Here is a 144179-nt window from a genome sequence, read left to right as displayed (position 1 = left end):
GAGGCAGGCTGGACTCTTCCTTAAAACCTCCAAAACAGAAGCTGGTGGGTCATAGTTTTAAAGCTCTCAGGTATAGGCATCCTGCAGCCTCTCTTGTTAACTGGTATCAGTGCTTAACCTTCTTTCATTTGAATAATTAAAAAATTTTTTGAATGTCTATTCATTTTTGAGAGACAGAAAGAGACAGAGTGTGAGCAAGGGAGGGGCAGAGAGAGAGGGAGACACAGAATCCAAAGCAGGCCCCGGGCTCCGAGCTGTTCAGCACAGAGCCCGACGTGGGGCTCGAGCCCACGGACGGTGAGATCATGACTTGAGCTGAAGTCAGACACTTAACCGACTGAGCCACCCAGGCGCCCCTGAATACACACACACACACACAAACACACACATATGTGTATATATATACACACATATATATATATATATTTTTTTTTTTTTTGAGAGAGAGACAGAGATAGAACATGAGTGGAGGGGGGTAGAGAGAGAGGGAGACACAGAATTTGAAGCAGGCTCCAGACTCCGAACCGTCAGCACAGCCCGACGTGGAGCTCGAACCCATGGACTGTGGGATCATGACCTGAGCTGAAGTCGGACACTTAACTGACTGAACCACCCAGGAGCCCCCCTGAATATATTTTTTAAATGACACCAACAAGAGTAGAAATTTAGAAACAAATACTCCAAAAACCCATACAAGAAGCTCCCCGTGCCGATAAGTCACTTGTAACCATGTTGGTACATTTTCGGTTTACTTCAGAGAGAGCTGGAGTTAGGGAGACACCATTTTATAAAAATACAGTAGTTTTGAGATCGACTCCTCTCGGGGCAGGGGCTGCATCACAGAGGGTCCTGCCTTCAGAAACCCAGCTAGGAAGCAGGCCCAGGCTTATGTTCCTGTGTGTTTCCCGCTTCCAGAAGAAAACACCACACAGCCCACTCGCCACACTTCGTTCCACCCAGGATGGGCTTGAAGGCCACAGTTCATCAGCTGTGTCCACTGGGGAGTCCCATGTCACTGTCCCCCCTTCTGGCAGGTCCCCACCGTGTCTGCGCGTGCTTTCCCTGGATTCAGGGTTGGCAAACTACGGACAAGAGGCCAAACTTGGCCCGCTCCGTTTTTGTATAGCTTGTGAGCTACGAATTTTTGGGTTTTTTTTTTTTTTTAACTTTTTAAGTGGTTTAAAAAAATGAGAAGATGTGAAAATCATATGAGTTTCAAATTCAAGTGCCCGTAAATAGCTTTATCGGAACACAGCCTCGCTCATTGATGTATGTCTCATTCGTTACCGTCTATGGCCGTTTTCACGCTACGGCGGTCGCGTGGAGTGTTTGTGACGGACACTGTATGGCCAGCAAGTCCTACAATGTTTACCATCTGGCCCTTCACAGAGAAAGTCTCCCGACCTCTGTCCTAGAGCCTCCCAGCATCTCCTTTCCCCACAGGGAGGGTGCGGTAATCTTTAGGAGGTGAAATAATTAGGTCTTGTTGTTTTTCAGCCGTGAGATCTAATTCTGATCCTGGAGAATTAGAAGCAACAGGACACGGGACGCAGGCATCCAGGACAAGTCCTGTATTTGGGCCGCGTTTGGTGCTACGTATGCAGATGGGAAAGACCGGAGAAGGGACAGATTTGGGCGGGAGAGAGAAGCCTCCAGAGTCCACTTCACATGAACCAAGTTTGTGATTTAAAAAACATTTTCTTCCCAGTTTACTTATTTATTTTGAGTGGAGGGAGGGGCAGAGAGAGAGGGAGAGAGAATCCCACGCAGGCTCCGCACGGCCTGCGCGGAGCCCGACGCGGGGCCCCGAACTCACGCACCGTGAGATCGTGCCCTGAGCCGAAATCAAGAGTTGGATGCTCAGCTGACTGAGGCACCCAGGTGCCCCAAGTCGGTGATCTTTTGAAGGGACAAGTAGATGGCTGGTCACCCGGGTCTGGGATGGAAGGACTGAATTGTGGGTCATCGGCAGATGGATGGTATGGAAATCCTTGGTAGTGGGTGACGTCACCCGAGGAGTGAGTATAGACGGAAAGAGAAGACGTCTAAGGGCTTGTAGAGGCTCTTCAACATGGAGAAGCCAGGTAGAAGAAGAAGACCCCACGAGGGCAAGATTCTGGATACAGTGCCTGGCACACGCTATGTGCTCAGTAAATTTTTTATGGACTGTATAAGTGAACTCAGATTCCAATTAACTAGAACCTTCCACTTTTAACATACATCACAGCACTCTAACATCCCACCTGTCAATCATTTCTCCCTGTCTCTCTTTCTCATCCTGCCTCTCCTTCTCTTTTCTTCTGCCTTCTTGCTCTCTTCTCTCACCATCAGGGGCACCCAGGCATCCCTACCGTGCTTGAGCATTGCTTGCCTGCCTACAGCTCTGGGTGAAACTGGTTGATGATCCTGCGAACTAGTCAACACATATCCTTCTTCTTGTCTCCTCAGTTTGTTTCAAAATGTGCTAGTGACACTTGTTCCTGTGGAAGCTCGCCCGCATCATGAACTATTTCTTAAGTCAGTTAATGCTATTTTGACTTCTATTCCTACCCTCTTACAACCTGGTGTCATCTGTGACTTAATTAGGAAGTTCTCGGTTACATCACTGGGGTAAAGATAGAGATGTTCAGCACCGGCTCCAGCTCTGACAAGAGTGAGATCATGCAGGATACTTCCGGGTTGAGGCTGAGTCATCGATAAGCCACATTTTGGGTGATATTATTCAGCTCTCGGTACCTGCCCCTTAGAAATAAGTCTTTCTTTTCTTTTCTTTTCTTTTCTTTTCTTTTCTTTTCTTTTCTTTTCTTTTCTTTCTTTCTTTCCTTCCTTCCTTCCTTCCTTCCTTCTTTCTTTCTCTTTCTTTCTCTTTCTTTCTTTCTTTCTTTCTCTCTTAATAGTTATTTATTTTCCAGAGAGAGAGGGAGAGAGAGCGAGGAGGGGAGGGGCAGAGAGAGGGGGACAGAGGATCCGAAGTGGGCTCTGTGCTGACAGTAGAGAGCCCGATGCGGGGTTGGAACTCACGAACTATGAGATCATGGCCTGAGCTGGCGTTGCACGCTTAACTGACCGAGCCGCCTAGGCACCCCTCTCTTCTTTCTTTCTCTCTTGGTGATGAAAAGTCACTGTCAGTGGAATCTGAGGTCATACTCCAGCACGGAGAGATTATATCTCTCGATCCTTCCTTATCTGCATGGCCTATCTATTTATCAAAGAAAATTAAATCGGTCTGCCAAGACTTGATCTTCAAATACCATTGAGGTGAGTGCAAATTGATTGTGTGCTGTTGCGGGACTCATTTTCTACTTGTGGAAAGGACTTGTGCCATGGCTTGCTTGGGAGCTGTGTGGGATAGGGGAAGCAAAATCAGAGAGATCTAACGAGACTTGAGGCCATGCTTTGCACCAGGTAGAATGCCAGGTGCTTTGCGAGGATTTGCTTGCTTATTATTCACAACAGCTCAGAGAGGTTGGTATGATAATTCTTGTTTTCCACATAAGGAAACTGAGGCCCAGGAGGCAGGGTATCTTGTACAAAGCCACACAGCTGGTCGGTGGCAGAGGTGCAACGTGAACTCCAGTCATTCCTGTGGACCCCCAGCAGTTATAAATGGGTGATACCTTGGACAATAGTGCATTCTGGGAAAGACTTTTAAACTCCTCAGGCTTCAAATGTTACCTGGGTACAAATGACTGCAAAATTTGTAACTCTGCCTTCTGAGATCCAGTTCCCATCTCCACCTGCCTCCTGGACACTTCCACCTGGACATGATGCCAAGAACTATAGCTCAGCACGGAAACTCAAACAATCACCATCCCTTGGGGACCCAGGGCCCCTCCCCCTCTCATCACTGTCCTGTGTTTCTCAGGTAGCACCACATTTTTTCAGCCTTCTCAAGATCTGAGTTATGTTAAGCCCCTCCCTGGAGATTCTTGCTCTAAAATAGTTCTTGCCTCATTTCCCATTTTCCGTCTCCACCACCCTTTTAGCCTTTGTTGCTTTGGGCTTAGATTATTGCAACAGCGAAATACCTCTTTTATTAGCTGTCACAGCTTAGACACTACCTACTCAAGGCAGTTCCTTAAAAGTCAATTCTGGGGGCGCCTGGGTGGCTCTGTCGGTTGAGCGTCCGACTTCAGCTCAGGTCATGATCTCACAGTCGGTGAGTTCGAGCCCCGCGTCGGGCTCTGTGCTGACAGCTCGGAGCCTGGAGCCTGCTTCACATTCTGTGTCTCCCTCTCTCTCTGCCCCTCCCCCATTCATGCTCTCTCTCTGGATCAAAAATAAATAAACATTAAAAAAAAATTAAAAAAAAAAGTCAATTTCGTCCACATATTGAAATTACCTGGGAATGTCAAAAGTACTAAGAACTATCTAGAGTTTGGGGTCTCACCTTTCCAGCATTACAGCGGCCTCATCAGGATTATTTGTATCTCTGAGACCAGCGATGTTGTCCTAAGGCTCTGAGGATCGGATGGAGTCTCCAGGAAGGGTAACTCTAGCCCTACTCCTGTCTAAACTTTGGCCCGACACACACAGCGGAGAAGGCGGCACAGGACAGTTTGTGACAAGAAGCCCAGGTGGGCTGGTGGACGCCAACTTGTAACCAGGACTATGGAGCAGTCGTCGTCCCACAATATTCCACATCAGCCGGAGAAAATCTGTGTTTGGGTTAAAGTTCTTCCCTGACCGTCCCCACTGATGGCTGTCTTCCCCTCGGTACTCCCGGGGGATCTCTACACAAGTCATTTGTACCACCTTAGGACACCTCTTTTGTTGTTATTTTCATGCGTTTACAACACCCACGCTATGAACTCCTTTAGGACGAGGCTTACACTTTGTCTTTTGTCTGGGGTGTTTCCAGGCCTAATCCTTCTAATGGTTCAGCACCTTTGGGAGCCTGCCGGGGAAACTGTGGAGTGGGCCTGGGGTAAAGATAAGGCAGCATCTCGCAACGTGTACGCAACACCTGCATACAGTCACGGCCTTCTGACACAAGTATACTCCTAGCAAGAATTATTGTCAACAAAGCAAAACCTGACTCTGTTCAAGCTTCTGGCTCTAACTACCAGTTTACGGGAAGGAAGGAGATAGGGGAACATGCTAAATGATACCACAGGAATGCAACTCGCAAGATCCAGACTGTGGGAAACCCTGTGGGACACAACGACCCAGTCTCTTCAACAAATCAATTGCAAGGAAAAGCAACAATGTGGAGGGCAACCCGACATATTAAAAGAGACTTAAACACGGTAACTACCCATTGAAATATATGTTTCATTTGCTTCCTTATTCAAACAAACTATAAAAAAATATTTCAAGACAAGTAGAGAAATTTGACTTGGTTAGGGAGTTATCGTTCCAGGTATGCTAATGATGTTGTGGTTCTGTTTTTTGAAAGGGTCTTCATTTTTATGGGGAGGCTGGATGGCTCAGTTAGTTAAGTGTCCAACTTTGGCTCAGATCATGATCTCGTGGCTCGTGAGTTTGAGCCCTGCATTAGGCTCTGTGCTGACAGCCCTGAGCCTTCTTTGGATTCTCTGTCTCCCTCTGTCTCTGCCCCTCTCCTATGTGCTCTCTCACTCTCAAAGAGAAAGAAAGAAAGAAAGAAAGAAAGAAAGAAAGAAAGAAAAGAAAAGAAATAAATAAACTTTTTTTTTTTAAAGAAAGCGTCTTTATCTTTTAGAGATGCATACTGAAATATTTTAGAGAAAAATGATACTAGGTGTTTGCTTTGGGATAACAGTATGTGGGGAGGGGAGTGGACGGAGTAGAGGCTAAGACTCACCAAGGACTGTCAGCCATGGAAGCTGGATAGGTGCAGAGAAGGTCCTTGTCTAATCTCTTTTTTGCTTATGTTTAAAATGTTCATAATAGGGGCGCCTGGGTGGCGCAGTCGGTTGAGCGTCCGACTTCAGCCAGGTCACGATCTCGCGGTCCGTGAGTTCGAGCCCCGCGTCGGGCTCTGGGCTGATGGCTCGGAGCCTGGAGCCTGTTTCCGATTCTGTGTCTCCCTCTCTCTCTGCCCCTCCCCCGTTCATGCTCTGTCTCTCTCTGTCCCAAAAGTAAATAAACGTTGAAAAAAAAAAATAGACTAAAATGTTCATAATAAAAAGGAGGGGGGGGGGGACTAGAAGAAGGGAAAATCACTGGCCAGCCAAATGTAACCCATGACAGACAGAGAAGGGTTTACCATGGATCCGCTGAAGTTCAAGCATCAGGACCTCTCACTACATAGGCCTCTTCCAAGAGAATGTTGTCTTCATGATCTTTCTTACAAAGTGCTCCCCAAATCGTAAAAGTTTCAGGCATCGCAAAAGTTAGACCTACCCCTAATGGCAGGCAGCCGGCTGACTCTCATTTTAGGCATTTCGTAAGTGCTCACCAATATGCTTTTTAAAAACACTTAATGAAGATTTTCAAATGTACACAAAGTAGGCACAGCATGTAATGAAGCTCACGCTCCCTCCCCCAGTTCAAGTTATGAATGTTGTACTATATTTGCTTCGTATTTTCCTCTCTCTCTCCTCCTCCTCCTTTTTTTACCCGTGAATAGTTCTGTGTGTTTCTTCATTTTCTTTCATAACCACAATATCATTATCACATCCAGCAAAATTAACGATCATTCTTCCACATTATCTAAGACACAACCAATTTCCCCAGTTGTCTCAGAATGACTGGATCTTCAGCAAAGATCTCTAATCAATGTCAGAGAGAGGACATCAGAGCCATTCATGAACTGTGTGCCTTTTCGTGTTGAATGTTAAAGTCACATTTTCCCCACCATCGCAGGTGGCACGGTATGGAAATATTGACCGAGCCTGCCCTTTTTTGTAAAATCTGGTTGTGCTTGTACAGTCAAAATCATTGTATTTAACGATGGCCACTGAGGGTGAGTAGACAAGATATCAGCATGTTAGCTAGAAGAGCTTATTTAAAATATGAATAAAACAACCTCTGTATTTGCAACGTGCTCCTTGTTTCTACAGATAATAGCCAGCATTCTGCCTTTGGCCGTGACCTTTATTTTTCCCCTTGCCGCTCTGTAATTGTTTCGTGTGTGCTTTGCATCCTATTGTTATGGACCAAACTGTGTCTCGCCAAGCCAAATTCGTACTTGGAAGTCCTGAACCCAAACACGACTCGAGGGGGAGATGGGGCCTTGGAGGTAATTAAGGACATAGGGATGGAGACCTAATTTGATAGGACAAGTGTCCTTATGAAAAGCAGAAGAAATATTAGCAATCCTCACTCCTTTCCCCTTCCCCAGCACAGGGGAAAGGCCATGGGAGAACACAGGGGGAAGTCAGCCAGCTACAAGCCAACAAGTGAGCTCTCACCGGACCCCAACCCTTCCGGCACCTTGATCTTGGACTTCTCGGCCTCCAGAACAGTGAGAAAATAAATGTCTATTGTGTAAGACTCCCAGTCTATGGGTTTTTTTTTTAGTTGTTTTTTTTTTTAACGTTTACTTATTTTTGAGACAGAGAGAGAGCATGAACGGGGGAGGGTCAGAGAGAGGGAGACACAGAATCTGAAACAGGCTCCAGGCTCTGAGCCGTCAGCACAGAGCCCGACGCGGGGCTCGAACTCACGGACTGTGAGATCATGACCTGAGCCGAAGTCGGCCGCTTAACCGACTGAGCCACCCAGGCGCCCCCAGTCTATGGTTTTTTTTGATACGGTAGCCTGATAAGACCAATGTACTATGTAGACTATACTATGTAGAATAGAATGCATGACATACAGTGTGCTAAGCATAGTTCATTTTAGTAGTTTACCAGGCGTAACAAGGTTAAGGACCAATAAATTGCAGGCGGGTGCATGAATGCACACCCCCACCCCCTACACGTCCTCAGATAAAGGGCAATGAGGAAGAGGGAGGGGAAATACTCATCAGATTCGAAATGAGTGGGTCTTTAGGGACCTTATTAAGAACACGGCTTCTGTGGCACACACAGATAAACTACACCCTGGGAATTAGCTAGAAGTGAATTGACTTGTACTTGGACACTTTAGGAGGTCGTATTAGAAGGGGAGGAACATGTAGGGTCAATGTCAATTTTGGGTGGTATGTGCCTGTTTTAAGGGGAGTGAATAAATGCATAGGGAGCAATAAATGAGAGATACTAGATGTGGAAAGAATGTCGTGAAATCATCTGGTCCGATGGTTGAAGGTGGGAATGAACGCCGTGAAGAAGACAGTCACTGAGTTCAGAGTAGGGAAGGGGGCTGTTCCCCAGGATGGGTGCAATCCTGGTCCTTCAGAGAAAGGTGTAAGGGAAGGTCACGATTTTCGAGGTGGGTGAAATTCACGTGACAATGGTAGTGGTTGTGGGGAGCACTCACTTGACTTTAATCATTGCCAAAGATGAGTTCAGTGACGAAGTGGCTGGAATGTAGGAGAAGGTGACTGTGTGCAGTGAGAGTTGGAATGAAAGAGGGGAAGAGTCTTCCTGACTTCTTTGACTAGGACGACAAATTTACGCTCCAAACGGGGAACAACAGGCGCAACCCTGGCAAGTTGGGGAAAAGGCACCTGCCACGGAGCCTCCGTTTTCTGGTTGGAGATTTAAGGGTTCTCCAACTGTTTGCAGCGTGGGGGGACAATTGTCCTCTCCCTTTCAGAAGCCACGGAGGAAGTGTGCGCTTCTCAGGGCTGCCGTGGGAGCAGTGAGCCAGTTCCCCTTTGAAACGGAAGAAGCAGGAGAGACCCTTGCCCTTGGACAACATTAGTGATTCTGGCAGCTGAGGCTGAGTTTGATTCTCTTCTTTGTGATACAGGATCTGAGAGAGAAGCCTTAGTGTATGGGCTCCTAGGACAAAGGAATTATCTCTCCCCCAGCTGGTGCCAGCAAAATAACTTCCTAAAAAGTGTGGCAAAATACTTGCCCCAGAGCCCCGACGTTTGGAAATTAACAGCATATTAAGCAATCCTTAATTTCTTGAACTGTTCTTTTAAAAAAAATCTCCTGAGTTTGGAATCGATTCCCCTTGTTTACAAATTAGACTTCAGAAAAGCGTGGAGGAAGAATTTTTGCTACTGCTACTCAAGAAGTTCACATGTGACTGTCAAGAATTTTGAAGGGACCGAGATCTTACACTACATCACACTTAAAAGTTAGCCTGCTACAGTTTCATCAGTAGCCACCGGTGAAGACAAGAGTCTGCTGGGTCAGAGAAAGACAGTTTGTTACTCACGGCCAGACCGGTAGACGGACTATCAGCTTTGTTCTTTATACTGATTCCCCAAACCTCAATTTCCAGAGAACAATGCAAAGAGGCCTGGATTATACCTGCATGTGCAGTGGGTTGCATTTCAGGAGAGGAATCCTGAGGTTAAGAAGCCCGAATCTTTTTTTTTTTTTTTAATTTTTTTTTTTCAATGTTTATTTATTTTTGGGACAGAGAGAGACAGAGCATGAGCAGGGGAGGGGCAGAGAGAGAGGGAGACACAGAATTGGAAACAGGCTCCAGGCTCTGGGCCATCAGCCCAGAGCCCGACGCGGGGCTCGAACTCACAGACCGCGAGATCGTGACCTGGCTGAAGTCGGACGCTTAACCGACTGCACCACCCAGGCGCCCCCCGAATCTTTTTTAAAGGGCAGTCAGCGTATGCGCCCTTTGCTTCAGAGGTAGACAGTAGCTCTCTCTTCCAAGGAGACAAGCAAGCCTGCGTTTTGCTCCAGAAGGAGACACGGTCTCTTTTCCTCAAGGCTGGTCATTACATAAACGTCCCTCAAAAGAAAGTCCAGAATAAGGGGTGGTTAGTTTTTCTACACAAGATGTGCAGAAATTTGAAAAACCTATGGAGGGCGGTAGCCGTACAGCAATAGACTCTTTTTTAAAAATGTCTATTGTTGAGAGAAAGAGAGTGGGGGAGGGGCAGAGGGAGGGAGAGAGAGAATCCTGAGCAGGCTCCGCGCCGTGAGCGCAGAGTGCGACGTGGGGCTCGAACTCAGGAGCCGTGAAATCATGACCTGAGCCGAGATCAAGAGTTGGACGCTTAAATGAGCCACCCAGGCACCCTGAAGAGTTTTCTTAATATCTTGTCATTAGTGATGTCCTTGGACCAGAGAAACTTCTTAAACGCTGTGGGGGGTCGCTCTACGCCATTGCCTCTGCTTTAAGTGTTTCTAACCTTGGTATCACAATTCCCTGTGGCTTAAAAATCTTTTTCCATGCCTCTGTCCAGATAACTACCTGCCAGCACCTCTTCCCCCACCCACTGGACTCAGTGCCGTCTTCTTTCTCTCTACTCCCAGGCTTTTAGATTCTGGCCATCCTGGGTTTCACCTCATTGGCTTTTGCCTACAAGATCCATACAAAGAAGACAAAGTAACTCCACTCCTGAAAGGTATGGCCATTTTCTCATCGCAGAAAGCTGGGAGGAATCTGAAAAGCTATCTAACCCTACCTGCTCATTTAACAGATGTTAGGGGGTGGGGGTCTGTGGTCAAATGAACACAGGAAATACTAAGTTAAAAAAAGTCTAACAGGTGCAACTACTTTGGAGAACTGTTTGGCAGTTTTTATAAAGTTAAATGTGTCTGCCCTCTGGCCTAACAATTCCTCTCTTAAGGATTTACCCAAGAAAAATGGAAACATATGGCCCCAAACATTCTTGCACAAGAATGTCCATACCTGCCCTATTCATGACGGTCAAAACTTGGAGACAACCCACATGTCCATTGAAAGGAGAATGGACAAACAAATCATGAATGAATGAACTATTGATACCCACAACAGCATTGAGGAAACTCAAAAATCTCATACTGAGCAAAAGAAGTCAGATCCTACCCCCCAAAATCTATGCAACATGACTTGGGGTGGTTTTTTTTTTTTTTTTTTTTGATGTCTAAGAAGTATACGGACTTTAGTGATGAGAAAGAAGTCAGATACTGGCTGTTGCTGAACAGGGACAGGGGATTTACAGAAATGGGGACATTTTCTGGGGTGATGGAAATGTTTTATGTCGTGCTTTGGCTGGTGGAAGATTTATATATTCAATTCTCAAAACTCATTGAACTGAACACTTAACGGTCTGTGCATATGTTAATTATACCTCAATTAAATCTTTTAAAAAGTGAAACATATTTCTTTACTAAGGGGCTTTGAAGTAAAACGTATTTCTTTACTAAGGGCTTGTTAATCAAGCAAATAGACATTGTACATCTTTAAGAAGGAGATACAGTATACAGAGTGTTTCTTAAACATATTTGAACACCAATCACTTTTTTTTAATAAAAATCTTCGACACATATGTGCGTTTATTTCCCCAATTTTTTTTAAGTTTATTTATTTTGAGAGAGGCAGAGACAGAGTGAGCGGGGGAGGGGCGGAGAGAGAGAGAGAATCCCAAGCAGGCCCCGCACTGTCAGCACGGAGCCCAATATGGGGCTCGAACACGTGACACCGTGAGATCATGACCTGAGCCGAAATCAAGAGTTGGACAACGTCACTGACTGAGCCGCCCAGGTGCCCCTGAAGACCAGCTGCTTCTGGAAGGAACAATAGGGAACAGAAAATGCCTTGGAGGATGTTTTGGGTTGCACGTTGAACGTAGAGTATTTCACCGTGCGGTTTTCTGTTCCTTATTTCCTTCCTTCCGCTCGACGTAGAGATGGACCTCTCGTGCCAATCCGTCGGGGCAGGATGGTGAGCCACCTGCGGTGACCCAGCTTTCCTGTCTTCCTGTTGCCAGCTCGGGTCCTTCAGTTGGCACCCTTGTCTGTCCCAGGCCATTGGATCACCACAGCCCATTGCCTTCAACGGCAAGAGACACACAGTTGAACGGGGCAGAGCATGGCCATCTGATGGGTTTGCAGGACGTTGCCCATATCAGTCACAGAGTTCATTTATTCGGTCACGGAGGCATCCATTCACTAGTTGGCAACCTAGTTAGAGGAGCGCCTCTACGTGTCTGTCATTGTGCAGGTCTCTGGAGACATAAAACTTTGTAAAGCACACTTCCTGTCTTACGTGGGGGGAAGGGCGGAGGAGAGAGCCACACGCGCTCAACTTTTAAATGATGCAAAACTTCAGTGTTGGTGCTAAAGGTCTCGTCTTCATCTTGTTCCTTCCCCCGCAGACATGCGGATTCCCTTTCCCTTCTATGGGTCTGCCAAAGGCAAAAATAACAATACCAACCACCTGACGCCAGGGGAGAATTATTGCTTCGACCGAAAGGTTATCTGTTATAAAAGAAATAGTCCACGTGTCCGCAAAGTGGTAGAATGGTACAGAGGCTCCCGGACCTGCTGGGGATTTGCTGCACTTTTGGTGGGTGCGGCAGCTAGGAAGGAAACTCAGAAGCTGGTGCTCCCATGAGGAGTCCAGTGGGTTTTTTTCTTGTTTGTGAGGAGGTTTGAAGGGAGGTCAGCTTTACAGTGTTTGGAGAACGAGAGGGCTGTACCACAGAATGACTCCTCACTTTTTACTCATTGTTCAGCTCAAGCACGTAACATTCTCTGTGCTTGAGCTGGTCGTGGGGCCGGTGCAGAGGTCAATTCAGGTATTAGTCGCACGCGAGGGCGGCAGAAACAGCCTGATATTGACCGTGGCCATGACGCAGAGATGACCCTCACAAGCGCGCATCCAAGGGAGATGGTGAAGCTTAGAGTGTCACTCAAAGACTCGAAATTTCGTAGGGACCAACGTCTCGATTTTTGTCCACTTAAGAAAATTTAGTAGGTAGCAACACCGACTCCGTGTATGTGGCTGTAGTGGTCTGTGCATTTTACTGTATGCAGACGTTTGTCTAAGCACCATCACAATCAGCATACACACATCTTTATCAGCCCAGAATTCCCTCGTGCTATCCCACCTTATTCACACCCTCATCCCACCCCCGGCTCCTAGAAACTACTGATCCTTTCGCCAGAACCATAGTTCTAGCTTTCTGGAAGTATCATATAAATGAAACTGGTATAGTACATAACCTTTGAGTCCAGCTTCCTGCATGCAGGGTAATTTTGTGTGAAGATCTTCCTCCCTCCTTCCCTTCCTTCTTTCCTTCCTTTGGTCTTTCCTTCTTTCCTCCCTCCTTTCCTTCCTTCCTTCCTTCCTTCCTTCCTTCCCTCCCTCCCTCCCTCCTTTCTTTCTTCTTTCTTTCTTTCTTTCCTCTCTACACCCAACATGGGGCTCAAACTCACAACCCCAAAATCAAGAGTCGCACCCTCTACTAACTGAGCCGGCCAGGTGCCACTGTCTGAAGATCTTTCTTCATCAGTTCTCCTAGAGCGTGTCCGCTGTCAAAAAACCCTCTTAATTTTTCATTCATCTGAGGATGCGTTAATTAATTAATTAATTTTTTTTTACATTTTTGTCAACGTTTTTTATTTATTTTTGGGACAGAGAGAGACAGAGCATGAACGGGGGAGGGGCAGAGAGAGAGGGAGACACAGAATCGGAAACAGGCTCCAGACTCCGAGCCATCAGCCCAGAGCCCGACGCGGGGCTCGAACTCACGGACCGCGAGATCGTGACCTGGCTGAAGTCGGACGCTTAACCGACTGCGCCACCCAGGCGCCCCAATTAATTAATTTTTTAATGTTTATTTTTTGAGAGAGAAAGAGCATGAGCAGGGCAGGGGCAGACAGAGAGGGAGATGCAGCATCCGAAGCAGGCTCCAGGCCAGGCTCCGAGCTGTCAGCACAGAGCCCGAAGTGGGGCTCGAACCCATGAACTGTGAGATCATGACCTGAGGCGAAGTCAGACACTTAACCTCCTGAGCCACCCAGGCGCCCTGAGAATGCTTTTGTTGTTGTTGTTGTTTTCCCTTTGTTCCTGAAAGCTATTGTCTTGGGATATGGAATGCTGGTGGATGCCAATTGCTTTTCTTCCAGCACATTCACGCTGCTCTTCAGCAGCCTTCTCACCCCCAACGGTTTCCGGCTTCCGGGTTCCAGATGAGAATTCCACAGCCGTTTATTTGATTGTTGCTCCCCCGTAAATAATACGTTGCCTTTTCTCAGATTGTTTTCCTGATTTTTGTTTGTTTTTAGTTTTTAGCAGTTTGATTATGATGTGTCTGGGCATGTATTTCTCGGGTGTATCCTATTCGAGATTTGCTGAACTTCTTGAATTTACAGGTTTATGCCTTTTGCTAAATTTGGGAAGTTTTATTTTATTTATTTTATTTTTTTTCAATCTGTGAAGTTTATTGTCAAATTGGTTTCCATACAACACCCAGTGCTCATCCCAACAGGTGCCCTCCTCAATACCCATCACCCACCCTCCCCTCCCTCCCACCCCCATCAACCCTCAGTTTGTTTTTAGTTTTTAAGAGTCTCTTATGCTTTGGCTCTCTTCCACTCTAACCTCTTTTTTTTTTTCCTTCCCCTTCCCCATGGGTTTCTGTTAAGTTTCTCCGGATCCACATAAGAGTGAAACCATATAGTATCTGTCTTTCTCTGTATGGCTTATTTCACTTAGCATCACACTCTCCACTTCCATCCACGTTGCTACAAAGGGCCAGAGTTCATTCTTTCTCATTGCCACGTAGTATTCCATTGTGTACATAAACCACAATTTCTTTATCCATTCGTCAGTTGATGGACATTTAGGCTCTTTCCATAATTTGGCTATTGTTGAGAGTGCTGCTATAAACATTGGGGTACAAGTGCCCCTATGCATCAGTACTCCTGTATCCATCCCTTGGGTAAATTCCTAGCAGTGCTATTGCTGGGTCATAGGGGAGATCTATTTTGAATTTTTTGAGGAACCTCCACACTGTTTTCCAGAGTGTCTGCACCAGTTTGCATTCCCACCAACAGTGCAAGAGGGTTCCCGTTTCTCCACATCCTCTCCAGCATCTGTAGTCTCCTGATTTGTTCATTTTGGCCATTCTGACTGGCGTGAGGTGATATCTGAGTGTGGTTTTGATTTGTATTTCCCTGATGAGGAGCGACGTTGAGCATCTTTTCATGAAAATTTGGGAAGTTTTAAAGAAAGACATTTCTCAAGTATTTTTCTACATCAGACTCTTTCTTCTGTCCTTCTGGGACTCTGATGACACAAGTATGAGACTTTGTATAATTGTTCCACAGGACCCTGAAGTTGTATTCTTTCTTTTTCAACCTCTATTCTCTCTTGTTAAGATGGGAGCATTTCTATTGCTCTGTCTTCAAGTTGACTGGCTCTCCCTCTGTTATGTCCATTCTGCTTTTGAGCCCAATCAGTGAGTTTTAAATTTTTATTATTGTATTTTCAGTTCTATAATATCTGTTTGAGGTGTTTGTTTTGTTTTGTCTTGTTATTTTTTGCAGATCCTTTCTAGAGTGTTTATTTTTCCTTGGACCATTCTTTATAATAGTTGCTTTAAAATCTTTATCAGATAACTTTCACATCTGTATCATCTTGGCATTGACATCCATCAATTGTATTTTCCTATGTGAGTTGAGATTTTCCTGGTTTATATGCCAAGTATTTTTGGATCATTTCATGGACTTTTTTTTTTTTTTTTTTTTTTTAGTATTAATGTTCACATATTCAACAGCAGCTTTTTTCTTCTTAAAGATTTTATTTTAAGTAATCTCTACACCCAACATGGGGTTCGAACTTACAACTCTGAGAACAAGAGTTGCACACTCTACCAACTGAGCCATCCAGGCACCTCTATTCAACAGTAGCTTAAAAATAAGTATTACTGCATTCAAAATGCTTCCCAACTGAATCTATAAATGGTAATATAAATTTAAAAATAGAAACTTAAAATAAATAAATTTAACATTACATATCATGGACAGTTTGAGTATTATGTTATGAGATACTGGATCTTATTTAATTAATTGATTATTTATTTATTTATTTAATTTCTGAGGGAGAGAGAGATAGAGGGAGACAGAGCCCAAGTGGGAGTGGGGCAGAGCGAGAGGGAGATATAGAATCCAAAGCAGGCTCCAGGCTCTGAGCTGTCAGCCCAGAGCCCGATGCGGGGCTCAAACTCACAAACCGTGAGATCATGACCTGAGCCGAAGTCGGACGCTCAGCCAACTGAGCTACCCAGGTGCCCCAATACTGGATCTTACTTAAATCCTGCAGAGAATGTTGATTTTTTTTTTTTTTTTAAGCAGACAATTGACACAGTCCGGCTTAGGCTGCAAGTCCTGACCAGATTTCTGTGGGTTGTGGTTCCACCATCAGTTCCATTTGCAAAGTCTTTGCGATACTATTTAGATTTCTCCTGAGCGCCCACCATCTCACGGTCAGTCTGGGATCCGGATGGTGGTGTATCTGTTAGTTCAGTTCTCAGACCCTCTGTATGCTGTATGTGATCAAATCTAAGCGTGCATAGCTTGGGGTGAGACCCCCCCCGAATTAGCAAAGAACTTGATGGGGTTGTTTTTTCCAAACTCCTTTCTCTCCCTGATCTCCCTGTATTTTCCAGTTTCCTGCAGGTTCTCCTTTGGGTTCATCCATCTAGAAAGCTGCTGTTTTATTTAGTCTACTCTGTGCCATTCCTGTGACTCTCCCATGTCCTGGGCCAAGTGGTGGGTACACATGGAGAGGAAAAGAGCATGGTCCTTGGACGTGACGTTAGGAAAGGATTGGAGCCAGACAACAGAAGGGGGCGGTGGAGTGTTTACGCGAAGAAATGAGGTTCTTACGTGTTGTGTGTGTTGTGATCCAGGCTGGGGCAGTCTTTGGTGGGGAAAAAAGCTGCAGTGCAGAAAAGTCTTAACTAATAAAGATATAGTTGTTCTTGCCAATGTCACCCAAGGGATAAACAGCCTGCCCGCCATAAAATCTCATTAGTCCTGCCAGGCGAGTGAAGAAATATAAAGATTTGTGGCCCTAGTCTAACTAAGCCATTATCCCAAGAATGTCTCAGCAATGCGTTGCGGGTCTATTTGCGGATTTCAATTTACCTGTAGTAGGTTTGCTTTCTTTTCTTCTACCGGAGAAAAACATTCAGCCCGTTTTACTGTTTGGGATTTCTTTTCGCTGGGCTGAAACTGTCCTAGCGCTCCCTTCCAAAAAAGTAAAAATACCAAGCACTTGCCTGTCTCGCCCCACCCCCCTCCCAACACACACGATCGTCAAGGTGATTTCCGTTTATGGAGGGGGCAGGGGTCAGTTTGGTGGGTGGACAGGTTGAACCAGACGGTTGAAGGGGTTGTGAATCCACCTGTGGTTGAAAAACACGCTGAGAGTCTAAGAAACGCTCAGAGAGTCTCTGAAAAAGACACTCATCATAAGGATTGCAATATTTCCCGTTTTTTTTTTTTTTGTTTTTTTTGTTTTTTTTGTTTTTTTTTTTTAAATTTTTCAACGTTTATTTATTTTTGGGACAGAGAGAGACAGAGCATGAATGGGGGAGGGGCAGAGAGAGAGGGAGACACAGAATCGGAAACAGGCTCCAGGCTCCGAGCCATCAGCCCAGAGCCCGACGCGGGGCTCGAACTCACGGACCGCGAGATCGTGACCTGGCTGAAGTCGGACGCTTAACCGACTGCGCCACCCAGGCGCCCCAATATTTCCCGTTTTTAATGTATTTGGCGCACATAAGGAACATGAATTCTGGCGAGGCATGTTTGCTCAGTGCCCCCCGGCTGCACGCTAAGTGAGTGCCAGGCGTCCACCAAAACCCTGCTCGTGAAGACGAGATGGCCCTCGTGGGCGGTGCTGTCCGAGCCTGCACTCAAGTCACCAGGTCAGAGGGCTCAGGTCAGTCTTCAGCCGCACGGGTCCCTCGCTTCCCACATTCAACGGGTCGCTCCTATTTCCAAAAGGTCCCTCAGGTTTCCCTTGTTTGCTTTGTTCCACTGTTGCTGTGCTTTATCAGCTATAACTATAAATCCCTGGACAGCAGCAATTTCCTCCTAACCGATCTCCAGGGAAGTCACCTATCTGATCACGTATCAAAGTTCCTTCATGATTCTTTTTTTTTTTTTTTTTTTTTTTTTAATGTTTATTTACTTTTGAGAGAGAAAGGGAGAGCGTGAGCTGGGGAGGGGCAGCGAGAGAGGAAGACAGAGGATCCGAAGCGGGCTCTGTGCTCACAGCAGCGAGCTCGCTTTGGGGCTTGAGCTCACAAACCACGAGATCGTGACCTGAGCTGAGGTCAGACGCTCAACCTACCGAGCCACCCAGGCGCCCCTCGTGGTTTGTCACTACGTCCAGAATAAAGCCTAGGCTCTTCACACATTATCCTGGTCTAAGTGTCAGCCCCGGCTTCTTCCTTTTTAATGTCTGTCTGCTACTGGACGTAGAGTATTCGTCGCTTTCCGGGAAGGCTGCCGTATTTCCCACCCCCATGACTTTGTTCATGCCCTTCTTCTGTTTGTGATTCTTATTTCCCTTTCCCTTCCTAAAAATCAGATTTGTCCTTTAATACCGAGCTCAGATGCTGTCTCCTTGGTGTGGCTGGTCAGTGGTTATAGCTGCCATCTCTATGCTTCTGTAGAACTTCATTTAGTAGGTATAATTCATTCACTCATTCATTCATTCAATTATTCATACCATGTATTCATTAAACACTACTTTGTTATGGGGCAATAAACCAGCTGCTGAGCCTGCAAAAGGTAAGACATCATTCCTGTCCTTAAGGGATGTAGTCCAATGGAGAGAGAAATCGGAGTATGAACATATGCTATGAGAGTGGTGCCTGGGTGGCTCATTCAGTGAAGCATCCAACTCATAATTTTGGCCCAGGTCATGATCTCACGGTTCGTGGGATTGAGCTCTGTCTTGGGCTCTGTGCTGACCGCTTGAAGCTTGCTTGGGATTCTCCCTCTCTCCCTGTCTCTCTCTGCCCCTGCCTGCACTGTCTCTCTCGCAAAATAAATAAACAGGTGTGCCTGGATGGCTCAGTCGGTTAAGCGTCCGACTCCAGCTCAGGTCATGATCTCACGGTTTGTGAGTTCGAGCCCCGCGTCGGGCTCTGTGCCGACAGCTCAGAGCCTGGAGCCTGCTTCGGATTCTGTGTCTTCCTCTCTCTCTGCCCTTCCTCTGTTCACGGTCTGTCTCTCAAAAATAAATAGAAAGTTAAAAAAAATGAATAAATATTTAAAAAATACAGAAAATATAATGGCTATAATGGATTTGTGTACAAAGGGAGTGAATCTGCCTGGGTAATTCTGGAAGAGCTTCTGGAGGACCAAGCATTTGAGCTGAGACTCATGGATAGAGAGGGCGGCCGTGGGGCGGGAGAGCCTACGCTCACAGCACGGCACGCACCCTGTGAGAGACGGCTGTGGGTGTGGTTGAACATGGCCTGCACGGGAGGTAGTGCACCTGACAACCACAGATAGCAAAGCAGAGGCCGCGAGACTCCAACACGGGGCTGGGGGTGGGGGGTGAGGGGAGTGTCTGCCGTGATTAGATTCTAGGAGCCAAGTGTCTCGGAAGACGCATGCTCTTTAAGATGCATGAGAATGCCAATTTATGGCCAAGTCGGTTTGAACCATTTTTAATCTAAAGCGTGCTCTCACTCCCCCAAGTGATGGCGGCGTGAGGAAAAGAGCGAGGTGCGTGTTTCTCAGTGCTTGGGCCCAAATATAAATCAGGTCCTTCCCACTCACACCCTCTTCTTCCTTCTCTTCCTGGAGATTGCCCTCAGATAGTCCTAAAGGTACGCCAGTGTTGTGGAACGTTGACTGGAAAATCGTAAGTTCTAAAGCTCAAAAATAGTTAGACTATTCTGCCCGAAGAGGTGTGTGACTATAAAACTATGCTGATGAAGCGACTACATTTATTTTATTTTCAGCCACGTGGCTTTTCATTAGGTTTCTGCTCCCACCTGCTGTGTGGACCGCGGCATACAGGGACCTGGGCCCCTCCCACTCTGGTTCAGAAGGTGTTGGGTGGGGTTCGAGCAGCACACCCCCAGGTGACACTCATGCTGCCCACCAGGAGACCACTCCAAGGGAGGGGGGGGGGCTCTACGTGTCACTGTCTCCATCATTAAATTCGACACAGAAAGCACCAAGCCGCATGTGACTTGCCGAGTTCAAAGGCGTTTTAAGAGGTTACCGAGACTAATCATCTCTTTAAACTACTATCCAGGGCACAACCGTATCTGCTTCGATGGGGTGTTAAGAAAAAGCGGATGGTTGCAGTTTCATCAGAAATAAGAAGGTGGGTGGCGCAGTCGGTTAAGCGTCCGACTTCAGCCAGGTCACGATCTCGCGGTCCGTGAGTTCAAGCCCTGCGTTGGGCTCTGGGCGGATGGCTCGGAGCCTGGAGCCTGTTTCCGATTCAGTGTCTCCCTCTCTCTCTGCCCCTCCCCCGTTCATGCTCTGTCTCTCTCTGTCCCCAAACAAAACAAACAAAAAAAAAAGTTGAAAAAAAAGAAATAAGAAGGTGGATGTTCTGGTTTTTCATTTTGTTAATCTTGCATAAGGGATGATCCCACGATACAATGTGAGGTATATTATCCTACACATAACAAATGTCTAGCCTTCTAGACCAATAGCAAATACCTCGGGACTGGGGGCGCCCCGGTGGCTCAGTTGGTTGAGCGACCGACTCTTGATTTCGGCTCAGGTCAGGATCTCATGGTTTGTGAGTTGGAGTCCTGAGTTGGGCTTTGCCCTAATAACACGGAGCCGGCTTGGGATCCTCTCTCTGCCTGTCTCCCTCTCTCTTTCTCTCTCGCAAAAAAATAAAAAATAAAAAATAAAGACCTTGGGAGTAAAGTAACTAGTCAGTTGAGTTTTTTTTACTTGGCTTTCGATCTGTGATTGTCAGTGTTTCGTATGTACAGTAAACCTGCTTGTTTTTCTTTTCAACTTATCAAGGAATAATTTAGGTACGGTAAACTGCGTTCATTTAAAAAGTATACTTTTGTGACCTTTTTAACCTACGTTCTAATTTACTCATGACGTATTAATTTAAAAGTATTCACTGGGGCGCCTGGGTGGCGCAGTCGGTTAAGCGTCCGACTTCAGCCAGGTCACGATCTCGCGGTCCGTGAGTTCGAGCCCCGCGTCGGGCTCTGGGCTGATGGCTCAGAGCCTGGAGCCTGTTTCCGATTCTGTGTCTCCCTCTCTCTCTGCCCCTCCCCCGTTCATGCTCTGTCTCTCTCTGTCCCAAAAATAAATAAACGTTGAAAAAAAAATTTAACAAAAATAAAAGTATTCACTAACACAGGGGCGCCTGGGTGGCTCAGTTGGTTGAGCGTCTGACTTCGGCTCAGGTCACGATCTCATGGTTCGTGAGCTCGAAACCCACGTTGGGCTCTGTGCTGACAGCTCAGAGCCTGGAGCCTGCTTCGGATTCTGTGTCTCCCTGTCTCTCTACCTCTCCCCAGACTCATGCCGTCTCTTGGTCTCTCAAAAAGAAGTAAACGTTAAAAAATTCAAAGATAATTTCAAATAATTTAAAAAGCCCCGCACAATTGGGAATACCGTATGACTTTCAGAAGGAGCAAGAAATGAATACGATTTTGTCTTACTGTCTAGATAGAAGGGCAAGAGGCAGCAAGTGGGAATTAGGATGAGACAGTCCACTAGGACACAAGAATAGCTTCCTGAGGCCACAGAGCCTTCACGCTCTAGCACCCAAGAAAGGGAGCTAGAGAAGCCCCAGAGCCCAGACATGCTTGGAAACCTCGGGAATGCATCTGGTGCTCCCGAATTTGGCCTCCTGTGCTCGGATAACAAAGGCTGAGTCCAGGGAGCATTTAGGCTTTGAGAATGGGGTGAAGGGGACAAATCTGTGTCGTATCTCTCATGCCTGTCACTTTGTGTTCTCAATGCCCCCACCTTGGTCCAGGACCTCGTCACCTCATACCTAGGTTATTACTAAAAGTCGTCCGACTTTTCTCCCTGCTTCTGGTCTCTCCCCACGTGAACCCTATATCTGCGACTGTGCCTCTTTCCAACTAACAAAACCTCGAGATCAGGGACCGCATTGTAGAATACTCTCAGGGTGAGGGCATTCGGAGCCCTCAACCACGTAGCCTGCGCCTGCTGGAGTAGATGTGTCAATCTGTCTCATCTAATGTCGGACACAAATGGCCTGTTCCAGACGAATGGTTCTGTTTACTTGCCCGTCCTTTCCCGTCTCCCCTTCCTGCTAGAACATTCCTTCATTTTCTCACCTGTATTTCACGGTCTCCGTTCTCTGTCAACTTTATGTACACAATGAAGACCTGGTTTCCTCAGGTTTTGTAGCTCTTATGGTCCGAACTACTTACTTTTTTGTTTTAACTTATTTTTGAGAGAGAGAGAGTGAGCAGAGGAGGGGTGGGGGTGGGGGGTGGTGCAGAGGAATACAAAGTGGGCTCTGTGCTGAAAGCAGAGAGCCCGATGTGGGGCTTGAACTCATGAACCGTGAGATCATGACCTGAGTTGAAGTCAGATGCTTAACGGACCGAGCCGCCCAGCTGCCCTGACCTGCTTACTTTATACACAATCGTGAAGTTTTGGATTTGTAATTACTGTTTCATGAGCGTATATTCTGTCTCTCAAATGCAGCATAAACTAGTTGAGATCGGGGACCACATTGTAGAATACTTTCTGGATGTGGAATTGCTTGTAATAAAAAAAACAATACCCTAAATGTGTAACTCGATGGCTTGTTGAGACGTTCCACATAAATATAAACCCACGAATCTGAAAACAATCCTTTGGTAGCCCGTGTGTCTTGCTTTTTGTTTTTAAAACAGGTTAAATATTTTTACAGGCACTAAGGGAAAAGCAAAGTGCAGTGACAATAACAGCGAATGTTTTTTGAGTTCTTGCTGTGTGTCAGGCACCGTGAGGCTGGCTGGTACTATCGTTATCCCCATTAGACAGCCCAGGAAACCAAGGCGCAAAGAGGTGAAGTCATTGCCAAGGTCAGACAGCTTGGGCCAGGCAGCTGAGCCTGGTGCCTGAGAGCTTCCTTAACCACAGCACCCACTGCATATCATTCCTATAAGGAGCCTGTGAGATGTAGGCTGTGTTGAGGAATAAGTAACAGAATTGTAATTACAGCCCAGAGAAAAAGATCTTGAGATCATGTTCAGGTTTACGCCCGACAGATGGTGAGATGGAGCCTATCTTCTGTACAGTGAAGGTGTTGTAACCTCACGAACTTGGGAGAGAGAAGGGATCATTATCTGTGGAGCCTCTTTTTAGATACTTTCTCTAATGTCCTTATAAAGAAAATACAAAGTCCCCGGTTTGATTACTCTGTCTGTGTTGGTATGACCTTAATTATTATGTTTTTAAGATCCTTGCCCAAAGTGTGTGCACTTTGCTGAGTTTTTCATTAAAAAGCTCCTTTTTGGACTTAGCAAATGCTCAGTCTTTTTCACTTCAATAGTTGGAAATTTTCCCTTGGGGGTCCTACGCTCTTTAAATATTTTTAGGTTGCCAGTTTTCTTCTGTTGGCTCTCCGGGAAGCCAATTTGGTTCCAAAGCCCCTGAGAGTAGCCTGGCTCCTTCTTTCGCACACACCCATTGCATCACAATAAAATGCCGCCTAATTACTGCCTTTGTGGGGTCCCAGAGGCTGGGGATTTGTCTCCAGGCTATGCTGTGGACTATAAACTCTTCTCAGATGAGAGATAAACCGCTTCATTATTGAAATCTCCAGGTCTGGTGGCAGGAGTTTCCTCCTACCAAATCGTTTCCAGTCTTGGGAGAGAATCGATCAAATGAGACCATGGCATTCATCTCGAAGTAATTTCCAGTGGGATCGGCTTACTGCTTGGGCTGCTTTCTCCTGACAGTGGCTGCAGAAAGGAGGTCAGTTGCATAGGTGACGGAAGGACCCTAGGATCTTTGTGCTTCAAGGTCCAACGCCTGGACCTCTTTCCCAAGCGACCCTCGGACCCACTCTGCTTAGGTACCGCCATCTCTGGAGCACATCCGTAGTCTCTACAGCCGTGCTTCCCGATCTTAGCTGCAAACTGGAACCACTTGGGGACCGTCAAAAAATCCCGATGCCCAGTCCCATCTCCACTACCACCCACCCCCATTAAAATTTTCATTGGTCACAGTGGGGTCGAGGCAGGCGCGTATTTAACGTGCTCCGGGTGACGCTAACGTGCTACAACGTTGAGAATTTGCTGCCCTAAAGTCCCTCGGAGAAGAAAGCTTCTCCTCCCCCCTCGGCCTGCTGCAGGTGCACGTGTGGGGGTGGGGGCCGCAGGGGTGTCACAAAGGCAATATATGCTGCAAAATTATTGAATGACTGCAGTAAAAGGCACTGTAACAAGTATTCTCATTGTTTTGCTGAAATTACCAAACCAGTTATAAAGCACTTTCACACCTACCCCGGGTTCTGTCCCCATAAGCATCCCCCCCGCCCCCGCCCCAGGCAGATACGGAAGGTATTACTATGTGCATTTTTTGTAGATGAGGAAATGTGGCTCAAAAAGGCCGAACGACATTCCAAGAGGACACAGCTAAGCAGCTGGCAGTGCTGGGGTTAGAATCCAGCCTTCTGATTGCGGTTCCCTTGTAACAGATCAATAGTATTATGAATTAGAATTCCATACAATTCTCGTTACTTACTCACTGTGTGACCCAGAGACAGTCACTTAACCTCTCAGTTTCCTCATCTATAAAATGGGATAATACTTGGACCTCCCTCACAGGGCTGCTCTGGGATCAAAGGAGATAATGCTACTTTTTTTTTTTTTTTTTTTTAAATCTGAGAGAGAGAGAGAGAGAGAAAGTGTGGGCACAAGCGTGATTGGGGGGAGAGGCAAAGACAGAGACAAAGGGAGGGGGACAGAGTACCCAAAGCAGGCTCTGAGCTGACAGCAGAGAGCCCGACATGGGGCTCGAACTCATGAACTGTGAGCCGAAGTTGGATGCTTAACCGACTGGGCCACCCAGGCATCCCTGCATCTGGGATTTTAAATTAACCCCATAGTGTAAGTTGTTGCCTTGTAATATTTTATTCTTTTCCGTGTCGCCTGCGTATGTTTTTGGCCTGATTTAGTCATGAATTCACCAGCCAGGAATCCAGAACTGACCTGAGAAGACCAGGTTTCCCAGAGTCAAAGAAGTGTCTGAAAGTGAGACACTGCATCCATTTTGGATTCACACTTCCCTTCCTGCTGAACTCCTGAATTCTCTGGCTCATGAAGGCAGCTGCAGCAGCTGCTGTGTGTGTCCTTAACCACCCTCGAAGTCTGTAACACGTCATATTACCTCATTTTGGCTCCCTGGGCCTGTTTTGAAAGGCCCTGAATTAGTCACGTGGGGTACTCGATCCAAAATCACATGGCTATCTGGGGCGCCTGGGTGGCTCAGTCGGTTGGGCGGCCCACTGTGGCTCAGGTCATGATCTCGCGGTCTGTCAGTTCGAGCCCCGGGTGGGGCTCTGTGCTGACCGCTCAGAGCCTGGGGCCTGTTTCAGATTCTGTGCCTCCCTCTCTCTCTTCCCCTTCCCTGCTTGGTCTCTGTCTCTGTCTCTGTCTCTCTCTCAAAGATGAGAAACATTAAAAAAAAATTGAAAAAAAAAAATCACATGGATAGCGCTCTATTCCTTTGCTCTACACTGGGCCTCACTGTCGGAGAATAAGCCCGGGTTAGGAGAGAGACGTCTGAGGGACGTCTGAGTTTTCTCGTAGGAGATGAAACAGGAAATGGATTAAGAGAAGGGATGCAATGGGGCGCCTGGGTGGCTCAGTCGGTTGGGCATCCGACTTCGGCTCAGGTCATGATCTCGCGGTCCGTGAGTTCGAGCCCCGCGTCGGGCTCCGTGCTGACAGCTCAGAGCCCGGAGCCTGTTTCAGATTCTGTGTCTCCCTCTCTCTCTGACCCTCCCCCGTTCATGCTATCTCTCCCTGTCTCAAAAATAAATAAACGTTAAAAAAAATTAAAAAAAAAAAAAAGAGAAGGGATGCAAGAAATGGGGTCTTTCAATGCCACCTAACACCACTCAATCCATTGTCAGTGAGACACTTGATGGCACTTAGTTGTAGATATAAAGACTCTCCTTATTTATGAACTCTGGTCATTTATACCTTTTTTAAAATTCATCACTGTCAACTTCTGCTATCTTTTTCATGATTCTCTCTAGCACCACACTTACATAGAATAGATTCTCAGTAAATGTTGTCAGCAACTTCTTTCCCTGTGACATTCATTCATTTACTTATTCACGCAAGAAACATTTATTAGGTTTTGACTTTATGTCAGGCACCACGCAAGGACTGAGGATATGTCAACCTTAGTCACAGTCCCCATTCTCAAGGAAGTGGCTTAGGGGGGAGCAGAGATGTGAACAGAGGAGAAGAATCAGCCTAAGTGCCTATGATGGGGGAGACGTAGAGTGTTATGGGGCTCACGGAAAGGGACTGGGCACCGAGGAATGGGTTCCAGAAGCAACGCCTGAGCTGATTCTTGAAAAGCATGGCGGGGCTGGGAAGGTGAGAGGGCCAGTTGGGAAAGGTGGTTATAGACGGAAGGAGGAGGTATATAGGTCTGGAGCAGGAGGGGTTTGGAGTGCAGGGAGAAAGCAAACAGGTCACCACCCCATAGGCCTGTGTTTGCCCACATCCATTAGTAGTTCATGAATTCGATGTAAAAGAAATAGAATAGGAAATATCAGAGTAGTAGTAAGAGTGTGTTTTGCTTCATGAAACTTACATGTGTTGGAGATACACGTTTGAGTGTGTGTGTGTGTGTGATGTGCATGTATATGTATGTCTGTACTGAGTACAGGGATTTATGGTTAAAAAAAAGTTTGAGGAACTCTACTGTAGGCTGGAAGTGCCACTGGTTTCTACGCCGAGGGATGACATGATTAAATGTGCATCTTAGTACCATTATTCTAGCCGCTGGGCTAGAATGGACTTGAGGGGCTAGAATACAACATGGCGGCAGGTGTTAGAGCAGCTATCTTGTAGGACGAGATAGGATCCACATGTTGTAAATGGCAGATGAATAGATAAAAGGTACACGGGTCTCTGATGATTGTGAACGACCAAACCAGCCCTGTACATGTATCCGGACCTCCAAATGAGGGAGAAATAAATCTCTAGTCTAGTTGGGCCCACCATTATTTGGGTTTGTAATGACAGGCTAACCCATATTCTTTTTTATTTTATTTTTTTTACTTTTTACTTACATTTTAATTGTTAACATGCAGTGCAATATTGATTTCAGAAGGAGCATTCAGTGACTCGTCACTGACGTACGACACTGAGTGCTCCTCATAACAAGTGCCTTATTTATTTACTTATTGAAAGTTTCTTGATCTATTTCGAGACAGAGAGAACACGCATACTTGTGAGCAGGGAAGGGAGAAGGGAGAGCAAACAGGCTCTACACCGAGCGTGGGGCTCAATCTCACAAAATGTGAGGTCATGACCTAAGTTGAAATCAAGAGTTGGATGCTTACCCTTAAGACTGAGCCCCACCCAGGCATCCACAAGTGCCTTCTTTAATACCCATTACCCATCTAGCCCATCTCCCACCCACCTGCCTCCACCAACCCTCAGTTGTTTTCTATAGTCAAGAGTCTCCTGTGGTTTATTTCCCTCTCTCCTCTTCCCCACCCCCTTCCCATATGTTCATTTGTTTTGTTTCTTAAATTCTACACTTGAGTGAAATCATATGGTACTTATCTTTCTCTGATTGACTTACTTCGCTTAGCATGATACATTCTAGCTCCATCCATGTCGTTGCAAATGGCAAGATTTCATTCTTTTTGATGGCTGAGTAATATTCAATCATATATATACCACATCCTCTCTATCCATCACTTGATGGACATCTGGGCTCTTTCCATAGTTTGGCTATTGTTGATAATGCTGCTATAAACATCAGAATGCATGTGCCCCTTCGAATCTGTATTTTTGTATCCTATGGGTAAATACCTAGTAGTGTAATTGCTGGATCGTAGGGTAGTTCTAGTTTTAGGTTTTTTTTTTTTTTTAATGTTTATTTAGTTTTGAGAGAGAGAGACAGAGAGGAAGCAAAGGGCAGAGAGAGGAGACACAGAATCCAAAGCAGGTTCCAGGCTCTGAGCTGTCAGCACAGAGTCTGAAGTGGGGCTCTAACTCACCAACTGCGAGATCGTGACCTGAACCGACTGAGCCACCCAGGCACCCCTATTTGTAGTTTTTTGGGGAACCTCCATATTGCTCTCCAGAGTGGCTGCACCGGTTGGCATTCCCACCAAAGGGGCAACAGAGGGTTCCCCTTTCTCCACTTCCTCGCCAACATCTGTTCTTTTGCTGTTAATTGACAGGCTAACCAATATTCTTAACTATTATGCCTGCCTACAACAGATGAGCTCTAAGATGGCCCATGATAATCCCTACCTCCTGACATTCACACGTCTGGGTAATCCCTCCCCTTGATTATGGGGTGGGACCTGTGACTTGCTTCTAACCAATAGAATACGAAGATGAGTAGGTTAATATTCAAGAATACTATCCATGAATATTATTATCCATGAAGAGATAGTGCTGAAGATTCTGACCATCACGTCTTGCTTTCAAAGTCTCCCCTCTGCCGGTTTTGACAAAGCAAGTCGGTATGTTATGAGCTGTCCTGTGAAAAGGCTCGGATAGCAGACAACTGAAGGTAGCCTCTGGCCGACAGCCAGCAAGGAATTAAGGCTCTCAGTCCAACTGCCTGCAAAGAGCCGAATCCTGCCAACAGCCAAGTGAGCTTGGAAGTGGGTTTTTCCCAGCCAAGAGAGCTCTTCCCAGAAGAGACCCCAGCCCTGGCCAACACCTTGTTTGAAGCCTTATGAGACACTCTGAAGTAGAGGACCCAGATGAACCGTGCCTGGATTCCTGACCCACAGAGAAGTGTGTTGTCTTGACCTAAAACTGAGTTGGGAATAGCAGAGGGATACAACTTGGGCAATGCAAGCTCTAGGCTGGTCCGGTCAGCATCGAGGGAGAATATTTAAATATTTATGGGCAAGGAGTGCAATGAAGGGGAGGTGGAGCCAGAGTCTGAGCAGTAAGTTTACTGGCTTGAGAAAGGGGAGAGATTCTTGTTGGATGTTCATTGGTGAGGCAGTGAGTCTTGGTCTTGGGTAAATCGGGCATTTAATGGAAATCGGTCTCTTGGTTCTTAAGTTCCATTCTTCAGAGGGTACATTCTTGAGATTCCGCATTCCATATCTTCTGGTTCCATTTAAGATTGAAATCCTTTCACTCTAGGAATGAAATTGGATATAGAGCTGAAGCAGTTTCTTTCTTTTTTTAAGTTTCTTTATTTGGGGGGGGGGCACATGAGCAGGGGAGGGGCAGAGAGAGAGGGGAGAGAAAGAGTCCCAAGCAGGGACTGCACTATCAGCGCAGAGAGTCTGATGTGGGACTCGAACTCACAAACTACGAGATCACGACCTGAGCGGAAACCAAGAGTTGGGGGCGTAACAGACCGAGCCACCCAGACGCCCCATGACTGAAGCAGTTTCTAAGCAAAGTGTTGCAGAAGCAGACTGGTTCTTCCTGACGGCTCACAGTAAAATTCAACAAGAGAGAAATGACTTAAAGATGGAACTGTTAATAAAAAAAGCAATCAGAACTTAAATATTTGGGTAATTCTCCATCTGTTCCTGTCGAAAAGAAGGAGAAAGCCTGTTTGCAAGAGAACGGTAGGGCGCCGCAAAGTGACCATTGGATAAGGAGATCCGCCATGTTGGCAGAAGCCAGGTGCTTTTCTCCAAGAGACGCTGCGGGAATGACCAAGGTGATTCAGAATCCTCAGGCCTACCATTCCCACACAGGCCCAGAGTGGGAGGGCAGGGAGGGGCAGTTTCAAAAGAGGGGTTGCTGGAACTTTCAGGAGCTCGGTGTGGGCTGCTGGGCACTGCCTCACTTCACGCCATGTGATGGCCACCGCGCTCCCCAACCGTGCTCCTCAGCCGGCTGCCTCAGGTAAGCAGTCAGTGGGCCCAGGTGCAGTGTGGTCTAAATGGTTGCTCCCCCACGCAACCTCCCCCCTACCTGCGCGCCCCGAAAGGGAGAGTAGTATCTGCACTGCCTCCAGTGTGTACAATCGCTGGGGACATGGCTGCCTTCACCTATATTTCAAAGGATAGGACCCTGGAGCCATAAGAGTGGTGCCCAGGGGAGTCATGGCAGGTGAGGCCATCCAAAGCCATGGGGCAGAGCCGTTGGAAGCTTTGGGAGCCATTTTCTGCCCCAAAAAGCTGGGAGGCCAGGACCACTACCCCAGTGTACGTGAAGGGTAGAGCATCAAGCCAAAGTAGATTGTTCTTTAGTCTCAAGGTCTAATGGAATTGGCCTCACTGGGTTTTGGACTTACTCTGGACCTCCCTCCTTTCTTCTTTCCTGTTTCTTCCTTTTGGAACGGGAAAGTCTGTCCGGGGCCTGTCCCACCAGTTCATGTTTGGGAAGCACAGGGTATGTTCGGTTTTGCGGGCCAATAGCTGGAGAGGAATTGGCCTCAGGATGAATCTCGAGTCTCACCCATAATTGATTGGGATGATATTTATTTATTAATATTTACTTATGATTACTTTTTTCTAAAAATTTTAAGTAGGCTCCATGCCTAACATGGGGCTCAAACTCATGACCCCGAGGTCAAGAGTTGCACACTCTGCCAAGTGAGTCAGCCAGGCACCCCTGATTTAGATGATATTTAGATGAGATTTTGGAGTTTAGGATTGATGACATGTGAGACAGACACGGACTTGGGGGGGGCCAAGGGTAGAATGTTGCAGACCAAATGCTTGTGTCCTCTCTAAATTCGTATGTTGAAACCCTAACCCGCAAAGTGATGGTATTTGGAGGTGGGGCTTCTGGAAGGTGATTAGGTAAGGAGGGTGGAGCTCTCATGAGTGGGCCTGGTGTCCTCATGAAGACCGCAGAGATCTCCCTGTCCCCTTCTGCCACATGGGGACACAGCAAGAAGACCACAGTCAATGACTAGGAAGCCAGCTCTTACCAGACACTGAATCTGCTGGTGACTTGGCCTGGAACTGCTCAGCCTCCAGAAATGGAAGAAATGAATTTCTGTTGTTTATGAGCCATCTGGCCTATGGTATTTTTGTTGCAGCAGCCCGGACGTACCTGGACGTGAAGGTTGGAAAGAAACGAAATGTCCATCAGTGGGAAAGGGATGAACTGTATTCTATGACTGTAGCAATTAAAATGATTGAACGAACCCTCCACGTATAAACATAGGTAAACCTCACTGTTGTCTCATTTTGGGAGATTGCCACAGCCACCCCAACCGTCAGCAACCAGCACCCTGATCAGTCAGCAGCCCTCAACATTGAGGCAAGACCCTCTGCCAGCAAAAAGATTAAGACTTGCTGAAAACTCATCTTTTAGTAATAAAGGATCTGTGAATTAAGGTATGTACATTGTTGTTGTTTTTTTTTTTTTTAGATACAATGCTATCGCACAGTTAAAAGATTATAGTATACATATAACTTTTATATGCACTGGGGAAGCAAAAATTTAATTTGACTTGCTTTACTGTGATACTCGTTTTATTGTGGTGTTCTGGAACTAAACCCACAATATCTCCAAGGTATGACTATATAATTCTCTATGATTCTCACTTAGGTTGTAATGTTTAAACACAACGACCTGCTTATTTGTCAGGAAGGCATAAATCCAGGCACAGATCAAGAGGGAAGAAACAGTACAAAACTTATGTGCCTGCTGTCCCTACTTTATTTTACTGTGACTGCCCCGTCAGATAGTGAGAACAGCTAACTGGTGAGCTGGGGAAAAGGGACAGAGGTGAGGTTGAATAAGGGCTGTTAGAAGTCTTCATTGTAGCTGTCAGACAGGGCTTTTCGGAAACGTGAAATTTGCGGTGGGATTTGAGAAAGGAGTGAGGCAGCCTGGTGAACATAAGGAGAGGCTATCACGGAGAACTGGATGATGAACAGTTTGCTTGCGTAGTTAACCGTTTAGGAATGATTCATGTAAGCCATCATTTATGCACATAAATCACGAGGAAGACCTAAAATGTAGCAGAAAAACAAGCGGAAAGAGAGGAAATAGAATTTGCCTCCCAAGCCCATCACTCTCAATCCCCTACAGCTGAAGTAAAACAGGACACAGAAGGAAAAAAAAAAAAAAAAACCAAAAAAAAAAAAAAAAAACCAGGCAGGAAAAGGACTCTGGAACCAGGAGAAGCCGTCTAGAGTGACTTGTATCTTCTTGGAAGGGGAAATAGGATCCCAGATGTACCGCTCCTTTTCCCATTCAGACTTTAAATGTGTTGTGGTTGGGGTTGCTTGGCACAGCACTGCCTTCTCCAAATAGAAAACCTGATCACAAGCTGCTCTCCCTCTATGACATGCCAGCTACCTTGTAACATGCTTTTCAGCTCGCTAGAAAACGTTCTGCCCGTCACCAGCGAGGTAACTGGCCAACATTTGCCCGAGTAATTCACGTCCGGTGATGGATTCCTCTACTAAATGGAAGGTCCTCGCGCAGTTAGGTGCTAATGTATTAGCATCTCGCCGGGTGGAGGCAATGACTTACTGCGGTGCTCAATGAAAATACTATTACTCCAGCTATCACGGAGGACTCGACATTCATTCATTGAGTTACGTACCCGCAACACTCCAGAGTGTTACCAATCCGCTTAACAGCCTCGAGTCCTGGGTTTCCTGTTCCTATTTCTAAATTAGCATAAGGAAATACAAAATCATAAGCAAGGAGAATCCCCACAGGCGACTGCCAAGAGGTTCTGTGTTTATTTTGGCATACATAAGAAATGTTTTGAATTCCCCAAATGTGGAGCAGTTCTTTTCATTAAGAATGGGTGATTAAGTGAGGCTGGCCTAATAGCTCTGGTCTTTAAAGAGTGCCTCACTGCTAATGGGAGCACTGAAGCAGAAGTATAGTCAGTTCAGGAATAAAATAGAGCAAAAGCCTCATTTGGGCTGGATATGGCAGAAACATAGGTATAAGGTTCTTCATTTCCTTCTCTTGTCTATTACCTCCTCATGTGACCTGTGAGAAAGGGCAGCATCAGAGAGAAAAAATCCACCCTGAAAATCTGTCTTTTTCCTCCTTCTCTTGGCCTCACCAGGTCCCACTTGGTGAGGTCTGTGGTACCCCTTTCTTGCTTTTTCATCATTAACTCTTGTTTCCCCCCCACACTTGCTAAGGGTAGCAAGTTAAAAAGCTCCGTTTCGGGGCGCCTGGGTGGGTCAGTTGGTTAAGCCTCCGACTTTGGCTCGGGTCATGATCTCACAGCTCGGGGGTTCGAGCCCTGCATGGGGTTCTCTGCTGACAGCTGGGAGCCTGGAGCCTGCTTCAGGTTCTGTGTCTCCTTCTCTCTCTGCCCCTCTCCCACTCACACTCTGTCTCTTTCTCTCTCTCTCTCAAAAATAAACATTACCGGGGCGCCTGGGTGGCACAGTCGGTTAAGCGTCTGACTTCAGCCAGGTCACGATCTCGCGGTCCGGGAGTTCGAGCCCCGCGTCGGGCTCTGGGCTGATGGCTCAGAGCCTGGAGCCTGTTTCCGATTCTGTGTGTCCCTCTCTCTCTGCCCCTCCCCCGTTCATGCTCTGTCTCTCTCTGTCCCAAAAATAAATAAAAACGTTGAAAAAAAAATTAAAAAAAAAAACATTACCAAAAATTAAAAATAAAGCTGCATTTCTACATATCTGAGAGAGGTCAGAGTCCACATGAAGCTTGGGGTTCCAGCCAAACCGTGGTAGGCAACTGTAAGCTCATCGCCAGTGATTCTTAAGGCCACGCTAGGCCTAGGGTCCAACGGTGACAGTTGCTGTGGTAGAATTGGGTCTCTGCTCTTCACAGACCTGAGACGCAGAGCACCCGTCTGTGGAAGGACTGGACCCTTGGCACGTAGGGCATCTGTTTGGTGAAGAACTCTCCCACTCCTCTGAGATAGTGTTTCTTAAACCCTCTGGATCGACATTCACAGGAGATATATTTCACTTCACAATCCGTATTTGTCAGCGTCCAGCCGTCAGGCAAAAGGAAGCCAAAGGAAGTATTTCCACGGAGAGAATTTCGCATAGGGAATTGATTCAATAGGTGTTGGAGGGCTGGAAAAATTTAAAAGGAACACGGGAGTCACCATGTAAGTAATAACTGCAAAAAGCAGCTAGTGCCTCTGGGGCCAGAGATCAGAGAGAGGAGAGGAGGGCGGGGTCCTCGGAACCCAGCAGCCGGGAGAAGGAACCCGGAGGTGGGACCCAGACCTCTGAAGAAAGGCACTGCCTGGTTCCTGCTGCTAAGTCTGGGGTGGAGGGAGAGGAGGCGCCAGGGGGCTGGTTCTGGAAGTGCAGCTGGAAGGTGGAGACAAGTTCTGGCCACCAGGCCGAAGGGCCACTGCTTGGGTGATGCTGACAGGAAGGGACCCTGGGAGCAGTGGCTTCCTCGTCTTCCAGCCTTGTGCTCTTCTACGAGTGCACCCACGAGCCAGAGACAAGGGAGAAATGTGGGTTGTGGGGTTCCAGCTCCCCCAGCATGGAACAGTGGAGAGAGGGTAGGTTTGAAGCCCACTGACTGCCATATAGTACTTGACCAGGGCTACACGTACATGCCCTGCATTTCATTTCCTATTGCTTCTGTTTGATTCTACCTTCCCCTACTGTATCTTACCCTCTCACATTTTAAGCATTAAAAAGCTGGACGGGATGCATCACCTTGATCTCATGGCCTGCTAAACTTTGCTCTAGGTCCTAGTAGTGAGTTTGAGCGTCGGAATTCAGCACCACTTACCATCTGAACTCCTTCCCTACCAAAAGTCACTTGCAGGAACTTCCTCGTGAGGCACCCTCGCACCGAATACATATGGCGGCCCATGATTTTCTATAGGCTTCAGGGATATTTATATGAGGAGGCTGTAAATGTCCTCTATAGCACTAGAGGGGGAGAGCCACACAGAGCAGGGTTAACGCAGGAGAAAAGTTAAGGAGCCAGCCATCAGTCAAAAATACTGTGCCCTTATATAAAAGGTATTATAAAGACGTATTGGAAATACCCATAAGTGTTCATCAGAGGAGCTTGAGATCTAGTAAGGAGAAAAGACAAAGGCCAATGGGTCAACAACCCACAAGCTGCCACCAGGCAGTATGGTTAGTTGTCAAAGCGGGTGGTATAGGCAGGAAATTTTGTGAGTGCAGAGTAGGCTGGTACTATTGTGAGCAGGAATGACCTGGAAAGATTTCATGTAGAGGCCTGAGTTAGTTTTTGCAGAATACAGGTCGAATTTAGGGGAGGGGGATAGCATCCCAGGTGAAGAGAACATTAGACAGAACGAGGTGAGGAAGGACCCAGCAAACTTGGGGCAGGAGTGGAGCTTGGGGATCAGAACTAGTCAGGGAAATCTGTGTGTCAACCAGAACTGAGAGACGAAACCCTATACATGGAGAGGGTGTAGGATTTGATGTTGGGAACTATTGCCACAATGAAGGAGCAGGCGGAAGAGCTGGTGAGCACACTGAAGTATGCTTTCAGGAGAACCAAGGTCATGAACCACTAAGGAAGGTGGCCGGCAAAGTCAAATGCTATAGCAGCCAAGACTGAGAACTGAGGGAAAATGCCTGACTTTGAACCAGATGTGCTAAGTCTCCAGGTTTTGTTTTTTTTTTTCAATTTATTTAAAAAAATTTTTTTAAAGTCTTTATCTTTTAAAGAGAGAGAGCATGCTAGTGGGGGAGAGGGGCTGAGAGGAAGAGAGAGAGAATCTTAGGCAGGCTCCGTGCTTAGCGAGGGCCCAATGGAAGATTAGTCCCCACAACCCTGGCTGGGATCATCCACCTGAGCTGAAATCAAGAGTTCAACGCTCAACCGATTGAGCCACCCAGCTGCCCCAGATGTGCTAAGTGTCTTTACTGAGGCTCAGGACCATATTGTCTGTAGATTAACCCGTTATTACTTACAGATTTGCACAGTGTGTTTATTACCTGAAATGATCCAAAGTCTCCAGTGAAAACAATAAACCATTGTTGTCTGTCCTCACTCCTTGCCGGCTCCATAGCCACGCTAGGTTTCCTAAGGCCATGCTTCAGTTGCCCATGGTCTTCCTTGGTGTGACCACCCTCCTTCAGCTTTACTTGAAGGCAGCTGTCGCGTTTCACTGCTGTCATCATTCTCCTTCAGTGGCTTGTCCCGCTGAGCTGTTTCTCTGGGGTCCCGACTTCTCCCAAACAAGGAGGGTTATGCATTGGGACCTTGCATTTGCAGACTTCTTCATGGCTGTAGATTGCACTACAACCCTGGCCAGCTGCCTTGTAAATGCAAGTGACGGGTCACAAGGGAGACCAGATGAGGGCCAGATGGGTCAAGTGAGCCTATCATCCCTACTACAAACACATGTGTTCTGCCGATAGCAGATCAGTATTATCTTCTCCGGGAGCAAAGGAGACTCTATTTATATGCTCATTATATATGCAGAGTTGTGATCAAATTGCTAGAGGTGACAAGTCCAGGTGTTGCTTCTACAAGGATGTCATTGCTATCAAGTATTAACTCAGATTTTGTTCTGGGTTTTATTGCGTGAATGCTATCATTTCTTCTGCATGATGTAAGCTACGATCATGGAGACCTGAATTTCTTTCTTTCAGACAGACAGCAAATCCCAGCTACAATCAATTGCCTCCTCATTTATACTAAGTAGTTCTGATAATTGAACCCACTATGCAGGTAGCCTGGACAGGTCATGTGTATAAGCCTTTTTTTTTTTTTTAATGTAAATCCAAGTTAGTTAACATATAGTGTAATAATGACTTCAGGAATAGAATTTGGTAATTCGTCACCTACATATGACACCCAGTGCTCATCCCAGCAAGTGTCATTCTTAATGCCCATCACCCATTCAGCCCATCTGCCCCCACCCAACACCCTTCTAGCAACCCTCAGTTTGTTCTCTGTGTTTAAGGGTCTCTTATGGTTTGTCTCCCTCTCTGTTTTTATCTTATTTTTGCTTCCCTTCCCCTATGTTCATCTGTTTTGTTTCTTAAATTCCACATGAATGAAATCATGTATTTGTCTTTCTCTGACGTATTTCGCTTCGCATAATACACTCTAGCTCCAGCCATGTTGTTGCAAATGGCAAGATTTCATTCTTTCTGATCACCGAGTAATATTTCATTGTATATATTATATATATATCACATCTTCTTTACGCATTCATGAGTTGATGGACATTTGGGCTCTTTCCATACTTGGGCTATCGTCCATAGTGCTGCTATGGACATTGGGGTACGTGCCCCTTTGAATCAGCACTCCTGTATCCTTCGGATAAATACCTAGGAGGGCAATTGCTGGGTCGTAGGGTAGTTCTATTTTTAATTTTTTGAAGAACCTCTATCCTGTTTTCCAGAGTGGCTGCACCAGTTTGCATTCCCACCAGTAGTGCAAGAGGGTTCCTCTTTTGCCGCACCCTCGCCAACATCTGTTGTTGCCTGAATTGTTAATTTTAGGCATTCTCACAGGTGTGAGGTGGTATCTCATTGTGGTTTTGATTTGTATTTCTCTGATGATGAGTGACGTTGAGCATCTTTTCATGTGTCTGTTAGCCATCTGGATGTCTTCTTTGGAAAAGTGTCTATTCATGTCTCTTGCCCATTTCTTCACTGGATTATGTGTTTTTTGGTTGTTGAGTTTGGTAAGTTTTTTTAAATAGATTTTGGATACTAAGCCTTTATCTGATATGTCATTTGCAAATATCTTTTCCCATTCTGTCGGTTGCCTTTTAGTTTTGCTGATTGTTTCCTCTGCTGTGCAGAAGCTTTTTATCGTGTTGAGGCCCCAACAGTTCATTTTTGCTTCTGTTTCTGCACAACCTTCATATTTACTGAGTATACTGTGGACCGAATCAAGTAGAATATGCAGATATATACTGTGTTGCAACATATGCTTTTAATAGCTGGCACCAGAGTTCCTCTTGGGGAAAATATTTTGTGTAGGAAAACACTTTGATAAACAGTTTAGGAGTGGAAGGTGGTCCAGAAGGTACAGATTAGGAGAAAGAGATAACTAAAAGTACTGTATAAAGAGAGAAAAGAGGAAGGGAGAGGGATGGGACCAGGAAGATGTTGATTAGTGGCGAGTTGCAGCTTATGCTGAGAAAGGATGGGGGGAGGGGTTGGTGGCTACCAATGCCATTGTGATACTGAAGCCCTTTCAAGACCATGGACTTCTAACTTTAGGCTATTTACATCCTTCATTTAAAACCCTTTAGTTGCGGGGGCGCCTGGGTGGCTCAGTTGGTTAAGCGGCCGACTTCGGCTCAGGTCATGATCTCCCGGTCCGTGAGTTCAAGCTCCGCGTCCGGCTCTGTGCTGACAGCTCAGAGCCTGGAGCCTGCTTCGGATTCTGTGTCTCCTTCTCTCTGACCCTCCCCCATTCATGCTCTGTCTCTCTCTGTCTCAAAAATAAATAAATTAAAAAAAAAACCAAACAAAAAAACCTTTAGTTGCTCCAAACCTTCAGAGGAGCCTGCTACACACACACACAGCCAAAGAAAAGTGTTTGATTTCCACACTGGGTCAGCAGGAGAGAAAAGAGTTGCAGAAGGCGAGAGGTGAGAGAGCCCATGTGTTCAGAGAAAGCGAGAACTCAGAGCCAGAAGTGACCCTGTGACGGTAAGTTCCCCTGCCCCCCACGGGGGATGTACAATCTCGGAGAAGACATTGGCCTTTCCACAGGAGGTGGAAAAGGGACTTGAGTCAATCTCAACAAGATTTTTGTGGACAAGGTGACCCCGACTGAGAACTGGATGATATACACAGTAGCTTGCTATTTTCAATCCTAATTTCTCAAGAGACGTTTATTGCTAGAAAAGGACAGGGTCAGTAATTTCCCCCATTTACTTAAATCCCTAGGTCTCATTTTCCTCATTTGCAAAATCTGGAGATTGGATGCAGAATATCTCTGTGGTCGCTATTAGCGTCTACCGCTCTAATAACAATCTGGTGGTTGCCAGAGGTGGGGGCGGGGGTGCAAAATGGGTGAAGGGGGTCACCGAGTACGAATTTTGTTATAAAATAAATAATTCCTGGGGATGTAACGTGCAGCAGGACTACAGTTAATGGCACTGTGTTGTCTATTTGAAAGTTGCGAAGGGAGATCTTAAAAAAATATTCTTAGGTTCTTTTTTGGAGGTACATTCACACACAGTGAAAGGCACGCATTTCATTACCTGCACCATTCCATGAGTTTTGACAAATGCACAGACCTCTGTAACCCAAACGCTAAGCATGATACACATCTTCTCCATCACCGCGGAAAATTCCCTCTTCAGTGGAGCCTGGGCGGTTCGGTCTGTTGAGCATCTGACTTTTGATTTTGGCTCACGGGTCAGGAGATGGAGCCCTCCGGCTCCGCACCGAGCAGGCGCCTGCTCAAGATTCTCTCTCTCCCTTTCGGTCGCTGCCCACCCCCCCCCCCCCGCCTTCCTCCCCCTCCTCCCCACCTCTAAAAAAATAAAAAGTCCCACCCTCACCTCCAGGCTACCCATTCTCCTGATACTTATCAGGAAATGTTAAATAACTAAGATTTAAAAGTTATTGTTAAATGCCAGTCTAATGCTTTTTATTTCTCACAAGCACTGGGAGCTGGCCATTACCTGCATTTTGCAGATTGAAACTTTCAGCATCACAGGGGGTAAATAAATTGCACCCCCCCCCCCCCCCCCCGGTTATCAGCTACCAAGTATAGGGGCAGGACGTGAACCCAGAAGCGGGTTTCGGAAGCCCATGCGCTTGACCTCAGTTTCTACCGCACTGCATCTCTCAGGCGGGTCCTGGAGAGTCCGCAAACGGTCACCTAAGAAATACTACACATCAAAAATTCAGCTGAAATCACTGCCACGTACAAGTTCTCAAACCTCCCGAATGAGCCTAAAGGCTGTAGGCACTACATTTTTACTAACGGATTCATTTCTAGCCCACTCCTCAGAGAGTGGCAGAAAAGGTGTGAGAGACTGCGACTTTCCCGGTGAAAAGCCCCAGGGTGGCTTCGGGTCCCGCCCCGCCACTCGGCCGAGGCGGCGGGGGAGGGGCCGGACCAGACGACCTTTAAAGAGCCGGCGCTGAGCCGCTGGGGCGCTCCTTCCTCTGACGCCACAGGCACCCTCTCGGAATAGAGCGGGCACCAACGCGCTCCGCCGACGGCACAGGACACGCGTCATGCCAAGGGGATTGGACGCTGCCGCAGCAGGGCTCATCCGGCCCCACCGAGTCATTAGTCACTCGCCCTCCTCAATGTCACAGTCTCCCTCCTTCCCCCGAAGCACCCGGGCGCCTCCCTTCCCCCGCACCCGGGTGGGGTTCCCAGGCTCCTCCCCCGAGTTGTCTTGGCGTCCCCGCGCGCCCCCCACCGCTCGGTCCGCGGCTGCCATGGCAACCGTACGCCGCCGCCGCCGCCTCTTCACGCACGTCGGGAACTAACGGACTCCGCGGCGGCGGCTGCGGCGGCGGCGGCCTGTGCCCCACCCCCACCCGGACCGCATCACCCACAGCCGGCCGACCTGCGGCACCTAGGTAATGAATCCGAGGGAGAGCGCCGCGGGCAGGAGGGGGCAGGTGGTGGGGCGTTCAGGTGGACAGCCCCACCCGGTCTCCCGCCGCCAGGGCAGTGCCGCGGTCCTGGGGCGCCGGGAGGGGAGGAGGAGGGCCGTGGGAGCGCGAGGCTCGCGGGGCATTATGGGCATTGTAGTTTAGCGGCTGCACAGGCTCTCGGCCTCGGCGGGGTGGCCTGGACCGGCGAACTACAAAGCCCGGCGGCCCCGACCGCTGGCAGGGAACGATAAACTTTGAGCGGACCGGGCGAGAAAAAAAATCTGTCTTTGTGGTGCGGGGGCTCTTGGGTGGTCGCGGAACTGGGCTCTGCGCTGGGAAAGGGAAGTGGAGGTGAGACTTGGGTGGCCCGCCGTTGGGCCCGCCCCGGCTGACAGCGCTCAGCCCCACCCCGGCTGGGCTGGGCCACCGCCCCGCGTAAGTCTCAGGGATGAGCAGCCACCCCAGCCGCAGGGCCTCGGGCCTGCGGCGCCTCTGACCCTCCCAGGTTGCTGCCTCTCGGTGCCGAACCGTATGTATGGCACACATTTGATGCGAGACCTGAGAAACTAAAAAAAAAAATTTTTAACAGGCCTGTCTCCTTTTCCTGAGAACGTGTGGTTTCTAGGCTTTTATTCATGATTATTCTGAAGTAGCTCAGAGGTGTTTGCATATTAAGCCCCTAATTCATTATTATTCAAAAGGCATTAATGCTTAAAGGTCAAGTGTAGAAGTAGAGACCATGCTTTTATATAGTAGTATCTTTTTTTTTTTCATAACCGTTTTGCCTTTTGCACTGTATTTATTGAGGGTTAAGATCGCAAAATGAGGACCCCCACCTTCCCACTTACTAGCTTGGCCGCTGCCTGCACATATTTTGATTCTATTTTGAAGATTAGTTTAACTTTAAATTACTGGAATTTTTAAAAAAAAATTTTTTTTTCAACGTTTATTTATTTTGGGGACAGAGAGAGACAGAGCATGAACGGGGGAGGGGCAGAGAGAGAGGGACACACAGCATCGGAAACAGGCTCCAGGCTCTGAGCCATCAGCCCAGAGCCTGACGCGGGGCTCGAACTCCCGGATCGCGAGACCGTGACCTGGCTGAAGTCGGACGCTTAACCCACTGCGCCACCCAGGCGCCCCTAAATTACTGGAATTTTTAAAGCACAGACTTTTCTTTCTTATTTATTGATTGATTGATTGATTGATTTTTTTTTTTTTTTTTTTTTTTTTTTTTTTTTTTTTTTTGCTTTTGAGCAGTGGGTACTAATTATTTTCTTTGGTTATTTCAGTATTCTTCGGAATTTCTCAGGAGCGTGCTTTCAGGATGAAAATTGCCCAAACAAAACAAAACGAAACAGCAACTCTGTAATACACCTTAGCCCTTAGGGTTGGCTTAGGTCCTGGTGGTAAGGAAGCTGACACAGATTTAGAAAACCTTTACATTTTTTTCAACAGGGAGACAACCATCCTAGACATTTGGCATTTTATATAGTATGCAGAAAAATCGTGGGTAGCACGGCGGGTTTATTTTGTGGGTGTGTTTTCAACAAGTAAACCACATAAGGCCACTACAAAATTCCTATTTTCCTCCATTAAAATGAGACTGGCCTGTAACTTTTACTTAAATTACCGATTTTGTAGAAGGAGATGGAACTTAAATCTAGTAAGACCGTTAGTAAAAAAATTGACGCCTTAATACTATAGGGGTTGGAAGTGTTTTATTTGTTCATTCAAGCTTTGTTAACGAACCTGTTAAATTGTGGACATTATGCCAGATAGTGGGAATTAAAAGATGATGTGTTCTGTATGGGCAAACAGTCATGTGATCGTAATGGTATGGCAGACATAGGTGCGAGTTGCTATAGGAGCCCAGAGTGGGAATACATCGCAATATAACAGTAACATTTATTGATTACCTAATCTCAGCGAGGCACTATACAGTATTTTGTATGTAGTCTATTATTTAATGCTCATAAAAATCCCTAGCTACTGTTATTCAGAGATGAGGAAACAGGCTTAAAGATTTTTGTCCAGAGTCGTACCTGGTAAGGTTTGAACCTGGGATTTCAACCCAAGTGGGTCTAACTCATCTAAGTCGTGATCTCAGCCACTGATGGCTGTTCTCTGGACCCATTGGTAGAAATACCCTGACTCTAAGGAGATCAGGGGAAGTTTCCAGTGTGACGTTCCATTTGACCCGCGTTAAAGAAAGTTGAGTAGGCTGTCCCTGGAGGGAAGTTGAGGAAACTCATTCTAGGCAAATGGCGCAACAAAAAGCAAAGGATATATTTGAGTGTTTTGTTTGGAGAATCCTAGGTCATTCTGATGCCCCAGTTCCAGAGTGAATGCAGTATAGTGATGGGAGAGGCCAGATATTAAAGTACTTGGTACCATGATAAAGAGTTTGGAAGTTTTTGTTTTTGTTTTTCATCATGGGGCAACCATTGAAGAATTTCAAATGGAGTAGTGGTGTTATTGGGTTTGTATTTAAAATTTTTTTAAAAATGTTTTTATTTATTTTTGAGCCAGAGAGCGACAGAGCATGAGCAGGGGAGGGGCAGAGAGAGAGGGAGACACAGAATCTGAAGCAGGCTCCAGGCTCTGCTCTGTCAGCACAGAGCCCGATGTGGGGCTTGAACTCATGGACTGTAAGATCATGACCTGAGCTGAAGTCGGATGCTTAACCAACTGAGCCACGCAGGCGCCCCTGGCTTTGTATTTTAGAGAGATAACTCCAGCTGAAGTGTGAAGAATAGACCCAGGAGGGGGAAATTAGAGTGGTATGGGGCAATCTGTTTTAGGGGAAAAAAAATACAGTGGAAAAATGAAGAGAGTCTGAACTAAGCAGCTGGAGTTATGGAAACACAGGGATTGTAGAAGTATTTAAGGGATAAAATTAGTACGATTTAAGTTGGGGGCTAGACATATTTGGAACCTTAAGACAAATGATTCCTAGTTTTCTGCCTAGGATGTCTGAAAGGATAATAAAACCATTGATCGAGAGGAAAAGGAGCAGGGTTTTGATGGGGTGAAAGATAAAGACCAGTTCAGTTTTGAGTATTCATTCAAAGTTCTTGTGGGATATTCAGGTAAGGATGCATTGGGATCTGGAGTTCAGGAGAGAGTTCAGGGCTGGAGGTGGAGGTTTGCATGTGCATAAGTAGTTGAAATTAAAGGAGAGAATGAGTCAGCTCACATAGGAATATATAGAAATGAAAAAGGAAAAGTTTGAATAAGTTTGGGAAGCAGCAGCATTTGTGGTGTGTGTGTGTGTGTGTGTGTGTGTGTGTGTGTGTGTGTGTGTGTGTGTGTTTGAGGAGGGGAGGGAGGACCATGTTTGAAAGCAAGGGGGAGAAATGCCCACAAATGAGACTGAGAGATTGGGAGGCAGAGAAAGAGAAGAATCAGAGCGGGCATGCATAACAAATGACAAATGAGAGGAAAGTTAGAAGCAGGAATGGCCCAGAGTATCATGTGTCTTGCAGAGGGCAAGTAAGGTAAAGATTGAAACGTACCCAGTGGATCTGGTGACTTCAAATCACTTCTAAACTTTGCAAAAATGAGAAAGAGGAATGTGAGCTTAAGCCACTTGAAAAAAACATTTGCTTTTTCCATAATAATACAAATACAAAAGAAAATAGAATGATGAGTCCCATGTAGTCATTACCTAAGCTTGAAGAATGAGCACATCGCCAATTTTGTTTCATCTATAACCCCTGCCCCCAACTGGATTATTTATTTTTGATTAATTAATTTATTTATTTTTGGATTGTTTTAAAGCTAAGCTCAGGTATCCTATCTTTTTATCTGTAATTGTTTTCAATATATATCTGTTTGGGGTGCCCGGTTGGCTCCGCTGGTAGAGAGCGCGACTCTTGACCTCAGGGCAGTGAGTTCGAGCCCCACGTTGGGTGTAGAGATTACTTAAATAAACTTAAAAAAAATTTTAAGGATTCTTTCTTAAAAAAAAAAACAAAACTGTACTATTATCCTGATTAAAAGAAATGGACAGTACTTCCTTACTATAAAATCCCCAGACACACTTTTCTTTAAAGAAGTTTGACTCTGAAGGAAAGAAAGGGATAAAGCAGTAACTGAAAAAGGTTTGTAAGTTTTTTTTGTTTTTTTTTTTTTCTTTAAAGACTGATGAGCTGTTAGGGAAAGAGCCAATGAAGAGGAAATGTTTGAAGATGTAGGAGATGAGAGAGAGGAGATAGTGGATGGATCTGTCTCTGAAAATGTAGGGAACGATGGACGAGCAGAGTTGGAAGAATCAGTCTAGAATGAGTTTGTTACATTTTTAAAGTATCAACTAAGTGCTAGCTAGCTGTGATCCTAGGCAGTGTGCTAGTGTAGACAGGAGGAGAGATGCACTGGAAAAGGAAGAAAAGAAGTGAGAATAGATACGGATATTTATAGGTTGGGTGGTAAAAGTTTCGAGAGTTCAAAGCTTATGTTCTCTAAGAGGTAGATAGGAGTCAAGATCACTTGATGAGAGGAGATGGGGGTGGGGCGTTCGGTGGGAAAGGAGAATGGTGGGGTTTTGGAATAGTCACTGAGCTAGGACAGGTTAAGAATGGTTTCATGGAGCTGAGATTAGAATTCAGTAATTTTCAATGACAGCAAAACATAAGGTTGTGTGATTTTTTTTTATCACCCTTAAATTTTGATTTACTAAAGGAGAGCTTAAAATATTGAGACCAGTAGACTAATGTATGACCAAAGAGAAGAGAATCCAGGCTAAGAACTTTTGATTGATTGTTCCTCAACAACCAACAACTTTAGATTTTTTCATTTAACTGATAATTATTATCTATTTTGTGTAAATATCACAGTAAAATTAGAAAGCCCTCATGGCTTCTTTGGATTAATACTTTGATTTTTGCAGTACGTACAGTGATATGCTTTTCTAGAGAACATTTCTCCAAGGATCGTTTACTGCATGCAGTAAGAGTGGAAGGGGCCAGTTATATCTGTTGTCCAGTTCTGGAACTACAACTTATTTTCTGTGTAATCACAGACAAGTTTCCAAACCTGTACCCTTATTAAAAAAAAAAAAAGATGTTAATACTATTTTATAGGATTTGGGGGAAGATTGGACGGTTTAATGGAGGTAAACCCTAAGTGCTCAGTAACTGAAGGCTACTTTCCTTTCTCCCCCTTAGCAACAATATGCCAGGATTGCCGGTTCTGTTCGACAAGAGGCCATGTCCTGTGACTTTACCTGACTATATTAAGCAGGTGGATCAGGCAGTGGTTCCATTACAAAATAATGATTTGATCAATAAAAAGATTCGTCAGTTCTTTTAAGTAAGGCTTCCTTAAATGCTATAAGGTGTTCTTTCATAGACCATTAATAGGAATAATATCTTTTCCTGGGTTTCATCTTCAAAGAAATTGGGAATTGCACTGCATGATTTGAGATCCCGATAGCCCTCAACTTCAATTGATGATATCTCATTTCTGGACTGATTTATATTATCATGTTACTAATTTTGAGCATCTATTTGTGAATGGAAAATATGCATATTTTAATGTACTCAGCGTTATTTCTTTTTTTTAAGTTTATTTATGTATTTTGAGAGAGCGAGCAAGCAAGGGAGGGGCAGAGAGAGAGAGGGAGAGAAAATCCCAAGCAGGCTCTGCACCTCCAGTACAGAACCTGATGTGGGGCTTGAACTCACTACCTTCGAGATCATGACCTGAGCCAAAATCAGGAGTCAGATGCTTAACCGATTGAGCCACCCGGGACTCATTATTATTTCAGACATTGTTTTCTCCTAGATAACTATTTTATATATGGTAGACCTAGTGAAAGAATGCCTTAGAATACTTAGTCAAAGTTAGGTGTATACAGTCATTAGCTAGACAAATTTAAGGCATAGATTATGGGAGAGGTTTTTTAAAAAAAGGAGTAGTTTTCTAAGGTGAGTTATTTAATCTCCACTAGATGTCTTTATGTTTCTTTTGCTATGGATTGTTTGATGAGGTCCTATTTGAAGGTATGGAGATGGAATAAATGACCTTTTGAGTCCCTTTCTAACTTTGTAATTCTTTTTTTTTAGAACAGAGGAAGGACAGAGAGAGAGAGAGAGAGAGAGAGAGAGAGAATGCCAAGCAGGCTCTGTGCTGTCAGTGCAGAGCCTGACATGGGGCTCAATCCCATGAACCATGAAATCATGACCTGAGCTGAAACCGAGTCGGATGCTTAACCGACTGAGCCACCCGGGAGCCCCAATAAAATTTATAGTTTAAGCTGCCATCTTGAAACAGACTGGCAGATGGTCAACATTATCTGCTGCTTCAGTATGTTAAAGAATTTAATCCACGGGCAGAAATTTTATGATGGTTACTTCTGAGAAACATTTAAGCTCTTAGGATTATCTGTTTAGATCCTTTTATTTTGTATGCACAGTCATTTTTCTGTTTCCCAAGTATTTGAGAAGTGAGCTTAGGTAAGGAAACAAAAAGCCTTCATTGCTACAGACATTTTCCTCTTGTCTCTGGGTTTTTGATTGCATCATATTCTCGATTATTCATGGCAAGCTATAGTCCTTGAGAGTATAGCCCATCATAAAGAGATGGGTATTGTGGCTTTCAAAGTTAGCTGTTTTGCTGACTGGGGCTCACATAGTTAGGTCAATTTATTCCTACTAAAACATACTTCAAGATGTGGTAATTCTAGCAGTTGTGATTATGTTTTTTTTTTTTTAATTGCTGGGATTTATAGTAGTCATTGCATGAAATAGACTGGACTTTGGTGATTTGATAAACTTTAAAGAAAAATATATGTAGAGGCTGGACCACATTGGTCGAATTCAGTGTGGGACAAAATGCTTAAATCTGATTTGTTTTGCCACCACTGTTCTAATTAGTGTTATTTTGTTCACATTGCTGTTGTTGAGGCTGCTTCAGTGTTTCTAAAATAAATATCTAATTTCAGGAATTCACAACTCCTAGAAGAAAGAAGAGCATTATGAGAGAATGATGGAAGTGTGAGAATGAAAATACTTTAATTAAAACATTTTCCCCTCACCCCCACCCCTCCCATCAACCCGCAGTTTGTTCTCTGTATTTAAGAGTCTCTTATGGTTTGCCTCCCTCTCTCTGTGTTTGTATCTATTTTTTTCCCCCTTCCCTTCCTCCATGGTCTTCTGTTAAGTTTCTGAAGTTCCACGTATGAGTGAAAACATATGATATCTGTCTTTCTCTGATTGACTTATTTCACTTAGCATAATACCCTCCAGTTCCATCCATGTTGCTGCAAATGGCAGGATTTCATTCTTTCTCATTGCCAAATAGTATTCCATTATATATATAAACCACATCTTCTTTATCCATTCATCAGTTGATGGACATTTAGGCTCTGTCCATAATTTGGCTATTGTTGAAAGAGCTGCTATAAACACTGGGGTACATGTGCCCCTGAATCAGCACTCCTGTATCCCTTGGATAATTTTTTGAGGAACCTCCACACTATTTTCCAGAGCAGCTGCACCAGTTTGCATTCCCACCAACAGTGCAAGAGGGTTCCTGTTTCTTCACATCCACACCAGCATCTCTTGTTTCCTGAGTTGTTAATTGTAGCCACTCTGACCGGTGTGAGGTGGTATCTCAGTGTGGTTTTGATTTGTATTTCCCTGATGATGAGTGACGTTGAACATCTTTTCATGTTAGCCATCTGGATGTCTTCTTTGGAAAAGTGTCTATTCATGTCTTCTGCCCATTTCTTCACTGGATTATTTGTTTTTTGGTATTGAGTTTGGTAAGTACTTTATAGATTTTGGATACTAACCCTTTATCCGATATGCCATTTGCAAATATCTTTTCCCAGTCTGCTGGTTGCCTTTTAGTTTTGTTGCTTGTTTCCTTTGCAGTGCAGAAGCTTTTTATCTTGATGAGGTCCTAATAGTTCATTTTTGCTTTTAATTCCCTTGCTTTTGGAGACGTGTTGAAGAAATTGCTGCGAGTGAGTTCAGAGAGGTTGTTGCCTGTTTCTCCTCTAGGGTTTTGATGGTTTCCTCACTCACATTTGGGTCTTTCATCCATTTTTAGTTTATTTTTGTGTGTGGTGTAAGAAAGTGGTCTAGTTTCATTCTTTTTTTTTTTTTTAATTTAACTTTATTTTTTAAAATTTACATCCAAATTAGTTAGTATATAGTGAAGCAATGATTTCAGTAGATTCCTTAATGCCCCTTACCCATTTAGCCCATCCCACCTCCCACAACTCCTCCCGTAACCCTCAGTTTGTTCTCCATATTTATGAGTCTCTTCTGTTTTGTCCCTCTCCCTGTTTTTATATTATTTTTGTTTCCCTTCCTTTATGTTCATCTGTTTTGTCTCTGAAAGTCCTCATATGAGTGAAGTCATATGATTTTTGTCTTTCTCTGAGTAATTTCATTTATCATAATACCCTCCAGTTCCATCCACGTAGTTGCAAATGGCAAGATTTCATTCTTTTTGATTGCCGAGTAATACTCCATTGTGTGTGTGTGTGTGTGTGTGTGTGTGTGTTTGTGTATACCACATTTTCTTTATCCATTCATCCATTGATGGACATTTGGGCTCTTTCCATACTTTGGCTATTGTTGATAGTGCTGCTGTAAACATGGGGGTGCATGTGTCCCTTCGAAAGCACACCTGTATCCCTTGGATAAATATCTAGTAGTGCAATTCCTGGGTCGTAGGGTAGTTCTATTTTTAGTTTTTTGAGAAACCTCCATACTGTTTTCCAGAGTGGCCGCATCAGCTTCCATTCCCACCAGCAGTGCAAAAGAGATCCTCTTTCTCCGCATCCTCGCCAACATCTGTTGTTGCCTGAGTTGTTAATGTTAGCCATTCTGACAGGTGAAAGGTGGTATCTCATTGTGGTTTTGATTTGTATTTCCCTGATGATAAGTGATGTTGAGCATTTTTTCATGTGTCGGTTGGCCATCTGGATGTAGTTTCATTCTTCTGCATGTTGCTGTCCAGTTCTCCCAGCACCATTGGCTAAAGAGACTGTCTTTTTTTCCATCGGATACTCTCTCCTGCTTTGTCAAAGATTAGTTGGCCATACACATGTGGGTCCAATTCTAGGTTCTCTATTCTATTACATTGGTCTATGTGTCTGTTGTTGTGCAGGTACCATACTGTCTTGATGATTACAGCTTTGTAGTAGAGGCTAAAGTCTGGGATTGTGATGCCTTCTGCTTTGGTTTTCTTTTTCAACATTACTTTCGCTATTCAGGGTCTTTTGTGGTTCCATACAAATTTTAGGATTGTTTATTCTAGCTTTGAGAAGAATGTGAGTGCAATTTTGATTGGGATTGCATCGAATGTGTAGATTGCTTTGTATAGTATTGACATTTTAACAATATTTATTCTTCCAATCCGTGAGCATGGAATGTTTTTCCATTTCTTTGTGTCTCCTTCAATTTCCTTCATAAAGGTTTTCTATAGTTTCCACAATACAGATCTTTTACGTCTTTGGTTAGGTTTATTCCTAGGTATTTTATGGTTCTTGGTGCAATTGTAAATGGGATCGATTTCTTGATTTCTCTTTCTGTTGCTTCATTATTGGTGTATAGAAATGCACCTGATTTCTGTACAATGATTTTGTATCCTGAGACTTTGCTGAATTCATGTATCAGTTCTAGCGAACTTTTGGTGGAGTCCTTTAGGTTTTCCATGTAGAATATTATGTTGTCTGCAAAAAGTGAAAGTTTGACTTTTCTTTGCCAATTTTGATGCCTTTTATTTCATTTTGTTGTCTGATTGCTGAGGTATGACTTCAAACACGATGTTAAACAACAGTGGTGAGAGTGGACATCCCTTTTGTGTTCCTGATCTCAGGGGGAAAACTCTCAGTTTTTCCCCATTGAGGAGGATATTAGCTGTGGGCTTCTCATATATGATTTTTATGGTGTTTAGGTATGTTCTTTCTATCCTGAATTTCTTGAGGGTTTTTAGTAAGAAAGTATGCTGTATTTTGTCAAATGCTTTTTCTACATCTATTGACAGGATCATATGGTTCTTATCCTTTCTCTTGTTAATGCGATGTATCACATTGGTTGATTTGTGAATTTTTTTTTAATTTTTTTTTTAGTTTTTTTTCAATGTTTATTTATTTTTTGGGGGACAGAGAGAGACAGAGCATGAACGGGGGAGGGGCAGAGAGAGAGGGAGACACAGAATCGGAAACAGGCTCCAGGCTCTGAGCCATCAGCCCAGAGCCCGACGCGGGGCTGGAACTCACGGACCGCGAGATCGTGACCTGGCTGAAGTCGGACGCTTAACCGACTGCGCCACCCAGGCACCCCTGATTTGTGAATATTGAACCAGCCCTGCAGCCCTGGAATGAATCCCATTTGATCATGATGAATAATTCTTTAAAAAAAAATTTTTTTTGATGTTTATTTATTTTTGAGAGTGAAAGAGACAGAGTGCGAGCAGGGGATGGGCAGAGAGAGAGAGACACACACACAGAATCTGAAGCAGGCTCCAGGCTCTGAGCTGTCAGCATAGAGCCTGACATGGGGCTTGAACTCAGGAACCACAAGATCATGACCTGAGCCGAAGTCTGACGCTTAACCGACTGAGCCACTAGGCGCCCCATTAATTCTTTTTATATGATGTTGAATTCCATTTGCTAGTATCTTGTTGAGAATTTTTGCATCCATGTTCATCAGGGATATTGGCCTTAATTCTCCTTTTTTGTGGGGTCTCTGGTTTGGGAATCAAGGTAATGCTGGCTTCATAAAATGAATCTGGAATCTTAACTTCCGTTTCTATTTTTTGGAACAGCTTGAGAAGGATAGGTATTAACTCTGCTTTAAATCTCAGGTAGAATTCCCCTGGGAAGCTCTCTGGCCCAGGACTTTTATTGGTTGGGAGATTTTTGATAACTGATTCAGTTTCTTCACTAGTTACGGGTCTATTAAATTTTCTATTTCTTCCTGTTTGAGTTTTGGTAGCGTGTGGGTGGCTAGGAATTTGTCCATTTCTTCCAGGCTGTCCAGTTTGTTGGCATAAAATTTTTCATAGTATTCTCTGATAAATGTTTATATTTCTGAGGGATTGGTTGTGATAAGTCCAAATTCATTCGTGATTTTATCTATGTGGGTCCTCTTTTCTTTTTGAGAAGTCTGGCTAGGGGCGTATCCCTTTTGTTTACTTTTTCAAAAAACCAGCTCTTAGTTTCATTGATCTGTTCTATGTTTTATTGGATTCTGTATTGTTTATTTCTGCTCTAATCTTTATTATTTCTCTTCTTCTGCTGGCCTTGGTTTTTTTTGTTGTTGTTGTTTTGTTTTGTTTTGTTTGCTGTTCTGGTTCCTTTAGGGGTTGCGTTACGTTTTGTATTTGGGATTTTTCTTGTTTCTTAAGATAGGCCTGGATTGCAATGCATTTTCCTCTTAGGACTGCCTTTGCTCCATCCCAAAGGGTTTGGATTGTCGCGTTTTCATTTTCATTTGTTTCCAAATATTTCTTAATTTCTTCTTTAATTGCCTGGTTGACCCATTTATTCTTTAGTTGGATGTTCTTTAACTTCCGTGCATTTGGAGGTTTTCCAGACTTTTTCCTGTGGTTGATTTTCAGTTTCATAGCATTGTGATATGAAAATGTGCATGGTATGATCTCAATTCTTTTATATTTATCAGCTGTTTTGTGACCCAGTATGTGATCTGTCTTGGAGAATGTTCCATGTACACTTGAGAAGAAGGTGTATTCTGCTGCTTTGGGATGAAAAGTTCTGAATATATCTGTCAAGTCCATCTGGTCCAGTGTATCATTCAGGGCCATTTTTGATTTATTGATTTTCTGCCTAGATGATCTGTCCATTGTTGTAAGTGGAGTTTTAATGTTCCCTGCAATTACCACATAAGATTGCTTATGTTGGTGATTATTTTATATATTTGGGTGCTTCCAAATTGGTTGCATAAACGTTTATAATTATTAGTTCTTCTTGATGGATAGATCCCATAATTATGATATAATGTCCTTTTTCATCTCTTGTTACAGCCTTCAGTTTAAAATCTAGTTTGTCTGATACATGTATGGCTACTCCAGCTTTCTTTTGACTTCCAGTAGCATGGTAGATGGTTCTCCATCCCCTCACTTTCAATCTGAAGGTGTCCTCAGGTCTCAAATGAGTGTCTTGTGGACAGCAAATAGATAGGTCTTGTTTTTTTTTTTTTATCCATTCTGATACCCTATGTCTTTTTATTGGAGCATTTAGTCCATTTACATTCAGTGAACTTAGTGTCAAATATGGACTTATTCAGATATGGACGTAGTGTCATTGTGTTATCTGTAGGTTTCATGCTTGTAGCGATGTCTCTGGTCCTTTGTGATCTTTGCAACATTCCACCCACAGAGTCTCCCTTAAGATCTCTTGTAGGGCTGGTTTAGTGGTGATGAACTCCGTCAGTTTTTGTTTGTCTGGGAAAACCTTTATCTTTCTTTCTTTCTGTTTTTTTTTTTTTTTTACTTTTTTTTTTTTTAATGTTTACCTACCCCTGAGAGAGAGGGGGAGAGAGAGAGAGAGGGAGACACAGAATCCGCAGCAGGCAGCAGGCTCCGAGCTGTCAACACAGAGCTCGACGTGGGGCCCGAACCCACGAACCATGAGATCATGACCTGAGCCGAAGTCGGACGCCCAACCGACTGAGCTACTCAGGCGCCCCTTTTATCTCTGTTTCTATTCTGAATGACAGCCTTACTGGGTAAAGGATTCTTGCCTGCATATTTTTCCTATTCAGCACATTGACTATTTCTTGCCACTCCCTTCTGGCCTGCCGCGTTTCAGTAGATAGCTTGGCCACTACCCTTACGTGTCTACCCTTGTAGATTAAGTCCTGTTTGTCCCTAGCTGCTTTCAGAATTCTCTCTTTATCTTTGTATTTTGCCAGTTTCACTATGGTATGTCGTGCAGAAGATCAATTCCTGTTACATCAGAAGGGAGTTCTCTGTGCCTCCTGGAGTTCAATGTCTGTTTCCATCCCCAAATTAGGGAAGTTCTCGACTATGATTTGTTCGAGTACACCTTCGAGCCCTTTCTCTCTTCTGGAATTCCTGTGCTAAGGATATTACTACATTTCATTGAATCACTTAGTTCTCTAATTCTTCCCTCGTGGCCTAGAATTTTTTTTATCTCTCTTTTTCTCGGGTTCATCTTTTTCCATAATTTTATCTTCTATTTCACTTATTTTACCTTCTGCCTCTTCAATCCTCACTGCCATTGCCTCTAGTTTATTTTGCACCTCATTGACAGCATTTTTTAATTCATCATGACTATTTTTTAGTTCCTTGATCTCTGCAGCAATAGATTTTCTGCTGTCTTCTATGCTTTTTTCAAGCCCAGCAATTAATCTCATGGCTATTATTCTAAGTTCTTGATCAGATATATTGTTTATATCTGTTTTGATCAGTTCTTTAGCTGTCATGTCTTCCTGGAATTTCTTTTGAGGAGAATTCTTCTGTTTCGTCATTTTGGCTAGTTTTCTGTCCCTTATGTGTTTTAAAAGCTTGTTATGTGTCCTGCACCTGCGAGCACTAGTGTATTAAAGAGGGGTCATACGCTGTCCTGGGCCTGGCCCTTCAGGAGGTGTTTTTTTGGAGTGTGTTGCTTGTTCTCAGATGTTACGATTCTGGTTGCTTTATCTCCCTGTTCCTAGTGATGTTTTGGACCCACCACCAGGTGTGCTTTGATTTGTTCATTGAAGTAGCCCTGGAGAAAAACAACCAACCAACAACAACAACAAACCAGTGTGGGGGGCGGGGGGTGGCGGGAGCAGTGTTGGTGGAAGAGGTCTTATCACATACAAGGAGAAATGATGGGTGGGAAAAAAAGAAAGAAAAGAAAATTGACCAGGCAGAGAAACTATATGGCTTAATCCAGAGAGAGAGAGAGAGAGAGAGAGGAAAATAAGGCGATATAGAACAGGTATAAAGAGACTAGATTACATGTATCTGCTTAAACAAACCAACAACCAGAATAACCAGACTAGAGGAGGAAGAAATAAGAAGGAGAAAAGAAAGAAAAAAAAATGTATGTAAGAAGAACTGTCCAAGAATTAAATCAGAAAATGCAAAACCGCTGGGTGCCTTGTCTGGAGGGGGGGCTGTCTGGTTGGTCAGCGTCAATCTCCGGTGGGTATGCAGTTACCGGGCGTGGAGGGGCGTGGCTTGGTGTAGGGGGTACCGCCTCCCCTCTGGACCCGCTGTCCCTTCCCTGAAGCCCCACCCTGTTGGTGGTGGGGTGAAAAATGGCGACCCCTTAGTTCTCCTGCCCCGACCGACTGGTGTCCCAAACCACTCAGTTTCGGCCAGCCTCACTGTGCCGCGGGGCGAACGAGGCAGTTTGTCCCTCTCTGCCGACTCCCGCGCCTCCCTGGTGCTCAGCTGGGATTGAAACCCCCGATGCCTTCAAGGGGCTGTCTCCGAGTGCCCCCGGTTCTGCCAATATATGGCCTCTGGCTGGCGGTCGCAGGCAGTCTTTGTCCTTTGAATGGTTATATTCCTTCTTCCCACAGCACTCCAGAGAGGGGATTGCTTTCTCCTACTGTGGACTGCAGCTCTGAACTAGTTACCGAGCCAGGGGCAGGCTCCCCTGCTCCCTAGGTGTGCAAACTGGACAGCTGGCCCATCTGGAGAACGCCCCACAGTTAGAGATTGGATCCTTCTCCATCCCTGGGCCGTGGTAATTCTCTTGTCCAGATACAGCCCTACACTTTCACAGCCTCTCTTTCTCTTCCTTCCCTTACTCTGCAGAAGGGGATCCCTCCCCTTCCGGCCTACGCACCCATTTTCTCTCTCCCAGTTCACAATCACGCACCGGTGGCCCGCCAGGTTGTCCCAAGTGTCTCTGCCACTCTGCAGCCCGGACTCTTGGAATTCAAAGTCCTTTGGCCTCAACACTGCTGTGTTTGAGGGACAAGGGAACTTTGGGTCCCCTGTTTCTCCACCATGTTGGATCTTTCCCCCACATAGACCCATTTCAAATACATCATCAACAATTTTAGAAAGCTTGGATCAAGGAGAAGATCCTACAAACTTGCCGAAAGGGGAAAAAACAGGTGATCTATAAAGGATCAGGAATTTGAATGACTTCAGTCTTCCCAACTTAATTGAAGCCTAGACGGCAATAAAGCAGTGCCTTCAAAATTCTGGAGGAAAATTATTTCCAAACTAGAATTCAGTAGCTAATCAAACTATGACAAACGTACGAGGGTAGAATAAAGGTAGAATAAAATCTCAAAAACTCTACCTCCCATCTATGGAAAGAAAATGTGTTTTATAAAAGTAAGGGAGTAAACCAAGAAAGTGAAAGACATGTGCTAGACACACACACAAAAGATTCAACATGGAAGAGGCAAGGGGGCTCCCCAGGTTGAAAGCTGATATGAAGTTGAACAGCCTTGAAAGGTAGGTATTGTCTCTTCCTCCAGAGCAAAGGTTGGGCTTGCTTATAGCCCGGAGGAAATATCTTCCTTTGGAACAAGACCTGCATATGCTGTTCAATATAATAGGTTGGGTTCCCTAACTGAGGATTCTTCTGTAATGCAACCTACTGTACATAAAGATGTCAGCTGACTCATCATGCCCTGTGGGAACTGGGGCTTGAGGACCTGGTGTCCCCTCCCCCCTCCATACCTTGGGTTGGGTTGTCTTCTGAAAGTTTTATAGTTTTAACTTATGTTTAGGTCATCAATTCATTTTGAGATGATTTTTTGTATATGATGTGAGATAAGAGCGGAGGTTCAGGTTCCTTTTGCATATGGATATCTGGTTGTTTCAGCACCCCTTTTCGAAAAAAAAAAATTTGCCCTTGTTGGCTTGCCTTGGGAACTTTGTCAGAAATTAACTGGCCATATAGGTATGGGTCTTTTTCTGGACTGTCTAATTTGTTCCATTGGTCTGTGAGTCTGTCTGTATGCCAATCCCACACCGTCTTCATTGCTGCAACTTTATAGTAAATCTTGGAAACAGACGGTGTAAGTTGTCTTAACGTTACTCTTTTGCTAACCCGTTTTGGCTATTCTATGCCCTTTGTATTTCCATGTAAATTTTGAAATCAGCTTGTCAGTTTTTACAAGAAAGGCTGCTGGAATTTTGATGGTGATCGTATTGACTATGGCTCACTTTCAAGAGAATTGACATCTTACCTACATTGAACGTTTCAGTTCATTAATGTGTGAACATACATGTGTCCATTAATGTAGGTCATCCTTAACTTCTCTTAGCAATATTTGGTAGCTTTCCATGTTACATTCTTGAATGTATTTTGTTAAATTTATCCCTGCATATTTCATATTTTTTGGTGATTTTTTTTTTTTTTTTAAATTTTTTTTTCAACGTTTGTTTATTTTTGGGACAGAGAGAGACAGAGCATGAACGGGGGAGGGGCAGAGAGAGAGGGAGACACAGAATCGGAAACAGGGTCCAGGCTCTGAGCCATCAGCCCAGAGCCTGACGCGGGGCTCGAACTCCCGGACCGCGAGATCGTGACCTGGCTGAAGTCGGACGCTTAACCGACTGCGCCACCCAGGCGCCCCTGTTTTTTAACTTTTGTTTTCAATTATTGTTAGTATGTAGAAATGCAATTGATTTTTTTTTATATTGACCTTGTGTCCTGCAGCATAATAACTTCTGAGTTACAAAATAAATTTTGAGTTACAAAACTCACTAATTCTAGTAGCTGTTGTAGATTCCCTAGGATTTTCTCCATTAATAATCAGGTTGTATACGAATAAAAGCAACTTCTTTTCCAATCTGTATGCCTTTTATTTATTTATTTATTTATTTATTTTTGCCTGCCTATTGCAGTGGTTAGAACCTCTAGTTCTAATGTAGAATAGAAGGAATGAGAGCAAATATACTGGGCTTGTTATTTCTTGATCTTTGGGGAGAGCATTTAGTCTTTCACAATGAATATGATTTTAGATGTAAGGATTTCGTGAATACTCTATTGGGCTGAGGAAATGCTCTTCTTAGTTTGCTACAAGTTCTTATGAATGGCGTTGATTTTTTGTCAGAGCTTTGTATGCCTCTATTGAGATGATCATACATTTCATTTCTAGTCTCTTAAAATCCTGTTGATTGGTTTTTAATATAAACCATCTTGAATTTTTGGTATTGACCCTTCTTTGGTCATAATGCATTATCCTTTTTATGTATTACTGCATTTGACTACCTAAAATGTAAAGATTTTTGTATTTGTGTTCCTGAAGGATATTGCTATGTAAATTTCTTTTCTTATAATGTTTAGTTTTGCTATCAGGATAATGCTGCCCCTAAAGTAGGAGTTGGAAGTTTTTCTGCCTCCTCTTTTTTCTTTCTTTCCTTTTAAAATTTATTTATTTATTTATTTTATTTTATTTTATTTTATTTTATTTTATTTTATTTTATTTTATTTTAGAGAGAGCATGAGCGGGCATGAGGGGCAGAGGGAGAGAGAGAATCTGACACATCAGGCTCCTTTCTCAGCGTGAAGCTCAATGAGGGGTTTGATCCCATGACCCTGGGATCATGACCTGAGCTGAAATCAAGAGTTGGATGCTCAACCAGCTGGGTCACCCAGGCGCCCCATGCCCCATGCCTTTTCTTTTTTCTGAGAATTTGTTTAGAATTGGTTTTATTTTTTCCTTTAATGCTTTGGGAGAATTCACTAGTGAAGCCATTTGGATCTGGAGGGTTTTTTTGTTTGTGTTTTTGGGGAAGATTTTAAATTTCAAATTGAGTATCACTGGTTGATATAGGACTATTCCGATTAATCACTCTGTTTCTTCTTGGGTAAGCTTTGGTATTTTGTGACCTTTATAGCATTTGCATATTTTATTAAGCCCTCGTTTGCCTTTTAATATCCCTAAAGTTTGTAGTGCTAGCCCCCCCCATTATTTCTGATTTTGTTAATCTTGTTTTCTCTCTCCCTTTCTCAGTCAATATTACTAGAGATATATTCATTATGATGGTACTTCTGAAGAACCAGCTTGGCTACATTGGAATTTTTTTATTCTTCTATTTCTATCTTATTGATTTCTGCTCTTAACTTTACTATGCTTTTACTTCCTTGCTGTTTAATTTGCTTGTATTTTTCTGGATTCTTAAGATAGAAGTGGAAAGCAGGACTCAGCAAAATACAATCTAGGGGCCATATCCAGACTGCCACTTGTTTTTGAATGGCTTATGAACTGAGAATGGTTGTTGCATTTTTTTAATGGTTAAAAAAGTCAAAAGAAGAATACTGTTTCGTGACGTGTGGAAATTAAATGAAATTCTGTTATCAGTGTCCATAAATAAAGGTCTATTTGAACACAGGCACACACGCTTGTTTACATATTCTTTATGGCTGCTTTTGTGAGCTTGAGTCATTGGGACTGAGATTTTGTGACTTTCTCACTGTTTTGCACTACTTGGGTGCACTATAATCACTGTTTCACGTACCTTGTATATCATTGTACTGTGACATTCTACTTTATTATCAGCACGTACCCATCATGTTGAAACAAAAGATGAGAAAAATGGACTTGACAAGTTATACTTTTATTTTTATTAAAAAAAAATTTTTTTAATGTTTATTTGAGAGAGAGAGAGAGAGAGAGAGAGACAAGAGTATGAGCAGTGGAGGGGCAGGGAGAGAGGGAGACACAGAATCCAAAGCAGACTCCAGGCTCCGAGCTGTCAGCACAGAGCCGGATGGTGGGTTTGAACCCACGAACTGTGAGATCATGACCTGAGCTGAAGTCAGACACTTAACCTACTGAACCACCCAGGTGCCCCTATTATTATTATTATTTTTTTTAATTTTAATTTTTTATTTTAGAGAGAGTGAAAGCATACACAAATGGGGAAGAGGGGCAGAGGGAGAAAGAGGGAGAATCCTGAGCTCAGTGATGTGAGGCTTGATCCCACAACCCGTGGAGTCTCGTGAGATCATGACCTGAGCCGAAATTAAGAGTCAGACGCTCAACTGGCTAAGCCACCCAGGTGCTCCAACATGTTATACTTCTAAAGTACACTAGAGTATACATTATCAAATTAGATGACAAAGCATTGATTATTATGTGGTGAGACTATAGCTGTGCTAAGGAGATACAGTATATGCTGACATTACCAGACTAATCAGTCATCCCAATATTCCCAACTCACAGGAAAACAATGGCCAGAAAAATTAGAAAATTGAAAAAGGAATATCTTAGCCACAGAAGAATTTCTTCACAGAATTATTAAAAATGAAAATCAGACTGTGCCCAGATTAAGTTTCCATTTGTTAGTCAAGTAAGGAAGTCATTTACTACTGATGGTGCCTTAACTAAATCGCCTTTGATTGTAGTAGCCAAAGAAATGTGTCTGGAGAGAATAAACTTGTTTAAAGCTATTAGCTTTTTGGCAAGAACAGTTGCTGCAAGGGTTGAGAACATTAGTAATCAATTAAAAAACAAAGCGAATGATTTTGAGTGGTTTTCCCTGGCTTTTGCGGATTAGCAGAGGTTACCAATACAGCTCAGTTACTGTTATTCAAGAAGTCGCGTCAAAGCTTGAAGTTTTTGAAGAATTAGTTTCAATGATAGTGCTCGTGGAATAACTGCTGACAAAAATATTTACAAAAAGTTCAGAAAACACTAATTTTGTATGACCCGAGAGGTGGGATCTGTTACGATGCATTACAATTGATGGAAGTAAAAATATGTCTCTAACAGAAAACGGCTTAGGTGAGCAAATTTACGAAACTGTGGAAATGTAAAGTGGCTAAAATATAGGGTTACTTATTGTACTTATCAGCAGGTATTTTGCAGAGAACATTTGAGTGTAGCATGAAATACAGAACTGGTCGTGTTGCTCCTGTGGACTTAGTCATTGTTAGCTGCGTGAATTTTGATCAGAAGTAGAAGCCGAAAACCCCGACTTGCCCACCACATTGCAGTTCAGTGGCCTAGTAGTAACAGTAAAATTCTATTCCAGTCTTTTGAGGTTTGGGCTGATTTGAGGTCTTTCCGAATGAGAAGCACTGCTCTCAACCACTGTGCTTGAACACCGAATGGCTTTGGAAGTCAGTTTTTGCTGCAGACTTGGTCATGTTTCTTAAAGTATTCAACCTAAACTTATAAGCCAAACCGTGCTTATATGCAAAATGAGAAGTGATTTCGATGCCAGCTAGTGTTGTTTGAATCACAAATAACATTAAGCTGTTTTAGATAGCTTTGCAGGCCGTCAGAAGTTAAGGTAAAGAAAACAAAGTCGCCGTTCCCACTCAGGGTTGCAGTAGACGTATTTTCTGAGCTCGGTCTCAGACTTTGATGTGAGTGCAGAGGAAACGACCCTATTACAAAATCCGTTTCGTTGTGTGGTTGAGGCATTTGCACCCACCTTACCCTCCGATTGGAGGTGATTGATCTGCAGTGGAAGGACACCCTGAAAGATGAAAAACAAATATTAAGAGAAGAATGAAGTCTGTAGGTATCTTCCAAACAATGAATATGCTGAATTGAAATCGTGTGTATGTGACGGCCCGGCACCTTTCAGGGTAAAAAGACACTTTCAAACATGAAATACATACATTCTTATTTAGAAAGTAGCATTACCATATGAACGTTTGCAGTTGATTTTGATTATAGGGAACGCTAATTTTTAATCTCAACTAAGTGAAGTATTATCCCCCCAAAAGAACTTCATTCTTACTAGGAGACTGGTTTTATAACAAGTTGCACTCAACGGTTATTACTATAGCCTACAATGTTTACTGTCTGATTCTTTATACAAAAAGTTTGCTGACCCCTGCTTTACATCAAGTTATTGGTTTTTATTTTGAGAGAGAGCGAGAGAGAGAGAGCGAGAGAGCGAGCATTCGGGAGTAGGGAGAACAGAAGTAGAGAGAATCATGGGGCTCTATCTCACGACCATGAGATCATGACCTGAGCTGAAATCAAGAGTTGGATGCTTAACTGACTGAGCCACCCAGGCGGCCCCTACATGAAGATATTTTTATCCTGCATAGTTGTGTGACAGCACATATTAGCAGAATTAATGCTTTTAAAAGAAAATAATATATGGAACAGCTTTTTTTTTTTTTTTTTCTCCTTACCGGACTTACTAATTACAGCTCATTCAGTATGAGATCTTATTGCTTTGTGTTAATGTTCTAGTTTGAAGAAGAGGCTTTGCCCGGTTGCCCTGTGTTGTGTGGCTAGATCTGTTAAATGCTGAAGTTTCTGACCGTGCAAAGCTAGTGTACCTTTTGTTGTGGTGTAATTCTAAAGTAACACAGGTGCTGCCTTCAAGGAACTTATGCTGGGGGAAGGGACTAATAATCAAAACACATAAAGGAAACAGCTTTATTTCTAAGAATGTACTGGAGTCCGTTGAAATGCCTAGAACTAGATGTGCTTAATTTTGAGGAGGGGTTTTTGAGCTCCTTAAGAATAGATAAGAGGTAGAGAGAAAGCCAAGCTCACACCAGAATGTAATTGCCTCAGAAAGGCGTGGAGAAGTACTTTGATGTTCTCTACCAAGTGGATCTTTTGGTTTACTGTTTTGGGAAATAAGCAGGGCAATTTGGACTCCTCCAGGATGCCGTTCGTCTATATCTCTGAACTCCCCCCAATTTGTAGTCTTTAGTGGCAAGTGACTTGGCATTTAGAGCCCTTGGATGATTCTGGGAGACTTTTGGGAAGCCAGGAAGAAAAGCTAGAATTACCGGGCCCGAGAGCTTTGGTAGAAACCAGAAGGTCAGACGATGTTCTTCCTAGCATCTGTAGAAGGGGAAAGAAAAATGATAGTTATTTGCACAGACAGGAAGCTATAGAGAATGATGAGACCATAGAAGATTACAATTTGAGGAGCAAAAGGGGCTCAGGTAGTTTCATTCACAGGTTTTTGCTTAGATTTCAGTTGTATGGGACAAGTAAATACATACAAACGATGCATGGACCACACTACAAGATGTTCCTTTAAAATGTCTTCCTTAAGTGTGACTTTTTGGGGGAGAACGTGGCAGTGAGGTCTTCATCGTCGTCTCCTGATATGCACCGACAGAATTTTTGACCCCCACTGCTCCCTACCCTGGCGTGGGTGTAGGAGGTTGGGGTAGTTTGAGCAGCTTCCGCGTTACCCCACTTGGAGGCGAACCGCGGCCGCCCTCCCCTCGGGACCTTACGGGAATCCGCCACACACGCCACCATTCTGCCCCGATCAAGGATCAAGGATCAAGGCCCAAAGGGAGCAGCCACCCTCCGCGACAGGGCGGCAGCTTCCGGGGGGGTGGGGGTGGGGGTGGGGGGGTGGGAGGCTGATTTGGTCTCCATTCCCTGGCGTCCCCTGGCGGCTGCCCTCACTCCTTATTCCAAGTACCCCGCGGGGTCCCAGCAGAAATTTGGCTATTCCCCACGGGAGCAGCAGCCTCACCCCCAGGGTTCTCCAAGGACATCTACACCATTTGGATCGTGGTAGAGAAAAAAGAATGTCTAATGAGTTGGAAAGTTATTTCAAGCCTTCAATTCTTGAAGACCCTTGGGCTGGCCTAGAACCAGCATCTGTAGTGGCCAGTAACCAACAGTACAGTAATACTCAAACATTCACAGGCAAAAAAGGAAGATCCTTTAGTGAACATTTCTGAAATTCACCCAGAAGTTTCTTGTGACAGGAACATCTTGGACAAAACTTTTACTTGGGTAATTGAATTGAACCCTAAGATGGCGACTGAATAATTAGTCGAGTCTTCTTGGTATTTTACATCACATCAAGTACTGTTGATAATAGAGAAGACATACGGTAGAATCATTTGCAATATTTAGCTCTTTGGAAGTGCCTACCACCTTTTTGAAGATTGACAGTTTCCAGATATTTAACATTCATGGTTATATAATGGATATTTGTCTTTTCAATAGCTTTTCCAGGGTTTTAAAATAAAACATTTTGTCTTTCCAAAAAGAGAAAGTACGACCTTTTGTTTGGGGGGCCAAATTGTTTTAGGGAGAACTAATTTCTGCGGTTATATGTTTCTACATCGTCAAAAATAAATTGAATAAAATCAAGTTCATCTTTATTGTATTACAGCTTGTGGTAATTATAAACGAGCAAGGAAAACTAGTGTCCAATTTATGTACCTGTAACATAAACCAGTAGCTCAGAGCTGTGTAATTTCTGTGTTATCTTCTTGGGTGTTCTTTTATGATCTCCTTTGTACTTCCAAAATTAGAAACTCTGCTTAGTATTATAAGATGCATTCAGATAACCTCAAAGAACGAGAGAACCATTTTGATTTTGAAAGTACTTTTAAGCAGATACTTTTTTTTTAATTTAATTAATTTTTTTTTTTCTGTTAGCACAGTGCCGGATGTGGGGCTGGAACCCACAATCCGTGAGATTATGACCTGAGCTGAAGTCGGATGCTCAACCGACTGAGCCACCCAGGCTCCCCTAAGCAGATATTTTAAAGAATAAGAAAAAATGTTCTAAAGTTGGTGCTGAAAACTTAATAAGAAGACCTTATGTGTTCTCTTTAGTTCTCTTCAAGAAGATGAATTTGGCTGAGATTTGTGACAATGCAAAGAAAGGAAGAGAATTTGCACTTCTTGGAAACTATGACTCATCAATGGTATATTACCAGGGGGTGATACAGCAGATTCAGAGACATTGCCAATCAGTCAGAGACCCGGCTGTCAAAGGCAAATGGCAACAGGTAAGACACGCTCAGGTGAGGGTAATAGTTTATTGTACTTGAGAGACCAGAGTGGGACCGTTGGAGGACTGTTAGTTGGAGTATAGACCGTTGGACTATTAGTTGGAGGTTTTGTAAATAGTTGTTTCTTATTTGTCTGAATACTGAAATGTATTTAAAATGTACTCTGAATAATTTTGTCTTGCCTGGTGAATATTTTGGATAATATCTTTCATGAGGCATATTTTGAAGATACTTAATTGTCATGGAATCGACTTGTAATTTTTTTAATTTTCATGATCAGTCACCTAGTTGTGTGTGTTTATAAATTTTTGATATAAGGTATTTCTACTCACCCTTTTCCCTTTCATTTTTCCATGGAGTTTTGACCCATTTCACAAAACTTTTCCTTTAAGAAAGTTTCCTCCTTCTTAAAAGAGTATTTTGAAAGACTCCCTACAAATACAAAGGAATCAATAATCTAATAAAGCTAATATAGTTGCTGTGTCTCTTGACTGTACAACTTGATTATATAATAGTACAGTTAATAAAAACTTGAATTAGAATTTCCCCACTTAGTCTTAAAACTTAAAATCCTTTTAAAATTAAAAGTACAAAGTCAAGCATTTCTTTGAAGTTTCTCTTTAATGTACTAATGCCTTTCAAGTGTTTTTTCTAATTTTTCCGTGTCAGAAATTGATATTTCACTAAGGTTTCAGGGTCAATTTGACTTATTTTCTGACTTAAGCGTTACCAAATTATGTTGAGTGAGAACAATATACTTGCTTTAACTCCAGTTGAAATTTGTAGTTGTGTGCTATCTGCACAGTAGCCACAGGCAAGAGTGGTTTCTTAATCTAGCCCGGAAATATTTTTGACAATTCCTTAATTGTGTTAAATAGTGACCATTTCTATTCATTTATTTTTACGGTTCATTTCCCTTAGGTTCTGTAATTTTATTTCTCCAAGTATATAATAGCATATATTAGCAGTTGAATTTTATCTAGATTTTTCTTTTCTCTACAGTAAAGTATACTTTCTGGTCAAAAAAACAAATTAGAATTGTTAAAAGGAATTTATGAATATAATTTTCAATCTATTATCTGTTTGCCTTTGAAACTTAGTTTGGTCTCAAAGTTTGAAACCACAAGAAGGTCCATGTAGTAGGGACTCAGTGAAGTTTTTTAAATGAGGGAAAAAATCTTGCCTTTGAATTCAAAATGAACTTTATCCAACACTTGAAAGCATTTAAACAAGGCCAGAAGAATTCAGGTTTTAGGTGAAAGAGAACGTAAATAAAAATCGGAGGGGCGTCTGGGTGACTCAGTCGGGTAAGCGTCCTACTTCGGCTCAGGTCTTGATCTCACGGTCCGTGAGTTCAAGCCCCACATCCGGCTCTCTGCTGTCAGCACAGAGCCCACTTCGGATCCTCTTTCCCCGTCTCTTTCTGCCCCTCCCATGCTCGTTCTCTCTTTCTCTCTCAAAATAAATAAATAAACTTAAAAAAAAAAAATGGAACTGGGTAATGCTTAGTATTATACCATTTCAGGTTTTCAGATGCTCATAATAGGCATTTCATACTTAGTGATATTCGGAGTTAGCCTTTCCTAATGCTGGTGAAAATTCTGGCTGATAGTATTCTGGAAGCTATTTTACAAATATATTAAAAGGGGTTAGCATAACATTTTAGATTTCGGGGAATGGTTACCTTGTTACTGCCTTACTGCTTGTTTTAAATTATATTAATGGTCATCACATTCATTGGTAGAAATAGAGCTCCGTTTTGAAAAAATCATGACTACTTCCCTTACAAAAAGGTGTATAATGTCTTTTTTCAGTCCAATTCCTCCCCTCTATCTATATTACTTTACATGGTTCTTTGTTTTTTTAATGTTTTAATGATTCATTTTGCATACTTTGATACTGAGAAAACTTGCATTCAGTAGCAATTTGTTATTTGCCATTCATGTAAACCGTAAACAGTTTCTAGCGTAAAGATTATTTCCTTTTAAGGTTCGGCAGGAATTACTGGAAGAATATGAACAAGTTAAAAGTATTGTCAGCACTTTGGAAAGTTTTAAAATTGACAAGCCCCCAGATTTCCCTGTGTCCTGTCAAGATGAGCCATTTAGAGACCCTGCTGTTTGGCCGCCCCCTGTACCTGCAGAACACAGGTAAATGGGACTTTATAGTCTCTTTGGGTACTTTTATAGGTAACTGATATTCTGAATGAAGAGAGCGAAGCTTTATTTAAACCAAGTATGGAAAATATTTTGGGGGGATGTAAATTTAATACTTGTTTACAATTTTCACACCTCTCCGTTTATATAGAGTTTATATTTGATGTAGAATAGAAGTAAATCATTTGTCATATATCTTGCTTTTAGAATGTTTGACTACTCTAATGGTAACAATGGAAATCTGCTAGTCCTGAAATTTACCAGTTAAGTGAGTGAGGTCTTTTAGATTTCCTATCAGCATCAAAGCTTGGATGGCTTTTTTGTTTTAAACCTTTTTTTTTGCTTTAGAAGATTCTGATAGCTTTAGATGAAGTGGTGGACCGATTGGATTCATCTGGTTGGGCCTGCAGCCAGTTTCCAGAATCATAATGTAGAAGGAACCTTATCATTCCTTAAAAGTTAAAGGTCAGATTCCCCAGTGTGGTCTATAATACTCTAAATTTTATCTCCCTGGTGCATCATCTACATTAAACCCGTCTAGTCTTGTTTTTTCCTGTCTTTTTGTCTTTGCCCGGTTTGTTTTCTTCAGGGGATTCCCATAATCCCCATCTGAGCAATTCATATTCATTGTTCGAGTCTCAGCTCAACTGTGTTTTCTCTCTGCAGCCTTTCTCAGTTTGCTCAAGCACAGCAGTTTGTTCATAGCAGTTAGCACATTGCATTTCTTTGTCTCTTCACAAAATTAGGAGCTTTGCTAGGGCAAGGGCCATGTTTTTATTTTCTCAAAACGAATTATGAACAACAGACTTCTGTTGCTAAAACAGTGTTCGATACATAGTAGGCATTCAACCGACATTGAATGAATAATTCCATTAATTTCACAAGTAAGGAAATTGAGACCTGAGAGACCCTCACCTATAAGCTGAGCTAGACCGGGATCTGAGTTTAGGTCTTTCTGGCTTTCAGATTGTGAAGTGCTGTTGCGACCAGAGTGTTGCATCATACAAAATAAGTTTCCTTTCGGTCAGTAGCTGTGATCATGTGTTTAACTTGTTGATCTCAGAATTTTCTAGAAGCATTTAAAAAACTGTGAAAAGTGGTTAATTTACTCCTTCAGGGTTTTTTCCACAGACTTACAGATAATTTTATGATTCCCATCATAAAAACACTAGATGATGATTCTTCTCTGAAGTCTGCAACAACATAGCCCTTTTTGCAGATGTAACCACTTTCAGGTGTTTTGGATTAAGATAACCCTTATCTCTCCAAAGTCAACATTTCAGGAGTCATAGGGCTGTTACCATGGAAGTCCCAAAGTAAGTACCGAAAAAAAGAAATAATGGCATTTTGATTGATCAGCACTTGAAGATTTTATGTATGTATGTGTAACAAAATACCTTCGTCTTTCTCTGAAAGGCATTAATTCAGAAATATACTTCTAGTTTACAGCTAAAAGCTGAAAATCACCTTATTTAGGTATGTTAACATGTAACATTATAGAAGCTAAGGCGTACAATGTGTTGATTTGAGATATGTATATATATGGCAGTTTGATTACCATGATAGCATTAGCTTCCACCTCCATCGTGTCACATAATCGTCTTTCGTGTTTGTCTGTGTGGGGGGGAACAATTGAGATTTAGTCTCTTAGCACCTTCGAAAATTGTAATACAGTATTGTTGTATATTACCTCTATGCTGTATGTTAGATTTCCAGGACTTATTTATCTACTGGTTGCAAGTTTGTACCCTCAAGCATCCTCCCAATTCTCAGCCCCTGGTGTTTAACTCTCTGTTGTTACAATTTTGGTTTTTACGGAGTCCAGGTATAAGTGATATCATACAGTGTTTGCCTTTTTCTGTGTGACTTATCTCACTTAGCATAATGCCCTCAAGGTCCATCCATGTTGCTATGGATGGCAAGATTTCCTCCTTTCTCACGGCTGAGTAATATTCCACCAAATAAGCAAACACTTAGATGGTTTCCATAGCTTGGCTATTGTGAATAATTCTGCAGTCAACATGGGAGTGCATACATCTCTTCCGTATCCTGTTTTTATTTCCTTTGGATATGTAGCCAGCTACCAATTGATGGATCATTTGGTAGATCTATTTTTAATTTTTTTAAAGAACCTCCATACTGTTTTCCACGGGGGCTGAACCAATTTGCATTCCCATTATCAGTGAATAAAGGTTCTCTTTTTTCCACATTTTTGCCAACACTTGCCTTTTATCTTCTTGATGAGGGCCATTCCAACAGGTGTGAGAGGTGATATCTCATAGGGGTTTTGATTTGCATTTTCTTGATAATTAGTAATAATGAACATTTTTTTTTCTGTACCCATCGGCCATTTTGGATGTCTCATTTGGAAAAATACTTATTTTTGTTCCTCTGCCCATTTTTCATTGGATTTTGTTGTTGAGTTGTATGAGTTCTTTATGTATTTTGAATATTAACCCATTACTCAATCTATGGTTTGCAAGTATTTTTTCCCATTTGGTAGGCTGCCTTTTCATTCTTGACTTGTTTTTTTCTGTGTAGAAGCTTTTTAGTTTGATGTAGTTTCACTTGACTTTTGCTTTTGATGTCCAATCCAAAAAATCATTGCCAAGACCAATGTCGAGGAGTTTCTTTCCATGTTTTCTTCTATGAGTTTTACAATATCACATCTTATGTTTAAGTGTTTTAAATCTAGTTTGACTTCATTTTTGTGAATGGTATAAGATAGGTGTCCAATTTTATTTTTCTGCTTGTGGTTATCCAACTTTCTCAACACCATTTGTCAAAGAAACTATTTTTTCCCCATTGAGTATTCTTGGTTCTCTTGTCAAATATTAGTTAACCATAAATGCAAGGGTTTATTTCTGTACTCTGTGTTCTGTCCCATTAGTCTTTGTATGTGTTTTTATGACAGTACTGTACTGTTTTTTTTTTTCAAGTTTATTTATTTATTTTGAAAGAGAGAGAAAGCGCAAGCAGGGGAGGGGTAGAGAGAGGAGAGAGCAAGAAATCTGAGCAGGCTCCACACTTGGCAGTGCAGAGCCTGATGTGGGGCTTGCACTCACGGATGGTGAGACCATGACCTGAGCTGAAGTTGGATGCTCAGCTGACCGAGCCACCCAGGCGCCCAGTACTCTACTGTTTTAATTACTAAAGCTTTGTAGTATAGTTTGAAATCAGAAGTGTGATGCCTCTGGCTTTGTTCTTTCTCATGATTGCTTTGGTTATTGGTGGTCTTTCTGGCTTCATACAAATTTTAGATTTTTTTTCCCCATTGTTGTGAAAAACGCTATTGGAATTTTGATAGGGATTGTGTTAAATGTGTAGATGGCTTTGGGTAGTATAGACATTTTAACAGTGTTAGTCTTCCCATCCGTAAACATGGGGTGTCTTTCCACTTGTTTGTATTTTCTTCCGTTTCTTTCATTAAAGTTTTGTAGTTTTCGTTGTACAGATCGTCACTTCCTTGGTTATGAAATTTATTCCTAAGGATTTTATTGTTTTTGATGCTGTCGTGAATGGGATCGTTGTCTTTCTTTTTTCAGATGGTTCCGTGTTAGTTTGTAGAAACACCACTGATTCTTGTATGTTGACTTTATATCCTGCAACTTTACTGAATTTCTTGATTGGTTCTAAGAGAATTTTGATTGAGCCTTTTAGAATTTTTTATGTGTAAGATCATATTGTCTGCAAATAATGACACCTTTTGCTTCTTTATTTCTGATTTGAATGCCTTTTATTTTTTTGTCTCGCCCAATTGCACTAGCTAGGACTTCTAGTATTACGCGGAGTAAGAATGATGAGAGTGGGCAGTCTTGTCTTGTTTCTGATCGTAGAGCAGAAATTTTCCACTCTTCACTGTTAAGTATGATGTTGGTTGTGGGCTTAATTGTATAAGGCCTTTATTATGTTGAGGCGTGTTCCTTCTGTACCCAATTTATGGAGGGTTTTTATCATGAAAGACTATTTTCTTTTGTCACATGCTTTTTTTTTTTTTCACCTATTGAGATGATCGTACGATTTTTATTTTTCTTTCTGTTAATGTGTTGTATCACATTTATTGGTTTGTGTATGTTGAACCACCCTGATATCCCAGGGATAAACCCCATTGGGTCAGGGTATATCATTCTTTTGATGTATTGTTGAATTTATATTCAATAGGAATATTTTGCTAATACTTTGTTAAGAATTTTTGTATTCATTAGGGATATCAGTCTGTAGTTTTTTTGTAGTATTCTTACCAGGCTTTGATATCAGGGTAATGTTGGCCTTGTAAAATGAATTTGGAAGTGTCCCCTCTTTTTGATTTTTTGGAAGAGTTTCAGAAGGATTGGTGTTAACTGTTCTTTAAATGTTTGGTAGAATTTGCCAGTGAAGTCATCTGGTCCTGGAAATAATTTACAATATAGGAAATATCTGTTCCAAATTGCTAGAGCACCATGATTTATTTTAAAAAGCTGTGGCCACAGATATTAACTCTAATATTTGTGGCTCAAACTGAATAAAAAAGTGTGGCTGGTAATTTCCCATTGATGAACACTTACTGAAAACTTCTTATTAGAGAAACATCATTCGCCCACTGTTTCCTTTTATTTATCCTCTGTTAACTGCCCATAACACAGATTTTATTTATTTTTAATCCTTATTCTTAATGAAAGTGACAGATGAATGGACCAGAATGTATTTCTCTGAACCTCGTTTCTCCATACTAAACTAAAAAAGAATTTTCCCTGTATATAGCCATTATATATAAAGATTTTTTATGGACCAGAAAACCTTAATAAAAACAAATCCAAGACTATATATTGTTTGGGGGAGGGGTGGGGGGGGTGGCGGTGGGTTGGGTGGGAACAGGTTCCCATTCTCATGTATATCATCAACAACAATGGGAAAACTTTTGATAACTTCACAAGGTTCTACCAGTGAAAGAATTCTTGAGTATTGTGCATGGGCCGATAAAATAAATAAATACTAAGATTGTAAGTTTAGGGTTTGAAGTTTTGGGAGGTTAGAGTTGTATATTTTCCAACTTTTACAGTTTTGTTTCTTCTACAGGTCACATACAACAAAACGTAATGAAATTTTCACCTAGAGATAGTGAGTAGTGGGTATAGTCCTTAGATATTCTTGGTTTAATGGGAAGGCACTTGAGTTAAATCCATGAGATCTGAGTTTGAATTCCATTCCTGCCACTCACTTGCTTCAGGACCTTGAGCGAGTTATTTAATTTCTCCAAATGTTAGTTTTGTTGTATGTAAAGTGGGAATCTCTACCTGATGGAATTAATTAAAAGAATTTAATGCCTAAGTAACTGACATATAACGAGTAATTAAAACGAATGGTCAATTCGGGAATAAAGTACTGCAATATTATTGTTCAGATAAATAAGAATAACAGAATTAAAAAATTATAACCTTCTTTATAAAATTCCTTTATTTCGTCCCTGCTCATTCTGCATACATCCTTTATTTTCTGAAACATCGTGAATAACTCTGGCAGAGAAGTTATGATTTTGTAAATGTCCAAGTCTTGTGAAGTGGGTGATCATTTTCAGGGAAGGGATGAAAACTAATTAATGGTCACTTACTGTATGTTTTATAAGCATTATCTTATTGAAACCTCCAACAATTCCACGAAGTAGCTACTGTTCGTCTTTGCTCACATTACTATTGCTAATTTATTATTATGAACCCCATTTACAGCTGAGGAAATTGAAGCTTACGGAGTTTGTTATTTTCCCAAAGTCATCTGAATAAGTAAGTGGCAGAACCAGGATTTGAGTCTAAATCTTTTCACCTTATTTATATCTGCTTTGCTGTGTTACTTTCCTACATGTATTCAGTGGTATCTATGGGTGTGTTTTAATATATCCTAGTACATAGATAGATCTCTTACCTACTTGGTTAAATTCTCATTAGAGATTGTGAGAGAATAAAGAAGCTGAAGATACTTACTGATATTTTAAATATAGTTACGTTTGGTTGTTTTTTTCCCCCTATGGGAACACTACCCTGGAATTAGAGTGTGAGTCAATAGGAGAATATAATTTACCTTGTTTCGGACAAAGTGTTTCTGGGATGCATCTGATCTGTTTGGCATTAGTTACGAATTTGGCAACCCTGCTCGTATTTCTGTCCTTTTCACTTACTGGACTTCTCACACTTGTAACACTTCTCAATCCCTGTTTCTGCACGCCAAGGTAATCCTTATCCTGTGGTTTCCGGCAGTGGTTTGTGCATCGTTTCAAGTTATGCCTTGTATGTCATATGTCTGCTGAGTTCCATCATGATTCCATGTCTTAAATCACCAGCAGCTGCTTGCATGTATCAAAGCAATCTCTGAAAATGAATTAGATTCATTGCCTTAAATGTGAGGCAGCTGAGCTACAAATGGTTTATGGTAGGAGCTAGTGGCAATATTAGAACTAAACTCCAGGGAGATGAAGCCTCCAGATCATTTTTCGTGTCCTGAGCGAAAGGGTATTTTGTATTAATTAAATTATTTATAATATCTTCCATGTAAGTTTATTTAGTGTATTCTTTTTAATGAGACCATTTAAAAATGGTCTCTCCTGGTGAGATCTGAAGCGATGGAAGAGATTTTCTGCATCGGAGCCATGTTTGATGTAGCATATATTCAAGAGACTATTCTGTAATCAACTTAAAAAATAAATGCATTAGGTCTTTTTAAGTTGCAGCTTTTGGGATAGATGTCAGTAGGAATAGGATCCACAAGCCTGAAATTAATCATTTGGCTCATTCTGTGCAGGTAAAATAGAACTCTTAATAGGCCCTTTATTTTATTTATTTATTTATTTATTTATTTATTTATTTATTTATTTATTTATTTTTGGGACAGAGAGAGACAGAGCATGAACGAGGGAGGGGCAGAGAGAGAGGGAGACACAGAATCGGAAACAGGCTCCAGGCTCCGAGCCATCAGCCCAGAGCCCGACACGGGGCTCAAACTCACGGACCGCGAGATCGTGACCTGGCTGAAGTCGGACGCTTAACCGACTGCGCCACCCGGGCGCCCCTTAATAGGCCCTTTAATGTTGTTTCATCTGGAACCAAGGGAAATGGCATAATGTGTTTCTGTGTACACAGAAATAGTAAAATTATTTTTTATCCGATCTGTGCTATTCTGTAGAATTTCAGCAAAGAGGAAATTCTTATTGACTTGGTATTAGGGTTGTTGCTTTATGTTTCTTTGGATACCTAAATAGATTATGTTACTGCTAGCATTTTAAAGCCTGATTTGCAGTGGAAAAAGATCAAGTAAGGCCAAGGTCAAGTACCAATAGAGAGTAAACTACCATCTCATCCTTATAGGTGTTTCATCCAGATTGTGGCTCGGTTACTTTCCGGAGATGAAGAGGCAGGAGAGCAAGTTGTGTGTGTGTGTGTGTGTGTGTGTGTGTGTGTGTGTGTGTGTGTGTGTTTAGCAGTTCCACCACTAATTGACTAGTCTTCCAAGTTACATTCATTTCTCCAATCTTCATGTTTCTCCCTGTAACATGTAGATTATGATGAGATGGTTTTGTAAAATTGTTTTGAAGTCTTAGGAATAAAAACACTGTATCATGATCTATCCAGCGTATATCTTAGGAGCATTCACCCTATGTTAGGCATGATCTTTGGCCTTGTGAAGAGTATAAAGGTAACAGGCATACAGACCTTGGCCTCAAAAAGCCAATAAGAGAAAATAATCCAGGCATCCTGGGAAGCCTGAGCCAGGATGCTGGCACCTATTATATGCCAAGTACTGTGTCAGGGGCCAGTGCTGTGCTGGGGGTATGGTGGGATTCAGAAACAGACACAGTCCGCCCTTGCCCTCATAAGCGTATGGTTTTGTGAGAGCCATTAGTGAGGTAGAATGGACAGAGTTTGGTGATTAATGAAATACAGAGAATGAGAGAAAAATTGGAGCAGTTAATTAAATATCTAGACCAAGCTATTTATATAGGAACTGGAAATGAGAACCAGAACTTGAGAGGTTGGGGTTAGTGTCAGTTATTAAAAATCATCAGCAAGTAAGGAATTTTAAGAAGGAAATTTTAAGATCATTCTTTATATGGTGGAATAGGTTATTTGTCTAATATGATTGGCAGGTTGAGATTATACCCCTTTTTAAAAAACATTCTAGAGTCCCATTGTCTTCCAAGATTCTGTTTCTGGAGTGTGGAGTGGACCTTATTTTTAGTAGCTGGAATATTTTTAGTGGCTGGCAGTGTTGATTAACCATAATAACTGACATTTATTGAGTTCCTAATTGTGAACCAGGTACTGTGCTAATAAACTCTTTACAGGACTTATTTCTTAATCCTCACAACCTCCCTCCAAAATAGATACTATTATTATCAACTCTATTTTTTAAATGCTTTATTATTTATTTTTGAGACAGAGTGTGAGTGGGGGAGATGCAAAGACAGAGGATCCAAAGTAGGCTTCTTAATGACAGTGGAGAGCCCGACACGGGGCTGGAACTCATGAATGTCATGTGAGATCATGACCTGAGCCAAAGTCTGACACTCAACCAACTGAGCCACCCAGGCTGCCCCTATCATCCCTATTTTTTTTTTTTTAGGAGAAATTGGGGTTTAAGGATTCTAATAAACAGCTTTATCTCATTCTGCATGTAGGTCAAGTAAGATAAGGATTGAGAATTGTATTAGTGGCTCAGTCGGTTAAGCCTCCGACTTCAGCTCAGGTCCTGATCTTGAGGTTCGTGGGTTTGAGCCTCTCATTGGGCTCTGTGCTGACAGCTCAGAGCCTGGAGCCTACTTAGGATACTGTCTCCCTCTCTCTTTGCCCCTCTCCTGTTCACACACTGTCTCTCTCAAAAATAAATAAACATTAAAAAAATGTTTAGGGGTTCCTGGGTGGCTCAGTCGGTTAAGCGTCTGACTTCAGCTCCGGTCATGATCTCGCGGTTTGTGGGTTTGAGCCCCACGTCAGGCTCTGTGCTGGCAGCTCAGAGCCTGGAGCCTGCTTTGGATTCTGTGTCTCCCTCTCTCTGACCCTCCCATGCTCATGCTCTGTCTCTCTCTGTCTCTCAATAATAAATAGACATTTAAAAAATTTAAAAAAGAAAATTTTATTAGATTTAGCGACATAGAGCTCGTTGGTGACTGTGCTGAACACTTTTCGTGGAATGGTAGCAAATAGCAGAGTGGGTGGAGAGAACTGGAGAGAGGATTTGAAAGCAAAGAGTGTATGCTGAGAAGGGGAGCAGAGAAATTGAGCGGTAGTTGGGGGAGACGCAGAGTCAAGATTTGTTGTTTTAGAGAGGAGACGACTGGCAGGGTGTTTGTAGGCTGGCGAGAATGCTGCAGGGGGGGGGGAAACTGATGACGCCAGGGAGGGAGGGGATGGTATTGGGCAATGTTCCGGAGTGGACAGGGAGATGGGGTCTAGTGTACAAGGGCAGGGGTGCATGGACAGCTGATTCATGGTAACCAGAGGGAAGGCTCGTTGTCACAAGGGTATGGATGTAGAGAAGTGTGTAGGTAGAGAGGTGAGCATTTGTGGAAATTCTCTTCTGGTTATTTCGATGAAGGGAAAAAGAAAGCAGGCAAGGTCATCTGAGAGTGAGGACAGGAGGAGTAGATGTTTTCCGGGGTCTAAATTCTGATTGAACGTATCCCGAGAGTGGGAGGTCATTTTGTTTGGCTCTTTCGTATTATTTTATTTCTTTTATGTAAGTTTACCCTAGGGGACATTTCTCTTGTTTTGTAGAACTTAGTCACCCGTTTGAAGTCTTTATTTTGGAATTGTAGATATGTATTACAATAAGTACCTAGAAACTTGGTATTTCTACCATTTTTTTTATGTTACAGGAAAGACAACTGAAAGATAGAAATTTTAATTCATCAGAGGTAGACTAAGGAATGGGCACAAAACAGTGGTAAGTCAGAACGAAATCCTAACACGTTAGGATTTTTCAATTTTTATCGGAAAAAAAAGTCTTCACCTTGCCCCCCTCTGCTCCTTTGGCGGACTGTGGAACGTGGACTGTGCCTGTTTCGTCTCTCATGGCCACACTTTCCTGAATAACTAGAGATCTTGGGTCTCCATCATTGCGATATGGGGACCGAATTCTTGAAGATAACTTCCTAATTTAATGACCGAATGCCTACAAGTCTCAAGACTTCCTGTGTTTAACTTTTGTAACGTTTGGTAATGTTTACCATCTTTCTTCCTTGGAACTTTCTTCATAGGACTTCTGTGACATTACAGTATTCCTTTCTTCTTCTTCTTCTTCTTCTTTTTTGACTGTGGCCTCTTCTCTTTCCCTTGTGGCTGCCTCTTGTTCGCTAGTCCTCATCTCTCTTCTCCTCTGTCCGGTCCAGCTCAACGTCCCCAGCAGCCACGGCGTCCTAGGCACTGTGGATGCGAAGAATAAGAGGAAGATTCCTGTGCTCCAGGGAATCAGATTCCAGGAAGGCGGCTTCCTTTGCCGGGAGCTTGATAATTAGTCAGACTTTGAGGGTTCATCCTAATTTTGTCACTCAGTGTCTGTGAGGACATGCCATTCAACGTTTCTCTTGTTTTCCTCCTCTGTAAAATGGAGATCAATAGTACGGTTACCTCGTGGGGTTCTTTTGGGAATGAAGTGATTGAATACAAGTCAAATGTGAAGAACAGCCTGGCGCAGGAGGATGGGCTCAAGAAATATTTGTAGTTTTCATCACCCATTCCCCTCCCCCCTCCCCCCAGCCCCAATAGATATTTAGAAGACTAATGTTTATTTAGATGACACCTTATTTAGGTCTTTCTTCACATGTCACCTATAAAGTCTTACCCTGACCACCTTATTTAAAATATTTATCCCCCTGGCAGGGGGCGGAGCGCAGGGATGGGCAAAACGGGTGAAGGGGAGTTGGAGGTACAGGCTTCCACGTACAGAGTGAATAAGCCATGGGAACAAAAAGTAAAGCCTAGGCTACTATATGTTTTCACTCTTAGGTGGATCCTGAGAGACTTAACTGAAGACCATGGGGGAGGGGAAAGGGAACAAAAAAAAGTTAGAGAGGGAGGGAGCCAAACCACAAGAGACTCTTAAAAACTGAGAATAAACTGAGGGTGGATGGGGGTGGGGGAGAGGGGAAAGTGGGTGATGGGCATGGAGGAGGGCACCTGTTGGGAGGAGCACTGGGTGTTGTATGGAAACCAATTTGACAATAAATTTCATATTAAAAAAAAAAAGTAAAGCCTAGGGAATGTAGTCGATGATATTGTAATAACGTTGTATGGTGACAGATGGTTGCTCCACTTGTGGTGAGCACAGCATAACGTAGAGATGTTGAATCACTATGTTGTACATGTAAAACTAATGTAATGTTATGTGTCAGCTATACTCAAAAAATGTTTTCAAAAATGTACCCCCTCGCTTGTCGTCACTCGGTCCTCTTATTCTGCTTTGCTTTTCTTCACAGTCCTTATTGACGCCTGATACTATGGTCTACACTTACTGTTAACTATCCCTACTACATTGGAAGCTCTGTGAGGTCAAGGCCTTTGACCTTTTCACTGCGGTACCCCCAACACCAAGAATAGTGCTGGCCATAGTGTAGGCATTCGGTACATATTTGTCGAATGAATGAGCTAATAAAATGCTTCGGTTTATCCATGTGTTTACCAATTGTTTTGTTCACCATTCCTTGCATTTCACTCTTTCTAGAATCAGTTTCTTTGCGGAAGTACGTTCTTCAGTAGTTCTTACACATGTCTCTTTTAGTGGTAAACCCTCAGGTTTTGTCTGAGACTTATTTTCCTGTAAGTTTTAAGTGATAGTTTAGTATCGAATACTAGATTCTTTGTTCTCTATGCTTTGAAGAGGACATTAGTAATTGTATTATTTTTGCCTTCTCATTTACATTATCAGCCTAACTGTAGATAACTTGTCTTTTCTCTCCCCGTGTTTTCCTGATTTTATTTTTGTCTTTGGTGTTAAACAGTTCTGTGATGACTTATCTAAGTGTGGCTTTATTTTCACTTATATTCCTTAAGACTTGTATTTCTTTCCTTTCAAATTCTTTTTTTTTTAATTTTTTAAAATGTTTATTTTGAGAGAGAGAGAGAGAGAGAGAGAGAGAGAGAGACAGTACGAGTTGGGGAGAGGCAGAAAGAGAGGAGAGAGAGAGAATCCCAGGCTGGCTCCACACTGTCAGCACAGATCCTGATATGGGGCTCGAACCCATGAAACCGTGAGATCATGACCTGAGCTGAGATCAAGAGTCGGATGCTTAACCGACGGAGCCACCCAGGTGCCCCTGTTTCAAATTCTTTATGCTTTTAAAAACAAATCATTTTATTTATTTTTTTTTTTTGAGAGAAAGGGATAGCACGTGTGCCTGCAAGTGGGGGAGAGGGGCAGAGAGAAAGGGAGACAGAGAACCTTAAGCAGGTTCCATGCCCAGTGCAGAGCCCAACATGACCGTGAGATCACAACCTGAGCCAAAATTGGATGCTTAACTGACTGAGCCCCCCAGGTGCCCCTGAAAACCATCTTAAACATTCATGTTATAGTCTATAATTGATAGTTCTATTATCAGAAGTTATTGGGAGTTTTAACTTTTTCTTTTTTTTTTTTTCCTGATGGCTCTTGTTGGTGGTAAAGTTAATGTCTCTCCATGGTTTTAGTCATTTTAAGATGTGGCTTGTTTGGAGGGATGTCACTCCCGAGAGTCTGTGTTTGCTTCAGCCAGGTGCCCTGGAATGTTACCTGCCCAGGACCACTTTTAGGAAAATTTCTTTGAGCTATAAAACTGAATCCCAAGTCACATGACAGCAGGCCCTTGGTTACTATTTCTGGGGGAGACATTTGCTTCACTCCACAAATATGGAACATAGGCCAGATAAACAGATGTACTTGCTTCTTCCACATGTGTGTTTTAAATTCAACTCTTGGGGCTCCTGGATGGCTCAGTCGGTCGGGTGTCTGACTTCGGCTCAGGTCATGGTCTCACTGTTGATGAGTTCGAGTGCCCGCGTCGGGCCCTGTGCTGACAGCTCAGAGCCTGGAGCCTGCTTCGGATTCTCTGTCTCTGCCCCTCCCACGCTCTGTCTCTCAATAATAAATAAACGTTTAAAAATAAATAAATAAATTCAACTCTTTCACTGAGATTGTAGTCCTTGGACAGTCCTGGCTTTATGTGATAGTCTCAGTGCAACTTCTTTGATTGATGTGGGGCCTCAGGCCTTGTCTCCGGTCTTTCTGTGTGGCCATTAAATCTCAAGTCCTTGGGGCGCCTGGGTGGCTCAGTCGGTTACGCGGCCGACTTCGGCTCAGGTCACGATCTCGCGGTGCGTGAGTTCGAGCCCCGCGTCGGGCTCTGGGCTGATGGCTCAGAGCCTGGAGCCTGCTTCCGATTCTGTGTCTCCCTCTCTCTCTGCCCCTCCCCCGTTCATGCTCTGTCTCTGTCTCAAAAATAAATAAAGGTTAAAAAAAAAAATTTAAATCTCAAGTCCTTAAGTGTGTGAGGCCTGGAAAGCCTAAAGGACTGTCATGTCATCAGCTCTCTTTTATTTGTTTTTTGGCCATTAGGTATTTCTCTTACCCTCTGGTAATATCACCTATGTATGTAAAAGGGTATTTGTTACATTTTATCCAGAATTCCTACACGGTTGATAGCAGGAAGGGTCTCAGCTTATTTTTGTTGTTGTTACCGTGTTTTTTCATACTTCTATTATTATAAGTTCTTGAAGGTCTTATCCTACAATTTGTTGTCTTTGAGGACTCTTGTTTCTAGTTTAGTGGAGAGCTGCTCAGCAAGGCTTTAGCTGTAAGATTTATGTGTGGACAGAACGGGATGTCCAGTATATTTCTTAAAATATGAATATATTTTTAGCTAAATTTTAAGCTTCTTGGATGCAGGGACTATCTCATATGTTTTTTGTGTCTGTGTGTTTTAAAAATAAATAGGATAATCTTAGAACTTGACTATAAGCTACACAAAGAACTGTGAGATAACTAAAGTTCAACTGGTATAATTTTAATATTTGTAGAAATTATGTAGCCTTTATAACCTGTAAGAGTGCCATTATACATCTAGTCTTGCGGTCTTTAGAGTTAGGCAGAGAATAAATATTCTAAGCGTTCAAATTTATTTATTTTTTAAATTTTTTTTAACGTTTATTCATTTATTGATAGAGACAGCGCGTGAGTGGGGGAGGGGCAGAGAGAGAGGGAGACACAGAATCTGAAGCAGGCTCCAGGCTCTGAGCCGTCAGCACGGAGCCCGACGCGGGGCTCGAACTCACAGACTGTGAGATCATGACCTGAGCTAAAGTTGGATACTCAACCAACTGAGCCACCCAGGCGCCCCTCAAATTTACTTTTATTTTTATTTATTTATTTTTTATTCTAGAGAGAGCACCAGTAGGGAAGAGGGATGGAGAGGGAGAGAGAGACTCTTAAGCAGGCTCCATGCTCCATGCAGACTCCAATTGGGAACCCAATCCCATGACCCTGGAATCATGACCTGAGCCCAGATCAAGAGTTGGATGCTCAACCGACTGAGCCACCCCGGTGCCCCACGTTTTTCAGATTTAAAAGTCTTTCGAGTTTCATGGAAAACACAAGGCTTGTCTATCTTTAGGTAAAGAAGAGCAAAGTACAATCAGGTGATTAACCTTCCTGGGAGTGGAAGAATTCTACCATTAGACTGATGAATTAGTAACGGTATCATCTCCTCTCCTCCCACCTCTGAAGTGGTAGAATGACAGGCACAGCGGCTTTAAATAAGGATCGGTATGTCCCCTCAAAATTACTGACAAAGATTTAGTTTCTATCCCAGCTGTCTGGTTGTGGATAGTGGCAAAATGTTAAGAAGGCAACCCCTGTGGCATTAAATGGTATTGCATAATATTTGGTGTGAGTGTGTCTGTAGCTCCAGATCTCATACCAGCTGAAATTTCTGGTTAAATCTTCCCTTGGTTAACTTGGATGATAGTTGTCTTCTGTAGTGGATAAGCAGCTTTCAACTCCAGGAAGATTTAGAATTAAGAATAGAAATGTCTAAGAGAATCAGAGTAATATTTTTCTGTTAAGGGATATGTGCATATTTGCATATTTACTTATTATTTTTATGTACTTGTAATTTAAGGAGATATGGCTAGTGAGGGTGATAAGCATGCAATTCCACCTTTAAGCGTATTATGGAATACGGGTTGCCTGGGTGGCTCAGTCGGTTGAGTGTCCGACTTTGGCTCAGGTCATGATCTCGCGGTCCGTGAGTTCGGGGTCGGGCTCTGTGCTGACGGCTCGGAACCTGGAGCCTGCATCAGATTCTGTGTCTCCCTCTTTCTCTGCCCCTCCTCTGCTCACGCTCTCTCTGTCAAAAATAAATAAACATTAAAAAAAAATTTTAATGTATTATGGAATAATGGAGGTCTGTGATTTTTTACATAAAAATTTATGGTAAGTCACTTTTGTGGAACATTTAGAAGAAGTTTAGGCTTATTTATAAGTCTAATTTACTAGGTTTATAAAAGTATTTATATGTAAATTATTATGCTTTATTGAGTAAGACAGTTGAGGAACTAAGAAGGAAATAAAATACATTTGTAAATGTAGGTAAAAAATTTTGGTGGCATTTAATTAACCAGGTTTGAAATGGGACAAAACATTGTTCAAAGGCATCTTAAAGATGACTTCTAAAATCTGCCAGTCTTGGGGCGCCTGGGTGGCGCAGTCGGTTAAGCGTCCGACTTCGGCTCAGGTCACGATCTCGCGGTCCGTGAGTTCGAGCCCCGCGTCGGGCTCTGGGCTGATGGCTCGGAACCTGGAGCCTGTTTCCGATTCTGTGTCTCCCTCTCTCTCTGCCCCTCCCCCGGTCATGCTCTGTCTCTCTCTGTCCCAAAAATAAATAAACGTTGAAAAAAAAAATTTTTTTTTAATAAATAAATAAATAAAATAAAATCTGCCAGTCTTGTATATAGGAAAAGGTTTGTAAGCTGAACCTAAAAGTTTTAAGGAATAACTGAATTTTTACATTTTTTAACTTTAGTAAGTTGAATACTTTTAAAAATCAAATGAAGCTTCTGAAGAGTACAAAAGAGTACAAAAAAGAGTACAAGGTACCCTTGAGGATACAAGACAACTCATATAGTTGTTCAATGTTTTGAAGACCTATAGTATTCAATGTATTTCTGGGTGTGATTGGTTTATTCGTTGGACGACGAGGGAAGACTTGACCTTAACACGGCCTGTTAGGCCTAACATGGCCTAACAACTAAAATGTCTAAAGTTCTTTTTAGAACTGGGACTTAGCATTAAAGGTTAGCTTTTGTGAAGTCACTTGATTTATGCAGAAGGTGCCACTGCAGTTTAGTAGGGAAAGGTGGGTCTTGTCACTAAATCCTTCTGGGTTAATTGAGTATTTATGGGGGAGGAAATCTTGACCCCTCCTACCTCACATCATATAGAAAAATTAATTTGAAATAGATCATTACCTAAAATGTAAAAGATAGTAAGAGAAAGCTTCCAGAAGAGAACATGAAAGGATAATATCTTGATTTTGGAGTAGCACAGACTTATGAAACTGGACACAAAATTATTAAAGAGAAAAGATTGGTAAATCAGAATTCTAAAACTATGAACTTCTCTTCATGAAGAGAGACACCATTAAGAGAGTGAAAAGGCAAGCCATATACTAGAAGATATTTACAGTGCATGTATCTGACAAAGGACTTGCATCCAGAATATATAAAGAATGACAGTCAATGAATCAATAAGAAAAAGACAACTGGTTGGAAAAAAAAAAGGTGAACTAAAAACTGGAATAGATACTGTACAAAAGACAGCGTTTACATGGCCAAGAAGCATATTGTTGAAAAGGGGCTCAGCATCCATAGTGAGGAAAGGCAAAGTAAAGCCATAATGAGATGCTATTGTACCTCCACCAGAATGGCTGGGATGGGGTGACTGCTACTCTTATGTATTGTTGATGCGAATGTAGCATGACGTCATCACTTTGGAAAACTGTTTAGCTACATTTACTAAAGCTACTCTTACATGTACTTGATGATCCAGCAGTTCTGTTCCTGGGTACATAACAAAGAAATGAATGCTTATGTTTACCGTGAACATAACCCCATATTCGTAGAAGCTTTAATAATAGTGTCAAATGGAAAACAGCTCAAGTGTTCATCAACGGTAGAATGGATATGTTGTAATTCTATTTACACAATAAAATACCGCACAACATTGAAGGAAGATGAACTCATGCTCCGTGCAGGAACATGGATGGATTTCACAGGTAATGTTGAGAGAAAGACCAAGTAAAAGTACGTACTGTAGGATTCCATTTCTCTGAAACTAGAACAGGCAAACCTAACTTACGATAATAAGGTCAGACAGTGCTTTCCTTCTGGGTTGATATTGACTAAAAGGAACCGTGAAAAAGCTTTCTGAGATATTGGGAAGTGTTCTGTATCTTCATCTACTGGTGGTTATATGGTATTAATATTTATTGAGTTGTGTACTGTGTTTACATTTTACTGAACATGTTATATTAGTGACAAATAGATTTACAAATTCTATGAAGTATTAACATCTCCATTTACAGAGGAAGAACATGACGAGTATAGATAGTAAGTAATATGCTCATATAATCAGTAATTGGTAGACCATTTTTTTTTTTTGAGAGAGACAGAGCATGAGTGGGGAGGGGCAGAGAGAGGGAGAGAGAATCCCAAGCAGGCTCCACACTGCCAGCATAGAGCCCATCTTGCGAACTATTAGGCCATGACCTGAGCCAAAACCAAGAGTCGGACGCTTAATTGACTGAGCCACCCAGCTTCCCCTAGGATTCTAAATCTCATGCTGACTTCAGATCACCGTGTTGTTTCTCTGTGAGGATAGGAATAGTGTTTATGATGGGTTTTTCTTTTAATTTATTTATTTTGAGGGAGAGAGAGAGAGTGTGTGGGAGGGGCAGAGAGAGAGGGAGAAAGAGAATCCTAAGCAGGCTTGCAAGGCTCCAACTCACGAATGAGTGAGATCATGACCTGAGCTGAAATCAAGAGTCAGACGCTTAACTGACGGAGCCACCCGGGTGCCCTGTCAGTAGTATACCCAGCATAGTTCTGTACTTATTAGGTAAACAATAAATATTTACTGATTTGAAAAAATAGCAGTCATATATATGATGAGAGTGGACATAAAATTCTTAATCATTAATGTTTAGTTTCAAATCCTAAGTCCTCTCATTTCTATTTAAGCTTTGTTTTTTACCTCCTGATTTCTTAACAGATAATTTCTCCTGGACTCAGAAGTCTCATATGTTGACTCCCAAGTTCTTACAGCCAAAATATCAGTATGAACTACTTGGAACTTATGTTTCTTATCTTTTTATTAGATATGGAGGAGGTGTTTTTCTGTTTATTTAATTCTGTAAGTTAATCTAATAGCAAAATAAGATTATTTTTCCTTCTTGTCCAGAAGTTAAATTTAAACAATCTGGATTATGTTCTTGGGCATGTATAGGACCTGTTCTAAATTACTTATTCTTATACCAGAATTCTAACAATGTATGAACAAAAAAAATTAGAATAATGATGAAACAAAATGCTAGAAGAAATGAGGTCAATGGTAGGAATCTTAAGAAGGAGGCTATATAACAATTGGAGAAAACTGTGCTAGTATTGTAGACCCTGTTACTTAATATGGTGTGGAATGAAGGGTGTCTTCGAAAGAGGGCTTCTTCCCTTGACTTCTGGAACCATGGAAGAGTGGTGCTATAATACAGACAGTTCTCTTTCTGTTGCCTGATGTTTTATGGAGATTTGCCAGGCAGTAGTCTAGTAGGTTCAACTGAGGATGTGGACTCTGAGCCCACGTCCCTTAGCACGTCTTTCTGGAACATGCCAAAAACTTTGTAGCAATTCTATAATTTCCCTTTTTAGGTGCCCGGATCTTTTACTTAGTGTTGTAGTATAATCAGGTTTAAAGTTTCATTAACTACTGAGCAGATAATGTAAATAATTCAAATTACGGACGGTATAAGGCGTCACAACACAATAGCTTCCATGGACCCCGCGAAGAGTTTACGATAAAGAACTGAGCTATTGCTTTTGAAGATCCCCTATGAGCTCCTCTGCATTCCATTCCCCTCCCTGCCCGTTCAGAGTTAGACATTGTCCTGGACTTGGGATTTATCATTCCCTTGCCTTTCTTTACTTTTAGTACACATATTTATGTCCCCAAACAGTATCCTATGTTGCTGTCTGTATGTGTCTTTTGAACCTACCTTTTCACTCACCATAATTGTCCTGAGATTCATCTAGTGTTGTTCCATGTAGTTATAATTCACGTTCATGTGTATATTGTGAATTATATCATTATGTGAATATATATGCATTTGTTCTGATACTGGACAGTTGGGTTGTTTTCAGGTGTTTTCTATTACAACTAGTGCTGATAAGAACATTTCCATAGAATATTGATACTTAATATAGCTTAGAAAGAGGAAACTGGATTTTGGAACAAATTAGGCTTATTTGCATATGACAGAAAGCGCATTTCTTTCCGTTTCTAGAGGGGAATCTAGGAGAACTGAGTATAGTGCAGACCTTCTAATCTTGTATCTGTAGATCGATCAGATATTCTCTATCTCGGGAATACTGTAAGCTAGTACAGTGTCGTCTTCTCTTTGACCATCAGGGCAGAGGTTGGTGGTGCCGTGTAACCCTACTGAAGCCTCTTTTTAAACGAGACCAGTAAAAGAAGCCCCGAGACTTCTTTTTTTTCCCCTCAGCCTGGAAGCTGTCACTGAATCCTTAAATTGAAGCATGACATTGTGCAGTGATGCGCTAATGGAGGAAGTACAGAACAGAATCAAGGATGTCCTTTGGGAAGTTGCCAGGGTCTGTTACAAATGTAATATCCAACCGCAGCGAGACGGAACCGAAGACTTTTTCTCGGAGCACAGGCACCCTTTCCGTGAGGTTGCGGGTCTTGCCCCAAAGGGCACCTCTGGCTTCTCGAGCAGTTTCGTTCAGACCGCGTATAAGCCCATCAGAAGGGTGAGTGGCGGGACAAGGTCAGCGGCAGCGAACACTTGGGACGCAAGCCTGTGCGAGAGCTTGGACATCATTCTTCTCACGGCACAGCCTGCCCGGGCTGGACGCGTGTGCCAACCGGACTGAAGCGGGACCCCTAAGCCACCGCTGGAGAGCAAGCCGAGGCGGGGAATGTGCCAGCCGCGAAGGCAGAAGAAACGTTTCAGGACTGACTACGGCTCAGCCCTGGGCGCTGAGGCCTCGCGGGCAATTCTAGCAACTGACGAGCAGCCTGGCACGCAGCTGTAGGGGACGGGCTTGCTGCTGGGGAGCAAAAGCTTCAGGCTGCCTGTGCCTCTAAAAAGTAGGCCCACAGACAACGACGGACTGTTTAAATAGGCTCAGCTGCCACCAGAAGGGCGGACTTGACGTAGTACGTTGTGCGTGGAAGAGCGCGGCTCTCCTTGTGTCGTCTTGGGCCTTCGCCACGAGTCCGATTCAGGGAAGGCGTTTACGCACGCGCACATGCGCGCGTCCCAAAGTAAAGGGCTGCCCTGCTGCTTTCCGCTCCTTCAGCAAAACGGAGCAAGCGCTCGGTCAAAAGATAGCTGTTGCAGTGAAATGCCGGGAACAGAGCGCGTAACGTTTTTGGTTGTCTTAGATCCGTCTCATCACAGTGTTGCTTTGTTGGCAGATGCTTAAGAGACCAAGCTTGCCCTAAACTGATAATGCAGTAATATCTTTGTATTTGAAAATGCCTTGTAACCAGTTCCTTTTCCGTGATGTCTTTCACAAGATTGCCCATTCATCTTTGTCTCCTCCTGGGGCCTAGCACACTAGTGGCTATATACCTCCTAATAGGTGGTCAATACATAATTATTGAGCCGAGTCAGCTCCAAGGATTCAGATGTCAGTGTGTAATAACCGAAGAGCCCTCGCTTCTCTTATCCCAGCAGTTTCATGCGGCGGTCTCATTCCAACATTCTGAAGATGCTGTATTAGACCTGCTATATGTCAACAGTTTTTTGGTTTTTGTTCTTTTTTTTTTTTTTTTTTTTTTTTACCTCTGTTGCCTTAAGTTGGCATCCTTCCTGGCTTTTCATCTGTTTTTCTGTGTTGCTGGGTTCTGAGTTATATACATGTATCACTTCTGATATCAGGGAGAGAGACTCCATGATGAGTTGGATGAATTGAAAGCATGAAGTTGGAAAAGGGATAATAATAGGTATGGCATATGGGTAAAAAAAAAAAGGAATACACATATGGGATCTCAAGGGCTACAAGTGAAGGCAGAGCAGTAGAGAGAGAAAAGATAGGAAAACAGAAGCAGAGACAGTCCAAGGAAGAAGAACCAAGAGATTAGGCACAGAGTGGATAGAGTCTCCGTAGCACCCAAAGAGAGATGCTAAATACTGTGCTAAGAAACCTTAGAGTTTCGCTACTTGAAGAGGAAGTGTTTTGCGTTACAGGGAACAAAATGCGTCACTTGGTGCACATGCTCACTTTTATATAGTTGTCAAAACTTAAAAGACATTGAGGTATAATCGACATGCAACATTAGCGTCGGGTGTAGAACCTGACGATTCAGTATTTTTATATGTTGTGAAATGGGCTGCCATGTGTCTAGTTAACATCCTTCGCCATACATGGGGCTCTGAGTTCTTCATTCACATCTGGGGGCCTGTGTAATTTGAACGGTCCTGTGATTTTTGGCACCTTCGATGCAAGAATAACATTTTCACACAAAAGTGAATTTGTATATGAAAAATTGCATTGTTTAGCCCTACTGCTTATAATTTGATGAATGAAATGGTGGATTTTCCAGTACAGAAGCAGAGGAAACAATTTTGATTGAAATCAGTAAATTAAGTCAACTGCGCGAATAGTTGTATTTTGAATTCCTGTCCTTTCAGCTTTTCATGCTTTTGTAAAAGTTGAAGTATAATTTACATGCAATGTGATACTAGTTTCAAATGCTTTTGTTTTTTTTAAAAGTTGCTTAGTTTGGGTTTAAGACAGTAATGAATAAAGTAATTGACTTTCCATTACACTATTAAGATTGTTAGATGGAAATAGTCTGTATTGCCCTCTGTTGGTGATTAATAGTTATTTTTGACAAAATAACTGCTGTTACACATATCATTTATATGTACTTAAAAATTGTATCAACCAGTCTATTTTATAGAAAAGCACTATTGCCCCCCCCACCCCCCCCGAAAAGTACTTTTAAGAACTGATCTAATAGTTGTAGCCGTGAATTGGCAGAAGGGAAACGATGGAGATTTAGGGCTTCTGGATTGGATAGTTTTATTGACTACGAGAGCGTCCAACTACTTTTGCCTTTGATTAATTTTCATTTTCATTTTTTTCCTGTCAGAGCTCCACCTCAGATAAGGCGTCCCAATCGAGAAGTAAGACCTCTGAGGAAAGAAATGCCCGGAGCGGGAGCCCGGGGACCTGTGGGCCGAGCACATCCTATATCGAAGAGTGAAAAACCCTCCACCAGTAGAGACAAGGATTATAGAGCAAAAGGAAGAGAGGATAAGGCAAGACTCTCTTTGTAACTCGTTCACTTGAGGCCCATGGCTTTTGGTGAATATTATCATGTCTTTCGGGTTTTCCGGGTACCCCCGGTTTTGACACGGAAGAGAGTGGGGAAAAAAAAAGTCTGATTCAGAACCCCAAGCAGTCTTTGCAATCTAAGCAGAACCCCGCAATGCTAATAACCTCAGAGGTGTATTTCGATAAAGACACACAGATCTTTAGTAAAATGGGTCTTTGGGAGAAACACTCAAAATAAAGTTTTAAAACTTAAAATATATTTGAACAAGTATTCTGAATTGAAATGAGCAATAAATGAAAACAGTTGTAGGGGAAGGACTTAACGTGGGTATCGGTTTTTTTTCTCTTAACGAGAGAATTTTCCTAGGTTGGGGTTCACTGTGTGCATTTACTTTATCTGGGAAATTCATCCGTGAATAAACATAGTACTAGGTGGCGATTCTGTACTGCCCTTACAATGGACTTTAGAAACATGGGCTGAAGATAATCTTATAGAGTAGGGAGCCAGCCAGGATGATCTGACCCATCTTTTAGCTTTAGTTTTAGTGAAAACAAAATTAGATTTTTAGCGATAGCATTTCCCAGTTCCATTGTGACATCATAAATGAACGATGATGATTGTTGAATTGCGACCAAGGAGTTGAACATTTTCCTAGCTAGAGATTCAGGATATGTCATCATGTCGATACCAGAACACTTACAATGAAAATATAACTTACCACTAATAGCAAGTTGTTATCCTTAAAGATTAGATGCTGTGTTGGAATATTTTTATGATGTATGATTTCAATTAGTAGATAAGGACTCTGCACAGACCACCTTCCTAGGCCTTGTGTCTGGTAGAATACAACCGGTGTTTTTGGAGTATTTCTGTTCATGAGCTAGATTCAGAGATAGATTCTACTTGTCTGCCTCGCTAGGACACAGCAAAGGAATTAGATATTTTTACATTGATAATTTGTCGGAGCTATTATACCATAAAACAGTAAGTGATTCCATTTCCGATCCTTTTTGGGATTCATGAGGGACACCAATAAATTAATTAATTGTTCCTGCTGGTGAAATTTTCCCCCCATTATCAAAAGCCATCTGAATGGATACTTAAAAATCTCTATGTTATCTGTCATTTTTGTTTCTTTCCTTGTTCTTCATTTTGTCAGTTAACCCTGGCGTGCACTTTGGAACATAAAGTAGGGGCTAAAGTCCAACCCTCACTCTGCTCGTAGCTTTCAGGAAAACTTTTAGAACTGTGTGAGGAAATGCCAGGCTTTCACCGTAATTTCACATAACGCAAGAGAATAACCTTGGTCTTGGTTTATTTGGATGCTTCCTTGCTGGGCAGCACTCAGAGCAATTAGACATTAATCCACGAAACCATCCCATGAAGCAGGTAGTCCTCTTTTTCCCATTTTACAAATGAAGAAACCGAGGGAGAGAGCCGAAGTACCCAGCCCCAGGTCATAGATTACGGAATGGAGCTTGGAATGGAATTTGTGAAGTCACAGATCTTTTTCCTCTTTATTTTAGGATTTTTTCATATTATGGAATATCCCTACCAAACTAGATTAAAAATATGGATTGGATTTGAAAAGAGTCCCGGAACAATTAAATAAATGTTGATTTTTAATGTGATTCGTCAGCAAAGAACAAAGCAATGAGGCAGCATTTGTTGAATGCCAGATTGTTCTGGAGATTGCAAATTGTCTTTCTCTTAAAAAGTTCCAAATAATTTTCTAAATCCTATTCTTTCACTGACATGTAAGTACTCAGAATGTCACTGGAAAGTAAGCCCTTTATTTTTTTAAAAAGAGAACTCTACAGCTGTTTGAAGATAAAAGATGTCTTCTGAGTCACTCTGGACACAAAAGGGACTACAATTAAGAAAAACGAATGCAAAGTTTATTAGTATTTGAAAAGCGTACGTGGTTCAGTTGTGATCGTTGTAAGCACTCAAATACCCATTAGAATACCATGTCCCTAAAACTCACTGAGACCTGTGATAGGGTTCGAGGAAGTTTAGGTGAAACTGCTTTTGAAAGCTAATTTGAAAATGAGTACCTTGTATTGGACGCCTCCTCAGAGATATTTTGGTTCCCAGTGCTGTTGGTTTTTTCAAATTAGTTTTGTGTATTGCAACCAGCTTTTTTTTCTTTTTTTTTTTTTTTTAAAGGAGAGTAGCCTAGAAAATTCAGAATGCATTGGCGATAGTAAGGACACTCTTACTTTGAGGAAAAGTAGTTACATGAATATGTATAAAAATTATATAATTATATATTTGTATACAGTAGCTCATGATCTCAGATGAATTTGTACTTCAACGCTTAGCTTTATAGATGTAAAAAAAAAAAAAAAGTGAGGACATGAGAAATGCTGTACCTCACCCAAGATTCTCAGTATCGTTGGATGTTTGAAGCTTTATATATATGGTGGCTTACTTAATTCCTAGAAGTTTCTGTGACCTCAGCATTATTTCCCCTGTTCTCCATATGAAGAAATTGAGGCACCAGCATCGCACCTGCACAAGCTGGTGCGGGAACTGGGAGTCGAACTCTTTGAACACCTGGGCTTTTAATCGGTATGCTATGCAGCCTCTTGTTTGAAAACGCTTACTGTCTTATTTTAATGTATCACGGATGCCTTTTATAAGATTTTCCAGCTCCTTTTCTGAGAGTGATTAAGCACCCCCCATCCCCCCCCTCCCCCCGCTCTTTTTTTTAAAACTGTTGACAGGTTTCCAGTGAGGTCCAAGCTTAAAAATACTGGTTTTGAACCAGTAACCACCACTGTGTATGGTGATCTGTTGTTCAGCCCTTACAGTTTTTCTCTCCCTGAGGTCCACAGACTCATCATAAGCCAGTTTGTTACCCTGTTTACTTAACACACCTTTATTGTGTGCGTACTTTGTATTAGTCATACTTGGCAGGGACTGGGAATACAGACTCTGATAAAGTGTGACTCCTGACCTCACGCTGATTATTTTCTTATTGATGAGAGGGAGTCAGAAGAATCGGTTCACCTTTACAGCTATATTTGTCAGTCTTATTTGAATGTACCTGAGAACGTTCGATGTATTGTTATTTCTTTTTAAAGATTTTTGTCTTTTCTAAGTAATCTCTATACCCAACAGGGGGCTCAAGCCCACAACTCTGAGATCAAGAGTCACGTGCTCCACCAGTTGAGCCGGCCAGGTGCCCCTTGATGTATTATTATTTAACTGTTTAAACCTAGGGTCGGTATAGAAATAGACGCAGAAATAATAAATGCATTTTTTTTTTATTGAAAAAAGATGGTTTAAAAATGTTAGGTAGCAGAGGAGATGTTTTTGTACTACAACCGAAAATAAGTTTAATTCATAAAACTCTGATTCTCAAGTATTTTCAGACTATGGCAGTGCTTCCATTATGATCTCCTGATTAAAGCTGTATATGCTTTTTTTTATTTAAATTTTTTTTTCAACGTTTTTATTTTTATTTTTGGGACAGAGAGAGACAGAGCATGAACGGGGGAGGGGCAGAGAGAGAGGGAGACACAGCATCGGAAACAGGCTCCGGGCTCCGAGCCGTCAGCCCAGAGCCCGACGCGGGGCTCGAACTCCCGGACCGCGAGATCGTGACCCGGCTGAAGTCGGACGCTCAACCGACTGCGCCACCCAGGCACCCCTGTATATGCTTTTAAGTAGAATTCAGAATAAAGCATGGTAAATTATATTAATAGAATCAATTTAAAATTATTACATGTCAACGACTTTATTTCATTGAATTTCGTGTAACAAATGACCCTTTTTGACTCCTTTCCTATCACCCCTGAGTAAGTGTAGGGATGTCTGGATGTCTGATGTGGAGAGATGTTATAAACTGGATTGAGAGCTGTTGAGGGGTCCTTGTACAGATGAACAGTGACTTGAAGAAAACTTTTTTCTTTTTCCTTGAAGAAAAGGATACCATCATATGGGTACTATTTGACGAACGATGATCATCTAACTAGTAGTATACTGGTAAACGTTCAGTAACTAGTCTCCTGAAAATGTGTGTGTATATACACATTCACACATTTGTTATAAATCTGATGTTAAGGATGGGTAGCACATCATTACAAATCATAAAATATATAGTCCTCTTATTGTAAATTTTGTAGAGCTAATGGACTCTCACACAAGGCCTCTGCTGATTTTTACTAATCTTGTGTCTGTGGCCAACCTGTGGTTGCAGTTAACAGATGAAGAGAAATGTAGTTCTGACGTGAATGTTGGGTGGTATTTTTTTTCTCATTAATGAGTAAGATGAAAGTGTAACAATAGGAATGTATGTCGGTAGTTCATTCATTCATCGGGTACTTGAGCAACTTCGATGAATCGGATCATGGTTTTCAGATACCGGAAAAATATTTCCTTAGTTTCTGCGCTATTTATGAAGTAACAACTGCGGAAATGACATACTTTTCAGTTTCACCTGCATTAACATTCCCCCCCCTTATTTTCTTAAGTCTAGACTGTTAACAAAACAATCAAGCCCCGATTTATACCATCAGCTGATTTCTGTGGTATAAGTACTTCTATGACCGATTCCAAACTACTGGCGTGATGTTGCTGACCTCAGTTGAGATGAACTTAGACATCACTGGGACTGTGGGCCAGTGGCTTTTTATTACTAATTAGCTAGTAATTCTGATGTTGGGTAGCTCACCACCTAACAAGAGCAATGACCCCTTTGTTAGACAGAACCCATTGTTAGAAAATTGTTTTGCTGATCTGAAATTCATATCCTTTGTCACTTTCTACTGGTCCCAGTTCTTTCCTTTAGAATAAGATAGAGGAGATGGAGGTGAACAGGTCAGTTGGTCATGTGGGTCCGTTAGTGTTTTCTTCTTTACCTTAAATGTCTCTGGTGTCCTTGATTCTCCTCTATATGATGTGGTTTTTCAATCCTTTCTCACCCTGGGTATCCTTCTCTGGGTCTAATTCACTTGTCACCTGAAACGCAAGACTCAGAGCTGTAACTGACCATCTTCCACTTCATCTGCCCCTGTGGGGAGGCACACAATAAGATGCAAAAACCGTTGTTTGTGCTTTAGGCCAAGCTGTGTTATTAATGGACTCTATCTGATATTGGGTTAGTTGCTAATTTTAGCCTCACTTTTTTTTTCAAATAGAGTGATGAGCCAATACTAATGAAAGATCATTAACAAATCTTTCTTGATAAGGGTAATTGAGATGTTAGCAAAAAGATACTAAAATATTTTGAGGAAAAAGGGCTGTTAGACTTCATGCTAAATATCAGATTCTTGCTAGTGTTGATCTTTGTCAATTAATGTGAAAATCTAAGCAAAGAATTCTAAGATCATTTCAGTGTTATTGCAGCTAGTATTGTTATCATTAATAAACTGTACAGGTAATAATATCTTGGGTGAGGTTATCTTAGTTGCCTGAAAACTCAGTCCCTTTTAGGTATTACCGTTAGTCTAGCCCGTGAACTGAAACTACAGTTACTTATATTTGATATTCCTATTCCAGGTTAGCTGGGTATTTGTTTTGATAAATAATGGTCACCCATTTTGTTGATTTCTCAAGGTAACCAAATTATTTACTTTTACTTTCCCTAATTTTTTTCTTTAATAACCTCACCATTTTGATTTGTAAAAGTTCCTAGAATCTTTTTTGCTTAATTTGTACTCAGATCTCATCCCTACCTTTGATAAACTTTGGATTCTAGGGCAGGTCATTTGACTGGCTTACACCCGTATTTCCTCTTCTGCGAATTAAGAGGCTTGACCTTGAGTAGTGTAATAGAGGCTTTTCTTTCTCTGCTTCTTCTCCACCCTCCACCCCATCCTTTTCCCACATGGTAGGCAGAAGGATCATTTAAAAATGTAAATCGGATCCTGTTACTTCCCTATTGAACACATTTCAGAAATTTCCCCGTGCACTTAGAATAAAATCCAAACTCGTCACTGTGACCTGCAGGGGCCTAGGTGAGCTGGCCCCTGCCTTTCTCTCCAATCTGTTTTATTTGCTCAATACCTTTTAGCCACCCTGACCACCCACATTTTTCGTAGCATTTCGCAGTTTATGATTATGTATGTTTTTGTTTTGTTTACTTGTTTCCCCTACCAGACTAGATGCTCAATGAGGGCAGATAGTGTGTATGCATTCACCGATAAAACCTACTGCACAATGAAATGTGTTAGACAGATGCTCACGTATTTATTATTCTTAAAAATCCTCTGATTTCTATTACTTTCAGATAAGTGTACAGCTTTTTCTTTCTCTTGGTAGTATTTATCAAGTCTTTCCTACCACTTGGACATTCATATTAAAATGGATGTCTACCTACATTTTTTAATAGTAATTTTTTGGTAGGTCTGAAATTACGATGCCATTTCAAGACTTAAGTCTCAGATATATCAGTTTCTGTTGCATTCTTTAGTTGATTTATTTCTAGAAGAGGTGTTTTTTTTTTTTTTTAAGTTTATTTATTTTGAGAGAGAAAGAGAGCACGAGCAGGGGAGGGGAAGAGAGAGGGAATCCCAAGTGCAGAGCCGGATGCCGGGCTTGAACCCACAAACTGTGAGATCATGACCTGAGCTGAAGTCAAGAGCTGGATGCTCAACAGACTGAGCCCTAGAAAAGTTTTTAAAGGGATTAGTTTCTGGTGATTTGTTTGAATGTGGCTTTGTAACTGTGCCCTACCTGTATTATAAAATGTGATTCTAGGCCGAGCTCATTTTAAATTTGTAGATGTAATGTTTGTTGTGTAGGTATGCCAGAAATTTACTCTTTTTTTTTTAATGTTTATTTATTTTTGAGAGAGGGAGAGAGACAGAGACAGAGCACAAGGCGGGGGGGGGGGGGGTGGAGAGAGAGGGAGACACAGAATCTGAAGCAGGCTCCAGGCTCTGAGCTGTCAGCACAGAACCCCATGCAGTGCTTGAACTCATGAACTGTGGGATCATGACCTGAGCTGAAATTGGATGCTTAACTGACTGAGCCACCCAGGCGGCCCCAAATTTACTCTTTTTCATAGTGTCAATATTGATATCTATCATCTGAAATACAAGAATCTTTCTGAAAATTCACCTTGATAGTGTCACTGTGCTACCTAGAAACAGAAAATTATTCATTTTTTTGGGTCAAGTCACCAAGATTACTATTTGGTCATTTACCTAGTGGCTTAATGAACTAGAGCATTTGCCCAAAGGGAGCCATTTAGTCCCCTGTCAGCACTTATGGTCAAGCCTATGGTGTATCTCAGATGAAGTGTGGTGGGAGGGGTTCATTGCTGTTCTCTCCCTTCAGATTTAAGCTTAGGATATTGACTCATTTTTTGACTCTTTCCCTTTCGTTTTTGTATTAGACAGTAACTGTGGGGCTGAAGCTCTGGGGAGGTATTTGGCTCTGTCCCCTGACGTCATTCCATCGGTTGAACTATCTCTAGCAACTGAGCACGTTTCATTTCAAGCTCCTCAAAGCTGAGTAAATCTTGGCAGAACCCCATAGAAAACAGAGCATGTAATTCTCTTTTTAAAGCCACCATATTATTAAATGAAGAATTGGGGTAAAGCATATTGCTTTAGTGGTCTTAATAGCACCACTTAAAAAGGTCCTTTTACCATTATCACTACAATGACTTTATGATGTGGTCCAAGGACCTTACTAGGAAGAAACCCCTGAATCCTGAGGGGCGCTTAGAGTAACAGGGAAAAGGCTTTGTAAGAAGCAGTTCAGAGTCCCAACTCTTTCCCTATATGCAGCCTCTTCTTGGTTGCTTTGAAGGATGTCATAGTTTGTAAAGCTCTTCAGCTGTAAGCTGACTCCATTAGGCATGAGATGGTCTCATGTTGTGCAAAGGGCACGGGTTCGGGGAGTCAGGAAGAGATGCATTAAAATCTCTACTCTGCCATTTAATAATTATGGGTGATTAAGTTATTTCACCTGAGTCCTAGGTCCTCATTTTAAAAATAAGGATAATAATACCTACCTTGTTGTGAGTATATGTGAGATTTATTGGCAGGTAGTAGGTTCTCAGTGAATTAAGGTTGTTTTGTCCTCTGCGTTAATAGTCTGTGTATTCTCTGGTGGTGGTGGAAATTCCCTGCATCCACAAATTCAGAAATATCTAGCAAGGGTCATTTTAGTCTTACTTGCAACTGTCCGTCCACGGATGTAAATTTGAAGGAGTGGATAATAAAGTTGGCCAATTCATCCGTTTCTGAGGAAATGAACAAGGAAGGGTGGCATTTGGGTAATCAGAAAACGCTATCTTAAAATAACAAAAAAATTATTTAAAATGATTACATTATAATATTTTGAAACTCAGTGATGTTAATTAAAATTATCTTGTTTTTTTGTGTTTTAAAAAATGTTTATTGGGGCTCCTGGGTGGCGCAGTCGGTTAAGCATTCGACTTCAGCCAGGTCACGATCTCGCGGTCTGTGAGTTCGAGCCCCGCGTCGGGCTCTGGGCTGATGGCTCAGAGCCTGGAGCCTGTTTCCGATTCTGTGTCTCCCCCTCTCTCTGCCCCTCCCCCGTTCATGCTCTGTCTCTCTCTGTCCCAAAAATAAATAAACGTTGAAAAAAAAATTAAAAAAAAATGTTTATTTATTTTGAGAGAAAGAGTGCATGTGTCAGGAGGGGGCAGAGAGAAAGAGAGAGGGAATCGCAAGCAGGCTCTGAGTTGTCGGCACAGAGCCCAATGCGGGGCTCGATCCCACAAACCGTGAGATCGTGACCTGAGCCAAAATCTAGAGTTGGACGTTCAGCCAACTGAGCCACCCAGCCGCCCCTAAAATGATCTCTTGTTATTGAACAGTACTGTTTTTATATCTGTCTCCAGGGAAGGAAGAATATGCAAGACGGTGCAAGTGATGGTGAAATTCCCAAATTTGATGGTGCGGGCTATGATAAGGATCTGGTAGAAACTCTTGAGAGAGACATCGTATCCAGGAATCCTAGCATTCATTGGTTAGTCTTTAAGTTCTTAAATTAAAGTAGCAGAGAAAACACGTTATTGGGTGGCCTGGTGTGAGTCTTTTCTTATTATCCATTAATCTTCCTGACTGTGACTTCATGCCTAATATATGAGTGTGTAGGATTGACAGGACAATTCTTTCAAAATATAACCGAGACATTTTACATGTTAATGTGATGTTGCCATAACTGATGGAGGTTGTTAATTGAATAACATGTCCTAATTAATAACTGCCATATGTTTTCACTGATCATTTTATGCAGTATTAATTAAATCATGTTCTTAATGTAATAATAACTTCATAAATAAAAAATTTCTTAAAGAGTTAGTATTGCCCATAAGTCAGAGGTGTCCTTGAATAAACACGAAACTTTGCTGTCGTTGCAAAGGGATGACATAGCAGATTTGGAAGAAGCTAAGAAGTTGCTCAGGGAAGCTGTTGTTCTGCCAATGTGGATGCCTGACTTTTTCAAAGGGATTAGAAGGCCGTGGAAGGTGAGCATGTATTAAAATAAAATAGGTATAAAAATGTGGCTTACGTGATAATGAAAGACACCATTGTGGTTTCTTTATGTGTTTGTTAGCACAGTGAGTAAAAGCTGGAGGAGGTTTGTGTACCCCCTAAATACCTGGATTTGAATTTGTAGTTGAGGTGTGTTGCCTCTGCATGGCAAGAGAGGGACAGAGTGTTGAAATTACCGTCTTCAGTTAAGTCACGCCCCTCAGATTTGCCAAGCTTTAAGAATTTTCTAGATGTCTGTTTCTGTAGATAAAAAAATTAAGAAGCAAATTAAAGAGTCTATTTATTTATTTGGTAATCTGTACACCTCGCCTGGGGCTCAGACTCAACGACCTCAAGGTCAGGAGTTGCATGCTCTCCCAACAGAGCCAGCCAGGTGCCCCTAAACAGCAGGTAATCTCATAGAATAAGTGTTTGATCAAATAAATGCCTTTCTAAAAGTTGACGTATTTCTCACTGTTAATAATTTTGGTCACTTCATTTAAGCATGGTATAATTCTAAGACATGCCCTCTACTTTAGATTAAAAAGTCTGCCCAGGGCTAGTTCCCAAGTCCTTTGCTTTTATTTTGGCATCTTAAAAAAGAACCTTCTGACAATGGCTGCCTGGAACTTTGTTTGGTCTTAGTCACAGGCAAATCTGACTGGTAGAGTGAAATAAAACCATGATCTTACTTTGCCCTTCTGGATTACGTAGGAAGGTCTGTTTCCCTTCTCAATATCTCTTTCTCTTTGGACATGCCTTACAGTAAAGAAGAGGAGAAATTGTGTATTTACACAAATAGCTTGGAATACCCATAGCATTTTGATTGTCTTCTACAATTTAAAAACTTTTGTGGACTGTTACAAATCTACCAAATTTTGGTAACATATTACTGTATATTCCCTTTTTATTGTAACTGTTAAAACAATATTTAAAAGAGAGAAAAGTAGGTATTTGAAAGTAGGTATTTAAAGGAGGTTTAAGGGGTGCCTGGGTGGCTCAGTCGGTTAAGTGGCCGACTTCGGCTCAGGTCACGATCTCGCGGTCTGTGAGTTCGAGCCCCGTGTCGGGCTCTGTGCTGACGGCTCAGAGCCTGGAGCCTGTTTCAGATTCTGTGTCTTCCTCTCTCTGACCCTCCCCCGTTCATGCTCTGTCTCTCTCTGTCTCAAAAATAAATAAAAAAATGTAAAAAAAAAAAAGAGCTTTAAGACAGCAGGAATAGTAGGCATACACCCACCTATCACGATGAGCCCTGTAAATCTTTTTTTTTATAAAGTTTACTTATTTATTTTGAGAGAAAGAGAGCAAGCAGGGGGGGAGGGGCAGAGAGAGAGGGAGAGAGAATCCCAAGTGGACTCAGTGCTGTCAGCGTGGAGCCTGACGAAGGGCTTGAACTCAAAAACTGTGGGATCGTGACCCGAGCCGAAATCCAGAGTTGGAGGCTTAACCGACTGAGTCACCCGGGCGCCCCAAGCTCTGTAAGTCTTTAGCAGGAGGGTGATTTGCAAACGTAGAAAGATCACCTTGACCAGAAGTATGGAGGATGGACTGGAGATGGGCATAGATGGATACAGATGAGGAACCTGATTAAGAGGATGTTGCACCAGTCGAGCTGAACAGTGAGGACCTGAACAAAGGCATTTGTTATTTGGCCAGTGAAAAATGGGTGGATTTATGAGATACATAAAAGATATGACTAATAGTTTATAGGGATGAGGAAGAGGGACAAGTTGTATGACCCCCAAATTCCAGGCTTAATTGAAGGAGCGTGCAGTTACTTGGGACACCAGCTACTTTGGGCCAAACCTCAGAGGTTGAAGGCACTTGTCCGTGGGACTGTCCTCACTTCAGATGCCAACTGCCTACTTGGGCATCCCCAGGTCTCCTTCACTTCTGGCCAGCTGGCTATACATTTGGGGGTTCTTACTATCTCCTTAGATTTGGTAATTCTCTAGAAATGACTCACAGACCTTAGGAAAGCATTGTACTTACAATCACAATTTTTATCATAGCAAATGGAGGCAAATCGGGACTAGCCAAGGGAAGAAACGCATAGGGGCAAGATCAGGAGGATGCCAGAAGCGAAGCTGCTGTTGTTTTTTTGTCCATAGAGTCAGGTTGCTTTGCCCTCCTAGCACATGGGTGTGTGACAACACATAGAGTCCTGCCAGCAAGGAAGCTCACTCAAGCTTCACTGTGGAGGGTTTTTATTGGGGTTTCATTACATAGCTGGGATTGATTGAATCACTGCCCACGTGTCTCAGTCTCCAGTCTCCTTTCTCTAGAGGTCTGGTTGACATCACTCAACCCAAAGTTGGCTCAAAGTCCTAACGCTCTGATCCTATGGTTGGTTTTTCTGGCAAGGCCAGCTACCATCTGAATTATCTCATTAGCATAAACTATATAGGGGCCTACCATGAGTCACCACATTAACATAAAATTTCAGGATTCCAATGAAACAACAAAGACACTCCTGTCACTTTGGAAATTCCGAGGATTTGTGGTCTCCACCTCCCGGGAACTGGGGGGGAAAAAAACAGCCAAATTCTTTATTATACAGCATGCACACTATAAACTGATACTGGAAATTGAGAAGAGGTGCAGGTTTAAATAGAAACAAAATATGTTTAGGTAAATACTCCGCAAGTAATTGGAAACAGAGATGTGGAGCTTAGGATAGAGTTTGGATTTAAATTAAAATAGTGAGAATATGCATGTGGATGAGCTGGTTCAAGGAGGTCTATAAAGGGAAAAGAGCAAAAGGCTTGGAATCGCTTTGAGAATGTAAAGGGCAGAGGAAGAGGAGACCCGAAAGGCACTGAGGAGAGTCCCAAAGAGGAGGAGTCTCAGGGAAGGAAGAGGGTCATAGAATTAACCCGGGGAGAAAGTGTTTCAGGAAGAAGGGAATGAATGTTAGGTATCAGCACCCTCAATGGACAGAGAGAAGGAGAAACGACAGAAGTTGAAAAATGACCCTGGCATTAGTAAATTAGGCAGTTTTAGTGAATTAGTGGAGGCGGAAGGCGGATTGTAGCTCATAAAGAAAAAATAGTAAACACATACCATTTCTTTAAGAAGGTTGGCTGAGAAGGGAAGGCGAGGTGAATAGTAGCTAGAGGATATGTAGGGTCGAGTGAAGGATTTTTTGTTAACAGGACAGATTTAAGTCTGTTTATATACTGAGGGAAGGAGCTGATAGAGAAGGAGATACAGGAAACCGAGGAGATAATTGAAAGAGGAGCTGACGTTTATAAATACTGTACTGTGTGAATCTATCTATGTACAGATGCTAATTTTGGAAATTAGCTCCTGTTGGAGGTGGCCCCATTGAAGGACATTACAGGAACTGAGAAGGGCATTCAAAGGGGACATTAGAAAAAGAAATAATGAATTTGGCTATAGCTGTGCTATATTAGTTGTTTTTACAGTTTCCAAAATACCAATCTCATGCACCGTTAAAGGCTCCTTGCAAAGCAAAATACTTTTTATAAAAGGAGTGTTTTAAATCCTAGTGACCTCTGCTCTTTCTGGGTGTCTGAATTCTATAGCTGTGTTAACCTGAAAAATAAAACTCAGTTACTTTATCAGCAAAAACTGGGTTTATTTAGGAATAGCAGAGAATTGCAATTTAGGACAAGCAAGCTATGGCAGAACCATAGGCAAGACTGGAGAACAAAGGAGAGGAACACTCTTTTGTAGAGGAAAGGAGAAATTGGGAGGCCTGTTGCAAAGAAAAAGTGTATTGGAGGGGCTCCTGGGTGGCTCAGTCAGCTAAGCATCTGACTGTCGGACTCTTGATTTAGAGTACTGAGTTGGCCTCTGCACTGACAGCAGGAAGCCTGCTTGGGATTCTCCCTCGCTCTCACTCTCTCTCTCTCTCCCTGCACCCCCTCCACTCTGCTGCTTCTCTCTCTGTCGAAATAAATAAACATTAAAAAAAAAAAAAAGAGGAAAATCTATTGGAGCAAAGTGTAAGGTTAAAGTATAGTGGTTTTTCATTGGCTGGGTTATGACACTCTTTCATTGGCTGGACTGTTGCCAGGGGAGTAGAAAAACCTTTCTTCCTCCTGCTGGGGTGGTAAAGTAGCTAAGGTAGCGTTGACTTGCAAGACCGATCTCTTCCCCTTGGGTCTGCAATCGACTAGGGGTTGTAGGGTGTGAGAGCTCCCCCTTCTGGCCTCCAGGCTCTATTTTAAAAGAGTTTTCCTTTTCTTAATTTTTACACTAGAAAAGGGTTTGGACAGTTTCTAAATTTCTGAAACTTTTATGTGCACATAGTTTTCAAAATGTAAATCCCCAGAAGCTTATTAAGCCAAATAAATGGGAAGGAATTAAGATCATCCACTATTATACGAAAGAAATGTAGCGTCACTTATATATTTGCACTCCCATTAAAAGTGTCAGAAGAAAATAGGAAGTATCTGAAAATCCAGTAGTCTTCAACACTAAACGATTGGTGTTCTTGAATAATTTTTACTCCTTATTGATTTATTTTTACAGAATAGTTTTGTTTTCAAAGGTATTAAGTAACTAAAATGTAGTTTTGAGTCTGTTATATTTAGTGGCTCTTTCATCGGTAACACTATCGTATGTAAACTATTGTCTAGCACATTAAGCTGACGAAATGCTAGCTAAATTGGTTATGCTTGAATTGCCACTAGATTTCAGTTACCTTACTAACTGATAAGTGGATCTAGTTTTGATTAAATACTGTGTATTATGTATTGTGGAAGATTGGTTTTGTCCCTTAGGAGGGCAAGGGATATGTAATTCTACTAGATGTGGTAGAAAAGGTTTTATTTTATGTTTAAATAGAGCAGTCAGTCTTAAGCAGTGCTCAAGACTATATATATGTATCTTCTTCCAGGTTTAAGAAAATTGGGTCAGTTCTTTTTTTTTTTTTTTTTTAATTTATTTGTTTATTTTGAGAGCGAGAGTATGAGTGGGGGAGGACCAGAGAGAGACTAAGAGAGAGAGAAACCCAAGCAGACTCCACACTGACAGCACAGAGCCCAGAGTGTGGCTCAAACTCATGAACCATGAGATCATGACCTGAGCCGAAACCAAGAGTTGGACGCTTAACCAACTGAGCCACCCAGGTGCCCCTGGGTAGGTTCTTTTGAAATGTATCAGAAGATTTCTTCTTGTCTGGGCCTTTTGTTGTAACACCCATTTCTGACTACCTCTGATTCGAGACATTTTATGAAATCAGTCTTCATTTTTTTTTACTGTGTAAAATGATACTCATATCAAATGCACCATGATTTCACTGTGATAATTGGGTTTACCTTTTGATGGGAATTTTTATGTATGTCAATAGCTGATGATACTTTATAAGAATGTATTTTAATCTGATAAAACATTTAATACATCTTTTGAAATTTCAGGGCGTACTGATGGTTGGACCCCCCGGCACTGGGAAGACTATGCTAGCTAAAGCTGTTGCCACCGAATGTGGCACAACATTCTTCAATGTTTCCTCTTCTACATTGACATCTAAATATAGAGGTGAATCTGAGAAGTTAGTCCGTCTGTTGTTTGAAATGGTGAGTGATGATCTATATATTCAGATTTCAAAGTACTGTTTGTGTAGACAAATGATATCCCTATAAATCTAGATCCATTCACCTGGGATCTGTTTTTAAAAGGGCAAATGGACTTATAGTTGAACAGTTCTTGACCCATGAGGAAGATATGGGGTAGTGGGTTTTGTGGAGTAGTTGATGTGTGTTTTCCTCTCTGACATAAAAGAAGGCCCTTCAGCATCCTTTCCAGTGAGGGTTGAAGACACTTTGGAATTGTGTATGTTTGATATTTCTGTATTTCTAATGAGCTGGTTGAGCAGAGTATTTTGTAATGTGTATTTTAAAAATCAAATTGATCTATCATTGACGTTTGTTCCTTTTTCATAAGGGATTTGCGGTAGTTATTTAAGAAAGTATGTATGTTTGAGGATGGTGATGGGTAATTTGTCTTTAAAAAGATTTGTATTTTGGAGATTTTCAAATACAGAAGGTATAAATAATAGTATTATGAATCCCCATGTATGTCAGCTACCTTCACCAACCATATAGCTTTTATTTTTAGAAATTTCCTTTATGTGATATAAATGATTTAATCCCTGTTGGCAACCACATGGTGACATTAAAGCAGTGCAAAATTTCTGCTCTTTTTGTTTTTACCATTTCCTTAGGAGGAGGAAATGGCATTAAAAAAATCAGATTGTTTTATGAGCTCATTAAATGGTTTCTTTAAAATATTTTTCACAAAGGCTAGATTTTATGCACCCACCACAATCTTCATTGATGAGATAGATTCCATCTGCAGTCGAAGAGGAACCTCTGATGAACACGAGGCAAGTCGCAGAGTCAAGTCTGAACTACTCATTCAGATGGATGGTAATTGATATTTAATTACTGTCACCCAACCATTATATTTCCTTTCTGAATTTTGTGGAGATTCATATTGTGGAAATTGTCAGGGAAGGGACTAGAAGGCAGTCCGAATTTATTTGTGATCATTTGTTCATCCCCCCCCCCCATTTGTTCGTGCACTCAGGAAAAGCACTTCTTGCATACCTGTCATGAATCACGTACCATTTCAGGTTGTGAAGTTACAAAGAAAAGGAACGTCATGGTCTGCAAGGACTTAACTATTCAGAGCAGAGGTTCCGGAGATGTGGTCCGGGGCCCCAGGACCCCTTTAAGACCCTTTGAAAAGGTCTGCAAAGGCTAAACTATTTTCATGATAATATCAAGATGTTATTTGCTCTTTCTGATTCTCATTCTCTCCCCGAGAATACAGTGTAGTTTTTCAGAGACTACAAGACATTTCGGATGTCGTAATAGGTGGAAAGCAGAAGCAGATAGGAGAGTCCAGCTGTTCTCTGTTGAGTCAGACATTAAAGAGATTTACAAAAATGTAAGAAAATGCCACTCTTCTTACTGGTTTCTTTTTGGTTTTGAAAAATCATAGTTATTTTTCATAAAATGGTATTTACATTAGCAAATAATAGAGTCGTTATTATATTAAAATGAAGTAATATTTAAAAAAATTCTCCATTTTAATTTCTCACGCTAAATATTGATAGTTACATTCCACGCAGACAAAAGCTCTTTGGAGCTCAATAATTTTTTTTTTTAATTTTTTTTTTCAACGTGTATTTATTTTTTTGGGACAGAGAGAGACAGAGCATGAACGGGGGAGGGGCAGAGAGGGAGGGAGACACAGAATCGGAAACAGGCTCCAGGCTCTGAGCCATCAGCCCAGAGCCTGACGCGGGGCTCGAACTCACGGACCGCGAGATCGTGACCTGGCTGAAGTCGGACGCTTAACCGACTGCGCCACCCAGGCGCCCCTGGAGCTCAATAATTTTTAAGAGTGTAAAAGGAGCCTCAGGGGCGCCTGAGTGGCGCAGTTGGGTAAATGTCTGACTCTCGATGTCAGCTCAGGTCGTGGTCTCACGGTTCATGGGTTCGAGCCCTGCGTCGGGCAGGCTCTGTGCTGACAGCTCGGAGCCTGCTTGGGATTCTCTCTCTGTCTCAAAATAAATAAATAAACTTAAAAAAAATAAAAGGAGCACGAAACCAGAAAGTAGAACCACTGGTCTAGTTGGGAAGCAGGCAACTGAACAATACGTTATAAGTTGTGTGGTAGAACTGACCTCTGGGTGCAGTGAAAACACAGTAGGAGAGGTGCCACCCAGACTAAGGGAATCATGGGAGGGAATAGCTGAGTTGGGCTTTGAAGCTTTGGCAGAAGTTTTTCAGACAAAGGAATGTCAGTGAAGGAAGAGAGTGATGGGCCAGAGCCTTCTTTTAGAGGTTTATTGTTCTGGTAGTTGTGTGGTATATGTAAAATGTGTTAATATCCAGAACGTGCTGTTTCAAAACAAATAAGATTATACACCAGCTATAGATACTTACTGAATACTTGGAGTGTGTGTTCTATATGGTGCCAGGCACTGTAAGATACATAAAACAATGTAGTACAAGTCCTCCCCTCAAAACGTTTATCATTTTAATTTCTGCTGACGTATGAAAGAAAAGAGTGAGTATGTTATATTTTTGGGGAGGGATCTAGAGGAAACCTATTAGATGTTTTAAAAATATCACTGAATATAAATTTAGCTGAATTTCATCGAGGGGTATTTGTGACTACAGTTCTGTTGCTTATTAGTTGGCGAGCTTGATTACTTTTTCTTTCTTTCTTTCTTTCTTTCTTTCTTTTTTTTTTTTTTTTTGAGAGAGAGAGAGAGAGAGAGAGAAAGGGCACAAGTGAGTGAAGGGCAGAGAGAAAATCCCAGGAGGGGCAGATAGAAAGATAGAGGGAGAAGAAGAGAGAGAGAAGCGGGGCTACCCAAGCAGGTCTTGAGCTCACCCAGTGTGGGGCTCGAACTCACAAACTATGAGATCATAACCTGAGTCAAAGTCAGATACTTAACAACTAAGCCACACAGGCAGCCTGGAGAGCTTGATTCTTTGTGGCAATGGTTGAATCAGGAGTTTAGTAATAATTAAGAAAATACCGTATTGAACTGGGTTGCTTTAAATTCACTACTTTGTGGGGCGCCTGGGTGGCTCATTCGGTTAAATGTCTGACTTCGGCTCAGGTCACGATCTCATGGTTCGTGGGTTGGAGCCCTGCATTGGACTTTGTGCTGACAGCTCGGAGCCGGGAGCCTGCTTCAGATTCTGTGTCTCCCTCTCTCTCTGCCCCTCCCCACTCACGTGTCTCTCTCTCTCTCAAAAAGAAATAAACATTAAAAAAAATTAAAAAAAAAATAAATTCTCTACTTTGTTATGCCAGGCTACAACTAGAAACTCTTATCAATAAACTTTGTGGAGTGTTTGATGTTTTTTTTTTTTTTCACTGAACATTTTCCAGAGTTGCCATTGTGTAATCTGAAGCTTCTTTTTTTTTTTTTTTTTTTAAATTTTTTTTCAACGTTTATTTATTTTTTTGGGACAGAGAGAGACAGAGCATGAACGGGGGAGGGGCAGAGAGAGAGGGAGACACAGAATCGGAAACAGGCTCCAGGCTCTGAGCCATCAGCCCAGAGCCTGACGCGGGGCTCGAACTCACGGACCGCGAGATCGTGACCTGGCTGAAGTCAGACGCTTAACCGACTGCGCCACCCAGGCGCCCCTGTAATCTGAAGCTTCTTATTCTAAAATTTTAATTCTGAAAAAGTAGACTCAATGTGCATATATTTTGTTTGGTATAAAAAGAAATGCTATTTTCAGTAGTGACTGATTATTAGATTTATTCTCAAATTTTTTGTTGATTTTTAACAAGTCACTTAGAAGTTTGAAGGATAAAATTGTCGCAGTATATAACCTGCAACAAATGTTATGATTGCATGCTAGTACATTAGTAGATGTGAACGTTTTTATTCTTGAGAAGATAAATTAGACTGACAACTAAAATAAAACTTTTTTTTGAGGAACTTCATGATTTAAAAAAATAAGGAAGAAAACAGCATAATCTCCCATGCCTCTTCTTTTCAGAGCAAATTAAATCTATATTCATTTTCTTACAGAAAAAAAAATTTTTCTTATTGGATTAGATGATGTAAATCGTTACCTCCTTGTTTTGTAGTTATCTGTTGATGTGTCTGGTTCTGCCACCATACAGAGGTCAGAAGGACTGCATTATTTTCGTCATTGAGCCTATGACGAAGCCTGTGGCTGATGCTTAGAGATGTGAGTTGAATGAAAGAATAAGGAACAGTAAGAAAAACTCCTTTTGCCCTTACCATTTATAGGAGTTGGAGGAGCTTTAGAGAATGATGATCCTTCCAAAATGGTTATGGTATTGGCTGCTACTAATTTCCCGTGGGACATTGATGAAGCTTTGAGAAGGAGATTAGAAAAAAGGATATATATACCTCTCCCAACAGGTATGATGCCTGCCTTTTACTATATATATATTTTTATTTTACTTCCTGTTACCTTTTTCCATTTACGTAAGAATTTAGTCCATTGGCATTCCGCTTAAAGGTTGTAGTATCACAAAACCAACTGGTCTTAGGTGGAAAGAGAGGCCACAGTAGTTCTCTGTTGAGCTCCTTACATTTCAGAGCAGTATTCGTGTTAATAAATTTGATAGGATCTCTAAATTTTTACTTTTTTTTTTTTGAATGTTAATTTTTGCGAGAGAGAGTTTGCACGCATATGCAAGGGGGGGGTGCAGAGGGGGAGAGAGAGAGGGGGACAGAGGATCTGAAGTGGACTCCGAGCTGATAATAGAGAGCCCAGTGTGGGGCTCAAACTCACTAACTGTGAGATCAGGACCTGAGCCGGAGTTGGATGCTTAACCAGCTGAGCCACCCAGGCGCCCCTGAATTTTTACTTTTACAGTCCTCATTAAATCTTAAGTGATTAAAAATAAAGTTCTCTTGGGATTTTCTTCAAAATATGCTGCTCCGAAAAATATAATTTCATCCTATTGAAGACTGTTGAAATTTTCCTAAGTGAATTTTTTTCTTTTTATATTGAAATAAAATTTACATAAAATTGAGATAAAATTTAAATCTTAAGTGTGTGTTCTGGTGAGTTTTGACAAATGAATATTCCCGTTTAATCGGTACCCTACTGAAGATGTAGGATATTTCTGCACCCAGGAAGTTGCTATGTGCCCCCTACCAGTTAATTCAAACCCTTAACTGGCATTACCTTTCCTGGTTTTTGTCACCATAGATGAATTTTACCTACTATTAAACTTCACACGAATGGAATCGTAATATGTATGTACTCTTGTGTGTCTGTTACGTTCAGGCACCATAATGTTTTGAGATTCATCCACATGGTTACGTGTATTGGTATATTCCTGATATGATTATGCCACAATTTATGTATTCCTTTTTTGGTTGAACATTTGAGTTATGTCTAGTTTAGAGCTATTATGAATGAAGGTGTAAATAATTCTTGTGCAAATCTTTTTGGGGATGAGTGTTTTGGATCCTATTGGGTACTATAGCTAAGAATAGAACAGGTGGGTCCTAGGGTAGATATGTATATGTTTAACTTTATAATACTCAAACTTTTCCCAAGTGGTTGCACCATTTTACTCTTTCACCATCAACCAACGAGAATTCCAGTATTTCCACATCCTTGCCAACATTTGGTATGGTCGGTATTTTAATTTTAGTCCTCCTAACAAGTCTGAAATACTCTAATTATGGTTTTAATTTGTGTTTCTCTAATGACTTACGATGTGGAGTGCCTTTTCATGGGCCTGTTGGTCATTGGTATATCTTTTGTGCAGTGTCTTTTCAAGTCCTTTGCTCAGGTTTTAATTGGTTTATTTGTTGTTCTATTAATGCTGTGGAGTTCTTTATCAGATGTATACATCATGAACATTTTCTTCCAGGGTGGTTTGCCTTTCAATTTTCTTTATGGTGTCTATTGATAAGGAAAGTTTTCATTAGTTATTTAAGTTTATTTATTTTGAGAGAGAGAGAGAGAGAGAAGGAGAGAGAGAGAGCACGATCAGGGGAGGGGCAGAGACAGGGAGAGAGAGAGAATCCCAAGCAGGCTCTGCACCATTAGCTCTGAGCCCAGTGTGGGGCTCAAACTCACAAACTGTGAGATCATGACCTGAACAGAAACCAAGAGTCAGATGCTTAACTGACTGAGCCACACAGGCACCCCTATTTGTTTATTTTGAGAGAGAGAGAGAGAGAGAGAGAGAGAGAGAGAGAGAGAGAGAGAGAGAGAGATAATGAATGAGCAGGGCAGGGGCAGAGACAGAGAAAGGGAGAGAGAGGATCCCAAGCAGTCTCTGCACGATCAGCGCAGAGCCCAATGCGGAGCTTGAACCCATGAACCGTGAGATCATGACCTGAGCTAAAACAAAGAGCTGGGCACTTCATTGAATGAGCCACCCAGGTACCTCGGAAAAGCTTTAATTTTGATGGTCTTCTTGTTAAGCTTTTCCTTTACAGATAGCACTTTTTGTGTCTTAAGAAATCTTTGTTTACTCCAAGGGGCAAAGGTTTTCTCCTATTTTTCTTTTAGAAACTATAGTTAAATCTGTGGTCCATCTTGAAGTAATTTTGTGTGTATAGTATCGCTTAGAGGTTGAGTTTCATTTTTTTCAAATACATATCGAGTTGTTCCAAGCACCATTTGTTGAAAGGAGTTTTCTTTTTACATTTGGTTAGTTTGGCACCTTTGCTGAAAATTATTTTTCTGTGTATTTGTGGGCCTATTTCTCAGTTCTCTGTTCTATTCCATTGACTTAAAAATAAATAAGTATAAGGCTGTCTAATTAGGTTATCTGATTTTTCTTAAGTTTTGATACCTTGTCTTGAAAAGAATTTGTCCATTTCTTCTAATTTGCCAAATTTATTGGGATTTGACCTAATACAAATGTGCAAGCTGACTAAAGGGTTTATGTGAGGCTGTTGATTTCACGTCTGGTTCTGGAGCCTGAAGTCAGTAGCGAGAGCAGTCAGGAAGACAAGATGAAGTGGTGGAAAGAAAGACAAATTATAACCTCTGGGGACGAGCTGGGACCCCATGAGGACATACTGGAACCCATGCCGGGCTCTCATTGCCTCTAAGACTTCCAACTTTGATGACTGGGATGTCCTATTGAAGAAGCTGGCACTGTTTGTAACAGTATTAAATATACACCTGGCTAAGGAGTCAAAAAAGCTGAAGGAAGAAATCTGCCCTAGCAGGGCAGAGCCAGCAGATAAGTGACAGTATGCTTGAGCTGCAAATGCACTTCATATTCTGAACCAATTTTCTGAGTTGATTCATTTCTGCCTTTTAAATTTCACCCATAATGACTTATGTGGTGCACACTGAATCAGAACTATTCAGTGAGGAGAATTCTAGGAAATGAAATTACAAGTGGACATAATACAAATCTATACACCTAATTTTCCTTTTATTGTCTGTAGGGTCTATAGTAATGGCTCAGTTTTCATTCCTAAAATGGGTCACTTGTGTTTTATCTCTATTGTTCTTGAACATCTTGCTCTAGAGATTTATCAATGTTATTAATCTTTTAAAAACTCAATATTTTGCTTTGCACTTTTTCTGTTTCCTATGTCATTGATTTTTTTCTTTTATTTTTATCATTTCTCCATTGTACTTTGAGTTTAATTTTCTCTTTCCAAAGGTAGAAATTTATGCTATTGATTTTAAACCTTTCTTCTTTTTTTAGTATAAATATTTACAGCTATAAATTTCTCTTTGTGCACCACTTTGGCTTTATCCCACAGATTTTGCTATAGCATATTTTCTTTATTCAGTTAGAAATATTTTCTAATTTTCCTTTTTGTTTTTTTTTTTTTGTTTTTTTTTTTCTTTGACTCTTGGGTTATTTAGAAGTTTGTGGTTTACTGTCCAAATATGTGAGGATTCTCTAGATATCTTCTTGTTGATTTTTAATTCAATTCCATTATAGTCAAGAACTACTCTGTAGAATGTCAATTTTTAAATTGTATTGAATTTATTTTATAATTCAACATACAGTCTTTCTTGGTGACATGTTTTAGTTGCGATTAAATAGAATGTTGTTCTGTGTTTGTTGATTACAATATTCTGTAATTGTTGGTCAGATCAAGTTAGTGTGATAGTATTGTTCAAATCTTCTAGATTCTTACTGACGTTTTTACTCTAGTTTTTTTTTTTATCAATTACTGAGAATGGGTTGTTAAACTTTTCAAATATGATTGTGAATTTGTTCATAACTGTTTGCCCTAATTCTCTCAATTTTTGCTTTATGCATTTTGAAGTTCTGTCATTAGGCACATAGATAGTTATCGTTGTTATGCCTTCTTTGTCTTTCTACCGTTATAAAATATCTCTGTCTCTGGTTACATCCTCTTTGGCTTGATGTTAACTTTTTTTTTAATGTTTATTAAAGAGAGTGAGAAAGAGAGTAAGCAAGGGAGGGGCAGAGAGAGAGAGGGAGACAGAGGATTTGAAGTGGGTTCTATGCTGACAGCAGATAACCCGATGCAGGGCTTGAACTCACAAACCGTGAGATTATGACCTGAATCAAGTTGGATGCTTAACCAACTGAGCCCCCCAGACACCCCAGCTTGATGTTTACTTTGATATTAATACAGCCTCACCATCTTTCTTCTGCTTACTGTTTGTATGATATATCTGCTTTCTTCTTTAATTTTCACCCTGTCCTTATTTTTACGGTGTAGTTCTTGTAGACAGCATATAGTTGGGTCTTGCTATTTATCTAGTTTGTCTCTGTTTTTTAATTGGAGTATTTAGTCCATTTAAGTATAATGTAATTATTGATATGGTTATGTTTAAGTGTGCCATTTTGTTTGTTTCTCTGTACCTCTTTTCCTAATTTCTTTTGATAATTGATTTTTTTATACACTTTAATTCCTTTATTGGATTTTTTTTTACCTGTACCTATTTTTTTAGCAGTTAATCTAGGGATTATATGTACCTGTAACTTCTCACAGTCAATTTAAAGCTAATACTGTACCACTTCATGTAAAATATAATAACTGTTTGCCTCCCTCTGCCTTTGTGCTGTTTTGTCATGTATTTTACACCTACATTCATTGTAGATCCCACAATATAATGAGATTTAAATTGTCAGTTTAAACTTAAGAGGAGCACAAAAAAGTAGTGTTTTTCATTTACCTACATATTTAACACCCCCGCTGCTCTGCTTTTCTTTTTTAAGGTCCAGATTTTCATCTGGGTCTATCTCCCATTTGTCTGGAAAACTTTCTGTAACATTTCTTCTGGTTTAAGGTCTGCCAGCATCAAGTTCAGTTTTTGTTATCTGAAATGTCTTTATTTCACCCTTATTTCTGAAGGGTATTCTTGATCGATAAATAATTCTGGGTTGGGAAGTTTTTTTGTTTTGTTTTTTCTTTCATTACTTATGAGGATATCATTTTGTCATCTTCTGGCCTCCACTGCTTTTTGCTGTGAGGTTAGCTTTCATTCATCTCATTGTATATATAATGTGTTTTTCCCTCCTGGCTATTGTTTTTCAAAATCAGCTTTATCAAAGAATGATTTATATGTAATAAACTTTATCCACTTACAATGTGATGATGTTGACAGTTGTATACAGCGTGAAACCATACCCCAATCAGGGTACAGAACGAATCTTTCATTATGATAGGATTTCTTGTGCGCCTTTGTCCGTTCTTCTTTCTTCCCAACACCTTCTACCTCAGGCAACCACTGATCTGATCTTTGCCATTCTAATTTTGAATTTCATAAGTAGGATCATACAGTATGAATTATTTTGGACTGTCTTCTTCAGCATAATTGTTTTGGGATTTATCAATGTTATTTTTTTACTGGTGAGTAGTAGTTCCTTTTATGGCCATATTACAGATTACTTATCCCTTCTCTTATTGATGGATATTGCGTGGTTTCTGTTTTGAGACTGTTGTAAATAATGCTGCTGTCAACATTCATGTTCAATTCTTTGTGTGGACATGTTTTCATTTCTTTTGGATAAATACCTACCAGTGAAATAACTGGGTCATGTGGTACTATATGTGTAACTATAGACAACGGGTTGGATTTTCTTAAGCGGTGGTCCTCTGGTTGTTTTTAAGAGATTATGTTTATCTTTTTGTTTTCAGCAGTTTTACTATGATGTACCTCTGTGGAGTTTTCCTTTTATTTATCCTATATGTATGTTGGACTTTGATATTGTTTCATAGGTCACTGGGACTCTCTTACATTTTTTTTCAGTCTTATTCAGATGGATAATTTCTGTTCATTTATATTCATGATCATTGACACTTTCTTCTGCCATTGCCTAATCTGCTTTCAATCTTGTCCAGTGAATTTTTCATTTCAGATATATTTTGTAAATCTTGCATTTCCATTTGGTTATTTTTTATAGTCTCCATTATTTTGCTGGGATTCCTCATCTCTTCATCCATTTTGTCCATCTTTTCCTTTAATTCTTTGAGATTTTCCTTTCAAAAGGTGGAACTTCCTTCCCTCCCTTTGAAAATGGTTTGGATTGGGGCGCCTGGGTGGCGCAGTCGGTTAAGCGTCCGACTTCAGCCAGGTCACGATCTCGCGGTCCGGGAGTTCGAGCCCCGCGTCGGGCTCTGGGCTGATGGCTCAGAGCCTGGAGCCTGTTTCCGATTCTGTGTCTCCCTCTCTCTCTGCCCCTCCCCCGTTCATGCTCTGTCTCTCTCTGTCCCAAAAATAAATTAAAAATGTTGAAAAAAAATTAAAAAAAAAAATGGTTTGGATTTAGTGATTTGTTTCTAAGGAATAGAATATGGCAGAATGATGCTATCTATATATGACTTCCAAGGCCAGATCATAAAAAGGACAGTTTCTGCCTGGCTCTCCCTCTTTCAGATTATATGCTTTTGGGGAGGTCAGCTGCCACACCATGAATTCAAAGAGCCTGTGGAGAAGCCCATGTGAGAAGGGACTAACATGTCCCACCAAGAGCCAACACCAGCTTTTCTGTTATGTGAGTTAGCTGCCTTTGGATGACTGTTGGCCTGGCCTGTACCTTGACTGAAATTTCGTGAGAGGCCCTGTATTAGTCAGGGTCTCTAGAGAAACAGAACCAATAGAACATGTGTATAAAGAGACAGATTTATTTTAATGAACTAGCTCATGGAGTTACAGAGACTGTCAAGTTTAAAATCTTCAGGGTAGGCTGGCAGGCTGGAGACTCAGGGTAGAGTTGATGTCACAATTAAAGTCTGAAGGCCCTTTCTGGGCACAATTCCCTCTTGCTCTGGGCAGGTCTGGCTTTTGTTCTGTTCAGGCCTTCAACTGATTAGATGCGGCCCATCTGCATTATGGAGGGCAGTCTGCTTGACTGAATCCACTGATTTAAATACTAACATCATACAAAAACATCTTTACAGGAACATCTAGAATAATGTTTGACAAAATATCTGACACAGTGGGCCAGCCAAGTTCACATAAAATTAGCCATCATAGGCCCTAAGCTAGAGCTTTCTAGCTAAGCTTCTCCCAAATTCCTGATGCACAGAACCTATGAAGGTAATAAATGGTTACTTTAGGCCACCATGCTTTAGTGTAACTTTTTTATTCAGAAATAGATAATTGGGGGACACCTAGTGGCTCAGTCGGTTGAGCTTCCAACTCTGGCTCAGGTCATGATCTCTCAGTTCATGAATTCAAGCCCCGCGTTGGGCTCTGTGCTGGCAGCTCGGAGCCTGGAGCCTGCTTCCGATTCTGTGTCTCCCTCTCTCTCTGCCCCTCCTCCACTCGTACTCTGTGTGTCTCTCTCTCTCTCAAAAAATAAACATTAAAAAATATTGTAAAAATAAGGAAATAGATCATTGATATACTACTTTATAGTTTTTGTCAGCTAATTCTTATATGTGGAACACAGTTTGTATTGACTGCTTTTTAATTTTCTTGACCGTGGGTCACCTTTTCTGTTTCTTCACATGCTCAGTAATTTTTATTGTATATTTTACACTGTGGAGAGTCTGGATCATGTTGTTTTTCTTTGAAGGGTACTGAATTTTATTCCAGCAGGCACTCAAATTTTTGGCAGAACTTAAGAAAAAGCCAATTTACAGTCACTTGCTGTCTCTTGGCTAATGCATGAAAAAAGTTGCCTCTTCTCTTTTGTTTTATATTTGTTTACCATAAAAAGACGAGTCTGGTACCAGTTTCTTCCTGATGATCAGAAGTGCAAGCCTCACCTATGACTTTTGGAACTTAATTTTTATAACATCTTCCTTACTCACTTTTGTGACTAGATCTCCAAGCTCTATGGTGTAATTAATTGGCTCACCGATTCCATCTCGCATTGTCTTTCCTGCCTGCTACTATGTATATACCATTAATTCTAATAATCTTGTTACTTAAAAAGAAAAATGTTCTTTTTCTTAAAACATGCTTAAATTACTAGTTGAATTTACAATAATCAGAAACTTATTTAAAGCACTAATGGAAGTGGTTCAATTTAGAACCTGGAAGCTGTTCTGGAATATTACACCTCCCAGAATCAGCTCCTGAGTGCCTGGCTCGCTCTCATGTTAGCCGCATGAAATTTTGAAATTTGAGTGGTTTGTTACAGTTTCTGATTTACTGTTTCTTTACTTTCTCTTTGTTCCTCTTTTTACTCTTCCTTGTTTTCTAAAACAAATCTCTCTATGCTATCTAGTATATCTGTATGAAATGAGTTTCAACTTTACTACTGTATACACTGATTATAAATAAGAAATTAATGCTAATGGGGGAAAATAAAAGTTTTACTACTTGAACTGACACCATTTAAACTTTTGTACTTTGAACTTTAATTTACCATGATAGGGAGGAAAAAATGTAACTAGAAAAATAGTTGCTGGTAGCAATTTTATAAACTGCTAAGGAGAACTTAGGTGTTGGGGAGAAACACATACTTTATGATACAAAGGTAGGAACTTAGCTTTCCTTGAAATATTGGAGAAGAAAATAGATTTGGCTGACTGAAGGGTTTTCTTCTAAACTTGTTTTCCCTTATGCAAACGTTACATCCATTATAGGTAATCACTTTTGAGTGCTTCTGTCTGCTCATTACTAGTCTGAAGGTCTGTACCTGTGACCACAGAACTTGAGAAATCGCTTTCTCCCAAAGTGCATCCAAACAGATCATCGTAATTAGAACTCCACTCTTTTTCTTTCATCTGTATTAATTCAGTAGGTGTTTATGTAGCGCTTTGCTATTAGAAAGACATTTATTGGGTTCTGTGGGAATATAAAGATAAGTAATGGACAGGCCTCATCCTTAGAGAACTCACTTTGTAGTTGGAAAGTAGGCATACACTTAACCTAACTGCAGGGAAAACAGTGTAACGTGTGGTGCCATTGTTCTCCGTGGTACTTTTCCTTTTCTTTTTAAAGTTTATGTTTAAATTCCAGTTGGTTAATATAGAGTGTAATATTAGTTTCAGGTGTACAACACGGTGATTCATCACTTCCATACAACATCCGGTGCTCGTCTCAAGTGCCCTCCTTAATCCCCATCACCTATTTAACCCATCCCCCGCTCTGGTCCATGGTACTTCGGAGTGGAGAATGAGGACTGATAAATTCTGACTGAGGTGCTTTGGGGAGACTTCATGGAGGAAGTTGCATTTTCACTCATTTCCAAAGAGAAAAACAGAAAGAAAAAAAAAAAGAGAGAGAGAGAAAAACAGAAACGAAGGTGTGGTTGCTTGAAAACGAATAGATAGATAGCTCTTGTGGCTGAAGCATCTGGTAGGCTAGAAGGGCCTGGAATAGACAAAACAGCAACATGTGGAAAGATCTGAAAGAATGATGTATTCATCTAGGGTAAAATTAACGGGAAGAAGAGATTGTATGAAAGTAAAAGGGAGTTGGAGGACATTTTATGAACACAAGCAACCTATGAAAGTAAAGTTTTAGTTGGAAAAGGCGAAAAGTAACACAATGAGACCGGATAATACCCAAGCCACCCGGAGGCCCCGGCTGCAGCTGTCTTGCTGGAGCACTTTCGTGTTGCCTCTGGTCGTTCCCTTGGCCCAGGCTGCTTCGGGCGCGGTGGCTTCAAGACAGTCCGATTTCATGCGTGGTGGCCGTGGCTCCAGACGTTCCGCTAGGGGCGTCGCCTTTTATAACCTAGCCTCACCGGTCATACAGTGTCCCTTCTCCTGTACCCTGGGTTGAAGCATTTACAAGCCCACCCATTTTCACGAGGTGGGAATTAGACTACCTCTGGGTGGGAGAGCGTCAAGACCGCACCGCAGAAGCGCGTGTGGGATGAGAGAGACTCTCGCAGCCATCCTGGGGAAGTACGACCTGCCGTAGTTAACAAAAGGCAAAACAGCAGGCCCAGGGGGAGCTTGGCCTTACACAAGTCTCTCCCTTCACTTTATGCATCTAAGTTATGGCAGCGACCGCCTGATCAGCTTAATGAACTCCCTTTTTCAGCCCCTTTCATTTAATTATATTTTGCTTTTAGAATAACCTCCCTAAATCATTAAAGCACCATAGAGTCTCTTAGAGCGGAGTCTAATTTTCCATCGCATCAGGGTCAGAGTTCTTTGTTTATTGTGCGTGTGTGCGTGTGCGTGTGTGTTTACCATAAGTTCTTATCTGTCTTATTTATATCTGTCTTATTTATATTTATTTATTTATTTATTTATTTATTTATTTATTATTTATTTATTATCTTATTTATATCTGTCTGTTTGTGTTTCTCAGTCCTCTTTTGTACTTTTCTACTTACCATCCTCCCTCCCCGCCTCTGGTAAATATATGTGCTTCTTTCTACTTCCATGTCATTATTTATGGTACTCCCATTTCCAGATTTTCTCCCTTTTCCACTCTATTTAAATTTTATTGGGGCACCTGGCTGGCTCAGTCAGTACAGCATACGACTCTTGATCTCAGGGTTGTACGTTCAAGCCCCACATTGGCTGTAGAGATTACTTACATAAAACTTAAAAAAAAATGATTGGTTTTTCAAAGTTGGCATTAAAGCATACTCATTCTGTGAAGGCTTCTTTTGGCCTGGCCGGGCTCCCTTGTGTAGACTTCACTTCCCTGGGTTATCTGTCTCCCAGATGTTCCTTAATAGAAGGGATCTGGGTTTTCTCTGTCTCCCTCTAATCTTGTTTGTCGATTGACTGATGGTGGTGGTGGGTGGGTGCGGGGGCAATGAACAGTTTTTTGAGTGCTGACTGTGGGCCAGGCTTTACATCTATCAACCCATTTCCCCCTCACAACAGTCTTATGTGGTAGATTCTGTTCTTATCTTTATTTGACATGTGAGGAAACTGAGGCACCGAGAGGTTAAGTATCCTATCCAGTGAGGCAGAGCAGGGCAGTGAACCCAGGCGGTCTGGCCCCAGAGTGTGCACTCGTGTTCTTCTGCACTGGACCTCCAAGTGTGCTCAGGGAAGTTGTTATCACAAGAAGTGTATGATCCTTTTAACAATGTCTATTTAAATTTAGAATGTATATTAACTTGGTTATGTAGTGTTGGTGGTTCTTGACTATTAACCTATTAATTACTTGTTAAATCTTTTCACAAGGTTATTAAATATCATTCATACAGTTTTATAGAGCTGATAAATCCTACTTGGAACCTTCTAACAAACCACTGATACAAGCAGAATTAGAAGTCACTTTCCCCAAATTATAGTTACGAGGGAAAAGGATGCTTCCAACTACGGCTTCAGTACTGGCTTATGCTCCAGAGTTCATTTAAGGTGACTGTCTGGAGCTTTCTTTCTATGGGATAATACAGTATATTAAACTTGGCTTTTGAGTTCTTAGGGCAGGCTGCAGTTAAACATTCTGATTTCCAAATACAATGAATTCTAGTATCAGGACCAAAAGAGCAAAGTGATCTTTGTTCACTAACATTCACACTAACACGTTGTGTGTGGAGCACTGTGAAGTCACACTTACGTTAAGTTTGGAGTTCTTATGGAGGCATCGGGAGCACCGCCACTTTGTGTAGCAGCAGACCTGGGAGCTTCCTGCCCCTCCCTATTTTCCCCACCCCCCTCTGGCTGACCACCTGAGTACAGGACTTCTTTGGCCCCATACCTCAAGTGATGGGCCGGCTGGCTGGGGATGGACAAAGATAAGGAGCCTCCTTACTTCCAAGTTAAGGAATTCTGGAGGTAAAGATTGCCTGGTCACACTCTTTTTTTCTGGCAATCCCAGATAATGCGTGCTTGGTTCTCTTTCCACTGTGGCTGCTCTTTGCGTTGCTTTGCTCTTGTCTTACTTTGTGTGAGTGAGAAATAGAACTCACAATGGAAGCGTATTAAAATTTAGTTCAATCTATCCAATAATTGGCAAATGGGCAGATAACTACCTCTGTAGCTCAAGAAATAGAACGTTATCAGACTTCAGAAGCCCCCAGTATGTTCTTTCCCTAGCGCAGCTCCCTTCTTGCCCCCTACTGGTAATCACTGTTATTCCTTTTATGGAAATACTTTGTTTTTTTCTTATCATTTTCTCGCCTAATAATATATCCCAACGTTTAACCTTTTTTTTTTTTTTTTTTTTTAAACTTAAATGGAATCACACTGATTGTGTTCCTCTGTAGTTTGCTTCTTTGGCTCCAGTACATTTTTAAGATTCATCCATATTACGATTTCTAGATGCTGTTCATTTTTGTTGCGTATCGCATTCCATTGTATCAGTCAGCAAGGTATGCCACAACAAAGTACCACGGACGGGGTGGCTTAAACAGAAATTTATTTTCTCAGGCTACAAGTCCAAGGTCAAGCAAGGTGTTATTTCATTCTGGAGCCTCTTTCCTTGGCCTGTAGGTGGCCATTTTCTTCCAGTGTCTTCAGGTGGTCTTCCTCCATGTGTGCACGTGCGTGTGTGGGTTGTTTCCTAATTTCCTCTTCTTATAAAGATACCAGTCAGACTGGATTAGGGCCCACCCATATGACCTCGTTTTTTACTTTAATTACCTCTTTAAAGGCCCTATCTCCAAATACAGTCACATTCTGAAGTATTGAAGGTCAGGGCTTCAACATAATACTTTAGTAGGAGGGACACAATTCGGCCTGTGATATCCATTGTGTGATTGTACCACGATTATCCATCATATTATTTGGTGGACATTTTGGTTCTTTCCAGTTTTAGGCAATTATGAACAGCGCTGCTATGAATATTTTTATACTTGTATCATGGTGAAAACGTCTAAGCTTCCTTAGGTTAAGAGGCCGCATTCCATCCTTGCAGCGAATTGCGGGTCAGGCTACATAGCTGGAACAATAGTCGATAAATCCTATCTGTCTTCCCAAGTGGTTGTTGCACTTTAGACTTCTACCCGCAAGGTGTGAGAGTTCCTATGGCTTCCCATTTTTCCAAAACCTAGTATTTTCCAAAACCTCGGCCTTTTTCGTTTATACCAGCCTCTTGGTGTGCAGTGCTATCTCACTGTGGTTTCATTTTTATTCTCTTCATTATTAAATACAGTAAAGCCTTGGTTTATGGGCATAATTCGTTCTGGAAACCTGCTTGTAATCCAAAGCACTTGTATATCAAAGCGAATTTCCAGAACCATTGGCTCAGTTGTGATCCTGTGACATTTGGTGTCACGTACTGCTCGTTTTGCAAGACGTCGCTCGTTTATCAAGTCCAAATTTATTAGAAATGTTTGCTCGTCTTGCGGAACGCTCACAGAACAAGTTACTTACATTCCAAGGTTTTACTGTAATTTGAATATATTTTCCTTTATTTATCAGCCACTTGGGTTTTGTTGTTATATATCTGTTCAAGTCTTTTGCCCATTTTTCTTAATTAGGTGGTCTGATCTTTTTTTAGTTTTTGTAGGAGTTCTTTAAATATTCTGGATATAAGAACTTTGTTACTTATATACATTGTAAATATCTTCTCAAACTCTGTAGCTTGTGTGTTTTCACTCTATTTAGAGAGTCTTTTGATGAATTAGAGTTCTTAATTTTAATGTGGTCAGTTTATCAATCTTTTCCTTTATGATCAACTTTCTGAATATATATATATATATGAATATTCTTAAGACATATATATAAGAATATTCTTATATATTCTTAAGAATATTCACTCTGAAGTCATTAAGATATTTCCTGTTTTATCTTTTAAGATGCTCATAATTTTTGCATTTTATGTTTAGGGTAGTAATATATCTGGCACTGATTTTTATGTATGGTACGAGGTAGGACCCAATTTCATCTCACCCCCCCCCCCCCCCCCCCCCCCCCCCCCCCCCCCCCCCCCCCCCCCCCCCCCGCCCCCCCCCCCCCACCCCCCCCACACCCCCCCCCCCCCCCCCCCCCCCCCTCCCCCCCACCACCCCACCACCACCCCCCCCCCCCCCCCCCCCCCCCCCCCCCCCCCCCCCCCAGTAAATAGCAGTTCTGGGATCCTTTCTCCCACTGCTGGAACCACCTGTGTCATAAATCAGGTATCCGTAGTGTATGCTTTGATCTACTTCTAGGCTCCCTATTCTGTATCATTGATCTATTTACCTGAGTCCTAATGCTTTGTAATAAGTCTTAAATTCTGATAGAGCAGTTCCTCCCATCTTACTGTTTTTCCAGACTGTCTTAGTTGTTCTTGTTTCTTTCCATTGCCATAAACATTTCAGTATCTGACTGTTCAGATCCACAAACAAAATTGTTGTGGTCTTTACTGGAATGCAAAAGCATTTTTATATGCTGTATGATCATTTGGAGGAATTGTCAATGTCATGAAATACAAAACAAACATTGGGGAACTGCTTTAGATTAAAGAAGACTAAAGAGATAAGCGAGAAGACGAAAGAGATAACTAAATACAACGTGTGATGGTTTTTAAGAAAGTTATAAAGTCCTGGGGAAAATGGGGACATTTTAATCTGGATTGTCTATTAGATGATTCTGATGTACCAATGTTAAATTTCCTGGCAAGTGTGATAGTTGAATGGATACCTTTGTTCTTAGGATGTACATGCTGAAGAATTTAAGATGAAGTGTGATTGCCTACAGCTAGCTCCCAATTCAGAAAGCAGTGGGGAGGAGGAGAAGGGAGTGATAATGGCAAAATGTTGACAATTGATGAGTCTAGATGGAAGATAAATGGGTGTTCATTGATTTGTTTTTAAACTGTAGATTTAAAATAAATCTAAACTTTTCAAAAGAAAAGTTGGAGAAAATTAAATTTAATTTGATATATCAGGAAATAGTAGAAAGCCAGATCCAACCTAAGTTTGCATTCTCTTAGTGTGCTGTATTAAATAGCGAATTCGCCACTAAAACTGATGGTAAAAAAAGCGAGCATGATTGGTTATTTAAATAATTCTGTACTTCATTAGAGCTTACACAATACACATTCCCATCGTACTGGAACATTAGATGTCTGTGGGCAAGCTCTCCAAGTAAAAATACATTAATATGTTTTTTGCGACGATTGCCGATTTCCTCTATCATAGGAAATCTTTTCTATATCACACTAAAAGGTGAGCAAAGTGATTCACAGGAGTTAGTCCACGTAGTCTATAGTTTTATAAAACTAGGCCAAATGTTGTTTTACTAAAAGAATGTCTGGTACTTGAATATTAATGTTGACTATTAATGATTTTATTTTTAATAAGGATTTTATTTTTCATGAGGGATCACAGACCCTTTGTTTTCTTTCTTTTTTTTTTTTTTTTTTTTTTATTTTTGAGACAGAGAGAGACAGAGCATGAACGAGGGAGGGGCAGAGAGAGAGGGAGACACAGAATCGGAAGCAGGCTCCAGGCTCCGAGCTGTCAGCCCAGAGCCCGACGTGGGGCTCGAACTCACTGAATGCGAGATCGTGACCTGAGCTGAAGTCGGACGCTTAACCGACTGCGCCACCCAGGCGCCCCAGACCCTTTGTTTTCAAATCTGCATTTCACAATCTTCTTCACAACTTCTTGAATATATGTGTTTATATCTTAAGAATATTTACTCTGAAGTCATTGTATTTCCTATATTTCACAATCTGTATTCAAAACTCTGAGTTTTGTTTCAATTTTTAGTTATTGAGCCAAGGCACATAGGAAGTTAAACAATTCTGAGTCAGGCAATGAGTTGGTGATACTAGGTGAACTCAAGTTATCGACTCCTTTTTGCATTAGTCTCTTTCTTTTCCCAAATGTTGATATGCGATTTCTCATCAAAATGACTTGTAAAGTAAAACATCTAACAGTAACAACCAAAAAATCTTTTAACAGCAAAAGGAAGAACTGAGCTTCTGAAGATCAATCTTCGTGAGGTTGAACTGGATCCTGACATTCAGCTGGAAGATATAGCAGAAAAGATTGAGGGCTATTCTGGTGCTGATATAACGAATGTTTGCAGGTATTTTTTTTTTTTAATAGTCTGTGACTTTTAGATATCAGGTATAGATTTGACATGAGGACTGGTCTTAAAGTCAGTGTAGTTATTAAAACCTTTGACGTGAAAGCAGCAGTCCATTTCCTTGAAATGGTTTCTCATTTGTCTTCTTTTTTCTTTCTTTTTTTTTTTTTTTTACATAGCTTCATTGGTCATTGTCAGATGAATAAATATATAACAATATGGTCACCTTTTCTGTCTTTGGTTTTTAAGAAATTTTACTTGGTAATAATGATTTTGACAAGCTAAGGTCAGTTTAGCCCTAAATTGGAGCCTTGCTGCGTCAACATAAAATAATATTTCGTTTTGGTTAGTAGTATTTTACCACATGCAGAAGAGCAAGCAAATTTGATCAATTTAAGCTGGGAAATATATAATATATACTTATATATTTAGTAACATCATAATTTAGTGACATCATAATTTGTAGATAATTCACATCACTCAATCCTTTTAAGCTGGGAAATACATACTTATGTTATATAAGTATATATTACATATTTCCCTTTCAATTTAGTGACATAATAATTTATAGACAATTTACATCACTCAAAGAAGAGGATTTTCCTTTATTTGGGGGGGGGAGGGGAGAGTGCAAGTGGGGGAGGAGCAGAGCGGGAGACAGAGGATCAGAAAGGGGGTCCGTGCCGACAGGCTGACAGCAAGCAAGCCCGATGTGGGGCACGAACCCACGGACCGTGAGATCGTGACGGGAGCCGAAGCCAGACACTCAATCCACTGAGCTACCCAGGCGCCCTAACAGGATTTTCTTTTAGTTGTCACCTTCTTAACTGTACTGAAATTGACATCAGTAGCCTTTCTTTAAAACTATAACATCTGTTGTTTCTCACTCTGTATACTAGTATTTTTCATGTGCGTCTAAGTTTAGCGGCACATAATCTCACAGTAGTTTCTAGTATCACTATAATAAAATATATAAAATTTTGCAGTTTTGGTTGGGTTGGCTTCCTATTAGCTTTTTTGTGAGCATTATCTGCCTCTTCTAAACCTTGATAATAATTTACAGTTGATCAGAGTGGAGCTGAAAATAAGATCTGGAAGAGCTAGATTTTATCCCTTGAGTAGCCCAGCAATGCTCCATGTGGAGAATTCCACATCCACTATATGTAGATACATTCATGTTCCAAAGAAGGAGTTTCCTGGCTTTACCTCCTCTAATTAGGTTATAGACAAACTGGTGTAAGATTTGAATTATGTTAACCTTAGCCACGTGTTCATTTTCAAGTATGCAATTCAGTAGTTCACAATTCACTTCTGTTTCCTCACTTTCTTGGCTGTCTTTGAAGAGCAAGTGAGGAAAAGGAAATTTGGTACTAGCTGAGCCTAAGCTAGACTTTTTGGATTCATTAATAGTACATTTTTTGTTTAAGTCATTTACATCCTGTTTTAACCTTTCTTGTACCCTCAGATAGCTCTAAAATGGGAAATTCTGAGCAGCATCGTAAAAACATAGAAAATGATCTTTTGAATATTTGGTGTTAACTTTCTTACAGTTGAAAGTGTTTAAAACATTTACATCAGTATGTATTCACTGATTTTGTATGTTTTTAGGGATGCCTCTTTAATGGCAATGAGACGGCGAATCAATGGCTTAGGTCCAGAAGAGATCCGTGCACTTTCTAAAGAGGAACTTCAGATGCCTGTTACCAAAGGAGACTTTGAATTGGCTCTTAAGAAAATTGCTAAGTCTGTCTCTGCTGCAGACTTGGAGAAGTATGAAAAATGGATGGTTGAATTTGGATCTGCTTGAATTTCTGTCAGCTCTTTCATTTCTGGTATTTTTACTTATAAAATGTGAAGAAATTCCCTGCAGTTTTTTTTAAAAACAGGTTTAAAACTTCTCATTGGAGAGATTTTTCCCTTACAGGAAAAAAAAACAAAAAACAAAAACCCAAACACCGAGAGTATAACCGTAGTTGAGAAATGAGAAGAGCTTACATAGAGAGCCTGGTAGTCTCCACCACCTGGCTTTGCACTGGTATCCACATGTGCACATGTGAATAGTGCACATCCAAACCAAGGTGTCGGGGAGGCCGAAGGAAGCGCTCCGCGTGCTCTTGTAGAAAGTTGTTTACAAAAGGTTTAGAGGGACCTCTTTTTCTCACGTGCGTCTGTTGGGTTTTTTTTGCTTTGTTTTCCTCTATTCTTTGCTCTGAACACGAGGGACCTAGATACGTTGACTTGTAACAGCGACACTGCGTTTGTGTCAAATTCCTCGTTCGTTGTTAAAAACGAGAGTTTGGAATTAAATAATGAACTCGTTAGTTAAACCTTTAGAATTCAACTCTTACTGTTGCCGTCTATCATATGGTTGAATTTTAACCCTTCCTCCCCCCACCATTTCTTCTGTTAGCCATCTCATCATTTCTTCAGCTTTACATATCCTCATGCCTCGTGGTCTTTGAGATGTTTTGTCAGGTGGTGTCTCTGGGCTTCAGTATTTCTTGCTGGTACTTAACATTTCACGTTGGAAGGATGGGAAGAATGTAGTGATTGGATCAGATCCATTTCTTCATTCTAGACTTCTGGGTTTGTTTTCGCTTTTCTTTCAATACATTCAAATAGATAAGACCTTTACTTTCCTCAGCTCTAGCAATGTTTGATTTTTGCTGAACTTGACTTTCATATACTAAATAAATACGTGGGTGTTCGAAACAAGTCCACTCTTTTGTGGCTAATGCAAAACAAAACAAAAATCGTTATAATTATCCAGATAGCTTGTTTAACACAATAACATTGTACATAATGAATGATGTTCATTTGAAAATGTTAGAATTATTCCTTGTCTAGGTTGAGAACTTGTACACCACAGTGTACATTAGGATAAGATTAGGATAGAAATCTGACATGCACATGTCACGATCAAAAGAGGCCAGAAAGTAGATGTGTCTAATCACAAGTAAAATATCCTGGTGTTAGTTGTTTTAAATTACATTTATCCCATTTTGGTTGGGCATCCTATGCTTTAATGGTGATGCTTTTTAAAATTTGTATTTGATGAGATCTTGAATTCTCAATTTTGGAGAGCAGCCACTGGTTTAAAACTAAAAATAATAGAACTTTTTAGATACGTAACAAAAAAAACCCTCTTAGTATCTTGCTTTAAGAGATTTTTTCCCCCTACTAAGAATTGCATAATTTTCAGATAACTTAAGTCTGATTCTAAACTCCAGTATTTTATAGAATGCTATAAATTACCCCCTGCTTCCCTGAGGTATAGATTATAAGAGTTAAAATCATAAGGCGTCGTAATTTTATTTTAACTCTTTTTTATTTAATTCATTTAAAAAATTGAAATAAGTTTTCTTTTATTCATGACCTTTTAAAATAAAGAAATAAATGATCACACTAAGATAATCTTGCAAACAGTTGCCATCTAGTAACATATTTTTTCCCCCTGAAGTCCTAGGGGCAGTCGTTAAAACATTTGTGTTTTGATTGCTAAAACTTCTATTTTGGTTGACTAGTTAGACCCTTTTCCTAGGTTTTGTGTTATTCGTGTTGGTATGTATTTCTTCTTCTTTTTAAAATTCTTCACGGATAATAGCATGGTGATCGTGATTTTTAAAAAACTATCAGTTAAGTAGTATTTGGACACTCAAGCTTCCTGGAAGCTTATCTGCTTTGTTGAGAGTCAGCTGTGCTTTTTTATTTCCCTCATTTCTCATTTTGCTCTGTCAGTGGATGGCAAATGCTTTGTATTTCTTTTTTCTTTTTTTTTTTTTAATGTTCATTGTTTATCTTTGCGAGAGAGTGAGTGGGAGAGGGGCGGATAGACCGGGGGTGGTGGGGGGTGGGGGGCGGAGGACCTGAAGCGGGCTCTGGGCTGCCAGCCGAGAGCCCAATGCGGGGCTTGAACTCATGAATCGTGAGATCATGGCCTGAGCCGAAGTTGGACGCTCAACTGACTGAGCCACCCAGGCGCCCCAATGCTTTGTATTTCTTAAACCCCTTAAAGGATCCCAAGGAGCTTCCCCAGGTCTTCTATCCGGCCTTTACTGTACATCGTATGTCCACTGTCTTTATTGCAAGACAGGGTGTTGCCTTACCCAGAATGAGAAAATTGTTGTCTTTTGCTTTTTTTCTGTGTCGCATTATCAAATGAGAAGGATGTGGTTCCTTTACTTCATCTGAAAACGTGAGTGCTTTGGGCTCTGCAACAAAGTGATGTTAGGACTGAGTTTTGTGCAATTCTGTCTTGCACATACCTGATCAGATAGTCCCTTTGCTCAGCCACCTTGCACTGGTTGCTTACTGTGTACAAGACCCTTGGAGGGGGAGCTCTGTGGCTTACAGAGTTGGGCCAAGTTGTCGTGCAGTACTGACTCTGGGCCCTTTGTATAATTACACCGTGTGGCTTCTGGCTCCAACTAATGAGATGAGTCCACATCATAAAAGGAGAGGCGCAGTAATCTGTCTGTGCTTTGGAAAGATAATATTTACAGGTGTTTCTCTTTTTCCTTTAAATGTTTCAAAATAAGAAATTTGTTTGAACAAGGTCACTATTATAGATCTGGCTATTTTCATGAATCATTTCCTAAAGTTCATGTTTACGGTAAACACGTACCCGTGTAATTGTGTATGCACGTTCCGTGTTTATTGTGAACATTTTGCTCTCACAATCACTTTATTTTTTAAAGGAAATTTGTGTTGATGAAATGCGCCAGATAAATGGCTTTTAACTGTAGGCTGAAACCTTCTAGAAATCGAAGCAGGAAAATAGACGGTATCACAGACTTTTATCTTCTAGTCAGTAGCGGTGTAGAAATTCTAGAATGATCAAAAACACGCTTTGGGCTTGGACTTCTATCTTCTGAACTACCAAGACAGCTTGGAACAGGAAACATGTGGTCTAGCTGCATAATTATGGGCTTCAGTTGAGCCCCTGAGATTACAGTTTTTATGATGCGATATTTGACTGTCAAAGTATAGGCTGAACCCACTAATTACTCAAAAAGGGGGCGAGCAAATATCTGGTGAATCTCCGATGAACAAACATACAACCACGTCAAGAATAAAATGTGCGTTAGCAGCCCAGATTTATAATGTGACTGTCACTCTGCCACTTGGCTAATGTACCTGACTCCTCTGAACACAAAGTTATTGATATTCTGTAGGTTTTGCACAGCTTGAGTTGCTGTTAACCCTTGCCTTGGAGGTTTCTTATATGTACACTCTTGAATCTATGATGGGAATTGTAAAACAGGAGCCCGTTGGCATAATTATGTGTCACTCTCCCCCACTCTGACTGCAGCTAGAGTGAAGGGCTTAGGCAGGTATTTTCACCTTGTGTGGGCTTTGGCTTCTTAAGTGTTAATCTTGATTATTGCATCTTTTTTGTGTAATAGTAGGGCCCCACTCTTTCTTTCATCATAAGTGATAAATCACCTTAGCTTGTATCCTGTGTGACAGGCATAAAATGTTAAGGATATTTTCTGGCCTTTTCCGAGAAAGGGCCACATTAAGTTGCGTGAAACAGTAGTAATTATTCTTTTAACATTTTTTTTGTAACTTTTGTTCCTTAACTGTTTCGATTGTATATTTTTTACATACCACTTAATCTGTGATGCACATAATATTTATGTGAGTCTAAAAATCTGTCTTAACAGAAAAGAATAGGAATTACAGTTGGAGGGCTTGTTAGGGAACAAAAGTACGTGAGCCCCAAATGTTATATTCTCATCTCCACTACTTATTTTTGCAGAGAAAGCTAGAAACTCCATTATAATTACTATATTTATCTATTTATGCCTTCAAATTGGGCTTTTCATACTTATTTATTTAGTTTTTAAGGACATTTGCTTTTTTTTAAAACGTTTATTTATTTTTAAGAGAGAGCACGTGAGCAGGGGAGGGGCAGAGAGGGAAGGAGACAGAGGATCGAACCCACAAACTGTGAGATCATGACCTGAGCTGAAGTCGGATGCTTTTAACCGAATGAGCCACCCAGGCGCCCCCAAGGACATTTGCTTTTAATTTTGTTTCTTAATGTGGAAACTGTGGGAGTACGTTAAAAATAAAATCCCTAAGATAATAGATACATTTTTAAACATTCAAAGATTAACAATAATTCTTGAAATATTTATTAGGTTTTTTTTTTTGGCTCTGGACAACTCTTTAGCTCTATGGTATTTCTAAATTTCCAAGTGATTTATTAATAAAAAAAAAAAGGAAAACTATTAAGGTAATGTCACTTATTCGTTTTATTTTCCCATTCTTATTTCTTGATCAACCTTATTTCATTTATGTCTATAAATCAACTAGGTACTGCTTTGTCCCCAGCAGTGTGTAGGTTTTTATACCTTTGGGAATTTGGCACAACAAATAGGGAATTAGCGTAGAGGTTTTCTTCCAATAAGCGGGCTCCCATTTGATTTTGTGTTCAAGACTATAAAACGCACTTTTGTTTGACAACCTCTGAGATGACTAAATATTGCCCTTTGGAAAACCTGAATCTTTGCACTTGTTACTTCCAGAGTCTACCTCAGTTACCCAGGCTTAGTTTTAGGAGGAAATGAACTGAAACCATATTTAAATTCTGTTCATCATCTATGCAGACTTGTTTCTTCAAGTACTTCCTTTTCTCTCCTCCTGCCCTTTTCCCGCTGCCTTTTTTTAAATCTTGAAGTTTTTATTTAACATACTTGCTTTTGCAAAACCGTCTATTCCAAATTAAGCCTCTGTGACATGTCTGGATTATCTTAATTCCCTTTTTGGTATGGCTTCATTATTGGGATGTGTTTCATTTCAACAAGCAGTTTCAAACACAACACACATCCCCCTCTTTTCTCGTGGCTTCATAAACGCAAAGTAATGTGATGACATGAAAAATCTTGGAACCTAACCATTCCTGTGTCCACTTTCTAAGAACCCACATGTGTTTTCTGAAAACACACAAAAGCGGACACACGTCTGTTCACGTGTTGATACGGCAACAGGGCATCGACTTCAGGTACCGTTGTGTGGGGACAGTTCCCAGGGAATCATTACACGTTAAGACGGTTATGTATGGTTACGAATTTTGTCTCAGTGTTTGTCTCAGTATTTTGACCCTAATTTAAAGAAAAGGATGTTTCCGGGGCGCCTGGGTGGCGCAGTCGGTTAAGCGTCCGACTTCAGCCAGGTCACGATCTCGCGGTCCGGGAGTTCGAGCCCCGCGTCAGGCTCTGGGCTGACGGCTCGGAGCCTGGAGCCTGTTTCAGATTCTGTGTCTCCCTCTCTCTCTGCCCCTCCCCCGTTCATGCTCTGTCTCTCTCTGTCCCAAAAATAAATAAAAACGTTGAAAAAAAAATTTTAAAGAAAAGGATGTTTCTAAATTGTATTTATTAAACGTGCTTTTCCTTACATTCTGTGCTGCTACTTTGCTGGTCTCATGAGCTTAGTTGTCTCTGTGCATAGGTTACGATTGGGTAATAAATCTCTAGAGTGTTGCTTGTTGGTGTTTTCTTTGTGGTTCATATTTGATCTGTGGTCACTGCTGCACTTACTGCCGTTAATGAGAGCAAGAAACCTTTCACTAGTAAGAAATGACTTTTCCAAGTATCAGTTCTTAAAAGATCACATATGGTAAACCTGACCTCTTCCGTTTGCCACGCGTTATATTACTGATTTCAGGGTTGATGAAGATGAGAGAGACTTTTCAATTAATTCTAACTGGTTTAATAAATATGCTTGCCTTATTTATAGGACACCACTGTAAAATGGATATTTCGTATGGTGACTTTTCCAGATGACTGTGTCTTATTTTATGAATCCCCCTCCATTTTTTAATTCATGGACTTTATTTTTTTGAGCAATTTAGGTTTACCGAGAAATTCAACAGCGCGGAGAGTTCTTCCTCCCTGCTTTGCTCCCTCCCCCGCCCCGCAATGCTTCAAGCCCCTTTTATGAATATCTTGCTTTAGCATAATACATTTGTTACTTGAATCAATATTGATACGTTATTATTACATAATTACTAAAGTACACAGCGTACATTAAAGTTCACTCTGTGTGGTACAGTTGCGTGGGTTTTGATAACAGTATAATGTCATATATCCACCATCACCGGATCATACAGAATAGTTTCAGTGCCCTAAAAATCCTCCTGGCTCTGACTGTTCATCTTTCCCCAGCCCCGCTCCTCTGGCCAGCACTGATTTTTTTTAACTGTCTCTGCACTTCGCCATTTCCAGAATGTTATATAGTCAGAATCACACTGTTACTTAACGATATGCACTTAAGGTTCCTCCGTGCCTTTTTGTGGCGTGATAGTTCATTTCTTTTTAACTAACATGGGCTAACACGGATGTTACATGGATATTCCAGTTTGTTTGAAGGACATCTTGGTTGCTTCCAAGCTTAAGAAATCGCTATACACTACTAAAAGCATTCATGTACAGGTCTTTGCGTGGACGTCAGTTTTCAACTCATTTGAGTAAATACCTAGGAATGCAGTGGCTGGAATATGTGCTAAAGAGTATGTTTCATTTCGTAAGAAGCTGCCAAACCATATTCTACGCGAGCTGTCCCAGTTTGCGTCCCCAGCCGCAGCACGTGAGCCTTCCGGTTGTCCCACATCCTCTCCGGCATCTGGTGTTGTCAGTGTTGTGATTTTGCCTCTCTGAAAAGCGTGTCCCAGTATAACATTACCGTCGTCATTCCCAGTTCTGTAGTGACAGGGCACGCATCTCCTCATATGCTTACCTATTTTCAGTTGGCTTTTATCGAAACCTTGCCAAAATGTATCACACTTGTTCTCCGAGTTTGTAACAGAGAACTTGAACTTCACCTTTGCTTTGTGATTCGAGGTCATCCTGAAGACGTGCTACCCCCAGCAGCTGGTGGGGGGGGGGCGAAGTAGCAGCGTTTTTCTGTCTGTCGCTCACTGGCCTTTGAGTTTTGGCGTTTGCTCTTAACAGCATTTTTACTCTTCTGTTATCAGACTGACAACCTCTATTCCTCTTCCAGGTCCTGCCCCCAGTCTGTAGTGAACCCAGTGAAAGAGTCGTTAGGCTTGTTAGAATTACGGGTAACTTCAGGAGGACAGCCAGCTGGGGATGAGGACTAGTAGGGAGCTGCGGTCTCTGAGCTCTGGTGCTGTGTGTCATTTCCCTAGGCTGTGTGTGGCCTTCTTAGCTTTATCTTTGGTGCCCAGAGGTGTTCCTGGCAGACCCAAGGGCGAAGTAGATGTTTATGCCTGATTATGCTGTCACGTAGTTGTAGAATAATAGTTCTGGCTGGAAGGCGCCCAGCGTCCCTTTAATCCCACAACCCCACCCGTCTTCTTGCTGTGACCATTGCTGAGGATTTGCTCTATTACAGGCTCTCCAGAAAAGAATTAGGTAAATGGGACAAAAGAATAGGGAACATTTGTGGCTAGGGCCTTCCCACTCCCTTTGGTCCTTGCTACTTTCTCCAGTACGTGTTTCCGATGCTGCCTCGTGATGTGTCGTGCGGATTGGCTGACGTGGCGGAGCGTACTTGAATGTTGGGGTGTTTGCCCAGTGGAGGCAGGACTGAGTTGGGAACCGTGGGGGGAGGCGTAAGTATTGCCCGGCCAGCGTCAGCTGCCGCCTTGCAAATGGATAGCCGGAAAGGCAACGTGGGCTGTCAACTCAGGCTCGGATTCTGGAGGCAACTACCTGCGTGCTCTCTTCCTTCCCTGGCTGGACGTGACCTCAGGCAGATACAGCTGGCCCAGACAGACACGGGGATTCACCTGGGATGCGTCTGGCTCCTTGCTCGCCACCACGGCCCCTGTCACACCAGGACGGTGTTCACTGGCTACTTCCTATCCTCTTCATGATCAGAAAAGTCTCATGGCCAACTCTTCTCTAATTGTGAGTTTCCTGAGATCTTCTGTGGACCTTTCACGCAACTTCTGAGAGGCACTCAGCAGCAACCCAGGGTGCTGAGACCTGAAATTGGGAGCAAATGACTCGGTCCAGTCCCCTCGTGTTATAGGTGAAAGACCAGAACGCAGAGAAATGTTCTGATGTGTATTCAAGGTCACATTTTGAACGGGGAAGTAGCACTTGTATCTATTTTTGATCTGAGAGAATGCTACAGATAAGCTGTAAAGCAAGCAAGCAAGATGTTTCCTGAGGACCTTTAAGCCTCTGAAGCATAGCAGTGGAGACTATTCACCCAAGTTAATGATGGTTAAAAATAAGAAATAGGAGATAAACTGACACCATAGATTGGCACTAACGTTTATAACGTTTGCTATGTGCTAGACACTTTACCTTACCTTTATTGTTTTATTAAATCTGTGCATTAGCTCTAAGATTTACTGTTACTCTCTTTTTGCAGAAGAGGAAACTGAGATTTATAAAGTGACTTGCTCTAGTCATTTGGCCCCTAAGAAGCAGAGGAAGGAATGGACTTAGGTCAGTTTAGCTCCACAACCTATTTCTTTGCCATAGTCCAAGATTACTTTCAACAGTGTAAATGCAAAAGTACTTAATTCTTTTCTTTTTAAAAAATTTGTAATGTCTATTTATTCTTTGAGAGAGAGAGAGAGAGAGAGAGAGAGAGAGAGAGAGAGAGAGAATGAGCAGGGGAGGGGCAGAGAGAGAGGGAGACACAGAATCCGAAGCGGGCTCCAGGCTCTGAGCTGTCAGCACAGAGCCCAACTCGGGGCTTGAACCCATAAACCGTGAGATCATGACTTAAGCTGAAGTTGGACGCTTAACTGACTGAGCCACCCAGGCACCCCTAAAAGTACTCAATTCTTGAAATAAATGTTACACTCACTCATTTTTCTGAGGTTATTAGTCACTGTTACCTTCTGTTTCCTATGATGCTGTTTTTCCAGGAGACTTTTAGGCTCTTGTGTTGTGGGATTAAAGTGAATTGGAGAATGTCCCTGTTATTTGCTATAGGTGTATATAAATATACACCTTCTTGATTTTCAGGACAGGCTTTATTATATGGGCCAGTCATTCTAAGAGGTTCCACAAATTATATTTAGACCACCAACTCCATCGGTTAATAAGATCCCTGACAGTGCTCTGCCCACTGGATGACAGCTCCAGAGTCATTAGCTGTGTGTATGGTCACCGTCGGTTACCAGGAGAGCTGGCCCTGGGGTTGGGGTCTGTATTTGAAGCACTACCCCAGAGCTGAGTTTACTTCTGAACGTTCAGGATGTTTCCAATTAGCACATCTTGAGTAGCTTCTTTAGACAAATAACTAATCATGGTATGACTACTGTATTACAGAACATAAATCTTAAACTATAGTGTTAGTAATTATTATGTAATTAGAGATGAATGAATTAAGCCTCGTTTGCAATTTGTAAAATACCTCAAGTTATTTTTCAAACATTTTGAAACATGTTTTGTAACATTTCTCAAATGTACTTTACCAGGCACACTTCCTCTAATTTTCAAGCCCTTGTGTATTTTAAGGGAAATTTAATCCATATGTTTCTGATTCATTTACACTTAACTCATCAAAGTTATTTTTTAAGAACAATTTGGTTTCCAAGCAGCCTTAGGAACCCTTGTCATGAATTCCGTCAGCCTTTAAAAGCCTTTTCCCCAATCAAAACTTTTTTCCTCCAAAGATAAATGTGGATGAAATTTCGGTTTACAATGCAGAGCCCGTATTTCAAAATCTAAGCTAGTTCTGAATTTAGTGTAATAAGTTGTTCTGCCTTTACTGAAAGAACTGGCTTAATTTGTTTCTCTTCAAAGCAGGCCTCTGCAAAGAGTGTAATAAATAACAGTGTGCTTTCTTGAAAACACAGTGCACTGGCGTTCTATACTGCCTTCCCGAATTCATAGCACAGGTGACAAATGTGGGTCGATCAGACATGGCAAACAAAATGAACTGTTTTGGGGGGTCCGTCATGTAACTGATGAATATGTGTACATATTCAAATATACACGCGTACATTCATAAAATGCTTACATTCTTATAGATTACCTTTTTTGTTTGTTTTTACCTATACTTAAAAATTCAAGCAAGACTTTGCTGTATTCTGGATTAAATTAATAACTGATCGTGAAATGACTGTAATTGTTCTCATGTCTCTTCAGAAATGTTCCCCCCCTGAGATTTCGTTCACCGGGTTTGTGTGGCCCAGCAGTCGGGCTGTGAGCACAGCTTTTTGTGTGGTTTTTAATTCAACGGGGTGGGGTGATTGTATGAAGTCTTCTTCGGAAAAGTAAGGTCCTTGCAGTGAAGGTAGAAGGCTGACAGCTAATTGGACAGAATGTCATACAGCAGAGTGACTCTGGGAATGATTTGCTGAAACGCAGCACCAGAGGAATGGAGGTCGTTCGAGGCAGCTAGAAGCCATATTCGGAAATATTCACATTCAAAGAAAGGTACCATTTTCTTGGCTTCTCATCAGAGAATTGCATGAAACACATATTTGCTAATTGCAAGAAATCACCTCTTTAGTTCCTGTTTTTGATGGAAACTGTCATTTTCTCCCTGAAGTGTTTAATGTGGGATGAAAAACATCTTTTCTGTACTTTTCAGGGCATACCAATTTCTTCTATATCTTGCCAGTTTGTGCTGTAAATGAACTCTTAATATTTTATGAAAAAGCATTATGATAGATGAATTCCTTTTAAGAATTAACACCTACTTTTTAAAAATTCAAACCAAAATGAGAAACCTCTTACCTGAGGGGATATTTTTACCTTTTACCTTATATTTTTCTATGTGATAATTACTTAGAAAGGAAATATGCTTACACATAAAGCAGTATGTATAGAAATCAAGTTGGTCAGTGCTTGTGTTTCTGTCTCCCAAAAGCCTTTGGCCTAGAAGTCAGTCATGACTCCATCTCATTTCATACGACTCCTAGGACAGGACTGTGCTGGCCATTGTCACTGGTGACCTGGGACAGTGTTCTGCAAATTTCTGTGGCGATGCCTCTCCATCAAGAAGTGATTTGTGAGTTTTCCACCCTGACTGTATTGATAGCTTGCAGAACATTTGTAATTTACAGTGGTTTTTGTGTGCAATTTATAACAATGTTCATGACATTAGAAAATTTAGAGAGACCGAAAATATGAAAACATTGCCAAATAATTTTATTGGTACAAAAATGCCCTCTAGAAATTATGAAGAGTGTTTGTACTGAGAGCCACGAGATTAAATACACCTCATTCTTTTTTTTAACTTTAACTTTCGCCTCACTGGGTACAGTGATTTATAATGTATTTCACTGCTTAGTTTTAATGACTGTTGTTGTGAAAACGTTACTTCACAAAAGTGGATAGATCCAAGTGGAAGAAGTAAATCATTGACTGCAACTCTAAGTCAGGAGCGTTATTAAAAATGATTAAAATTCATGCTCACTATGCAGAAGTTTTCATTTACCTTTGGCCAAACCTGTGAACCACTCGCTTCATTTGGAAGATGTTTAAACAAATAGGAAAATTCTTTCAAGTTTAAGTTGCACATATTAGAGTTTTTAATAAGAGACTCAGTGTTTTTGGCAACAAAATCACGGAAGAGTGGAAGCCCCTACTCGAGGTCGAGACCTGGGTCTTCCTTCTGCCTGCCTCCCTGCTCCCTGTGTGCCCAGGAATCCTGGTTCTGTTAGCCCCTCCCATAGTGTCCCCCATTCTGCTCTGTCTGGACGTGATCGCGCTTGAACACCTTGGGACAAGTTTCATTCGTGTTGTGAGTTTTCCTCTCCCAGTCTTCAAAGAATGCCTGTCTTCTAGATACCATGTGAATGTCACTGCCCATTTCTTCCTTTTCACTTGTCAGTGCACAACCTGCACAACCGTTCCTCCAGCTTCTGTGCAAAACTTGCCCCGCAGAGGCGCCAGGTTGTTGTGGCTCTCCTTTTATCCGCGTGGGACGTTTCCAGAGCCGCCAGCCACCCGAGGCAGCGGCCTGCGGCCTCTCCTCGCTGGGGGAGGAGGACGAGGACCCTTCCATCGAATGTCAATGGAACTGTTGAAGGGAGAAGCGAGAGTAGAGCAGAGATTCCTAGTTACTAACAGAAAAGTGCTAAGCTATGAGAGTCCCGGCTAGAAGGGAGAACCGAAGAGGGAGGATCTGGCGTTTTCAAAGGGAAGGAATCCGCGTGTACTCCTGTGACCAGGCCAAGACTGCCGCGCGCCACAGATGTCCCGTCTTAACTTGCACTGTGTGCGCTCTGGTCAAAGCCTCACTCCTGCTCTCTGGCTGGAGATCCACCAGCTGTTTACACAAGGGGTCCGTCTGCCGGGTCGCGAGAGGCGTGGTATTGTGAGGACGTAGAGGACCGTCGGGAGGACAAATGAGATCCTGAGTCTAAAGGGCTTATCGGTTTCTGGCACCGCAGTGAGCCCTCAGGAAACGTGAGCCGCCGTGCTGCGCTGGCCCCTGGCAGGCTCTCCCGGAGCCGATCGCTGAATTTTAAGGGAAGGGGCAAGCCTTTTAACCACGCATAGCTTGGAGTTGGCCTCCGCGGGCCTATTTATGCCACAGAAGCCAGCAAACGTAATTACAAGTCAGGGGCTTCCTCCGCACGCCCCCTGGAGCACACCGCTGGTTAGCTATTTTTATTTTGTGTCAGTTTTTTCTCTTTCCTCCACGCGCAAGGCAGCCCTGGATGCCCAGGCTGGCTGTTTGTCCAGTCCCTCTGAACTAAGTAGATGCGATGACGAATAACGTTCCTAACCCCTGCCAGTCACGGTGAATAGGGTCACATTGATTTGCATCGAGCCATTTTTAACTCGGGGTGAACGGCCGTTGGGGATCTGTCAAAATTAGGGGCCACTCTCTTCTCTTACACGGGTACTTTTCTGCAGCGGAGCAGAAATCTAAAGATACCAGAAATCGACCGAAGTGTCGCACTACCCCTTAATTCCCTGTCCAATACAGGGTGAGCTCTATCCAGGCAGTTGCCCACACTGTTTTCAGCTTTTTACCAAAGGTGAGATTCTTTTAATTGCCCAAAAGGTTCTGGCCCCCAGCACTGGCATGGCTTACCTAGTGGTTGTAGGCATGTGTCCATAGAAGTGTTTTGCGAGGTATTTGTGAAAACTATTTGGCTATTTTTTTTTTTTTTTTAAGCAAAGGTGGTAGAGGGAGGAGGAAGAGAGGGTTCTGTTCTCACTTCTTCTAATACCTTCCCTGATCCAAAAACTGGAGTTTAGCGGTAGAACCCAATTAGAACTCTCTTGCCTCATTTAGCACACGGTCACATTTCTCGCTATTTACGACAGAAACAGAAAAGTAAGCATAATTTCTCAACAAAGAGGGAATTTACGAGCGACGCGATGTTTCTCTTACTGTAGTTAGAGACGTGCCTTCTAGAGGGTCGCACAGGGCCTGTGTGCCTTGCTTAAGAATCACAGACTGGAGTGGTAGTTCGTTGGCCCACCGGCTTTTCACAAGGAAGGAAAGGTGTTACATGATGTCAGAAGGTCTCCGGTTCCATAAAGCGGAGCTTTCCAAGGGTTTCCCTGTTCAGAGACGTTTTCTACGTAATGCCTGAGGGATCCTGCAGGAAGGGGGCCTAGGGGATCTAAGCAAGATTTATTTTTTCATGCATGTTAATTTGAATCTTAACCAAGATTATTTACGTAAGTCTACTTAGACCTTCATTAAATCATTCCAAGTTTCGAATGTCCAGCAGATTCTGGGTAGAATCCCTGCCTGAAGGAACTTGACCTGCTAGAGAAAGCCCTGAAACAAACCATCACAGAATTCTATGCACCGATGACAGTATGTGGCACCGATGACAGTGGTGTGGAGGAGGAAGAGGACAAAGAAGGCTTCACAGAGGAGGTGATGTCAGCCATGTTTTGAAGCATGAAGAGGAGTTCGGCAGGTGGCGAGGGAAGGAATACTAATCCAGGTAGAGGTAACGATCATCGCCTTCCTCTTGACTTGTATCAGAGTGACGGTTCCCTTTTATTAGAGCAAGTTCTTTAACACTCTGTGAGGGTAGGGAGCGATATGATCATTGCCTCCTGTGCTTTGTACACTGTGAGAACATCCCCAGTGGGCAATGAGAATCTGTAATCCTAGAAGAAGGTTTCCTTTCCTCACTGTGACCCCTTAAGCAAAACCGTCCTGAGGAACACTGACCCGAAGAAACACGTTCGCTGCAGGGTAATGGCGAAGCTTGGATTTGAAATCGGCTGCTCAGCAGAAAATCTAGAGCAGAAGAACCGGGTGTCTCGTCTATGGACATGGCCTGAATAAACACAAATCTCCTTGATTTTTGCGTGGCTCCAAATCACCTTCTTGTGATTCCTGGCGGTTGACAAACTGCGTTGCCTGCTTTCTCTAGCGGGATGGCGGCTGGCCCGGGCCACGGCGGGCCACAGAGACACAAGCAACAGTGTTCCCCTCGGTGGTTTGATTTTTACGTGCCGCGGGTGACGAGACAGCTCTGCGGCCCCAGTGTCTTCCCAGTGCTACGAAATCCCCCCTTGTTTTTCCAGGTGCACGTGCGGTCCGTTAGTCCATCTTGGAATCGTCTACGGAACAGAACTTTGTTCCAAGCATGAACCAAGCCTACTTCGTAAATCAAAAGGCGCTTCTTAATTCGCAGTTGTATATTAAATTCGCATGTTTCAGATTGAAATTCGCACACAATCTCTTTTGCATTACTCACCCTTAATAGTAATTTCTTCTGGCTATTGCCCTCAGGCTGTACAGGAATGAAAAAAATAGATTTGAACTCTTTATTTTGACGATGTTCACAGATTGTAAATCTAATTAGTTCTCTGACTCCCCCCCCCCCCCCTTAAAGGAACACACATTACTTTCTGAACAAAGTCTGCTAAGTCGGGACAGGTTTGCCTGATAACCATATTCATTTTCCCTAAATTATATTGTCAGTTCATTTGGAAAATTCATCCGTCTTTCTGCCCTAATTTGCTGCATCCGGTTGATGTGTGCCCCTAATAAATAGGATATCCACCCGTGAGATGGGGAGGAAAATCCTGTCCAGGTTAGATAATGCTTTAAGATTGACCTATTTCAGAGTTGGAAGGGACCTTTCTTTCAGATCAGTGAAGGCAGTGTTTCTCATCCTGGCCTAAAGGATCTATTTGTTCTTTGAGGAATTTCTAAATCCCGTGTTTTCATTTGGTGAACAGCCACAAGAAAAATAAGCACAGACCTCTCTGAATGGAGGACTGCCACGAGATTTCAGGGGTTGCGTGACTTGGCTCCAGGGAGAGGGTCAAGGCTTCCTGCGGGCCTAAGGGAATTTAGATACATGGTGAATTGAGGGCACAGCCATGATGGCAACGTCACGCCCACCCCCAAATTCCTGCGGGAGGCAGCCGGTGTTACATATTTGAATAGTTGTGTATTTCTGGCGTCCATGGTGGTATCTAAATTATAAAGCTGCTGCAGCCAGAAGCGTCCATTCTAAGAGTACAGGGTAGCCGAGCAGCCCTGGTCGTCCTTCGGGTATTTATCACACATGGCCCAGTGGTGGGTGCCGGACGGGTCAGCTTTCTGTGGGTGAGACAGCCACCCCAACACTTTGGTGGCTCGTAATAGCAAAGGTGTGTTTCTTATTCCCATAGACATGTCGCGGGCAGCTCTTTGGCTGCGATCCTACGTCGTCTCATTTGGAGATCCGTGATGCCTTCAGTAGACCCCCCCCCATCCCTCCCCCCCCCCGCCCCCGCCATCCTCATGACCTAGGGAAAAGAGCAAGAGGGCTCAGAGGCACTCAAAAACTCTTCAAACTCAGATGGCGCATATATCATTTCTGCTGTGTTCAGTGGCCAAACCAGGCCACGTGGACGAACCTGTTGTCCGGGAAACAGGGCAACATTATTCTCTCCGCAAGGTGTCGCACGGCAAGGGTAGAGATGTATGAGCCTCTTCCAGGGAGGGGGTTGGACGACGGGGGACAACAATCTACTGCGGGTGACCATCCGCCCACGCACCTCGCAGCTCCTTGTGCTGGATGATGGGACTGCCCAGCTGGCTTCCGGTCTGTCTTCTGTTTTCACTTTTTCTTCTTTGGACGTTTCCGACCTGGGAAGCCAGACCGCTCTCGGGCCGAGTGGATGTTTAGAGACCTTGCCCCGTGCCATTATTTTCCCCCGTAGAGGAACTGAGGTGATGTGCCCGAGATCACACAGCAAGACGCTTGGCTACGCTGCTTACTCTCGTCCCAACATCCACTTGTGAAAGTGTTAGACAGGAATTGCTGCTTTGCTAACTGTAAAAGAAAAACACCTTGATTGTTCCTGAAATCATACCCCATCTGAGAGACAGAGAAGTGAAACAGGACCCGAGTGGTCCATCTCGGAATGAAAACCGGCTCGGTTTTCTACCCCGTTTTCCTTCCAGCCACCTTTGTGTGGGAGGCAACCTATTTAAATGTATTGTAGAGCATCAACAGAGCGCCGGGAGCTGTTCAGTGCTCTAGTAAAGTCCCAGTTCCTGCCAAGGCAGATCGTGTCTCTGTTTTATAAATAGGCTGCGCCCGGTGGTGATTTGATTTAAAATAAAACCTGCAGGTAGTATTCCGCATGCTTCCTTCGGGTCCTTGGCGGGGGGGGGGGACAGTAGGTGGGTGAGTCCAGGGCCGGAGACAGCAAACAGGGGGCGATCTGGGCAGTGGCTTCTGGGGAGACCAAAGAGCTTCTTTGGTGAGAGGCTCACCAACGGCCTCTGGGCCCCAGTGAGCCTCTGACATACAGCGCGTCCACTTCCCTCGGGGGGAAGCTTGCAGGCAGGCCCCCTAGGGGTGCACGACTGGACACATCTTGGGCAACAGTTCTAACATCTCTAGAACAGTTGGGAGTTGCCTGCCCTCGTCAGCGCCTTCGACAACACAGGTCACAATCGCAGGGGATGTCTTCAGCAAGGTTGGGGTGCAATGGCACACAGGGCGGAAAGAACACGCCCAGCTTCCACCTCTCGCCCCGGGCAGCGAAAGAGAGGAGGAGGAAAGGACTCTTTGAGAAGGAGTTCATTGAAAACTGCTTTGGCCTCTGGAGCCGGGGGGCAAGATGGATCCGACGAGATTTTGAAAAGGCCCATTTCTGTTCTTTCTCTTCCTTTCACCTCCTAAAACATTTTATCGCTGTGAATCAAGTGCCTGGTTCTCTGGGGTTTTCTAAAACCTCCTGTTTTGACATCCCACTCAGCCTGCTCCATATGGAGTCAAAACAATCTCCCCATTCACCGTGCCAGTCAGAGTACCCTTTCCCTAGGTGGTGGGAGTTAGGAAAGCAATCTGACTAAATTTTATTATTATACACTTGACATTGTGACGCTTTGGGTATTCCACTTCTTCAGCTTGCTTTCTTTCCCCAGTTTTTCCTCTCTCTCCGGCTATAATTTTGAATTCCCCCTGGGTATAAAATACATATCCATCAAGGTTCTAGATAATCAATTAGGGTGATTTTCAGAACCACTTGGGGGAGCTTTTAAAAATACACATGCCTACGCATCCAGGATCTTGAGATCCTGATTTTGTGGGCTTCGGAGTGATCTAGGTGTCTGAATTTTTAAAAAGCTTCCTGGATGGGGTGCCTGGGTGGCTCAGTTTGTTAAGCGTCCCGCTTCAGCTCAGGTCATGAGCTCAGGGTTTGCGAGTTCCAGCCCCGTGTCGGACTCTGTGCTGACAGCTCAGAGCCTGGAGCCTGCTTCCGATTCTGTGTCTCCCTCTCTCTCTACGCCCCTTTCCCGCTCACTCCCTGTCTCTCAAAAATAAGCAAACATTGAAAAAAAATTTTTTTTAAAGCTTCATGGATGATTTTTAATCGAATCATCTAATTCTTTGCTTCCCTAGTAAAGAGTTCTTGCGTAGGAAAGCGTTTTTCTCTTGTTGCTTGCCATTCTTGGGGGGGGGGGATGGGGCGGGGGGGCGGGAACTATCTTTCACCTTATATCTTGACAGTACCCCTAGAATCAGCTTTGATTGATTTTAGTTGATTTTGATTTTTAAAGTTCGTCAGTTTCTTTTAGAAGAACCCACCAGATATTATTCTTAGAGTCTATTCTTCCTGCCCAGATTCCCAGCTCGTAAATTTGGCCACATCCAGGGATTGGAACACTTAACAGTGCTTGGAATTGCTTGATTTAAAGAAGGGCAGAACCCACTCTTACACATGATCTTATTAGCTCCTAATTCCCTCCCCCTTATCCCTTCTTCCTTT

General features: G+C 42.0%; 1 protein-coding gene, 1 long non-coding RNA gene and 1 pseudogene across 5 annotated transcripts; 2 read left to right on the top strand and 1 right to left on the bottom strand.

Annotated features, from left to right (window-relative positions):
• Positions 1-28325: 28325 nt before the first annotated feature.
• LOC122481102 lies at positions 28326-33070 on the bottom strand. The gene is made up of 2 exons (XR_006296751.1): positions 30825-33070; positions 28326-29067 (listed from the first exon to the last, which is right to left on the bottom strand). It is a non-coding gene; the product is annotated as an uncharacterized LOC122481102 (long non-coding RNA).
• A 6977-nt stretch (positions 33071-40047) lies between these two features.
• On the top strand, positions 40048-142538 carry KATNAL1 (katanin catalytic subunit A1 like 1). 4 transcript variants are annotated; one of them, XM_043576100.1, is made up of 12 exons: positions 40048-40368; positions 63873-64048; positions 66041-66201; positions 88591-88759; positions 97604-97731; positions 98128-98233; positions 103628-103786; positions 104512-104638; positions 108007-108141; positions 123909-124035; positions 125644-125867; positions 141585-142538. In XM_043576100.1, the coding sequence occupies exons 2-11, from the start codon at positions 63887-63889 to the stop codon at positions 125840-125842; spliced, it is 1473 nt and encodes a 490-aa protein (XP_043432035.1). In that variant the 5' UTR covers positions 40048-40368; positions 63873-63886; the 3' UTR covers positions 125843-125867; positions 141585-142538. The 4 variants fall into 4 exon arrangements, with proteins under 4 accessions (XP_043432035.1, XP_043432015.1, XP_043432024.1 ...); XM_043576080.1 differs by lacking the exon at positions 141585-142538 and having other exon boundaries at positions 125644-127458; XM_043576089.1 differs by lacking the exons at positions 40048-40368; positions 141585-142538 and adding an exon at positions 40560-40821 and having other exon boundaries at positions 125644-127458.
• On the top strand, positions 60410-63611 carry LOC122466876 (annotated as a pseudogene).
• Positions 142539-144179: the final 1641 nt, after the last annotated feature.

Source organism: Prionailurus bengalensis, chromosome A1 (assembly GCF_016509475.1).
Source record: "Prionailurus bengalensis isolate Pbe53 chromosome A1, Fcat_Pben_1.1_paternal_pri, whole genome shotgun sequence".
NCBI lineage: Eukaryota > Metazoa > Chordata > Mammalia > Carnivora > Felidae > Prionailurus > Prionailurus bengalensis.
This window is presented reverse-complemented; position numbering and strand designations above follow the sequence as displayed.

Coding starts and splice junctions, on each gene's coding strand:
- KATNAL1 (XM_043576100.1), top strand. CDS start 63,887: ATGAATTTGGCTGAGATTTGTGACAATGCAAAGAAAGGAAGAGAATTT. Junction 98,234..103,627: donor GGATTAGAAGGCCGTGGAAG/GTGAGCATGTAT, acceptor TTGAAATTTCAG/GGCGTACTGATGGTTGGACC. Junction 124,036..125,643: donor GATATAACGAATGTTTGCAG/GTATTTTTTTTT, acceptor GTATGTTTTTAG/GGATGCCTCTTTAATGGCAA.